Raw genomic sequence first — 125,567 nt, 5'->3', positions numbered from 1 at the left:
AGCTGTTTGCCTACTCCGGCTCCCTCCAGCTTCCCTCTCAGTAGTGCGGGTTGGATGGTGTTGAAAGCACTGGAGAAGTCAAAAAACATGATCCTCACAGTGCTCCCCGCCTGCTCTAAGTGAGAGAGGGATCGGTGTACCAGGTAGATGACAGCGTCATCCACCCCAATTCCAGAACGGTAGGCGAACTGCAGGGGGTCCAACACTGAGCCCACCAGTGGCTGAAGGTGGTGCAGGATGAGCCTTTCCATGGTCTTCATCAGATGAGAAGTCAAGGCAACAGGCCTGAAGTGGTTGGGCTCCCTGGGGTGTGCGATTTTTGGCACCGGAACCACACAGGAAGTCTTCCACAGTTCAGGAACCCTCTCCAGGCTCAGGCTCAGGTTGAAGATGTACAGGGCCACCTGACAGAGCTGGTCTGCACAGTCCCTGAGCAGTCTGGAGCAGATTCCATCCGGACCTGCTGCCTTCCTTGCCTTCGTCCTCTTGAGCTGATTTCTCACCTGATCAGCTGTGAAGTAGATGTGAGGCTGGGCTGGAGTGGGGGGTGGGGCTGGCTTTGTTGTGGGTAGATGTGTGGATAGGGGTGAAGCAGGGTTGTGGTGAGAGGAGAGCTCAGGTGACAATGGCATTGCACCCGGAGGGGGGGGCGGCAAATGGAGGGGGGTTAATGGAACCTGGGGGGTGGGAGAGGTGATAAGTGGGCCATTGTCAAATCTGTTAAAAAACAGATTCAAGTCGTTAGCCCACCCCCGGCCAGCAGACACTGTGGCTAGTCCATTGTCCTGGAAATGTCCAGAGATTTGTTTCATGTTCCTCCAGACTTCTCTGACGTTTTTCTGTTGGAGTTGGTTTTCCATCTTCCTCCTGAAGCACTCCTTGCCTTCTCGGATCTTGTATTTAAGATCCTTTTGGACTTTCTTAAGTTCCTCCTTGTCTCCCGACCAGAAAGCACTCTTCTTCTTGTTCAGCAGGGCCTTCAGTTCTGGGGTGACCCACGGTTTATTGTTTGAGAAACACTGTATCTTCTTGGTAGGCACAGTGTTCTCAACACAGAAATTAATGTAGTCCATGATGCAGTGAGTGAGGGCGTCGATGTCCTCACCGTGAGGCTTGCAGAGTTCCTGCCAGTTCCTGCCAGTCTGTGCATTCTGTGCAGTCTGTGCATTCAAAACAGTCTCTTAAGGCCTCAGTGCATTCCTCAGACCACACCCTTAGCTACTTATATAATCAAAATAAAATATTTATTGTTCTGTCACAAGTGCAGTCTCTAAATTAAACAACACATTTGTTTTGCATTCCAACACAGGAGCTGGAATGTTGTAATATTTTAAGGATGGCTTGTTTCCAGTCCAGGCATTACTGCCTGAATGATTGTCATGGATCGAGGTGATCCAAATGTAGGTGCAGAAGAAAGTCTTTAACTTCCCTTAAGTACAGTGGCAGTGGATGTTGGTTAGAGGTGCAATGAGCTTGAACCTGCAGGCGGCCATCTTCACTGACCACACCATCTGTGACGGAGGACTCATCTCTCCTGTTGTCCTGCAAGCAAACAATCATATTTTTTGGAACATGAACTTAATTGCTTTCTTAAAACATTTTTTTCTGCATTTGGTATAAAACAGACTCCAATTTGGAAAATCTCAGGCCCCCTCCCCACCGGAGAGGTGACATTCAATGTCCCAATTGTCAGTCTGGATAGCCGTGACCACCACCCAACACACAATAATGTCATGAAAGCATCATTTTAAAAAAGGACTATGCAAACATGGCCAATAACTTTCATTCTAATGATGTGCAAAATGATTTGGGCACAAAACAAATTTTGCTGTTAGAAAACTTGCAGACTTCACTATATACAGTGTAGACCCTCTAAACTAAGTTTGGGGGATGTGATCTTTCAAGAAATGCAGACCAAACTGTTGTTTGTTTACTTACATAGCATGTCTTGTAGAATTAACTGGAGTCAACAGCAACAGCATCGTGCAGCCATATCTCAAGTCTAATAACAGAAGGCAGGAAAAGATCAGTACAGAAACAACTTCCCCAAACCAAAGCACAAATAAAACAATAAGTAAAACAGGCTGATCTAAAGTATGATTAAAGTTCAGCCTGATTAATATAAATGTCACTGACAGTTGCTAATATATTGGAAAACCAAAATACTTACTGATGTCTTTCTGTCCAACAACAGGAGTGCTGGTCCCGAGCCTCAAAGACAGTAAGAAGCAAGCAGAGGGAGAAAAAACAGAACATTTTTCAGAAACTGATTTGATCCTTAATGGCTGTGCAATTATTGTAACATAGAGTTTGCTTATGTTGTTAAATAAAGTCTAGATTTGACATTAATAGATGTCACAGATGTTCAAAAGCTGCAACAAAGCATGAAAAAAATGGATGTCTCCTAAAACGTCTGAGCATTTTTGCAAATATGTGATATCTTGATAAATCGAACAGATATTTGAACTTTACACAGCTACATTCTCGCCTGAAAATATCTTAAAAGTTTATTTTGTGACCCAGAAAAAGTAATACGTTTTTTAGCCGTGCTCCTCCGCCATTGCCGCGGTTACAAGTACGCACAGGCTCCGACAACCGTGGCCGACAAATGCGATCCTCCTTTTCCCCAGACTACCCTTTCTGGGTCACGGAATAACCTTTTAAGATATTTTCAGCCGAGAATGTAGCTATGTAATGCTCAAATATCTACTTAATTTATCAAAATATCACATATTTGCAAAAGTGCTTCCACGTTTTGGGAGAGCTGTTATCCACCAGTGCGATAGCTGACCGGGAGGTCAAGGCTTGGTAAGAGTCTGCGAGCACAGCTAACTCCTGGCGTATTTTTTTCAACCCCCTGCGGTCTTTTGCTACTCAGGTTAAACATGATATATATATAATTAGTTAGTTAGTTATGGCTATGGATTGAAAATACCCCCCACACCACACCCCACCCCTAACGGCTGCACCTCCCGAAGAATTTTGTCTGGGCTCTTATCTCACTTTTTTTTTATTTCAAACAATCAACAGAAAATTTCACAGACATATTTTTATGTAATGTTTTTAAGGCTGTGGTGTTAATTTTTAAGTAACATGAGCCCAGCGGCAGCAGCAACGCTAGGCTAACACTAACTAGCTAGCAAGATTATAAATCTGGTGCTAAACTAAGAGAAGCCACAAAATCAGTTTGAATAAGAGTAAACATTTACTCACCAAGTCAGTGTGTCAGGTAAAGATCCACAGCAATGACAATAATCTCTTGAGCTGACGCTTTTTCAGGTTTGCTCAACATATTCGATAACAAATGCTGGCACCATGAACATGCGGACTGATCCGAGAGGGAGGAGGACGGTAGTGACGTGGCATTTTCAAAACACATCTTTCATCCTTCCGCACTGAGAAGCAAAACGTCCAGCTTACTTAGATTTTCTAAGTTAAGACAACTCAAATAAATTGAGTTTATCAGCGTTTTTGCATAAAATGCACTGGTAACTTATTAAAATCTAGTTCTAATAAGAAATTGATAAAAACTGAGTTCAGCCTATTTAATATTTTTAATTAAACACAATATTACATTTTACAGTGCAGTGAATCCTATATGTGCAATTCCAAGCAGGAAAACACTCTCCCAAAACATCATCCCAGGCCTTTTATGACAAAAAATGTGCGTCTTCTTTTTGTTTTGCATATTTTAATTTATATTTTATTGTGTTGTGGTTTGCAGTGTTTTGTGTTGTTTCACTTTAAATTTGTTTAAAGGAAAAATCTGAAAATTTAAATATTTAAATAGTTAAAAGTTGAAATGTAAATAGTTGGTTTTTGTATTTTATAATTTATTTATTACATTTTATGTGGAATGAATAATTAAAAGTATATTTATGGTAGCCCCTAGAGACAAAGCACGTACAAACTCCGAAGCGCGTAAAACTCAGAAGGACGTTAAACCAACAACAAGGGATGAGTAAACGGGGCAAAGAAATAAATTGATCATTTATTTATTACATGAGTTAGACATACAAATTCCCAGTCATTTCCAGACAGGACTTACAACACATCCTGCTGATATCCCAGCTGCACATGAGACTTACCACACAAACTGTGCGAAACAACACTGCAACCCGTCACACCCCGCTTAGCGACACTGCAATCGTGGCACACACTGCAAACAATTCAGGTCTCAGCGCAGCTGGGAATCAGTGCTATGTATGGCCTGCGATCTGGGAGATAAAGGGAAGTGGCACAAACAATTAAACGAAAAACAAAAAGAGAGGTTAGTCCGCCCTTACACAACTTACTCTCAATCAATAACCGCCTCTACGGCTGGACGGACTAACCAAAACAAAATTACAAATCAATCAAAAGAACGAAAAAAGGACAGCAGAGACAGCACAGCTGAAAAACAAACAACATTATCAATTAAAATATTACCCAATAAAATATCAATTTTATGAAACCATTCAAAATCATGAAGCTAAAACAAACACTCAATATACCTACAATATTGATCAGTTTCCCTGCGCGCAGTCGATCTAGGGCTTGATCAATTCTTCTATTAAAATTCGTGGTCACACTAAAAAAGTCCAATGACACATTAAAAATAGGCACATGCAATAGCAAACGATCCAAACAAAAATGGCAAAAGTCTCTTACCGACAGTATACCCACTCGCACCTGAGTGAATTAATTGCCTCTGGTTTTTTCCACAGAAGAGCGCTGACTTCACCCCACACACCCACTACCTTTTCACAGCTCTTCAGCCAATCACCTGGCAGAGAGCAACAAACTGCCAGGTGACACTTGTTACATATTACAATAGTAGGGCAACCCCTTATCTTTTATAACCATAGGGGGGTTTACAATGGGTGTTTGTGTAAACTGTGTGTCACAGAAATAAAAGGCTGCAGGGGAAGCCGGTTCTTCGAAGTGGTCTGACACCGAGGGCAGAAGGGCTGCTCTGAGATCCTTCCCTTGATAGCATGTGAAAAACCGGTTGGATGTTTCTCTGTGCCCTCTGTTCTGTGTTTAGTCTTCTATGCCCATATGTTCCCCCTGTGTTGTTACCTTCTGTGTCTCCCTCTGTGTGACTGTCTATATAGTGATGTGAGTTATTGTGCTTTGCTCCCACTCCTTGTGTTCCGTGTTTTCCTCTTCCCTTCGTGTATTTCTTCATGTTCTCTCCCTCTCTCTCCAGGCTGTTTCTCTGTACTTCCTGTGTTACGTTTAAGGTCCACATCTTGGTGTCAGGGTTTCCAGTTTCGTGTCCTCCCCGTCCTGTCAAGTGTAATTGTCCTCAGCTTTGTTTCCCTGTGTTTCCTCACGTTTCAGTTTAGTTTAGTTCTCTGTTTTCCCTGTACTCAGGCAATAAAGCAGTGCTTTTGAGTTTATTCCTCGTGTTTCAGTGAGTTTGCGTTTGGGTCCAATCCCTGCCTGCACACAGCCGGATCATAACATTTATGCCAACTTATTCCCATGGGAATCATAAATGAAAACTTTTAGTTCATCTGAGCAGACAAGTATCACATGTGGAGTTCCCCAAGGTTCCATCTTGGGACCCCTTCTGTTTAACATTTACATGCTCCCACTGGCACAGATTATAAAGAACAACAAAATAAAATATCACACTTATGCAGATGACACACAAATATATATCACAATGTCACCAGGAGACCGAGGCCCTGTACAGGCTCTTGGTAAATGCATTGAGGAAATTAATGACTGGTTGTGCCACAATTTTCTCCAGCGAAACAAAAACAAAACTGAAGTAATAAGTCTTTGGTGCCAAAGAAAAACGATTACAGGTCACCAGAGAACTTCAATCTATACACCTAAAAACTAGGGGTGCAACAATACTCGTATCGATATTGAACCGTTCGATACAGTGCTTTCGGTTCGGTATGCATATGTATCGAATAATACAATTTTTTTAATTTATTTTATCAACTTTTCTTCTGACGATGCTGTCTGTGTTGAGCGCTCAGTGGATCAGCGTTCGACTACTCCACCTAGGCTGCACTGTCGAGCGCAGATCCACTGAGCGCAGCGCAAGCTAGCAAGACAGAAGCTAAGCTCGTTGCAACATGGCAACTGCCTCAACGCTACCCGAAAATGAACCTCCCCCACCCTCATTCAGATCTGGCCTTTGGAACTATCTTGGTTTTCATGTGAAGCATGACCCTGATTGTAAGCGTGTCATGGACAAAAGTAAAACAGTATGTCAGATGTGCCACGCAATGCTCAATTGGTGGGAACTAGTGCGTTAGCTCAGTTAGCTTGTTAACGTGTTGACGGCAGAGACATTTGCCGCGTTATTTTAACGAGATTAATGCTGACAGCACTAGTGGGAACATAACGAATATGACTGCACATTTACGCCGACATCATCCTAGTGCAAAGACAAGTGGAAGCAGACAAAAACAACAAGCACGCTTGCTACAAACTTTACCCGAGTCATTTAGACAGCCGTTAGCACATGATTCTCCTTATGGGGACCCGATATGTTTAATATGCTGCTGAGAATATAGCCCAGAAGAAGCGTATAGTATAGCTTTTATTTTGGAAAGAGCCATTTCTCTGTAATAAACTCTCTTTTGAGTGTTTTCTCGATCAGATTTTTTTCCCCATTATTTTGTTCTTTCAGCAACATTAAATTTAAAAACTGTACTTCTGAGTTAAAATATATATTTATAATTGTAATAAATGACAAATTAAAAAGGCATGAACATTTTTTTGTATTGAAAAAAATATCGAACCGTGACACCAAAGTATCGAACCGAACCGTGAATTTTGTGTATCGTTGCACCCCTACTAAAAACCACAAACCAGGCGAGAAATTTGGGTCTAGTGATGGATGCAGACCTAAACTTAGAAAAACACATTAAGACAATAACAAAATCAGCTTACTATCACCTCAAGAATATTTCAAGGATAAAAGATCTGATGTCTCAACAGGACCTGGAAAAACTAATCCATGCATTCATCTTTAGTAGGCTTGATTACTGTAACAGCATCTTTACAGGTCTACCTAAAAAATCAGTCAGACAACTACAGCTCATTCAGAACTCTGCTGCTCGAGTCCTCACTAAGACCAAAAAAGTGGACCACATCAGTCCAGCTCTGAGGTCTTTACACTGGCTGCCTGTCCATCAGAGGATAGACTTTAAAGTTCTGATGCTGTTCTATAAAGCTCTGAATGGTTTAGGACCAAAATACATCAGTTCAGTGTGAACCTTCATACTGAACCCTCATATGAACCCTCAGGTCATCTGGATCCGGTTTTTTATCAGTTCCCAGAGTCAGAACCAGACACGGAGAAGCTGCATTCAGCTTTTATGCTCCATATATCTGGAACAAACTCCCAGAAAGCCTCAGATCAGCTGAGATGTGGAGGAAGTGAAACTGGTTTCAGTTTCACTTCCTCCACATCTCGCTATATGTGATTATTTCCAGCTGTGCGCTCCTCCTGTTTCTCATTCCCTTCTCCCTGGTGTATTTAAGCCCTGTGTTTTCCTCTGTCCATTGTTGCATTGTACCATCTCAGTACTGTGTGTTTCCTCTGTGCTCCTGGTTCCTATATTTATTTCTCATCAGCTCCAAGTTTCTAGCTTCTTTGTTTCTAGTTTTCTGGTTTCCTGAGTTCCTAGTTTCCTAGCTTCTAGTTGTTATGTTTTGTTTCTTGTAACTAGTATTCAAGTTTTCACAGCACAATAAAAGCTGCCTCTTTTAGTTTATCCCTGTTTCTCTAGTCCTGCATTTGGGTCCTACATCCTGCTTATCAGTATGTTTCACATGAGCACTCTGTTTTTATACCTTTCTTAGCACAACTAATGCCACACATTATCCAAAATTCATTAAAAAAAATTACGTCCTTCTTCAGTAATAATTACATTTAGACATGTATGTTATTTTGTGTTAATTGTAATACCTTTTATTCATTTATTCTAGTGTGTTTTCTAAGTTTGCGATTTGTAATGATATGATGTAAATGATGTATAAAGCTAAGAACAACTGTACAAATTAACCTTGAATACTTGTTTTGTCAAATCTTAAAAAAACATTTGAAAAATTAAAAGTGGAAAAAACGGAAGTGAAAAACATTTTTTCTTTCATTATTTCACCCAAATATAGATTCAGTGCTAATATTTCTGATATTCCTGCGGTTCATCACTTACTGAAAATATATTTTTGTGACTTCCAAGAATTAGAAACTGTGAATGTTGTGTGAATTCAGTTGATAGCATTATAATTCAATATTAACAGACCTTTTCTATTGCCATACCCCCTAACCAAGCAAATTGGAATGCTGGAATTATGGAGGATAGGTAAATATTTTTTATTCTGTTTTTCAAAACGCTTCTGGACAGTTTTCTGGTGGGATGGTTTCATTGTTCTGCAATTAGAAATCACTGCCGTGTGCTTACCTATGTAACATTCACGTGTCTGGCACATTTCAGGGTAACATTCAGATGAATGCATGAATCCTAATATCATTTGGAATTTGTACTAGACATATGCACACACAGGATATTAAATTTACATTTGGAACTTTTTAATTACCATTGGTTGTATTGAACAACTCAAAAACAGGACTCAGAATAAGATATTGTTATCATGAAATATGAATTTTATTTTTGTGCCTTGAAAAAAATAAATCTCACACAAATACATTGAAAGATACTAAATCATTCGAAAATTATTATTAAAAAAGCACATATTAAGTGTTTGATTTGAGTTGAAACTGAAAATCAAGAGCTTGTGTTGAAGAAGTATGTTTTGAAATTCTTATCGCCATCTTAAGTATGAAACCTCTAAATCCTATGATACATTTTTATTCATGACATATTTCTTGGTGTTCTTCTCAGGCTTAAACAATATGATGAAACACTTTGGAGCAAATATACACATTATTAGTCCAAAGCTGGAGGCCAGAATGGCAAAAATCTCCACAACTACAGTGAATTTCCCAGGAGAGCTGACATATGCTGGGATAAAGGTGATCCACACTGCACAGAATATCAACATGCTGAAGGTGATAAGCTTGGCTTCATTAAAATTATCAGGTAATTTGTGGGCTAAGACAGCTAAAACAAAACAAAAGGCAGCAAGTAGGCCTATGTAACCGAGCACAGCCCAGAAGCCAACAGCAGAGCCTAAATCGCATTCCAGTATGATTTTCTCCTTGTACGCGGTTAGATTTTTAATTGGGAATGGAGGGCTAAGTACCAACCAAATAGTACATATTAAAACTTGAATGAAGGTGAAAGACACAACAGTCATTCTTTGTTGTGGAGGACCAAACCATTTCATCACATTGCTTCCTGGAAGTGTAGCTTTAAAAGCCATTAAAACCACTATAGTTTTCCCAAGTACACAGGAAATACAGAGTACAAAGGTGATGCCAAATGCAGTGTGACGCAGCATGCAGGACCACTCAGATGGTGCTCCAATGAAAGTTAATGAACATAAGAAACACAGAGTCAGTGAGATGAGCAGCAGGAAACTCAGCTCAGAGTTGTTGGCTCGGACAATTGGAGATGTCCTGTGATGAAAGAATACAGCCGCAGTCATAATGGCCAGACAAGCACCCAGAACTGAAAATGCAGCGAGGATGATTCCAAGGATGTCTTGAAATGAAAGAAATTCTACAGGCTTAGGAATACAAGTGTCTCTCTTTGCATTAGGCCAGAATTCCTTGTGGCAGGGTAAACAATCAGTTGAATCTGAATTAAAAAAACATAAATAAATAAAGAGAGACGGAAAGATGACTTCTACCAATAATTCCTTCAATGTCTCTCTTATGCACAGTAAAAAAATTTGAATATATGTTAAATCATTTTATTTTACCTGTTGTATTACTAGTCTCCCCTTCAGGACACAGTATACAGTCATAGCAGCAGATGGGTTTTCCTTTCTGCAGCACTTTACGAGTTCCTGGAGGACAACTGGCACTGCACACTGACACTGGCACCTGTGAGAGATAAAGCCAAAACAAAAGACGGAAATATAAATGTGCAATCCTCCAAAGTGCAGTGTGGTTCTTGTCTTTTGATTCATTACTTGGGTGCTATCCTCCATCCAGGTTATGTTCCGGTTAATCTGGAAATCATGGCCCTCTGGCAGTGATGCATCATAAAGCCCTACTGTTACCAACTCTGTTTTTCCAGTTTCACTCTTCTGCCAGTTAACCAACTCGTAAATCGCCACAGGATCCCCATTAGCATTAAATGACACACCATAACCATTTCGGGAAAAATTTACTTTCTTCAGCTCCGCTAAAATCTTTAAGATAGAAAGCAAGAGAAGAGAAAGAAAAAAATGGAAATATTTTAGAACTACTAGTATTTGATTTCATGAAGAATACCTTAGTGGTAAAAAAACATACAATAAAAAAACAAAAAGAAACTGGCATTATTATTTAATTTGAGCTGACCTGTTTGGACTCTAACTTGGTTAGTTTTTCACACTTAGCTATGCCATTGGTTCTCTGACACACTGTATTATGGATGGCATGTGCTATTGCATACACAGCCTTGTACACCATGTTAGTAATTCTGAGCTGAGATGTGTCAGTATACGGGATTTGAAGATTCTGTATGTCTTCAGTTCCATCACATATCTTCTTGTCTACAACAGGACCTAAACAATAGAGGACACAGGGAATGTTTCATCACTGCAAGATTTTAAATTTCATTAACACATTTTCATTTGTCATGTATTTACCAAATCATATTAGTATGAAATTCTTTGATAGACAATGAGTCACATTTTTAAAATGGGACAAAATCACTACATTAACTGAGTGCCTAAACCTCACCCCAGAGATCAGAACATAAAGTTTCAATAATATTTAATCATATACTTGAGCAAAACAACAGTTGCTAAAGATCAGAAGGATTTTCTCACTTTTTTTCATTTTGCAGTTGAACGATTCCTCCCAGAACTCAGTAAGCATAGGGGATGTAGCTACTTGAGAGGGAGACAAATTAAGCAGGAAATCTCTGAAACCGGGGATTACAGACTTCTGAATCCCAAATCCAATGGCCCCAGCACAGAAACTGTACCTCATTAATTCTGTGTTTGTTACCCATGCCTCGCTGCCTATCCACTGGCGAGGTAGAAAAGGCTCATGTGAAAGCTCCTCCAACAGGACCCTCATGTCCCCAGGAGCTGCAAATGCCACAATAACCACTGCTGTAGACCTTAAGAAAGAATGCAATACATTTAGAAATGTCTTCTTTTTTACAAGAATTAATCTAATTGTTTCAGTTTGCTATATGACAGTAGTAAATAAATACATAAAACAATAAACAGAATTAATGGATGATGGATTTCTTTAAGCAAATCTCAATCTAAGCAAAATCTGTCATATAGAGACCTGCGGATAACACTTGCTACTTCTTGGATCCTGTTATGTTGGTGAGTCCGATAGAAAGAAACAGAATATTCCACACAGATCCCCTCTTTTTGTGCTGCTTCTAGAAAGGATGCCATGCCACTATTTCCATAATCTGAATCCGAACGAACAGCACCTATCCAAGTCCAGCCAAAGTGCTTTACCAGCTTGGCTAGCGCTTCAGCTTGGAAACGATCACTGGGGATTGTTCTGAAAAAATTTGGGTACTGCTGCTTGTCAGACAAACATGCGCAAGTGGCATAATGGCTCACCTAAAGTAAAGACGAAACAAAACTATTTTTAGGACAGCACGATCAAAACTTATTTGCATGCTTATTAGAAATACAAAGATTGCCATTTACTTGAGGAATATTAAAAGACCCAAGGATGCGTGACATGCTGATGGATGGTGTAGACCCAGACTCACCAACAATAGTCATCACCATACCAGATTGTGAGCAGTTACCACCTGTGTAAAACACAGTGTCCAAGCTATTTAACAACTGAAATGCCACATGCACTGCCACGGGCACTGATGAACATGAGTCAAAGATCTGATACCCGAGCCTTATCCCGGGCAGAAGCTCTGTGCTGTTGTTAATCTCTTCAATGGCAAAAACCATTGCTCGTGAGAAGCGCAGCTCACGGGTATCAATGCTGTAAAAATAACATCAACTCCCTGTTAGAATCTACACAACATAGATTTAGGATAGTTTAGCTTTAACATAAAAAAGACAGTAGGGAACTATTAACTGCAATTCATTTGAGGATAAAATATAAGGGTTAAATTCATCACACGAGAGCAGTAACTGAATTCAAAGCAAGGCAACAAGGCATTCATAAAAGAGTTAACACAGTATAATTTTTGTTTTGAAGAAAATAAAGTGTCGGTATCCGTATTTTTAAAACTGTGTATTTAGCATACATTGCAAAATGAATAATTTTTTTTTTTTTTTTACCTAGCACTACACAAAAGGACCACAACACTATTGAACATCATACAGGTTTGTCATCCAGTTCTTCCACTTACTGACCTCCCACTGCATCTTACTGGCTCAGGCATGGTAGTGTAGTCATGGTTTACTGTTTGCATGAAGTAGTGAATAGAGAAAACACCACCAATAACATAGTCCCCATCCATTGAGAATGCAGCGATACGAGTGCTACCCTGCAGCTTACATTTCACAGAAGAAGCCACAGATCTATCCTGAGCCTCTGTAGGCATTTGATCCCGACCATCTACATATAGATCTAAGGCAAGAGCTGATTTCAGCTCAACTAAATACAGATATAATTTCAGACAAATAAATACAGCTGACAGCTCCATCCCGCCTGATGTCAGGCATCTGTTATGGGTGTGTTTTCACTCATTTATATAATTATTCAAAGGCTGTGCTACGTGTTCATCATGACATGGTGTTATAGTGGTCTTTGAGAAAGTCATAATATTCTATGATCTATATTTTACAACATCTAAGGTGTTGAAAATATCATGTAAACTTAAGGTATTGTAGAAACAAATAAGAAATTACTATGTGAGAACAAGTAATGTCAATGTAATTACCAAAAGTAATAATAATAGACAACCAATGGATTTGATTATTGTGCTTACATTACTAGCTATTACTATTACTGTTAGATTATAATTATGTGATAGTATTTTTATATTAAGTATTTAGTTTTTTCATCTTAAAGTATAACCTTAACTATTTTAAATAAACCTCAAATATATTAAATGAATCTCAAATATAGAAAAGAAACTCTGAATATATTGAATGAAACTTGACTATATAGAATGAAAGTCTGAATACATTATTTATTAACCTTTATTTAACCAGGAAAATCCCATTGAGATTAAAAACCTCTTTTTCAAGGGAGACCTGGCCAAGATAGGCAGCAGCAGGTGTCTCACAGTTACAGAAATTAATACATTAATAAAAATATGAATATATTGAACAAACTTGAATATATCAGTTTCAGTTCAGTTTCAGTTTTATTTGCAAGTCATATGTTAGTTAGACGAGCAGAAGACTCAGATGTCACTCAGCAGTATAATACAGTAAGAAATATTACATATGTATATACATATGGCAGTTAGTACACTGTTGCACAGAGTAAGGGTTTTTATTTTTATTTAAATACTAATAAAAATGGAGTGACCAATGCAGAGTGCAGTATGAACTTGTGAAATTGTAGCACAGCTTCTGTGTGCATCCTGTGAAGTGTGATGTGTGTGTGTGTTTAAGTGTTGTAGTTGAGGTTTCGAATGGCTTGATGGTAAAAGCTGTTGTTGGGTCTTGTAGTCCGAGCAGACAGACTCCTGTAACGTCTGCCAGATGGTAACAAGGAGAACAGCTGATGTGCTGGGTGGCTGTGGTCCTTGATGATGCTGTGTGCTTTACCGAGGCACTGTTGAAGATAAATGTCCTGAATGGCAGGAAAGCCTCATGCCAGTGATGTGCTCTGCAGCTTTCACCACCCTCTGTAGTGATTTATGGCTGCTGGCAGAGCAGCTTCCATACCAAACTGTAATGCAGCTCGTCAGCAAGCTCTCGATCGCACACCTGTAGAAATTTGAGGTGATGCTGGCATTCAGGCCAAACTGCCTCCTCAGAAAGTAGAATCGCTGGCAAGCTTTCCTGATTGCAGTGTCTGTGTGAAGGGTCCAGGAGAGATCCTCGGTGATGTTGACTCTAAGAAATTTGAAGTTGCTTATCCTTTCGACCTTGACACCATTGATGTGGATGGGCTCGTGTTCCCCGACTGATCGTTTCTGGTAGTCCACTATCATTTCTCTTGTTTTGCTGACTTCGAGAGACAGGTCATTGTCTGTGATGAGTCCTATGATGGTTGTGTCATCCGCACACTTAATAATGGTGTTGGACTTATGTTTAGCGACACAGTCATGCGTGAACAAGGAATATAGGAGGGGGCTAAGCACACATCCATATGGCATTCCTGTGTTTAGGATGAGTGATGAGGTGGTGTGCTTACCAACTCTCACAACCTGGGGCCTGTTTGTGAGGAAGTTCAGAATCCATCTGCAGATTGGTGTTCCCAGCCCAAGGTCGATGAGCTTCGAGGCAAGTTTTGATGGGATGATGGCGTTAAATGCTGAGCTGTAGTCGATGAAGAGCATTCTTGCATATGTATTCCCTTTTTCCAGGTGAGTGAGGGCAGTGTGCATTGTCAGGGAGATGGCATCCTCAGTGGCTCTGTTTGTTCGATAGGCAGATCCCTGAAGAGGGTCCAGATATCAGGGAGGGAGGAGCAGATGTGACCTATGACTAGCCACTCAAGGCACTTCATGATGACGGATGTCAGTGCAATAGGACCGTGGTCATTCAGACAGGAGACCACTGACTGCCTCAGGGAGAGGTTGAAGATATTGGTGAACAGCTTGTTGGTGCACACTCTGAGAACCTGGTCTGGGATGTCGTCTGCTCCCAGAGCTTTGTGGGGATTGACCTTTTTGAAAGACCATCTCACATCTTCTGTTTTGAGTGTTAGAGTTACAGCCTCACTGTCTTCCTCAGGGTAGAGGATGTGCTCTTTGTTGCCTCATCAGCAAGAGACGGGGTGGGCAGCGCAGTCCATTCCATAGTCACCTGGTGTCAAAGCTGTGGTAACTGGACTCCACTTTGTCCCTGTAGTCCTTTATGGACTTTTTTTTATGGACTTTTGAAGGTCATACCTGGCTGCTTTATATGCATCAGCATCCCCTGAGTTAAAGACAGAGGTCCGCACATTGAGCTTAACACGGATGTCTTTATTTACCCAGGGTTTCTAATTTCGATATTTGCAGACTTTGGTTTTGGTGATGATATCGTCCATGCATTTTTCAATATATCCAGTGACAGAGTCTGTGAGTTCACTGATGTTGCCATCAGCTGCCATCAACTTTCTTTATGTTGGCCCTGTTGAAGTCTCCCAGCACAATAAAGACAGCTTCAGAATTTTTGTTCTCAAGTCCAATAATGATGTCATACAGTTCATCCATAGCTGTAGCTTTATCAGCATTTGGAGGGATGTAAACAACTGAAAGGAGAACTGAACTGAACTCCCTCGGAAGGTAAAAAGCTCTAACTTTGATGGCCAGCAGCTTGAGGGTCTGGTTCGGCTTCTCTGTCTGGTTCGGCTCAAAACTGTGGTGCGTTTCCCCCCCTTTGTTTTATAGAATGTACCTTGAATGTATTGAATGAAACTGAAATATATGAAATAAACCACAAATATACTGAATGAAAGTCTTTATATATAGAATGAAAATGTTACAGAGGCTCTTGCACCCGCTTGTGTTTCAGATGTGTAATATTATAGAATGTGACGTTGCTATAAGAAGTAGCACTATGAATAAATGAGCAGGGGTGCAGCATTCCTAAATTAGCAAATTAGCAAATCTAAATATAGTTTTAGTTGAACATGAGAAAATATTTTTTGTGATGTTATGTTCTAAGTTGAAGGCATTGTATACGTTTTTGTTGTTCAAATTTAGATGATGAGGCTGTAAACCTGAGGGGGTAGGGCTAAATAAGTATATACTTCTGCCTACTCCTTTTCAAACAACTGCATGGAAAGATTTTATGAAATGTTGGTGAATGTATATGTTTGAAATAAAAATTAACTGAACTGAACTGAATAGTTGTAGGCTTGTACTGTATAAACTAATACTTGTAACCAGGTTCAGTATTGTACTAAAGATACTTTTACATCACCTAAGTCTGTATGTACTGAACGTGTAACTGACCTTTAGCAGTGCTAAAAGAGAAATATGTGTAATGAAATTCAAATTTCCTTTTTCTTCAGCAACACAGGGTTATCACAAGGGATTGACAATAAACTAGACTGGGTTAAAAAATACCACTACATGCTACAGGAGGGCCAGAGTCGTCTCTATTTTCTGAGGTGGCTAAGGTCTTTTAAAATGTGTTGGCAATGCTCAGGATGTTTTATGAGTTTGTTGTGGCCAGTGCCATGCTGTTGCATGCTGGGGCAGCAGGTTGAGGAATCGCAGATGCCAACAGACTCAATAAACTGATCCAAAAGGCCAATACTGTTGTGGGGATAGAGCTGGACTCCCTTAACTTGATGTCAGAGAGTCAGATGTTACTGAAGATAAGGACTGTGACGTCAGTTTCTTGATCATTAATATGCAAATGGTAATGACCACTCCCCACTAATGAGTTGGGGAATGGTTGCAATCACAGCATTGTAAGATGGTGAAAAATGTAACCTTGGGCCTCCTCCTCAATTCAGAGATGTTCTTTCCCTTTTTGCATAAATGGCCTCCTTGATTCCTCGCTCCAACAGCGTTCCTCCCTATCCAGGATGTGAAAATTCTCATCATTAAAAGTAGCTCTTCAGTGTTGTGCCATCCGCTTAACCAGAGGATGTCTGATTTCCCCGATGTATAAATCATGGCAAATCTCCTGGCACTTAGGGGTTTTCACTTTGGTAGCAGTTGTCCTTCTTCTCTCCTTTATTGCCTGGAGCATTCTTTAGGTGCCTTTCCAGATTTGACAAATGTACAGATGGGATAATCACATTTACTCAGGGCCTGCTTGATATGATGTTCACTTGATCCAGCTGTCTTAGCTAATTATGGGCTAACCTCCCTTTTATCGAAAAAATTCTTAAAAGAGTAGTTGCAAAACAGCTAACTGATCATCTGCAGAGGGATGGTTCAAACAATATCAAACAACTCAAAAAAGGACTCAGAACAAGATACTGTTATCATGAAATGTGACTTTTATTTTTGTGCCTTGAAAAAAAATTGACCTTAATCAATTGCATTGGTGTTCTTCTCAGGCTTAAAAATTATGATGAAACACTTTGGAGCAAATATACACAGCATTAGTCCAAAGCTGGAGGCCAGAATGGCAAAAATCTCCACAACTACAGTGAATTTCCCAGGAGAACTGACATATGCTGGGATAAAGGTGATCCACACTGCACAGAATATCAACATGCTGAAGGTGATAAGCTTGGCTTCATTAAAATTATCAGGTAATTTGCGGGCTAAGACAGCTAAAACAAAACAAAAGGCAGCAAGTAGGCCTATGTAGCCGAGCACAGCCCAGAAGCCTACAGCAGAGCCTAATGCACATTCCAGGATTATTTTCTCCTTGTATGCGGTTAGATTTTTAATTGGGAATGGAGGGCTAAGTACCAACCATACAGTACATATTAAAACTTGAATGAAGGTGAAAGACACAACAGTCAGTCTTTGTTGTGGAGGACCAAACCATTTCATGACATTACTACCTGGAAGTGTTGCTTTAAAAGCCATTAAAACCACTATAGTTTTTCCAAGTACACAGGAGATACAAAGCACAAAGGTGATCCCAAATGCAGTGTGACGCAGCATGCAGGACCACTCTGATGGTGCTCCGATAAAAGTTAATGAACATAAGAAACACAGAGTAAGTGAGATGAGCAGCAGGAAGCTCAGCTCAGAGTTGTTGGCTCGGACAATTGGAGATGTCCTATGATAAAAGAATACAGCCGCAGTCATAATGGCAAGACAGGCACCCAGAACCGAGAGTGTAGCCAGGATAATTCCTAGGAGGTCTTGAAATGAAAGAAATTCTACAGGCTTAGGGATACAAGTGTCTCTCTTTCTATTAGGCCAGAATTCCTTGTGACATGGTAAACAATCAGCTGAATCTGATTGAAATAAATACATAAATTAAAAACAAGAATTATAAGAATTGTAATATTTTAATCATTCATATTATTGTAGATATCCACGCTATCACATTTTACATTCGTGGGCAAAAATTTTATTTTACCTGTAATATTATTTATCTCTCCCTCAGGACACGGTATACAGTCATAGCAGCAGATGGGTTTTCCTTTCTGCAGCACTTTACGAGTTCCTGGAGGACAACTGGCATTGCACACTGACACCGGCACCTGTCAAGACATAGAGGCTACATAATAACTGCAAATATTTGCTATCATTATGTTAACCAAAGTTTTATTTGCCAAACTCTTGTGCTTTTACTCGTTACTTTTGTGCTACCCTCCATCCAGTTTATGCTTCTGTTAATCTGGAACTCCTGGCCTGCTGGCAGTGATGCATCATACAACCCTACAGTTACTATCTCAGTTATGCCAGTCTCACTTTTCCGCCAGTTAACCAACTCATAGATAGCCACAGGATCCCCATTAGCGTTAAATGACACATCATATCTGTTTTGGGAAAAATTTACTTTCTTCATCTGAGTCAAAACCTGTGAAATTGTAAAAACACAAAAAAGGAGGGGAAAGAAAGAAAGAAAAACAGCAAAAATTAATTCATATTTGATTTCATTCAATGTACATTAGAGATAACAAAAAACATTAACACGGACTTGTTCATTTCAACTAACCTGTTTAGACTCTAACTTGGTTAGTTTTCTACACTGATCTGTGACATTTTCCCCATGGCACACTGCATTATGGATGGCATGTGCTATTGCATACACAGCCTTGTGCACCATGTTAGTAATTCTGAGCTGAGATGTGTCAGTGTATTGGCTTTGGAGATTCTGTATATCTTCAGTTCCATTACACATATTCATGTCTCCAACAGCACCTAAAACATGAACAGATGTTTATACTATTAAAAGTCAAAACAAATTTCAGACCTCTCTTATTTGATGCATTTAACCAATCAAGTTAGCATTATCACTGACAGTAAATCAGAACAGTTCCAATGGTGAAATTCTATGAGTAACCAAATTTGTTGAATTAAAGTTACTTTTTTTCATTTTGCAGTTGAATGCATCCTCCCAGAACTCAGTAAGCACTGCAGAGGCAGCAATTTGAGAGGGTGAGAGATTGAGTAGAAACTCTCTGAGACCTGGGATTACAGATTTCTGAATCCCAAATCCAATGGCCCCAGCACAGAAACTGAACTTTGTTAATTCTGGACTGGTTACCCATGACTCACTGCCTATCCACTGGCGAGGTGGAAAAGGCTCACGTGATAGTTCCTTCAACAGGATCCTCATGTCTCCTAAAGCTGCAAATGCCACAATAACCATAGCTGTGGACCTTGAGAGACAACATAATATATTAGAAAGATTTTCAACTATATTTATTTAAGTAAGTTATTGATAAATGGTAAATTGATGGGTTCATATATAGCACTTTTCTACTATACCTGACTAGTCAAAAAACTTTATACAACATATTATTGTGGTATTTGACAGCATAAAATATTTATCTTTAGGAGAATAAATTAATTGCCACACAAGTCATTTCTGTCATGTAGAAACCTGCGGATAACACCTGCTACTCTCTGGATCCTGCTCTGTGGGTGGGACCGATAGAAGGATACAGATTATTCCACACAGATCCCCTCTTTCTGTGCTGCTTCTAGAAAAGATGCCATGCCATTATTTCCATAATCTGAATCTGACCGGACAGCACCTATCCAAGTCCAGCCAAACTGTTTTACCAGCTTTGCTAGTGCACCAGCTTGAAACTGGTCACTGGGGATTGTTCTGAAAAAATTCGGGTACTGCTGCTTGTCAGACAAGCATGCACATGTGGCAAAGTAGCTCACCTAAAGTGATAAAACAAAACAAAAATCAAATAAATTGATTAATTAATATAGCAGGGTAACAATGTACTGCAGTGTTAAAGTCATGCACAGGCATATTTTAAAGTCAAACTTTATCCAGAAATTCAAATATTTACTTGAGGAACGTTAAAAGAACTGATTAATTTATTTGGCAATTAATTTATTCTCCTAAAGATAAATATTTTATGCTGTCAAATACCACAATAATAAAAATAAACTATTTAAAGCAGTGCAATTTGAGTTCTAAGCATCCTAGAAACTATTCAGAAAAGCATAAAGTCAAACATGACTTTTAAAAACACCAGTAAAGGCTTATACGGCCTACAAGTAAAAAACTACATTTTCCGCGAAAATGACGTCACTTCCGGTTTCAGGGAGGTAATGGCGGACATGCGATAGTTCGCACTGACGTCTATGGCTGTATCCCAATTCAGGGTCTGCAGCCTTAAAGGCCGCATTTTAAGGCAGATTACGTCACAGCGACGCGACGAAGGCTGTCCCAATTCGAAGGCTGCTCGAAATGCGGCCCTCAAATGCGTCCTTCATGTCCCTGAATTTTAAGGATGTGGCGGTGTAGACTTCGTGGCCCAACATATCCCAGAATGCATAGCGCGGCGGTGGGTGTGGATAATTTTGCAGAAAAAAACGGCGGATGAGGGGCGCCCGAAGAGTAAACTTTAAGTAAGTGCTGAATATTATGTCACTTATTTATGTGCAAATGTTTAATAACGAAGAACATTAAAACATTACTGTTGGCCACATGTCGGCAAAGTTATGTGACATTAGTGACGTTTGTACTAACTTGGTTTTAAAGCCTTTACTTTAAAATATACGCCGTTCAATAGCTGAGCTTAATCTTACAGAGAATGATCAAAGCTCATGTAGAAACAAACAAACAAATGAACACAAGATTTTCTCCTTCATTTCTGTCAAACAATGCTGAAAAGTTTCCAGCTGTTAGTATCATGGTTGCTAGGCAACCTGGGCAGCGCGACGGAGGCTAGACCGTCCCATTTCACAAGCCTCGCACTTCCGGCCTTAGCGGTCTTTGAGTACGCGGCCCTTGTGGATCGATAAGGCTGCGTACTTTAAGGCTGCAGACCCTGAATTGGGATACAGCCTATTTCAATATAGGAAGTGTTCCGAACAGCTGATCAGATCGGCAAAGCCCATTTCTGGAATATTATGTTTTTGTTCCTGCAAGCGCTTGTTATGCAATTTTTGCAAAGCTTTATGTGGAAGGAAACCGTGACCTAGGACAAGCTGATGGCATAAGATGTAAGTACAACTCATCTGGTTTCATATGCAAAAAAAATTATTGCACTAGCTTATGTGGTTCCGGTTCTACCGGGATTTAAAAATAGTTCCGCAAAACGGAGCGTGCCTGCTCCAACCGGCTTTAAAGGGTTAATGCATGAAGGAGCAGGTCCTTCCACCCTGCAGCTGTCAGACTGTACAATCAAAACTGCTCCCAACAAACATAGATGTTTACATCAGTGCTGTACTTTGCACTAATCAATCGAACAACTACAACTGTTATAACTTGCAAATTACTTTTCTCAGTTTATATATACTAACTTATTGGAAGTTACATGTCTACTTTTTAACGCACAGGTACAATACACAATCTGTACTTTTCTAATTATTCTAAATATTCTTAACTATTTAAACATCTTTCAGTATCCTACTCTGTTTGCACACTACAACCTGGGTTTACCACTTATCTGTACTTTAATTTTAATAACTGTACAGTACTGTTTTGGTAACTATTGTCCATGATGTAAATATGTATATTTTGTGTGTTTTTGTTCTATGTTCTGTGTCCTGTTCTGTTTCTATATGTGGTTTTTTGCGATGGTACAACCAAACTTCCCCCTGTTGGACAAGGACTATTCTATTCTATTCTATTCTATTCTATTCTATTCTATTCTATAACAAACTGGCCATGGCTAACCAACCGGACGTAGTAGTGGTGGACAAGCAGAGCTCTGGGTGGCTTTTATTTTGCAAAGAAAAAATGGAAGTGTCTTAGTTTTACAATACTAAATTATTAGTATAATAATTTATACTAATAAATAATTTCTTAATTATAAAATAATTAAGAAATCTAAAACAAGTATTATTTGACATAAAACAATTCCCCTGTTTTTGTTAAAAATGTCCCTTTTTTTGTTCACATTTCAATTAAATTCCTGTCATATTTAATTGAATGCAAACAAAGAAACAAACCAAAAACAATGAAACAAACAAACAAAAGCAAACAAACAGTGATGGGTCAGTATTTGCTATATAATGGTACTACATAATGTTTCTGTTGTTTGACACACAGCACAGATAAACAGTAACAAAGATTTCATGTTTATATGCAATACTTTGAAATAAACCAACCCTTTTCTGTATCTATACAGCAGTGGACTGAACTGTACTTCGACCTTACCACAGTGACAAATTCAAACGCAGTCTAACTTTCGATCACTTTTGCTCATTTATGTTTAAATGACATATGTACACCTACCACCGTGGTTAAGTAGCCTTAGAAACAAATAACTTCAACATATACATGCATTTTGGGCTTGTGCATGACCAATGTACTCCAGCACTTAAACAAACAGAGCTATACCTCTGCCTCTGGAACTCACTATACTTTAAACCCTGGTTAATACCCTAACTATATGCTGTGCTTGAGTGAACACTGATTTAGAGATTGGTTTAATGCCACGGCAGTCTTTTGTTTTGTAAATGTTGCTATGCAATTTTCTGGTAGGTGAATTTGTGGTAGGTACTGCTTTGCTTTGGGAAGCTACAGCCGTGTGCTTGCTTGTGCAACATTTAGATGTGTGGTAAATTTCAAAGTAGCATCCACATGCAAACACAGGGTTTCCCAGTGGAAACCAATGAATTCATTATAATTAAATTCCAGGCATAAACATATACCAAACTTTACTCATTTCACATTACATTTATGCTGGTAATTTTCCCCTTAGCTTTTGATACAAATGGAAATATTAGAAGCAATGGTATCTAACCACTGAGAAAAAACTCTGGACAAAATCATGTTTACATGGGAACATGAATTTATTTAGATTCTTAACTTTGGAACAATTATTCTTACATTAAGAAATACAGGTATAAATAATGTATAATTGAATAACATTGTATGTATATTAAGAAATTATTCACAGAAAGAATTATAATTATTTAATTTAAATAAAAACTAAAACTAAAGAATTTTATTATGTACTATTATGTAAACTGTAAAATGTCTGCTTGCAATAGTAACCATTTTTGAACCAAGGATATACTATGATTGGTTTTTGTTCATCAAATTTTTCTTGGTGTTCTTCTCGGGCTTAAACAAAATGATAAAACACTTTGGAGCAAATATACACATTATTAGTCCAAAGCTGGAGGCCAGAATGGCAAAAATCTCCACAACTACAGTGAATTTCCCAGGAGAGCTGACATATGCTGGGATAAAGGTGATCCACACTGCACAGAATATTAGCATGCTGAAAGTGATGAATTTGGCTTCATTAAAATTATCAGGTAATTTGCGGGCTAACACAGCTAAAACAAAACAAAAGGAGGCAAGTAGGCCTATGTAGCCGAGAACAGCCCAGAAGCCTACAGGGGAGCCTAAATCGCATTCCAGTATGATTTTCTCCTTGTATGTGGTTAGATTTTTAATTGGGAATGGAGGGCTAAGTACCAACCAAATAGTACATATTAAAACTTGAATGAAGGTGAAAGACACAACAGTCATTCTTTGCTGTGGAGGACCAAACCATTTCATGACATTGCTACCTGGAAGTGTTGCTTTAAAAGCCATTAAAACCACTATAGTTTTCCCAAGTACACAGGAAATACAGAGTACAAAGGTGATCCCAAACGCAGTGTGACGCAGCATGCAGGACCAATCAGATGGTGCTCCAATGAAAGTTAATGAACATAAGAAACACAGAGTCAGTGAGATGAGCAGCAGGAAGCTCAGCTCAGAGTTGTTGGCCCTGACAATTGGAGATGTCCTGTGATAAAAGAATACTGCCCCAGTTATGATGGCCAGACAAGCACCAAGAACTGAAAATGTAGCCAGGATGATCCCTAGGATGTCTTGAAATGAAAGAAATTCTACAGGCTTAGGGATACAAGTGTCTCTCTTTGCATTAGGCCAGAACTCTTTGTGACATGGTAAACAATCAGCAGAATCTAAATGGAAAGAATAAAGAAAATCAGAGAGGGCTTCTTGTAAAATATTCAGTGTTACAGACATTTGCCATAAAGGCATTTTAGGAAATATGGAAATAATTCTTTTCTACCTGTAGTATTACTAATCTCGCCCTCAGGACATGGTATACAATCATAGCAACAGATGGGCTTTCCTTTCTGCAGCATTTTACGAGTTCCTGGAGGACAACTGGCACTGCACACTGACACCGGCACCTGTAAAAGACATAAAAACAGCAGAATAGATGTAATTATTACACAGCTGTAATAATTCCATTCTTTAAAGTTTCATTCAGATTGTCATTACTTTTGCGGTACCCTCCATCCAGGTTATGTTTCTATTGATCCAGAACTCTTGGCCCACTGGCAGCGATGCATCGTACAGCCCTACAGATACCATTTTAACATCTCCACTTTTACTTTTTTGCCAGTTAACCAGCTCATAAATTGCTACAGGATCCCCATTATCATTAAATGACATGTCATACCCGTTTTGAGAAAAATTCACTGTTTTCAGCTGATTTAAAACCTGAAAGGATCAGTTAAGACAGGATGAGAGGGGAGAGGGAAGAAAGAAAACAATACTCTGTAATAATTTTTACTTTTACTATTAATAATTAATTTACATTAGCATTTTATTATGGGTAATGAAGTCACCGGAACTGATTTTTGACTGACCTGTTTGGACTCTAACCTGGTCAGTTTGTCACACTGAGATGTGACGTTTTTTCTCTGACACACTGCATTATGAATGGCATGTGCTATTGCATACACGGCCTTGTACACCATGTTAGTAATTCTAAGCTGAGATGTGTCAGTATATGGGCTTTGGAGATTCAGTATGTCTTCTTTTCCATCACACACGTTATTCTTTGTAGCAGCAGCACCTACAGATACAGAAAGACAGGGCAGATGATTTCACCATTGAATGAAAAATATTAGATGCCTTCTCTCTGATACATTTAACCAATTGTCTTAACATTCAAACTCAGATTTGACAATGGGTTAAAAAAAAACATTAGAACTAAAATACCTGAACTTGACCTAAAAGTCTTTATACCAAGTGAGATTATTTTCACTGATGCATCCTTTTTCAAATTCATATTTCATTATTTTGTGGAAATGGATTTGCTCATGAAGCAGCAGCAGACTTTATAACACCATGAGTTTGTCAGAGTAATTTTAAAACTAAGAACAATTTATTACTTTTTTTCAGTGTGCAGTTGAATGCATCCTCCCAGAACTCCGTAAGCAATGCAGATGCTGCTACTTGAGAGGGAGACAGATTTAGCAGGAAATCTCTGAGACCTGGGATTAAAGACTTCTGAATCCCAAATCCAATGGCCCCAGCACAGAAACTGTACCTCATTAATTCTGGGCTGGTTACCCATGCCTCACTGCCTATCCACTGGCGAGGTGGGGAAGGCTTACGTGAAAGCTCCTCCAACAGGATTGCCATATCCCCTATAGCTGCAAATGCCACAATAACCATAGCTGTAGACCTTGAGAGACAACATAACACATTAGAAGCTTTTTTGTTTTTAACTGTGTAAAATGCAAAGTATCAATCTCAATAACTTACTGTGGAATATGTCACCACAAAACATTTATTTATAAGAATGTAAACTAATCTCCACACAGTTAATATTTGTAATGTGGAAACCTGCGAATAACATCTGCTACTCTCTGGATCCTGCTATGTGGGTGAGTCCGATAGAAAGATACAGAGTATTCCACACAGATCCCCTCTTTTTGTGCTGCTTCTAGAAAAGATGCCATGCCATTATTTCCATAATCCGAATCTGATCGAACAGCACCTATCCAAGTCCAGCCAAAGTGTTTTACCATCTTGGCTAGTGCACCAGCTTGGAACTTATCACTGGGAATTGTTCTGAAAAAATTTGGGTACTGCTGCTTGTCAGACAAGCATGCACATGTGGCAAAGTGGCTCACCTAAAGCAAAAGAGGAAACAAAACTCTTTCAATGACTGCACAATCAAAAATAATTCACATCCATATTTCCAATCTAAAGTTTCCAAATATTTACCTGAGGAACGTTAAAGGAACTGATGACTCGTGACAAGCTGATGGATGGTGTAGACCCAGACTCACCAACAACAGCCATCACCATACCAGATTGGGAGCAGTTATTACCAATGTAAAACACAGGGTCCAAGCTATTCAAAAACTGAAATGCCACATGCACCGCCACAAGCACAGATGCACACGAGTCATAGATCTGATACCCGAGTTTGATTCCAGGTAGCAGGTCTGTGCTGTTGTTAATCTGTTCAATGGCAAAGATCATTGCACGTGAGAATCGCAGCTCTCGAGATTCCATGCTGGAGACACACAATTATGTTACTGTTAGAATTTAGCCTACAAAGACTTAGGTCAGGTTAAATTTCAAGAAATCACCCTAACAAACAGGCATTTTTGGACTATGGTCAGATGATCACTGTAATATATCTTTTGATTAAAGGCACGACAGTGTAACCCTGAGCTATTTATTATGAGAAACTAATGTAAAATACAAACAGGAAGTCAAATTATTTTTATATGAAAATATTAAGTAACACATTTATAAAGCAATTGCTTAACACACTATATAATTTCAGTTTTTAAAACAATAAGCAGAATGTCTATGGATTACTCAGTATTTTTACATATACTAAAATAAAAACAAAGAATTTTCAGCCCAGTACAAAAGCAATGCAGCATCCTTTTAGCACCAATTTCTCTCTCTTACTGACCTCCCACTGCATCTTACTGGCTCAGGCATGGTGGTGTAGTTATTGTTAACTGTGTGCACATAGTTGTGAATAGAAAAAATACCACCAATAGTGAAGTCTCCATCCATTGAGAATACAGGTAGACGAGTGCTACCCTGCGGCTTACAATTCACAGATGACGCCACAGTACCAGCTAGAGCCCCTGTAAGTGGAGTCCTCTGATACAAATCATTTAGAGAAACACCCAAGGCAGCAGCTGAGTTCAGGTGAAACAAACATACAGCCAATACCAGACCAATGAAAGCCACCGCTTTCTCCATCCCTGCTTGATGTCAGGTGTTTCTATATAGCAAGCTTGTGTTCTCACTCATTTTTATAGCTTATCAGACCCACTAGTTTTGGTATAACTTTTCAAAAGATCACGCCCTTACCTAGTAGCCTTTAATTAAGTCTATATGTTCTATTAAATATGGATATAGCAATATGATCATATCTCTGTTTTCCTCTTGTGAACCATTACCCAATTTGAATATCTTTTTTAATTTAAATTTAGATACACATCTAATTGATTGATTTTAACAATAAGATATTCTATGATTTATTGTTCCACTACAAATATTTAAAAAAAATATTCAGGAAATATATCATTCTAAAACTTGGCTCTAAGTTCAATTTAAAGTTCACTGCTATGTAATTTATATTCAAAATTGTCATTGGCTGGGTCTCTGACATGCAGTGCCAGCATTTTGAATTTATTTCTGTATTATTGAGTTTCTTATGTTAGGTTTGTGATTATTAGTTCATGTTTTATTCTTATTTAGGGTTAAGCTGAGCTTTAGGTTAGCCATCATTTATCATCTGTCTCCTTGGTTTTTGTGTTTGGTTTCTTGTCTAGTCTAGTCTGTCAAACTTGTGTTGTCATGTCTATGTCTCCATGTTTCCTGGTTTATTTTGAAGGAGTCTTGTCTTCTTTGTCATTGTGTTTAGTTTCACTTAACCTGTGACTGTCACGGCGAGTGAGATGAGCCGTGTGGAAGTAATTTCCTCTTGTACTTTCCCACTGTAGTGTATATTTCAGTGTTTTTTCTGTAACGCTACCGATCTCCGACTTGTATCCCCATATAATGTCTGTGTTGCGTGTGTAAGGTCGGGGGGGGGGGGGGTCCCATTTCACTGCAGGGCAACCTGCATGTGGCGAATAAAGCTTTGATTGATTGATTGATTGATAGATAAAGGAGGATCCAAATGCAGGCACTTGTAAAGGTGTGAAGGTGGTTTATTAAACACAAAATAAAAATGGACAAATGGCAAACGGAGGAAGGACTAAACTATACTGGGAACAAACTAACTACTGGACACGAACCTGAACAAGAATGAGAGCAAGCTGAGGCAGACGATGGTTGACAGCAGGGAAAACACACGAGTGAGACATGGTGGATACACAGACGGACAAGCGACTACAATGACAGAAGACACGACTTAAATACACTCAGAGAAACACAGGTAGATTACACACAGCTGGGAGTAATGAACGAGACGAGACAAAAAAAAAATCGAATAAGTAAATTTTAAGAGCGGACATTTATTGATATATAGTTGCATTTTCGAAACATGGGTTAAAAAATGGACACAGAGCATGTCTATGAGAATGGAGAGATCATGTATAGCACTATAGATGGGTTTGATTTGATTATACTGATGATAGTAAAGTCAAATCTAAAGCCAAAAAACCCTATATCTGATGCAGCTCCAGAGACGTGTCAAAATTTTCTAAATATTCTTCTATTGTGTTCTAGAGATTTTTAAAAAATTATTTTGTTTTCCTTGATTTGGTATTAAGTGTATATTTTGAGATTTTCATGCCATGATCTAATTGGCTACACATTTCCAAACACAGGGTCAGAAAAAAAGAAAAGAAAAGAAAAAAGTCTTCACTCCTAAAACTGGTAATAAACACATTAAAAAGATTATTTAATTTTTTTTACTGTTTTTTTATGTATAAAACTATATGATGATGACATAGACCAAGAATTTATGAACATGGGATGGGATATGAGAATTCCAATTGACAGCTGCTATAAATAGATTAGTGTATGATATGACTGACTGGACCATAATGCTGGAAATTTAAAGGCTAATGCTGGCCATGGCCCTGGATCTTTGACCCAGAGTTTTGGGTTTTGCACTAGTTTGTTTATTGGTTACTTTTTTTCCTTGCTGATTTTTCCCCATTATTGTAAATCCTCTGTGTTTAGGGTTTTGTTTTTGCTACCATTGTAATCTGGTTTTCTGTTAGTTTCTTGTCTATATTTTGAATTCCTTGGGTTTAAGTCTAGCCTTCCTATCCTCTTGTCTCTTGTCAAGTCTTTGTTAATGCATCTCTATTATTATTATTCTTTTTTTTTGGGGGGGGGGGGGGTATGTGGTCTTTTATTTTTACCCTGTTGTGTCTAGCCTTCCTGTCATGTTCGGGTCAAATCTGACCAGTTTACAACTTAAAACACTCATAAATATTGTGATGCTTGATGAAGACTTGTACTGGTTGATGCCTTGAATGCCCTGCCATAAACTGAGAGTTTTTTGTATTGCTAAAGCGACTCTGGATCATTTTTGCATATATGTGTTTTGAAGTTGGATGGCACGGAAGAGTTTGGCCCTGGTTGTTTTAAGATTAGCTTTATTCCTTGACCGAAACACACCATTCTTCTCTCTTCCCTATACATCTCTCTCACTAATGTCTTGATGAAAAAACAGGGCTTTTTTTTACTTCTTGTGGTAATGTGCTTGAAGATGGTGACATCCTCTGTGTGCTTTCCGATGAAGGAGGACACAGATTCAGTGTACTCATCCAAATTCACACAGCTATCATGAGTAGCTGCATCTTTAAACATGTGTAAGTCTGTGTACTCAAAACAATCCTGCAGTGCTGAGACAACTCCACTCAGCTAGAGTCTGATGGTTCTTCTGGCAGGTCTGGTGCATTTCAGCAGTGATGTGTATGAAGGCCGCATCAACACTGTAGTCTTGTCTAAAGAAATGATGTGAGGGTGCACAGCTGCTTTGTAGACATCACACATTTTGGTGTACACTTTATCCAAGCAGTTCTCTCCTCTTGTAGCAAAGTCCACATGTTGGTACTATTTGGGTGGTACTGTCTCAACATTTGCAAGATTAAAGTCACCAGTCACAATGAAAAATCCATCTGTATGTACAGTCTGGAGTTTGATGATAGGTTTTTACAGTTCTGTTAGTGCTTTTCACCATCCTGGGTCGTTTGACCCAGTGTTTTGAGTTTTCTTATATTTTGATGTTTATTGTTCATGTTCAAGTCTCATTTCGTTATCTTAAGCTTTCTCTGTCTCCTGTCTTCTCATCTTGTTTACATGTTTCCCTTCTTGTGTTTCATTCAGTCTCCTCTGTTTGTCATGTGTAGTCTCCTTGTCCATTTAGGTTCCCCTTGTGTCTCTGCCCTGTGTCCCCCTCTGTGTTTATATGTATATGTCCCTTTTCCGTTCCCATGTTCACCTCATGTTCATTCCATTTCTCCTGCCTATCATGTTTATCAATGTTCCCATGTTCCCCCGCTCCCTGTCTCTCCTGTCCAGCTTGCATGTCCCAGGTTATTTCTCTCCATGTTTCCTGTTTTATTTTGAAGGTCTTGTGCGCAATGTTCAGTGTGTTTAGTTTTGCTTCCAGTGGCGTCATGTTCATTTGTGTCAGTCGTTTCCCCATGTGTTTCCACCATCCCTCATCACCTCCTGTGTGTATTTAGTCTGTGCATTTTCATTCATTCCTTGTTTGTTTGTCTTCTTTGTTACTACGTCATGCCATGTGTCCAGGTTTATTATTTCATGACAGAATGAAAAAAACAGAGCAAGAATTCTGACTGTCTCTTAGTCTGCATTTGGGTGTCCAGTGTGCCCTGTGTCCTGAGTATCCTGTGCTGCCCCAGCCTCTGTCTAGTGCGCCCTATGCAGGTCCAACCCGAAAACTCTGTATGCCCTATGCAATCCCAACCCATAGAGTATTCTTTAAGTTCTGCAGAGGCCTGGTAATGAACTAATAATTTGATTTAGGTGTGCTGACCCAGGGTTATATCTAAAACCTGTAGGACACCAGCTCTTGAGGCCTTGAGTTCCCCACCACTGGACTAGGGGAATAGAGGGAACATGAAACACAGAGGCAACAGTAACTAAACGTGGTACACAAGGAAGACAGTGACAGAAAACTAAAGACTAGAAACTAAGCATATAACACATCAAGACCAATAAGGAGAACATGAATAAAACTGAATCAAAGAATAGAAGAACCTAAACACAAAAACTGGGTCATGACAGATACCCTTCCAGACACCCCTACAAATAACAAACAAAACAATGTCCAACCCAACCCGGGCAGGTGGCGGGCAGTCCAGGACAGAGGACTCCAAAAAAACAGTCCAAAGCAAAACAGTTCAGGAGGCCGACCGCGGAACCAGCGACAGAGCAGTTCTGGAGGCCAACTGCGGAGCCAGCGGCGGCACCTGAGACAAAGCACCTCATGTTGACAAGGCCAACCGCATGAGATGTGGTGGCTACACAGGTGGAGCAGGTCCGGAGGCCGACTGCATGGAAAGCGGCAGCGACAACACAGTTTAGATGGTAAATGGTAAATGGACTGATTCTTATATAGCGCTTTTCTACTCTTCCGGAGTACTCAAATCGCTGTATACAACATGCCATGTTCATCCAATCACACCCATTCTCACAAGCACTTTCTCTATACATAGTGCTTTCTAACTACATTCACACACATTCATAGTCCGATGGATGTATCGGAGAGCAACTTGGGGTTAGTATCTTGCCCAAGGATACTTGACATGCAGACTGGAGGAGATCAAACCACCAACCTTCGATCAGTAGGTGACCTGCCCTAACTCCTGAGCTACAGACACCCAGGAGGCCACCTTTTCGGGAAAGATCCTTGGCCAACAGATCTGAGAGATCTGAGAGCAGAGAAAGGAGATGACCGAAACGAAGAGCTTTAGGTGACTTGGATGGCGCCCGTCATTGGTGTGGCTTGGGGGATGGTTGGCATCGGTGTAGCTTGGTTGATGGACGTGGACGTGTAGGCCGAACACCACATGGACATGTTGGCGTGCTGGCAGAGACGGAGCTGGACCAGACGACCTGTTGACCTCTGGTAGAGACGGAACTTGGCAGCCGCAGGCAGTCAAGCAGCAGGCGGTGCAGCAGCCGTAAGTGGTCAAGCTATGGGCAACGTGTCAGCCACAGGTGGTTGAGCTGCGGGTGGCGTGGCAGCCATAGGTGGTTGATCTGATGGCTGGCTGGACTTTGCAGAGCCCCCAGTGGAGACTGGCAAAGGCTGGGCAGACTCTCCAGAGCCCCCAGCAGAGACGGGCGACGGCTGGGCGGACTCTCCAGAGCCCCCAGTGGAGATGAGAAAGTGCTGAAGTAGTTCTCCTGAGCCTCCAGCAGACACAGACAGCGGCATGGAAGCTGCGGGGGGGCTGGAGCGGCTCTCCTGAGCCTCCACCTAAAATGAGGGAGTTCTAGACCGGCTCTTCTGAACCTCCAGTGGAAACGAGGCAGCGCTGGACCGGCTCTTCTGATCCTCCATAGGACACGAAGAGTGCTGGACCAGTTCACTGCACCATGGCTCCCCTGCAGCTGGGCCCGGGACCACACCTCCGCCACACACAAATACTGGGTCACAAACCCAGTACTGTGACAGCCAAAGTATTTTACCAGCTTGGCTAATGCATTATCTTGGAACTGGGCACTCAGAAATTGAACTCTTGTCTAGATTCATAAGGTTTATTCACAGGCAATATTCAATGACATAAGATTTAGGTAAACGCACACTACCAGTCAAACGTTTTAGAACACCCCAATTTTTCCAATTCTTTTTGAAAATTTTGCAGTTAATGTCGTATTGCACTCTGAAATGAAAGCATAGCACTAAATGGCACCGGACCAAACGGACTCAAGAGCACACCAGCTCCTAGAATAAAAGTTAACAGTTTATGAAACTCCTGCAACATAGTCTTGTCCAAGATGGACCGAGAAACCCAGGAACGTTCTTCCGGACTGGAGCCCTCATCCGCGCCCCAGACACCGAGAGTCCATTATGCGAGCGATAGAGTAGGCAGTCAGCCTATCCACAACCCAGGCGGGTGAAGGGGGCCTGGCAGGAGGGCACAAGGGACTGGAGAGTATACGTTTTATTTGTGACACATGGAAAACACTGTGTATTCTCATGTTATGGGGAAGTTTAAGCTTGACTGAAACAAGATTTGGTGGTTCTCCATACCCGACGGCACCTGTGCAGATGGACCTGGACAGATGGGACAGTGTCCTCATCTTCGATAGCCGGGAACAACGGGGGCTGAAAATCTAATGAGGCCTCAAACGTGGCAGACCGGTAGCTGAGGACGTGAGGCTGTTGTCGGCGTATTTGATCCATGGCAGCAGCTCACTTCAGATCGTTTGGTTTAAGGAGGCGATGCAGCGCAGCAGCCTCCAACTCCTGGTTGGTGTGCTCGGTCTGCCTGTTACTCTGGGGATGAAATCCAGATGAGAGACTGACCTTAGCGCCCAGCGAGGAACTTCTCTTCAGATCCTGTCTGAAGGCTAGACACACTGTGGTCCATGGTCTAATACCATGTCCTCCCGAATGCCACGTGAGCTGTGAGCAATTGCCTGGTTTCCAGGACCAGTTTAGGGAGGTGTGAAGTTTAGGGAGGCCACGAAGTAAGCTGTCTTGGAGGAGAACCAATTGACAATGGTGAGCATTTAGTTGTTACCTCCAGAGGTGGATAATCCGGTGACAAAGTCCCGGGCTATGTGTGACCAGGGTTGGGATGGCGTGGACAGAGGCTGCAACAACCCAGCGGTCAGCTGGAGGACTTGTTCTGGACACAAACAGAGCAGGCCAGGACATATTCACGTACGTTTCGAGACAGCGTTAGCCACCAGAAGTACTGTTGCAGGAAGGCAATGGTGCGGTGCATCCCAGGATGACAGGTAAATCAGGCCGTGTGTCCCCAATGCAGTACGTGAGCGCAAATGGAAGCAGGCACAAAGAGCCAACCTGGGTGTCCATTCCCAGGATCTGGGTTGGTCCGCTGGGCCTGGTGGACTCAATCTCCCAAGTGACCCAATAGCGAAAGAAGCTGGAAGAACTGGTGCTGGGTCAGCATTGCCTTCGGTGACTGCAAACTGGCGTAACAAGGCGTCCTGTTTGACATTACGGGACCCAGGTGATGGAAAAATGGAAACGAGTGAAAACAGAGCACACCTGGCTTGACAAGCATTTAAATGATTTGCTGACTGCAGGTATGCCAGGTTCTTGTGATAAGTCCAAACAATGAATGGTTGAGCTGTGCCCTCCAACCAGTGCCTCCACTCCTCCAATGCCAGCTTGATTCCTGCTCACCGACATTGTAGTTTCTCTCTGGTGGGGTTAGACGGTGAGAGAAAAAAAGCACATAGATGAAGCTTACCATCCCTTTGTTGCAAGAGTACAGCCCCCACCGCAGAGTCAGAGGCATCCACCTCCACCACGAGTTGCAGGCTGAGGTCCGGTTGGGACTGGTGCAGCGACAAACTGCTCCTTAATGTAAGAGAAGGTTGATTGGGCCTCGGGAGAGGTTTTACTCGGTTCAATTCAGTTCAATTCAATTTTATTTATATAGGTCCAAACCACAACAACAGTCGCTTCAAGGTAGTATACAAAGTAAGGAAACTGTATTGACATGAAACTGGAACTTTTCACCTTTCACAAAGAGTCTGTTTTCCAGGAGATGCTCCAAGACCTGTCTGACATGGTTCTCATGCTCTGAAACTGACTTAGAGAAGATTAAGATACCATCAAGGTAGGAGAATTTGAATGTAATCCCTTAGCACGTCGTTCACCAGGGCCTGGAACATGGCCGGTGCACTGGTTAGGCCGAACGGTATCACCAGGTACTCAAAGTGTCCAAGGTACGTATTGAACGCCGTCTTCCTACTCATCATCTCCACGGATCCTTACCAAGTGATAGGCGTTCAACAGGTCAAGCTTGCTGAAAATAGTGGCTCCCTGGAGGAGCTTAAAAGCAGAGGAGAGCAGAGGTAATGGATACTTGTTTTATTACTGTTATGATGTTTAATCCGCGATAGTCTATGCATGCTCTCAAGGATTTGTCCTTCTTCTCGAAAAAGAAGAAACCTGTGCCTACTGGAGATGACGAGCTCTGAATGATGCCTGCTGCAAGCGAATCTGTAATATATGTTTCTATTGCTTGATTCTGGATGCGATTCAGTCAGTGGGCAACTGAGCTCCAGGAAACGGGTCGATGGCGCAGTCGTAAGGCCAATCCGGGGGTAAAGATAATGCTGTATATTTCTGAAACACTTCTGCTAAATCGTGATAAATAGGTGGCACAGAAGACAAATCAGGTGTTTCGGAAGGCAAAGATGGTTTATTGGCAGATTTAGGTGGCGTGGTAGATTTCAAACAGGTCATATGTGACACTCCTCCCCCGACCCAGACATGCATGCCTTCTTCCATTTGATCTAGGGGTTGTGCTGCAGTAACCAGGGGTGACCGAGAACGAGTAGTGTCTGGGGTGCAGCAAAAGTAAAGAAGCTGATTCTTTCTGAATGGTTAGCGGAAGGAATGAGTGTGACGAGTTCGGTAGCATGCGTGATGTCAGGGAGACGGTGGCAGGATAAACCTCAGATACAGAGAGCATGAGGCAAGGCTTCTGTGGATATGTTGAGCTGATGAGCTAACTTGGTGTCCATAAAGCTTTGTTCAGCACCCAAATCGATTAGAACCGCCAGAGAATGGGTTTCGGTCCAAATAATCAATTTAGCGATCAGCATTGCAAGGCTGGGCGCTCACTGCCTCCCAGTTTTACACACTGAGATAAACTAGAATCGACACTTCTCGTTCCCCTTATCTTTAAACCATGCATTGGCTCTGTCATTGCAGCTTCTTTTTTTTCCACAACACCTCCCTCCACACTTAGTGACTTAGTCTGTTACCTATAGTGTTAATATCAAAGAACATAATACAAACAGTATTAAAGAAGACATGTAAAAACACCCAAAGAAAATTACCCATAAAAGTTGATTGCATCATTCACGGTAAACTCATAAAAAACTGTGTGATGAAACCAGTGGTCCTTTAGCATGGTCTGTGAAACAGCAATTAAGTGCTTTAATATCTCTGATGCTTGTGTCATTTAATAATTTTCTATGAGTCATCATAAGATCACCCAATCACAGCAAAATGCAACAGGAGAGAAGATAACATTGCTTCTACAAATTTTTGTTTTCTAAAATTGAACCACTGCTTTAAATTGAAGTTTGTTAAGCTACTTTCCTAGAGATAACAAAATAAAAGAGAAATAGTCACACACTTTTCATTAGAAAACATAGAAACTAATAATATTTATCATTTGGTCTGATATATTATTATTCTCCTGTGCCTGGTAGTGAAAACCAAAACAACAATGTTGTTGTTCCATAAGCATTAATCCTGAAAGTGTCCTGCAGTGCTCTGCTGTGTATTTAATCTTTTAAAAATTCCCTTTAATATGTATTTGTCCTACAGTATACCTCCATAACTTCATTGCCTTAGTTGTTCACGGATTTTTCCTCTCACTCTAACAACTGTTTGCGAAAACCCCTGCAATTTCGTGGAAACTGCAAACATTCTTCATAATTTTTTTTAGAGGAAAACTAGCTTGGTATGGTGAAATTCTCCGGTACTCAGAAGCAGGAGGTTTGAAAGCAGCCAATCCAAGAGCATTATTCATCTCTCCTTATTGCATCTCCGGCAGATGCAGTCCAGCATTCCCACATTATAACTGTTCATCATATGTAGCTATCTCCAGTGTTTGGTCACTCTGCTTCCAGTGCACTTATGTTTCTTGTCAGTCAGAAGCTACAATCACCTTACCTTTCCTGTGAATGTAGAGGGGACACTCTGGGGTAATTAAGTAAAACCAGATAACTACAGAATGCCCTGGGTCTGTTGAATTTTCTTTGCAGTACAGACCTCTGCTCACAAAATTTGAAATCCTTAATTATTTTATATTTTTCAGAAAATTCATGCGATGTTGTAGTGAAATATGAATTATTTATGCCTCAATACTAGCCATGCATGTTTTTTTTTCTGCATTTACACAGTGTTGGAGAGTAACGGAATACATACCAGCGTTACGTATTTAAAATACAAAATATGAGTAATTGTATTCCGTTACAGTTACCGTTTAAAAAGGTGATATTCAGAATACAATTACTTTGTTGAAATAAATGGATTACACTGCAGTCTTTTTCTGTTTCATATGTTGGGCTATGCCCTCTCTATTTTTAGTAATTCCACACCGGTAGAAACCCAAATAAAACACGCATTAAGAGGCTCTAATGCCTGTGTGTCAATCGCAGTCTCAGCCCATGTCACCCCTACTTGCGACCCGCATAATAAAGCGAATAATTTTTTTTTTTTTAATTATTGTTTGAAAAGTTTTTTAAAATGAAGGCTATAGGCAGAGTATAGACATAGCCCTAAAGAATGTAGCCTCATGGGCAGTGTATTACGTGCTGCAGGGAGAATGGACTGCCATACCCGTTATGTGCCTGTGAGCGTGAGGGAGGGAGAAAAAGGAGAGTCAAAAAGTACGAGTTGTCACCAACCATAAATGGGAGATGGAAGCATGTAAATATAATAATTTCCACTGCAGCCAAAGAGTGCCTGACGAGCCCAGTTGTAAGTAAGCTATTAAGACTCGACTGTACATTGTGTTCATTTTTTCCTCCGAAAAAAAAAAAACGTTTTGTTGAAGCAGCCTTTCAACTCCTCTCTCTGTCTCTCGCTAGCAAAGTTGACCCAGACAACAAAGTAGAGCTAGTTTTCGGCTACGAACCCGTTTTATACGCACGGAATAGTTTTCTATACGAGATCGCTGCAAAAAGTGCAGCTTTACCTAATGTCCACCCTACTGTTACTCATTTTATACTAAGATTTAAAAATCTAGTTGGTATTGGTGTGGCGAGTAGCCTTCAGTAATAGTAATAAACAGCGTTGGGTAAGTTGCTTTAAATTAGTAACTTATTTACATTACTAGTTACTTCTATCAAAAGTAACTCAGTTACTTCAAGGTACTCGTTACTTTCAAAGTAGCTAGTTACTAGGGAAAGTAACGTTGGTTTTACTCAGAATTCTCTTATTAATGTGTTGCTTCCCTAACCGGATACCCAGCAAGGATGCCAGTCTTCTAGCTTGCTTACATGTTAGCACTATCCTGTCACAAGTGCACTGTGCCACCTAGCAACAGAAAGGAAAAAATTATGTGCATATTTCCACGAGAGAAATCACACGCCTGGACCATCGTCGACTGTCGCCATGATTTTAGCCTACGTCACAGCGTCATGTGCGCTTTTTAGGTCCAATACGGAAACAGCAGTTGTGGTGCTTTCAATTGTACTCAGAACTCGGAAATTCTGCCTTCTGAGTAGGAAGATGTAGGTAACTCCAGACTGCAGATGAGATGCATACAGGGCTGGACTGGGACAAAAAAATCGGCCTGGGCATTTTGACTAGAGACCAGCCCACCATTATAGGAAAAACCATAAATCCTTTGAATGAAAACAAACACTGTTGTGACAGTGATGTACACTATCTTGTTGATATATATGTATCAATCTAATAAACAGTACTTAGCCAAAACCCAAAGACTGCTTGGTTTTGTTAACCTCCTGAACTATCTACAACACATGGTGGAAACCTGAAATTAAGACAGAGAAGACTAGAGGTGAGACATGATCATTACTGAATATTAAAATAATAAATGACAGATTTAGTGATATTTTCATAAACTATTTATTTACCACATCAATAAACAGCATGGCAGGGCAAAATATTTTTTCTAACATAGCAACCTTTAAAAAGTGAAAGGAGACAGAAAGACAGGTGAGAAAGTGTTACAGCCAAGAGGGCCAGGCGGTGAGTGCAGACACAGAGAGAGGCAAAGCTGGCGTGAATACAGTGCTTTATTTACAGTGCTTAGTTTAATTGCAAAGCAGGAAATAGTGTAAGCTATGAACTGTGATGGCTATGAACTGTGACGGCTATGAACTGTGAAAGCTATGAACTGTGAAGGCTAAGAGGCCAGACTATGGAACATAAAGCTTAGACTATGCGCTATGCAGGGGCAATTCTAGGATCAGAGCTTTGGGGGTGCTGAGCACCCAGAGAGCTGCCCAGCCAAGCAAGATAAACCTGTCTCTGTCAGTCCCTGCATCCTTAAATGTTGTCCCGAGTTCTCTCTGACTGTCACTTTGGTGCATATAAACCCCTGTTCCTCCCTGGCCTCATCGTCTGTTGTCTTCGTCTCCGTTATCAGTCATCATAATTTTACCATCTCTGTGCAAGTCTGCAAATTTCTTTATTAAATCATAAGATTCTTAAATTCATCAAGTCTCTCTGTGCCTGGGTTCTTGTCACAAAACATGACATCACTGTTTTGTACATTTTAACACAATTTAATCCCCGCATTTGTGAAAGAAAAGCAAAACACTTTTTTGAAAAGTCTGTAACAAAACCATCAAATCTGATCAAGGTTATTTAAATGCTGCAAAAGAAGAATGGATTAGAAAAAATACATATCCTAACCTTAATTACCGGGGGAGAATAATGAATGATGCTCATAGTGAGTAAAAAGTAAACTGAGTGCACTTTTTGGACAGAGATTCACTTTTAATGTGTATGTATAATATAATACAGATGCATAAAAAAAACACTCCCAAAACAGAATAAATTATTACAAATAAATTATTACAAAATATTAATAAAAACTATAAAAATGGAGGCAACTTTGCCTGTGGTAGAATGTATACAATGTACGAAAAAATCTTTATTGCAGATACTAATTTCACTAATTTAATAATAATAATTTTATGTTGTAAGATTTATGAGTTTCATGCTTTCATAGTGGTACTTAGGAGAGCTTGACATTTTTCTCAGGTGGTACACACTGTAAAAAGTTTGAGAAACACTGATAAGTGTATGTGTGCTTTTGGAAAACATTTAAAGCTGCTGTACTGAATCTTTGAAACAAGCTTAAAACATTTTTAGAATATAAACAGAGCATTCTGCTTCTCTTTACAGCTCCTCACTCCACCAGGGCACCGTTTGGCACTTTCTGATAGTGTGCAAATGTGATCTACGTACTGCGGCAGTCATACAGACAACTGGACAGTCCAAAAGTTGGCCTACCTATTACTGGCTGAGGTTTTAGTAGAGTTGTGGCTGAACCACATAAAAATATATCATTCATTTTAATCTGTCCAATCAATTACAATGTTATGTTGGAATGTTGTTAAAGAGGATCAAAAATGTTTCAACCCAGTTTGTTTTGCAGATTCTGTATAGCAGCTTTAATATAGGGAGGACACAACTTCCAGATTGTGTGAGTAAAATCAGTTTTTTTTTCTCTTTGTCAGTTTAACAGTTTCTGTTTTGCCTGTCACTATTCCCTGTCTGTTTTCTTACCTGGTTCTTCCTGACCTTGTACTTTCTCCTCACGTTCCCCTCTTTCCTCTCTCCCTCTTTGGACTGACAATCATACACAAATAGATTCAATTAGATGAAAAATTACATTAATATGAAAAAAATTCTATTAAGATCACTAACAAAAAGTCCTCTCTCAGTCTACTTTCAACCAAAAGGCAAATAACCAAACCACATGAACATCTAATAAAAGATATAAATATTGAAACACTGATCCAACATTATTCTTGATTGACGGATCATTTGATTTTACACTTTTACCTGAATGTGGCTCCTTTTTTTGAAAAAACTTCCTTATATCCATTATGAACCTGGCTGTCTCTCTGTACACAAACACACACACACGCGCGCACACACACAACAGGAGTTATAAGGTTAATGGGCATTCAGTCAGTTAGCTAGTTAGTATTCATTACAAACAGGACAGTGGTAACCAACAGTAGGCTGCGGACAATTTAAAGTTTTAGATTTTAAATAGGCTGTATAAATTTGAATGGGAGCAACAGGACGGTCAAATGTCGCTGAATTTACTACAGAGCTGGACGGATTGTAGGGTAGCAAACATTGTCAGAAAACAAGTTTTCAACACAGCAGGTTACCTGGTGTAATGTTTTTCAGCTAAAAAGAAAAATGGTCTGACTCCTACCTAACTATATAAAGAGTAACTGAAGGTTAAATGCAGCTAATATGTCCTGTTTTAAGCCAGGCACTTACACCTCCGGTCCGCTGCGTCTCAGCCACCATCGCTCTGGCAGCAACGGCGCTAGAGCCAGAGCAGAGGAGAGCCAAGTTGGAACAAACCATTTTGGGAGGGGGGTTATCTATACTTTTGTTGTTAAAATGTTATGTCTCAAACAAGTACTGTATGCTTTTTATATTTTTAGTAGTGTGTCACACAAACAGCAAATATTGTCAAAAAAAAGTAAGAAATCTTTGGGGGTGCTCTGATTCATTTTGGGGGTGATGAAGCACAGAAGGGGGACAGAAGACTGTGTTCCATATTCGGAAGGTTCATGACTCATTGAGATCACCTGATGCAAGATCTGAATGGGGTTTGAGGCGCCTGGAAAGAGATCTCAAAACTGCACTGTAGGTACCAACAATGAAGTTCACATCTTCGGTCATATGCTCTCAGTGGGTCACATAATAGGGCGAGGCACGGTCTCACAATAACTTCACCTGAAACATCTGCTCATAATGACCCATGCCTTTTTCACACATTGCTGCATGTGGTGAGGTACATGATCAATAGTGGATCAACAACCTTGTTAAGGGACAACTCCCACTAGGAATTAAATATCTGGGACCATCTGGTTTAGGACTGAAGAAGCTTCTTGGATGAGAGATGAAACACCTTCAAAAAACTCAAAGAAGTCTAGTTACTTTCTTTCCAAGCGCCTTATATTACCGCATATAGACAATCATTATACCTCATGGCATTGATCAATCTGTTATTACTACAAAATAAAAAAGAAATGTGTAGTTTTCTTTATTATGCCTTCCTGATTTATGGTTTTTACATAGAAACTAAACATTGTTTCTGGGAAATAAGCCACAGCATCACTGAAAAAGATATTTAATAATCACATCATCACGTTCAAACAAAGGACCAGGATTATTATCAGCATAATAGTATAGAAAAAAGTATACTAAAATCTGAACTTATATTTAACATTAAGATCTTTATATGGTACTAAACTCATGATAATAAGGTAATATGTTTTGTTTGAAATGCCCCATAGAAAAGTACATTTTACTACTCACAATACTATACGTTATTGCCTCTTGGGAATTGTTAAATTTGGTTTCCACAGTATTATTCCTAGTCCTTCTTCTTTTGTCTACGCTGTTTAGGGGTCTCCACAGTAGATCATCAGCTTCCAACTCACCCTATCCCTGACATTCTCATGTGTCACACGACTCACTTGTCAGAACAGGAATTGATGAACATTAGCAAGCTCTATACTATGACTGATTTTTGTTGATTAAATATTTCTTAGTGTTCTTCTCAGGCTTAAACAATATGATAAAACACTTGGGAGCAAATATACACATTATTAGACCAAAGCTGGAAGCCAGAATTGCAAAAATCTCCACAACTACAGTGAATTTCCCAGGAGAGCTGACATATGCTGGGATAAATGTGATCCAGACAGTACAAAATATCAACATGCTGACGGTGATAAGCTTGGCTTCATTGAAATTATCAGGTAATTTGCGGGCTAAGACTGCTAACACAAAGCAAAAGGCAGCCAGTATGCCTAAGTATCCAAGCACAGCCCAGAAGCCAACAGCAGAGCCTAATGCACATTCCAATATGATTTTCTCCTTGTATGCGGTTAGATTTTTTATTGGAAAGGGAGGGCTCACTACTAACCAAACAGTACATATCAAAACTTGAATAAAGGTGAAAGACACAACAGTCATTCTTTGCTGTGGAGGACCAAACCATTTCATGACATTGCTACCTGGAATTGTAGCTTTAAAAGCCATTAAAACCACTATAGTTTTCCCAAGTACACAGGAGATACAGAGTACAAAGGTAATCCCAAACGCAGTGTGACACAGCATGCAGGACCACTCTGATGGTGCTCCAATGAAAGTTAATGAACATAAGAAACACAGAGTCAGTGAGATGAGCAGCAGGAAGCTCAGCTCAGAGTTGTTGGCCCTGACAATTGGAGTTTTCCTGTGACAAAAGAATACAGCCGCAGTTACGATGGTCAGACAGGCACCAATGACTGAGAATGTAGCCAGGATAATTCCTAGGAGGTCCTGAAAGGAAAGATACTCCACAGGCTTAGGGATGCAAGTGTCTCTCTTTTTGTTAGGCCAGAATTCCTTTTGACAAGGTAAACAATCAGTCGAATCTGGATAAAAAACAAATAAATACAATTTTTTCTTGATTTTCATATATACACAATGAAACATTTTAAATGCATCATAATCATTTCTCTTTACCTGTGCTATTACTAATCTCTCCCTCAGGACATGCTGTACAGTCATAGCAGCAGATGGGTTTTCCTTTCTGCAACACTTTACGAGTTCCTGGAGGACAACTGTCCGTGCACACTGACACTGGCACCTGTCAAAGACATAAAGGTTGCAGAATAAACGTAAATATTTACTATGCAGCTGTGTGTTGTTGTTTACTAATCGATCGGGCGATCGTGGCTCAAGAGTTGGCAGTTCGTCTTGTAATCAGAAGGTTGCCGGTTTGAGCCCCAGCTTGGACAGTCTCGGTCGTTGTGTCCTTGGGCAAGAAACTTCACCTACCGCCTACTGGTGATGGCCAGAGGGGCCGATGGCGCGATATGGCAGCGTCGCTTCTGTCAGTCTGCCCCAGGGCAGCTGTGGCTACAACTGTAGCTTGCCTCCACCAGTGTGTAAATGTGTGAGTGAATGAATAGTAGAATTGTAAAAGTGCTTTGAGGGTCTCGAAAACCGCTATAGAAATGCAATCCATTATTATTATTACTAAAGTTTGTCAAATTCTGACTGCTTACTTTCATGCTACCCTCCATCCAGGTAATGTCTTTGTCGAACTGGAATTCCTGGCCCACGTGCCGTGATGCATCATACAGCCCTACAGCCACTATCTCAGTCACGCCGTTTTCACTTTTCTGCCAGTTAACCAGTTCATAAATAGCCACAGGATCCCCATTAGCGTCAAATGACACATCATAGCCATTTTGGGAAAAATTTACTTTCTTCAGCTCAATTAAAATCTGATAAAATTAGGGATAATGGGAGGGGAAAGCAAAAAAAAAAAAAAGATGCAATATTTCAATAACAAATATTAATATTGCATATCAATTCATATTGCAGTTCATGAAAGACACTGACATCAACATATTTATTTCTTCTGACCTGTTTGGACTCTAACTTGGTTAACTTGTCACACTCTACAGTGCCATTAATTTCCTGGCACACTGCATTATGGATGGCATGTGCTACTGCATACACGGCCATGTACGCCATGTTAGTAACTCTGAGCTGTGATGTGTCAGTGTACTGGTTTTGCAGATTCTGTATGTCTTCATTTCCATCACATACTTTCTTCTTTGCAGCAGCATCTAAAATCACAAAAAGACAGAGCAGATGTCAAAATTAAACTAGATCTCAGATGTGTTCTCTTTATAAATGTTGCAAATCATGCTGGTACCATGAAACTAATTTATTTTATAAAAAAACATAAAATAAAAAAAAAAAAGAAAAATAATCCTACCACGAATAATTAGTATAGGACATAACACTAACAGTAATCTAGCTAATTGCATTTTCTATCGTACAATCACATTACCGTTACTAACAAGGAAATGCGGTGTGAATGCGTTACTATTTTTCAGCACACAGACGACTGAAGCTGTCTTCATCTTACCGGGAGCTGGGGGGGAACAGTCACACAAGTGCTGCTGATTGGCTGAGGAAGAATAAAGTAGTTTACCATGACTACTTTATTCAAAAACCTCTATATCATCATGGAGGTCTCTGATGTTGACTCAAACTACACATGACCAATTTAAGATGACACAGCAACAAGATGTTATGTCAACCCTGGACAACCCTTAGTCTCCATTTCTTGTTTTAACAGTGTGAACTTCAAAGTATGTACCAGTTTTTAAACTGTGTTGATTGCGTCTGAAAAAACAGAGTTTTGTTATGTTTACTGCAGTGTTTTCTAAGGAAAGGGCTCGAAAGCAGTCTCTTCTCTTCTTGCGATCAAAAACGAAAGAAAAGAAAAAAACACATTTTTTCCTATTGGTGGAAAAATGTGTCATGTTGACCAATCAAAAGATGATATGGCAACATGGCATTGGTTGCTTAGAAAGAGGGAGAAATTTTAGGAGTGACGGCGGCGAGAGAGCAAAAGAGAAAGAGAGAGAGTTTTGAGATGCAAGAGATTAGCGTGTTTGGAGTGTGTCGTTAATGTGTCGTACAGTCGATCGTTTTGTTTTGTGTGTCAGAACAATGAGGCAACTGCTAAATGTTGCAGTTGCTGCCAAAATGCCACCAAGGGCAGATTGCAATGTAAACGCTGCCTCCAGGTTGAAACACGAGGAGTGATAGACCTCCTGCTTTCAGGCCTGCAGCTATCAGGCTTGTGATGTTCTCCTTTATGTTAGAGTGGACAAAAATATTTTTTTGGAGTAGCAAAAATAATTTGTGTTATCTTATTTAATGCAGAACACCAGATTGTTCTGTAAGTACTTTGAATTGGTTATATAAAAACTAGGAGTGGGAATTTAACGCGTTAATTGCGATTAATTAATTTGGAAAAAAACAACGTAATAAAAAAATTACGCATTTAATTGCACTTTGCATTCCAGTCAAAAGCTAACTTTTGTCAATGCACAATTTTCTGGTAAATCGATTACAGTGATGCACACATCAGAGCTACAAAGAATAAGAAGAAAGTGCGTTGCTAGGAATGATCGGTGGCAAATTTAATTTCAAAACACTACCCAACCGATGGAAGGCATGATAATTGTGGTTTTGTGCAAACTGTGAAAAAAGGAGTTTGCATACCACCGAAACACTTCAACCTTATGGTACCATCTAAATGCAAATCATGTTGCAGTGAGCACAGAAACTGTGGGAGCTGTGAACTCTAGCAGTCAAAAGGTGTCGGCAGCCCAAACTTGATAAAATGACTGGCTTCAGGACCAAAATTAGCAATTCAACATTGGACAAAGTAACAAATTCTCTCAGAAAATGGATTGCTCTGACTGTAAACCACTATCATTGGTAGAAGACAGGTGGTTAGAAAATGTACTACAGTTATCATCAGGGGACCCAATTTTCCAACTGCCGTGCCGAAAGTCTATTTCAAGTAAAATTCAACAGCTTTATGACACTGAAAAGCAAGCAAATTTAGATGCCTTACAGACAGCCCTGCTAATATGGAGGAACTACACTAGGAGCAAACACCACTGGGGCAACAGAAAGAGCCACTCATACAGGATGTTTCATCTACTAAAGAATCAAGAGGCAGTTTTGCTGCTTTGGACAATCAAAAGCACAAGCTAGTAACTTTAACTCTATTAGAGCTGGTAAAACTCCAAAAGGTGGCGACTGTCCTTGAACCATGCAAGTAAATCAAACTATTTTTTTTAACTTTTTGTTACTGTTTCTTCAAAATAGGGTTAAAATAAAATAATTACTTTTACTACTCCAGGTTTGTGACTGAGATTCTTGGAGGTGAGACATATGTCTCATGTTCAGGGGGTTATCTGTTTTCTGCCACCTGCATCACACCATGGAGGTCTCCGATGATGACTCAAACTACATGGTGATATTTAAGATTACCTTCACAACGTATAGCTACCCTCAAGTAACTGTTGCTCAAGATAGCTACTGTGCTTGGCCACATTTTAAGGATTTAAATTTTCTTGCAAAGAGAAGAGCGAGAAGAGGTTTGGACCACCCTTGAGGCCCTGCTGCAGGAATATATTATATTAGTATATTAATATCATATATTGCTTTCCTTGCCTTTTAAGATGAATTACTGAAATAAATGAACTTTTGCATAATATTAAAATTTTTGGAGTTTCACCTGTATTCTCACCTCACACTTGGTCACCATTCATAGCTTTTCAATGAAAATAGGTCAGCCCATGAAGCAGCATTAGACTTTGTAAAATCAGCAGTTGACAAGATAATTTAAACCAAGAAAAATGTCTTACTTTTGGTCAGTGTGCAGTTAAATGCATCCTCCCAGAACTCAGTAAGTATTTGAGAAGACGCCACTTGTGAGGGTGACAGATTCAGCAGGAAGTCTCTGAGGCCTGGGATTATAGACTTTGGAATCCCAAATCCAATGGCCCCAGCACAGAAACTGAACCTCATTAATTCTGGGTTAGTTACCCAGAAACTGCCAATCCACTGGCGAGACGGGGAAGGCTCATATGATAGCTCCTCCAACAGTGCCCTCATGTCCCCTAAAGATAGAAGTGCCACAACAACCATGGCTGTAGACCTTGACAGACAATATTGTGCATTAGAAGCATTTTAAAGTGTAACTGCATGAAAAAATGTAATTTTGAAGACAGTAAATCTAATATTTGCGGAAATAATATCTCCGATGAGGACACCTGCGGATAACATCTGCTACTCTCTGAATTCTGCTATGTGGGTATGTTCGATGGAAAGAAAGAGAGTACTCCACACAGATCCCCTCTTTCTGTGCTGCTTTTAGAAATGAAGCCATGCCGTTATTTCCAAAATCCGAATCTGACCGAACAGCACCTATCCAAGTCCAGCCAAAGTGTTTTACCAGCTTGGCCATTGCTTCAGCTTGGAACTGGTCACTGGGAAATGTTCTGAAAAAATTTGGGTACTGCTGCTTGTCAGACAAGCATGAGCATGTTGAAAAGTGGCTAACCTAAACCAAATGAAATAAAACACCACACACCGCAAAATCAAATATCATGCACATATATATATGTTAAATACAAAAATTGACAGAAATTGAAAACATTTACTTGGGGAATGTTAAAGGACCTGATGACTTGGGACAAACTGATGGATGTTGTAGACCCAGAGCCACCAACAACAGCCATCACCATACCAGAATGTGAGCAATTGTTATCCATGGAAAACACAGGGTCGAAGCTATTTAGAAACTGAAATGCCATGTGCACTGCTACAGGCACTGATGCACATGAGTCATAGATCTGATACCCGAGCCTGATTCCGGGCAGCAGCTCTGTGCTGTTGTTAATCTCTTCTATGGCAAAAACCATTGCACGTGATGATTGCAGTTCACTTGTGTAAAGGCTGAAAATAGTTGTGTCAATGTTAGAATATAGACTGTAGATTTAGTTTAAGTTAAATAGAACCAACAACAGGATCATTTGCTGGTTGTATCTGTTGATCAAATGTTCATCAGAATGTTGCCTGACCAGTTAAATTGAGCACAAAAGATTAGCATAAGAAATTAGTGGAAAATTATGGATTACTAATTAAAGTCTTTTCATTTCCTTTAAAATATACTAAGTTAAATGCATTTCCTTTATCATTTCCTTTAAATCATTTCCTTTATAAAACTGTTATTTAACATATTGTATAATTTCTGTTTTTTAAAACACAACAAATTATTTTATAAAGAATAAATGACTTTTTTTTTTTTTAAATTTAACACTACACAGAATCAATGTAGTTCCATAGAACATAACACACATGAAAACATTTCTCTCCTCATACAGTCCAACGTGTTTTTACACCTTCTTCTTCCCATTACTGACTTTCTTACTTACTAACCTTCCTTTGCATTTTGCAGGCTCAGGCATGCTGGTGTAGTCACTGTAAACTGTGTTCATGTAGACGTGAAGGGAAAAATCACCACCAATAACAAAGTCCCCATCCTTTGAAAATGCAGGTAGACGAGTGCTTCCCTGCAGCTTGCAGTTCAGAGAGGATGCCATCGTACCATCTTGAGCTCCTATATGCCTAGTCATTTGTCTCATACCATCTAGACACACTGCAAAGGCAACAGCTGAGTTGAGGTGAAACAAACACACAGCCAATACCAGACCAATTACAAGAGCTGCAATCTCCATTTCCATCTAAAATTGTCTGTATATGGGCACACATTGTTTCCATTGGTTTATATAGGTCTTCAAACAAAGGGGTTTCGTCATCCTCTCATCTTCTTGAGAATATGTGGTCATGGATTAACCCTTACATAGTGTTGACATTCTAAGTCTTCACAGTATGGTTTTGATTGGGCCCAAGATTTCCCTCATAATAATTGGCTACGACAAATGATACAATACAGCTTTATTTAATTTAGATTGGAACATCAACATATTTTTAATCCTTAACTCATATTTCATACAGCAGAAAGAGTGTATATTTTTGGTTTTGCACCAATTGTTTTTGCAAAAAAACATATATTATCACACAAGATCTTATGTTGGTATACCTTTGACAGAAAAATATCATAGAGTATTAATAATTTAAATATATTTTTTGGAAAGTGTAAATGGCAAGAAAATTCTGGAATTGTCGGGATTTATTATGACTGTACTGCATAACCATTACTACTTCTAACATTGATTTTTCTCTGTAACTACTATCTGTAGTAATACAAAGGAATTAAAATTTAGAGCACAAAAGTCATAATAGTATAAAAATAGTATCCTAAAATGTGAACTTATATTACCTTATTATCATGAGTTTAGTAGCACATAAAGATCGTAATGTTAAATACAGTGGTATGCAAATGTTTGGGCACCCTTGATAAATTTCATGATTTTCCTTCATAAATCATTGGTTGTTTGGATCAGCAATTTCATTTAAATATATCATATGTCAGATGGACACAATGATATTTGAGAAGTGAAATAGACTTTACAGGATTTACAGAAAGTGTGCAAAAGTTACTTAAACTAAATTAGACAGGTGCATGAATTTGGGAACCCGAACAGAAAAATTACATCAATATTTAGTAGATCCTCCTTTTGCACAAATAATGCCTCCAAACACTTCTTATAGCTTCCAATGAGAGTCTGGATTCTGGTTGAAGGTATTTTGGACCTTTCATCTTTACAAAACATCTCCAGTTCAGTAAGGTTTGATATGTTTCCGAGCATGGACAGCCCGTTTAATTCACACCATAGATTTTCTATAATATTCAGGTCTGGGGAGTGAGATGGCCATTCCAGAATGTTGTACTTGATCCTCTGCCTGAACGCCTTAGTAGATTTTGAACAGTGTTTAGGGTCGTTGTCTTGTTGAAATATCCAGCCCTGGTGCAACTTCAACTTTGTTACTGATTCTTGAACATTGTTTTCAGGAATTTGCTAATATGCACTGGCCACACAGCCCCACAGCACTACCACCACATTTTACTGTGGGTGGCAAGTGTTTGTTTTGAAATGCTGTGTTCTGTTTCTGCCATGCATACCGCCTCTTGTTATGCCCAAATAACTCAATTTTAGTTTCATCAGTCCACAGCACCTTATTCCAAAATGAAGCTGGCTTGTCCAAATGTGCTTAAGCATACCTCAAGCGAATCTGTTTGTGGCATGCGCGCAGAAAAGGTTTCTTCTGCATTACTCTCCCATACAGCATCTCCTTGTGCAAAGTACGCTGAATAGTTGAACGATGCACAAGATGCAAGATGATGTTGCAGGTCTTTGGAACTGGTCTGTGGGTTGACTATGACTGTTCTTACCATCCTTTGCCTCTGCTTCTCTAAGATTTTTCTTGACCTGTCACTTCCGGCCTTTACTAGAACTGTCCCTGTGGTCTTCCATTTCCTTACTATGTTCTTCACAGTTGAAACTGACAGCTCTCTGAGATAGCTTTTTGTATACTTCCCCTAAATCATGATGTTGAACAATCTTTGTTTTCAGGTCATTTGAGAGTTGTTTTGAGGCTCCTATGTAGCCACTCTCGAGAGAAGATGCAAAGAGGAGAAAAACTTTCAATTGGCCTGGCCACCCTAAATACCCTTTCTCATGATTGGATTCACCTGTGTATGTAGGTGAAGGGTCAATGAGCTTACCAAACAAATTTTATGTTCCAATAATTAGTGCTAAAGGTATTCAAATCAATAAAACGACAAGGGTGCCCAAATTTATGCACCTGCCTAATTTAGTTTAAGTCACTTTTGCACACTTTCTGTAAATCGTATAAACTTCATTTCACTTCTCAAATATCATTATGTTTGTCTGCAATATGATATATTTAAATGAAATTGCTGATCCAAACAACCAATGATTTATGAAGGAAAAACATGAAAATTATCAGGGGTGCCCAAACTTTTGCATACCACTGTATGTTTTGTTCGAAATGCCCCATAGATTTTACATTTTATTACTCATAATACTATATGTTATTGCCTCTTGGGAATTGTTAAATTGTTAAATTCCTAGTTCTTCTTTTGTCTATGGCCTTCAGAGGTCTCCGCAGTAGATAATCAGCTTCCAACTCACCCTGTCCCTAATATCCTCCTGTGTCATACGACTATCACTTGTCAGAACAGGAAGTGGTGAACATTGTTGTAATACAGCTGAAAGCAGATTTAAATTCTAATGATCCCCAGTAGATCATCAGCTTCCAACTCACCCTGTCCCTAACATTTTCCTGTGTCACATGCCGATCACTTGTCAGAACAGGAAGTGATGAACATTGTTGTAATACAGTTGGAAGCAGCTTTAAATTCCCCTCCGTGAACCGCTACCTTATCGTGGAGGGGGTTTGTGTGTCCCAGGGATCTCAGGGGCTATGTTGTTCAGGGGCTTTTGCCCGTGGTAGGGTCTCCCATGGGAAATTGTGAGGGACCAGTCAAAGAGCAATTCAGAAGACCCTTAAGAGAATATCACAGAGGAAACAGTTTATCCTTCCCGGGATAGGGTTACCAGGGCGCCGCTCTGGAGCCAGGCCCAGGGAGGGTGCCCGAGGGCGAACATTTGGTGGCCGAGCCTTAGTCCATGGGGCCCGGCTGGACACAGCCCAAGAAGGGGACATGGGCCCATCCTCCTATAGGCCCACCACCGATAGGAGGCGCCGTAGGAGTTGTTTGCACTGTGTGCTGGGCGGTGGCCAGGCGCAGAGGCCCTTGCAAACTGATCCCCAGCTACCAAGTCTGTCAATTGGGACATGGGATGTCAACTCTCTGGTGGTGAAGGAGCCTGAGGTCGTGCATGAGGTTGAGAGGTACCAGCTTAACGCATGGCTTGGGCTCTGGAAACAGTCTCTGCTAGGCTGGGAATGCCTAGCACAAGCCCTAGTCTGTGAGATCTTCAACGCACACTGGCAGACCTTCAACGGCATTCCAAGGGAAACTGGGGACATTTAGGCCAAATGGACCATGTTCAGCATCTCCATTGCCGAAGCTGCTGCAATGAGCTGCGGCCGCAAGGTGGTTGGTGCCTGTGGTAACCCCCAAACAAAATGGTGGACACCAGAGGAGAAGGAAGCCACCAGGCTGAACAAGGAGTCTTATCGACCTTGGTTAGCCTGTGGAACTTCGGAGGCAGCTGATAGGTGCCAACCGGCCAAGCAGAATGCAGCTCGGGCAGTAGCTGAAGCAAAAACTCGGGTGTGGGAGAAGTTCGGAGAGCCCATGAAAAAAGACTTTTTTCTGTTGACTTCTTCGGGTGATGGACTCCAGCTCGCACTGAAACAGTTCTCAGCCGAATGTGAAGCAGCGGGAATGAGGATCAGCACCTCCAAATCTGAGGCCATGGTTTTCAGCCGGAAAAGGGTGGAGTGCCCACTCTGGGTCGGAGACAAGTTCCTGCCCCAAGTGGAGGATTTTAAGTATCTTGGGGTCTTGTTCACGAGTGATGGGAGAAGGGAGCCAGAGATCGACAGACAGATTGGTGCTGTGGCTGTAGTGATGCAGACGCTGCACCAGTCCATCATGGTGAAGAGAGAGCTGAGCGTAAAAGCGGTTTACCGGTCGATCTACGTCCCTACCCTCACCTATGGCCACAAGCTGTGGGTAGTGACCGAAAGAACGAGATTGTGGATACAAGCGGTGGAAATGAGCTTCCTCCGAAGGGCGGCTGGCCTCTCCCTTAGAGATAGGGTGAGAAGTTCAGCCATTGAGGAGGGGCTCAGAGAAGAGCCGTTGCTCCTTCACATCGAAAGGAGCCAGTTGAGGTGGTTCAGGCGCCTGACAAGGATGCCTACTAGGTGAGGTGTTCCGGGCATGTCCCACCGGGAGGAGGCCCCGGGGCAGACACAGGACACACTGGAGAGATTATATCTTTCGGCTGGCCTGGGAACGCCTTGGTGTTCCTCCGGACAAGCTCAAGGAGGTGGCTAGGGAGAGGGAGATCATATCTCCATGTTTCCTGGTTTATTTTGAAGGAGTCTTGTCTTCTTTGTCATTGTGTTTAGTTTCACTTAACCTGTGACACCATTATGTTCATTCTAGTCAGCTGTTTTCCCATGCGTTTCCACTCCCCCGATCACCTATTGTGTGGATTTAAGTCCTCTGTCTTCCTTGTTCATTGTCAGGTCATCTGTGTTACCTTCACGCCTTGTGGATTCATAGCCTTCATAGTGTCACAGTTTTCATAGCTGTTTCTAGTATCACAGTTAGCCCGCCCTGAAAAAAATCGAATAAGTAAATTTTAAGAGTGGACATTTATTGATATATAGTTGCATTTTCAAAACATGGGTTAAAAAATGGACACAGAGCATGTCCATGAGAATGGTGAGATCATGTATAGCAGTATAGATGGGTTTGATTTGATTATACTGATGATAGTAAAGTAAACTCTAAAGCCAAAAAACCCTATGTCTGATACAGCTCCAGAGACGTGTCAAAATTTTCTAAATATTCTTCTATTCTGTTCTAGAGATTTTAAAAAATATATTTTGTTTTCCTTGATTTGGTATTAAGTGTATATTTTCAGATTTTAATGTCATGATCTAATTGGCTACACATTTCCAAACACAGGGTCAGAAAAAAAGAGACAAAAGAAAAGAAAAAAGTATTCGCTCCTAAAACTGGCAATAAACACATTAAAAAGATTATTTAATGTTTTTTACTGTTTTTTTATGTATAAAACTATATGATGATGACATAGACCAAGAATTTATGAACATGGGATGGGATATGAAAATTCCAATTGACAGCTGCTATAAATAGATTAGTGTATAATATGACTGACTGGACCATAATGCTGGAAATTTAAAGGCTAATGCTGGCCATGGCCCTGGATCTTTGACCCAGAGTTTTGGGTTTTGCACTAGTTTGTTTATTGGTTACTTTTTTTTCCTTGCTGATTTTTCCCCATTATTGTAAATCCTCTGTGTTTAGGGTTTTGTTTTTGCTACCATTGTAATCTGGTTTTCTGTTAGTTTCTTGTCTATATTTTGAATTCCTTGGGTTTAAGTCTAGCCTTCCTATCCTCTTGTCTCTTGTCAAGTCTTTGTTAATGCATCTCTATTATTATTATTCTTTTTTTTGTGTGTGTGTGTGTGGGGGGGTTATGTGGTCTTTTATTTTTACCCTGGTGTGTCTAGCCTTCCTGTCATGTTCGGGTCAAATCTGACCAGTTTACAACTTAAAACACTCATAAATATTGTGTTTTACATCTGATTGCCTCAAGGCCTTATTATATTCTCCACACATGCACTTGAACATATAAAAGTGATGATCACCTCTTCCACTGAATTGAGTGTTTTAATACTACTACTACTCTACCTAATTACCTCCTGTATTTATTTAAAGCTTCACTTTGGAATAGTTCCTTGTGAAGTCTGAGCCTGTCAAGTGAAAGTCTGCTTTGTTTGCACCTAGTCTGTTTCCCTGCAGTATTCTGGATGGATGAAGAAAAAATGACTATGAAGTAGCATGTCAATCATAAAACAGTGCTGAGTAAAGTGTAGGTGTGCAGCAGACTCAGTTCACTGTCCAAATAAATGTAGGTTGAGTGGGGAGGGGCCGACAGTGTGTTAAAAAGTGATGACTTGCTTGATGCTTGATGAAGACTTGTACTGGGTGATGCCTTGAATGCCCTGCCATAAACTGAGAGTTTTTTTGTATTGCTAAAGCGACTCTGGATCATTTTTGCATATATATGTTTTGAAGTTGGATGGCACGGAAGAGTTTGGCCCTGGTTGTTTTAAGATTAGCTTTATTCCTTGACCGAAACACACCATTCTTCTCTCTTCCCTATACATCTCTCTCACTAATGTCTTGATGAAAAAACAGGGCTTTTTTTACTTCTTGTGGTAATGTGCTTGAAGATGGTGACATCCTCTGTGTGCTTTCCGATGAAGGAGGACACAGATTCAGTGTACTCATCCAAATTCACACAGCCATCATGAGTAGCTGCATCTTTAAACATGTGTAAGTCTGTGTACTCAAAACAATCCTGCAGTGCTGAGACAACTCCACTCAGCTAGAGTCTGATGGTTCTTCTGGCAGGTCTGGTGCATTTCAGCAGTGATGTGTATGAAGGCCGCATCAACACTGTAATCTTGTCTAAAGAAATGATGTGAGGGTGCACAGCTGCTTTGTAGACATCACACATTTTGGTGTACACTTTATCCAAGCAGTTCAATTCAATTCAATTCAATTCAATTTTATTTATATAGCGCCAAATCACAACAAAAGTCGCCTCAAGGCGCTTCATAGATACAGAGAAAAACCCAACAATCATATGACCCCCTATGAGCAAGCACTTTGGCGACAGTGGGAAGGAAAAACTCCCTTTTAACAGGAAGAAACCTCCGGCAGAACCAGGCTCAGGGAGGGGCGGCCATCTGCTGCGACCGGTTGGGGTGAGAGAAGGAAGACAGGATAAAAGACATGCTGTGGAAGAGAGACAGAGGTTAATAACAGATATGATTCAATGCAGAGAGGTCTATTAATACATAGTGAGTGAGAAAGGTGACTGGAAAGGAAAAACTCAATGCATCTTGGGAATCCCCCGGCAGCCTACGTCTATTGCAGCATAACTAAGGGAGGATTCAGGGTCACCTGGTCCAGCCCTAACTATATGCTTTAGCAAAAAGGAAAGTTTTAAGCCTAATCTTAAAATTAGAGATAGTTTTTGTCTCCCGAATCCAAACTGGAAGCTGGTTCCACAGAAGAGGGGCCTGAAAACTGAAGGCTCTGCCTCCCATTCTACTTTTAAATACTCTAGGAACAACAAGTAGGCCTGCAGAGCGAGAGCGAAGTGCTCTAATAGGGTGATATGGTACTACAAGGTCATTAAGATAAGATGGGGCCTGATTATTTAAGTCCTTGTATGTGAGGAGCAGGATTTTGAATTCAATTCTGGACTTAACAGGAAGCCAATGAAGGGAAGCCAAAACAGGAGAAATATGCTCTCTCCTTCTAGTCCCTGTCAGTACTCTTGCTGCAGCATTTTGGATTAGCTGAAGGCTTTTCAGTGAGTTTTTTGGACATCCTAATAATAATGAATTACAGTAGTCCAGCCTGGAAGTAATAAATGCATGAACTAGTTTTTCAGCGTCACTCTGAGACAGGATATTTCTAATTTTAGAGATGTTGCGCAAATGGAAGAAAGCAGTCTTACATATTTGTTTAATATGTGCGTTGAAGGACATGTCCTGGTCAAAAATGACTCCAAGGTTCCTCACAGCGTTACTGGAGGCCAAGGTAATGCCATCCAGAGTATGAATCTGGTTAGATACCATATTTCTAAGATTTTCAGGGCCGAGTACAATAACCTCAGTTTTATCTGAATTAAGAAGCAGAAAGTTAGCGGCCATCCAGGTCTTTATGTCTTTAAGACATTCCTGCAGTTTAACTAATTGGTGTGTGTTATCTGGCTTCATGGACAGATAGAGCTGGGTGTCATCTGCATAGCAGTGAAAATGTATGCTATGTCTTCTAATGATGCTGCCTAAGGGAAGCATGTATAATGTAAACAGAATTGGTCCTAGCACTGAACCCTGTGGAACTCCATAATTAACCTCAGTGTGTGAAGAGGACTCTCCATTTACATGCACAAATTGGAGTCTATTAGATAGATATGATACAAACCACTGCAGTGCAGTACCTGTAATACCTACAGCATGTTCTAATCGCTCTAATAGGATATTATGGTCGACAATATCGAACGCTGCACTGAGGTCTAGCAGGACAAGCACAGAGATGAGTCCACTGTCAGAGGCCATAAGAAGATCATTTGTAACCTTCACTAAAGCTGTTTCTGTGCTGTGATGAGGTCTGAAACCTGACTGAAACTCTTCAAATAAACCATTCCTCTGCAGATGATCTGTTAGCTGTTTGACAACTACTCTTTCAAGGATTTTTGATATGAAAGGAAGGTTGGAGATTGGCCTATAATTAGCTAAGACTGCTGGGTCTAGAGATGGCTTTTTGAGTAAAGGTTTAACCACAGCCAGCTTGAAGGCCTGTGGTACATAGCCGACCATTAGAGATAGGTTGATCATATTTAAGATCGAAGAATTAATCAATGGCAGGACTTCTTTGAGCAGTTTTGTAGGAATGGGGTCTAAAAGACACGTTGATGGTTTGGAGGAAGTAATTATTGAAGTTAACTCAGAAAGATCAATTGGAGAAAAAGAGTCTAACTTAACATCAATGGTACTAAGAGTAGCTGTAGATAATATTACATCTGTGGGATGATTACTGGTAATTTTTTCTCTAATGATAAAAATTTTATTTGTGAAGAAGTTCATGAAGTCATTACTAGTTAACGTTAAAGGGATGGTTGGCTCAACAGAGCTCTGACTCTTTGTCAGCCTGGCTACAGTGCTGAAGAGAAACCTGGGGTTGTTCTTATTTTCTTCAATCAGTGATGAATAGTAAGATGTTCTGGCTTTGCGGAGGGCTTTCTTATAAAGCAGCAAACTATTTCTCCAGGCTAAATGATGATCCTCTAAATTTGTGACACGCCATTTCCTCTCCAGATTACGAGTCATCTGCTTTAGGGTACGTGTTTGAGAATTATACCACGGAGTCAGGTACTTCTGACTAGAGACCTTAGTTTTCACTGGAGCTACAGTATCCAGAGTCGTACGTAGTGAGGAGGTGAAATTATTAACAAGATAATCAACCTCTGTTGGGGTAGCGTTCAGATAGCTGCTCTGCTCTGTGTTGGTACAGGGCATTGAAGATGATAACAGTGGGTGGATTATATTCTTAAACTTAGTTACAGCGCTTTCAGAAAGACATCTACTTTGATAAAATCTACTCTCCACCGCTGTGTAATCAATTATTGTAAATGTAAATGTTATCAGGAAATGATCAGACAGGAGAGGGTTTTCAGGAAACACTGTTAAATGTTCAGTTTCTATGCCATATGTTAAAACAAGATCTAGAGTGTGATTAAAGTGGTGGGTGGGTTCTTTTACATTTTGAGAGAAGCCAATTGAGTCTAATAACAGACTAAATGCCATGTTGAGGCTGTCATTTTTAGCATCTACATGGATGTTAAAATCACCCACAATAATTATTTTATTTGAGCTCAGAACTAAATTAGATATAAAGTCTGAGAAATCAGACAGAAACTCTGTGTAAGGCCCAGGTGGACGATAGATGATAACAAGTAAGACTGGTTTCTGAGTTTCACAGCTGGGGTGGACAATGTTAAGCATCAGGCTTTCAAATGAATTAAAAGTCTGTCTTGGTCTTTCATTAATTAATAGGCTGGTGTGAAAAATTGCTGCCACACCGCCCCCTCGGCCTGTGCTTCGAGGTTTCTGGTAGTTAGAATGACTCGGGGGTGTTGATTCATTTAAACTAACATAATCATCCTGCTGCAACCAGGTTTCTGTAAGGCAGAGTAAATCAATTTGTTGATCAATTATTAAGTCATGTACTAACATAGACTTGGAGGAGAGAGACCTAATATTTAATAATCCACATTTCACTGTTTTACTCTTTGGTTCAGATGTGGATACTGTATTGTTCTTTCTTTTTGATTGTTTATGTTTAAGTTGTTTGTTGTTCTCTCCTCTTGTAGCAAAGTCCACATGTTGGTACTATTTGGGTGGTACTGTCTCAACATTTGCAAGATTAAAGTCACCAGTCACAATGAAAAATCCATCTGTATGTACAGTCTGGAGTTTGATGATAGGTTTTTACAGTTCTGTTAGTGCTTTTCACCGTCCTGGGTCGTTTGACCCAGTGTTTTGAGTTTTCTTATATTTTGATGTTTATTGTTCATGTTCAATTCTCATTTCGTTATCTTAAGCTCACATCCGTTTTATGTGTTTCAGTAATGTCTCTGTCTCCTGTCTTCTCATCTTGTTTACATGTTTCCCTCCTTGTGTTTCATTCAGTCTCCTCTGTTTGTCATGTGTAGTCTCCTTGTCCATTTAGGTTCCCCTTGTGTCTCTGCCCTGTGTCCCCCTCTGTGTTTATATGTATATGTCCCTTTTCCGTTCCCATGTTCACCTCATGTTCATTCCATTTCTCCTGCCTATCATGTTTATCAATGTTCCCATGTTCCCCCGCTCCCTGTCTCTCCTGTCCAGCTTGCATGTCCCAGGTTATTTCTCTCCATGTTTCCTGTTTTATTTTGAAGGTCTTGTGCTCATAGTTCAGTGTGTTTAGTTTTTCTTCCAGTGGCGTCATGTTCATTTCTTTCAGTCGTTTCCCCATGTGTTTCCACCACCCCTCATCACCTCCTGTGTGTATTTAGTCTGTGCATTTTCATTCATTCCTTGTTTGTTTGTCTTCTTTGTTACTACGTCATGCCATGTGTCCAGGTTTATGATTTCATGACAGAATGAAAAAAACAGAGCAAGAATTCTGACTGTCTCTTAGTCTGCATTTGGGTGTCCAGTGTGCCCTGTGTCCTGAATATCCTGTGCTGCCCCAGCCTCTGTCTAGTGTGCCCTATGCAGGTCCAACCCGAAAACTCTGTATGCCCTATGTAATCCTAATCCATAGAGTATTCTTTAAGTTCTGCAGAGGCCTGGTAATGAACTAATAATTTGATTTAGGTGTGCTGACCCAGGGTTATATCTAAAACCTGTAGGACACCAGCTCTTGAGGCCTTGAGTTCCCCACCACTGGACTAGGGGAATAGAGGGAACATGAAACACAGAGGCAACAGTAACTAAACGTGGTACACAAGGAGGACAGTGACAGAAAACTAAAGACTAGAAACTAAGCATATAACACATCAAGACCAATAAGGAGAACATGAATAAAACTGAATCAAAGAATAGAAGAACCTAAACACAAAAACTGGGTCATGACAGATACCCTTCCAGACACCCCTACGAATAACAAACAAAACAATGTCCAACCCAACCCGGGCAGGTGGCGGGCGGTCCAGGACAGAGGACTCCAAAAAAACAGTCCAAAGCAAAACAGTTCAGGAGGCCGACCGCGGAACCAGCGACAGCGACAGAGCAGTTCTGGAGGCCAACTGCGGAGCCAGCGGCGGCACCTGAGACAAAGAACCTCATGTTGACGAGGCCAGCCGTGCGAGATGTGGTGGCTACACAGGCGGAGCAGGTCCGGAGGCCGACTGCATGGAAAGCGGCAGCGACAACACAGTTTAGATGGTAAATGATAAATGGACTGATTCTTATATAGCGCTTTTCTACTCTTCCGGAGTACTCAAATCGCTGTATACAACATGCCACGTTCATCCAATCACACCCATTCTCACAAGCACTTTCTCTATACAAAGTGCTTTCTAACTACATTCACACACATTCATAGTCCGATGGATGTATCGGAGAGCAACTTGGGGTTAGTATCTTGCCCAAGGATACTTGACATGCAGACTGGAGGAGATCAAACCACCAACCTTCGATCAGTAGGTCACCTGCTCTACCTCCTGAGCTACAGCCACCCAGGAGGCCACCTTTTCGGGAAAGATCCTTGGCCAACAGATCTGAAGGGCGACGATGGTGAAGGAGGGACTTTTCAGAAGCAGAGAAAGGAGATGACTGAAACGAAGAGCTTTAGGTGACTTGGATGGCGCCCGTCGTTGGTGTGGCTTGGGGGATGGTTGGCATCGGTGTGGCTTGGTTGATGGACGTGGACGTGTAGGCCGAACACCACATGGACATGTTGGCGTGCTGATCTTTGGCAGAGACGGAGCTGGACCAGACGACCTGCTGACCTCTGGCAGAGACGGAACTTGGCAGCCGCAGGCAGTCAAGCAGCGGGCGGTGCAGCAGCCGTAAGTGGTCAAGCTATGGGCAACGTGTCAGCCACAGGTGGTTGAGCTGCGGGTGGCGTGGCAGCCATAGGTGGTTGATCTGATGGCTGGCTGGACTTTGCAGAGCCCCCAGTGGAGACTGGCAAAGGCTGGGCAGACTCTCCAGAGCCCCCAGCAGAGACGGGCGACGGCTGGGTGGACTCTCCAGAGCCCCCAGTGGAGATGAGAAAGTGCTGAAGTAGTTCTCCTGAGCCTCCAGCAGACACAGACAGTGGCATGGAAGCTGCGGGGGGCTGGACCGGCTCTCCTGAGCCTCCACCTAAAATGAGGGAGTTCTAGACCGTCTCTTCTGAACCTCCAGTGGAAACGAGGCAGCGCTGGACCGGCTCTTCTGAGCCTCCATAGGACACGAAGAGTGCTGGACCAGTTCACTGCACCACGGCTCCCCTGCAGCTGAGCCCGGGACCACACCTCTGCCACACACAAATACTGGGTCACAGACCCAGTACTGTGACAGCCAAAGTATTTTACCAGCTAATGCATTATGTTGGAATTGGGCACTCAGAAATTGAACTCTTGTCTAGATTCATAAGGTTTATTCACAGGCAATATTCAGGTAAACACACACTACCAGTCAAACGTTTTAGAACACCCCAATTTTTCCAATTCTTTTTGAAAATTTTGCAGTTAATGTCGTATTGCACTCTGAAATGAAAGCATAGCACTAAATGGCACAGGACCAAACGGACTCAAGAGCACACCAGCTCCTAGAATAAAAGTTAACAGTTTATGAAACTCCTGCAACATAGTCTTGTCCAAGATGGACCGAGAAACCCAGGAACGTTCTTCCGGACTGGAGCCCTCATCCGCGCCCCGGACACCGAGAGTCCATTATGCGAGCGATAGAGTAGGCAGTCAGCCTATCCACAACCCAGGCGGGTGAAGGGGGCCTGGCAGGAGGGCACAAGGGACTGGAGAGTATACGTTTTATTTGTGACACATGGAAAACACTGTGTATTCTCATGTTATGGGGAAGTTTAAGCTTGACTGAAACAAGATTTGGTGGTTCTCCATACCCGACGGCACCTGTGCAGATGGACCTGGACAGATGGGACAGTGTCCTCATCTTCGATAGCCGGGAACAACAGGGGCTGAAAATCTAATGAGGCCTCAAACGTGGCAGACCGGTAGCTGAGGACGTGAGGCTGTTGTCGCCGTATTTGATCCATGGCAGCAGCTCACTTCAGATCGTTTGGTTTGAGGAGGCGATGCAGCGCAGCAGCCTCCAACTCCTGGTTGGTGTGCTCGGTCTGCCTGTTACTCTGGGGATGAAATCCAGATGAGAGACTGACCTTAGCGCCCAGCGAGGAACTTCTCTTCAGATCCTGTCTGAAGGCTAGACACACTGTGGTCCATGGTCTGATACCATGTCCTCCCGAAGGCCACGTGAGCTGTGAGCAATTGCCTGGTTTCCAGGGCCAGTTTAGGGAAGTGTGAAGTTTAGGGAGGCCACGAAGTGAGCTGTCTTGGAGAACCAATTGACAATGGTGAGCATGTAGTTGTTACCTCCAGAGGTGGATAATCCGGTGACAAAGTCCCGGGCTATGTGTGACCAGGGTTGGGACGGCGTGGACAGAGGCTGCAACAACCCAGCGGTCAGCTGGAGGACTTGTTCTGGACACAAACAGAGCAGGCCAGGACATATTTACGTACGTTTCGAGACAGCGTTGGCCACCAGAAGTACTGCTGCAGGAAGGAAATGGTGCGGTGCACCCCAGGATGACAGGTCGTGTGTCCCCAATGCAGTACGTGAGCGCAAATGGAAGCAGGCACAAAGAGCCAACCTGGGTGTCCATTCCCAGGATCTGGGTTGGTCCGCTGGGCCTGGTGGACTCAATCTCCCAAGTGACCCAATAGCGAAAGAAGCTGGAAGAACTGGTGCTGGGTCAGCATTGCCTTCGGTGACTGCAAACTGGCGTGACAAGGCGTCCTGTTTGACATTACGGGACCCAGGTGATGGAAAAATGGAAACGAGTGAAAACAGAGCACACCTGGCTTGACAAGCATTTAAATGATTTGCTGACTGCAGGTATGCCGGTGTAACCCAGAGTAGTTTCCTGCACTTATGTCCTGCCATTGAACGCATCACAAATACATGACTCCAACCACATGACTTTGCTCAGCCAATCGGATGGCATGTAGGTCATAGTAAGCCTGTCCTGGCTTCCTCCCGTCAGATGTGTGGAGGCAAGCCAGGTGACAGAGCTGTTGCAGGTGTGTATTGGCAAACATTTGCTTTTCCCGTTTTAATGCATTTTTTTAACACCAACTAACTTATGCAACTTAGATGCTGATTACTGTGAGCCAGAGCCATAGTGTTGTTGTGCACTGAACAGAATGGAATTGGTGAGTTTGAACTTTTAATTGACTGTTTGTATTGCTACCAGCTGACGCTAATTGGCTGCTGCCGGTCCAAACAATTTGATTTCGATTTGACCGATATTTGTTGAATAAAAAATGTTGTGAAGCTACATAGTATGTATGCATATAGCAGTTGAAATGTTTCAGTTACATCCTTATTGGTTAAATGTATTATATTTAACCAATATATTGTTTGTTTATTTATTTGTAAATTGTGTACACAGGAACAAGAATAACTTGATGTATTTAGCCTAATTGGCTGACATTTTTGTATTATTCTTGTGATTTCTCCTTGGCCTTGTTTATTTAATGCAGGCCAGGTGAACCTTTTTTGGGATATGAAAAAGGATGGCGAGCCAATGAACGGCTAGGAGCAGGACTCATTCTGCAATTGAGGCTTCCACTGGTTGGGTAGGAGCTATCAAAGACGACGCTCTGTCCCCATTTTCCAAATACACTGATTTCCGCAATCATACACACCATTCCCCTCATTTATGGACAATAGCGCTTGGACACCTCTCATGGACATTCAGATAAAACTCATGGACTTCAGTGTGGATCAGTGGATTTGTTGTTAACATGTGTTATTTATGGGGAACTGTTTTCTGAGAATCTGTATTGCTTGGTATAAGCCAGAAGGATTGGCTTAGTTGTCTTTGTGCACCCCCACTGGGTTTTGATTAATTGAATAGCTGCAGCAGGAGTGATTATTTAAGTCTTCCTTTTCTTTTCCTTGTTATTTTTCTTTGGGGTTTGGTTAAAATACATGGTACCTGCAAAAGCATTTTGTGTTGTGTGTATTTATTAATTACTGCCCATCAGCTCCAGTAGCATTCCTAAATCTTCTGATTAATAATAACCATAAAATTTTACTCAATACCTAGCCTGTATTAATTCATTAGCGCTTCATCAGTGTTACACCAGGTTCTTGTGATAAGTCCAAACAATGAATGGTTGAGCTGTGCCCTCCAACCAGTGCCTCCACTCCTCCAATGCCAGCTTGATTCCTGGTCCCCAACATTGTAGTTTCTCTTGTTAAAATCTCCCAATTCTTTCAATCTTTGGGCTGAAGGAAGGACAATACTCGGTGTATAAATGCTCAATCAACAATTCTTTATTCCCATACAATTCAACACTTATGAGCACAAGCCATCCGGATGGGGAGACATGCATGAAGAGGGTCCCAGCAAATCTCAAAATGGTGACGGGTTACTCAGCTTCTTATAGCCTCTAGTGGCCCCCACCTAGTCGTAAAAGCCTAAACATTCACATTCTTTCTCTGTTACGGCGCCTAAGTTATGACCTCGCCTCCCTGTCTTTCTGCTCTCTGTAAAGGTGTGGGTATGGAATGTGGTCTGTCTCTTCTATTATCGGCACAAGGTTCGGCACAACATTCTCTTCATGATTCAGCAGTATGAAATGTCAAGAAACAGTGTAACACATTCACAGCAGATCAAGGGTACAGGGTAATGCACACCTGTCTAACAAATTCAAAAATGGTCACATTCTTTTAACCCAAAAACATAATGGAAACTAAGCTACATACACAGCACACAATCTAGAATAAAGGATATTATATGACCTACAGCAGTTAACATAATTCAACTTCTTTAACTACAGATATAAGATAACATATGATAACAGAATAATCTCACACTCTCTGGTGGGGTTAGACAGTGAGAGAAAAAAGCACATAGATGAAGCTTACCATCCCTTTGTTGCAAGAGTACAGCCCCCACCGCAGAGTCAGAGGCATCCACCTCCACCACGAGTTGCAGGCTGAGGTCCGGTTGGGACTGGTGCAGCGACAAACTGCTCCTTAATGTAAGAGAAGGTTGATTGGGCCTCGGGAGAGGTTTTACTCGGTTCAATTCAGTTCAATTCAATTTTATTTATATAGGTCCAAACCACAACAACAGTCGCTTCAAGGTAGTATACAAAGTAAGGAAACTGTATTGACATGAAACTGGAACTTTTCACCTTTCACAAAGAGTCTGTTTTCCAGGAGATGCTCCAAGACCTGTCTGACATGGTTCTCATGCTCTGAAACTGACTTAGAGAAGATTAAGATACCATCAAGGTAGGAGAATTTGAATGTAATCCCTTAGCACGTCGTTCACCAGGGCCTGGAACATGGCCGGTGCACTGGTTAGGCCGAACGGTATCACCAGGTACTCAAAGTGTCCAAGGTACGTATTGAACGCCGTCTTCCTACTCATCATCTCCACGGATCCTTACCAAGTGATAGGCGTTCAACAGGTCAAGCTTGCTGAAAATAGTGGCTCCCTGGAGGAGCTTAAAAGCAGAGGAGAGCAGAGGTAATGGATACTTGTTTTATTACTGTTATGATGTTTAATCCGCGATAGTCTATGCATGCTCTCAAGGATTTGTCCTTCTTCTCGAAAAAGAAGAAACCTGTGCCTACTGGAGATGACGAGCTCTGAATGATGCCTGCTGCAAGCAAATCTGTAATATATGTTTCTATTGCTTGATTCCGGATGCGATTCAGTCAGTGGGCAACTGAGCTCCAGGAAACGGGTCGATGGCGCAGTCGTAAGGCCAATCCGGGGGTAAAGATAATGCTGTATATTTCTGAAACACTTCTGCTAAATCGTGATAAATAGGTGGCACAGAAGACAAATCAGGTGTTTCGGAAGGCAAAGATGGTTTATTGGCAGATTTAGGTGGCGTGGTAGATTTCAAACAGGTCATGTGACACTCCTCCCCAGACCCAGACATGCATGCCTTCTTCCATTTGATCTAGGGGTTATGCTGCTGTAACCAGGGGTGACCGAGAACGAGTAGTGTCTGGGGTGCAGCAAAAGTAAAGAAGCTGATTCTTTCTGAATGGTTAGCGGAAGGAATGAGTGTGACGAGTTCGGTAGCATGCGTGATGTCAGGAAGACGCTGGCAGGATAAACCTCAGACACAGAGAGCATGAGGCAAGGCTTCTGTGGATATGTTGAGCTGATGAGCTAACTTGGTGTCCATAAAGCTTTGTTCAGCACCCAAATCGATTAGAACCGCCAGAGAATTGGTTTCGGTCCAAATAATCAATTTAGCGGTCAGCCCTTTTAGTTGCAAAGTACAAGTAGTGACAATATGCCCTTTGCGGCCACAATAGAGGCAGTCACCGGACTTCAGGCAGTAATGTCGCTCTGCAGGTGTGAGGTGTAAGCATCCTGTCTGCATAGGTTTCTCGCCTTCATCACTTCCTTCGCACTACCAGAAATGTCTTGGCTTGGCAGTGCTCCCACTGCAGCTCGGCCCATAATGAACTGAGGGCTCGTAGCCTGTCATCCACCTGAATACAGAAAGACATCAAGGCACCTAGGGAAGAGGGCAACTCACGCATGGTTAACCCTTTAAAGCCGGTCGGAGCGGGCATGCTCCGTTTTGCATAATTATTTTTAAATCCCTGTAGAACCGGAACCGCGTAAGCTAGCGCAATAAATTTTTTTGCATATGAAACCTGAGGAGTTGTACTTACATCTTATGCCATCAGCTTGTCCTAGGTCCTGGTTTCCTTCCACATATAGCTTTGTAAAAATTGCATAAAAAGCACTTGCAGGAACAAAAACACAATATTCCAGAAACACGCTTTGCCGATCCGATCAGCTGTTCGTGACACTTCCCACATTGAAACAGACGTCAGCGCGAACGATCGCATGTCCGCCATTTCCTGCCCGAAACCAGAAGTGACGTCATTTTCGCAGAAAATGTAGTTTTTACTTGTAGGCCTTAAAAGCCTATACTGGTGTTTTTATAAGTCATGTTTGACTTTATGCTTTTATGAATAGTTTCTGGGATGCTTAGAACTCGAATTGCACTGCTTTAAATAGTTTATTTTGATGCACATGCTGTTTTCTTTGCAAATTTGCATCATAGGATTGTTTTTCGTTTTTCCTGCAGTATATAAAAATTGCTGTATCTCAAAAATAAAACTATGAAGACACTCAAAATAAATTTCCTGTTGTTGTAAACTATTTTTGCAACTTTTTTGTATTTAAAGTTTTGAGGGATAAGCCTCTTAAATTTCTCCAAGTAGAAATATATGTAAAAAAAACAAAAACGATTTTCAATTTTTTTGTAGTTTATTGCACTTTTTTGCAATTAATGTAGTTACTATGGACTTAATGAATGCATATTATTAAAATATGGGTATAACAGTTGTATTGATGTATAGCAACTTGAAATGCACCCACAAATGGCACTACAGCATGTAAAAATATAAAGTAAGCTCTGTCGGACTTGGTTCTATGGTAGGTCTTAAAGGGTTAATTCATCCTTTAACTCGTCGTTTACATTTTTCAATAAGGCTGAGGGCTTCTTGACAAAGTTTTTATCTCACCGTAGTTCCTATTGTGCCCACCCAGAACCAGCCTAAAAATGTGACAAGCTTTACGAGACCTCTAACTTGAAAGAGATCACTTGGCACAGTTCTTAAGAATGGTGGGTACAGATGCTTATCAGTAAGACAGGTACAGGTGGCAAAATAACTCACCTAGAGAGACAGTGATTTATTTCTATATTATTGAGATAAAACACAAGCCAAATACATAACATTATTCAACGAAGTTGTACAGTTTATTACCAGTGGTATGTTGAAAGGGCCAAGTGTGTGAGCGACAGCTCACACACTTGGCCCTTTCAACAGTGTAAACAGTGTCATAACAACATGGCAATATGATCAAAGCTTATGCATTTTTGATGTTTCAATATTCTGGGGAAGAAATAAACAGCACTATCCAACACACACCTGCTGCATGATGTCATTTGAGGTTTGCTGTTGTAGCTGTGCTGTGGCTCAGTGACAACATAATGCAGAGGGAAAAACCCTCCAATCACAACATCCCCATCAGATTGCAAGGCTGGGCGCTCACTGCCTCCCAGTTTTACACACTGAGATAAACTAGAATCGACACTTCTCGTTCCCCTTATCTTTAAACCATGCATTGGCTCTGTCATTGCAGCTTCTTTTTTTTCCACAACACCTCCCTCCACACTTAGTGACTTAGTCTGTTACCTATAGTGTTAATATCAAAGAACACAATACAAACAGTATTAAAGAAGACATGTCAAAACACCCTAAGAAAATTACCCATAAAAGTTGATTGCATCATTCACGGTAAACTCATAAAAAACTGTGTGATGAAACCAGTGGTCCTTTAGCATGGTCTATGAAACAGCAATTAAGTGCTTTAATATCTCTGATGCTTGTGTCATTTAATAATTTTCTATGAGTCATCATAAGATCACCCAATCACAGCAAAATGCAACAGGAGAGAAGATAACACTGCTTCCACAAATTTTTGTTTTCTAAAATTGAACCACTGCTTTAAATTGAAGTTTGTTAAGCTACTTTCCTAGAGATAACAAAATAAAAGAGAAATAGTCACACACTTTTCATTAGAAAACATAGAAACTAATAATATTTATCATTTGGTCTGATGTATTATTATTCTCCTGTGCCTGGTAGTGAAAACCAAAACAACAATGTTGTTGTTCCATAAGCATTAATCCTGAAAGTGTCCTGCAGTGCTCTGCTGTGTGTTTAATCTTTTAAAAATTCCCTTTAATATGTATTTGTCCTACAGTATACCTCCATAACTTCATTGCCTTAGTTGTTCACGGATTTTTCCTCTCACTCTAACAACTGCTTGCGAAAACCCCTGCAATTTCGTGGAAACTGCAAACATTCTTCATAATTTTTTTTAGAGGAAAACTAGCTTGGTATGGTGAAATTCTCCGGTACTCAGAAGCAGGAGGTTTGAAAGCAGCCAATCCAAGAGCATTATTCATCTCTCCTTATTGCATCTCCGGCAGATGCAGTCCAGCATTCCCACATTATAACTGTTCATCATATGTAGCTATCTCCAGTGTTTGGTCACTCTGCTTCCAGTGCACTTATGTTTCTTGTCAGTCAGAAGCTACAATCACCTTACCTTTCCTGTGAATGTAGAGGGGACACTCTGGGGTAATTAAGTAAAACCAGATAACTACAGAATGCCCTGGGTCTGTTGAATTTTCTTTGCAGTACAGACCTCTGCTCACAAAATTTGAAATCCTTACTTATTTTATATTTTTCAGAAAATTCATGCGCTGTTGTAGTGAAATATGAATTATTTATGCCTCAATACTAGCCATGCATGTTTTTTTTCTGCATTTACACAGTGTTGGAGAGTAACGTGCTGCAGGGAGAATGGACTGCCATACCCGTTATGTGCCTGTGAGCGTGAGGGAGGGAGAAAAAGGAGAGTCAAAAAGTACGAATTGTCACCAACCATAAATGGGAGATGGAAGCATGTAAATATAATAATTTCCACTGCAGCCAAAGAGTGCCTGATGATCCCAGTTGTAAGTAAGCTATTAAGACTCGACTTTACATTGTGTTCATTTTTTCCTCCGAAAAAAAATACGTTTTGTTGAAGCAGCCTTTCAACTGCTCTCTCTGTCTCTTGCTAGCAAAGTTGACCCAGACAACAAAGTAGAGCTAGTTTTCGGCTACGAGCCCGTTTTATACGCACGGAATAGTTTTCTATACGAGATCGCTGCAAAAAGTGCAGCTTTACCTAATGTCCACCCTACTGTTACTCATTTTATACTAAGATTTAAAAATCTAGTTGGTATTGGTGTGGCGAGTAGCCTTCAGTAATAGTAATAAACAGCGTTGGGTAAGTTGCTTTAAATTAGTAACTTATTTACATTACTAGTTACTTCTATCAAAAGTAACTCAGTTACTTCAAGGTACTCGTTACTTTCAAAGTAGCTAGTTACTAGGGAAAGTAACGTTGGTTTTACTCAGAATTCTCTTATTAATGTGTTGCTTCCCTAACCGGATACCCAGCAAGGATGCCAGTCTTCTAGCTTACTTACATGTTAGCACTATCCTGTCACAAGTGCACTGTGCCACCTAGCAACAGAAAGGAAAAAATTATGTGCATATTTCCACGAGAGAAATCACATGCCTGGACCATCGTCGACTGTCGCCATGATTTTAGCCTACGTCACAGCGTCATGTGCGCTTTTTAGGTCCAATACGGAAACAGCAGTTGTGGTGCTTTCAATTGTACTCGGAACTCGGAAATTCTGCCTTCTGAGTAGGAAGATGTAGGTAACTCCAGACTGCAGATGAGATGCATACAGGGCTGGACTGGGACAAAAAAATCGGCCTGGGCATTTTGACTAGAGACCAGCCCACCATTATAGGAAAAACCATAAATCCTTTGAATGAAAACAAACACTGTTGTGACAGTGATGTACACTATCTTGTTGATATATATGTATCAATCTAATAAACTTAAACCTACACAATCCTCCCTATTCTGGTATTCTAAACAGTACTTAGCCAAAACCCAAAGACTGCTTGGTTTTGTTAACCTCCTGAACTATCTACAACACATGGTGGAAACCTGAAATTAAGACAGAGAAGACTAGAGGTGAGACATGATCATTACTGAATATTAAAATAATAAATGACAGATTTAGTGATATTTTCATAAACTATTTATTTACCACATCAATAAACAGCATGGCAGGGCAAAATATTTTTTCTAACATAGCAACCTTTAAAAAGTGAAAGGAGACAGAAAGACAGGTGAGAAAGTGTTACAGCCAAGAGGGCCAGGCGGTGAGTGCAGACACAGAGAGAGGCAAAGCTGGCGTGAATACAGTGCTTTATTTACAGTGCTTAGTTTAATTGCAAAGCAGGAAATAGTGTAAGCTATGAACTGTGACGGCTATGAACTGTGAAAGCTATGAACTGTGAAGGCTAAGAGGCCAGACTATGAAACATAAAGCTTAGACTATGCGCTATGCAGGGGCAATTCTAGGATCAGAGCTTTGGGGGTGCTGAGCACCCAGAGAGCTGCCCAGCCAAGCAAGATAAACCTGTCTCTGTCAGTCCCTGCATCCTTAAATGTTGTCCCGAGTTCTCTCTGACTGTCACTTTGGTGCATATAAACCCCTGTTCCTCCCTGTCCTCATCGTCTGTTGTCTTCGTCTCCGTTATCAGTCATCATAATTTTACCATCTCTGTGCAAGTCTGCAAATTTCTTTATTAAATCATAAGATTCTTAAATTCATCAAGTCTCTCTGTGCCTGGGTTCTTGTCACAAAACATGACATCACTGTTTTGTACATTTTAACACAATTTAATCCCCGCATTTGTGAAAGAAAAGCAAAACACTTTTTTGAAAAGTCTGTAACAAAACCATCAAATCTGATCAAGGTTATTTAAATGCTGCAAAAGAAGAATGGATTAGAAAAAATACATATCCTAACCTTAATTACCGGGGGAGAATAATGACTGATGCTCATAGTGAGTAAAAAGTAAACTGAGTGCACTTTTTGGACAGAGATTCACTTTTAATGTGTATGTATAATATAATACAGATGCATAAAAAAAACACTCCCAAAACAGAATAAATTATTACAAATAAATCATTACAAAATATTAATAAAAACTATAAAAATGGAGGCAACTTTGCCTGTGGTAGAATGTATACAATGTATGAAAAAATCTTTATTGCAGATACTAATTTAACTAATTTAATAATAATAATTTTGTGTTGTAAGATTTATCAGTTTCATGCTTTCATAGTGGTACTTAGGAGAGCTTGACATTTTTCTCAGGTGGTACACACTGTAAAAAGTTTGAGAAACACTGATAAGTGTATGTGTGCTTTTGGAAAACATTTAAAGCTGCTGTACAGAATCTTTGAAACAAGCTTAAAACATTTTTAGAATATAAACAGAGCATTCTGCTTCTCTTTACAGCTCCACACTCTACCAGGGCTCTGTTTGGCACTTTCTGATAGTGTGCAAATGTGATCTACGTACTGCGGCAGTCATACAGACAACTGGATGGTCCAAAAGTTGGCCTACCTATTACTGGCTGAGGTTTTAGTAGAGTTGTGGCTGAACCACATAAAAATATATCATTCATTTTAATCTCTCCAATCAATTACAATGTTATGTTGGAATGTTGTTAAAGAGGGTCAAAAATGTTTCAACCCAGTTTGTTTTGCAGATTCTGTATAGCAGCTTTAATATAGGGAGGACACAACTTCCAGATTGTGTGAGTAAAATCAGGTTTTTTTTCTCTTTGTCAGTTTAACAGTTTCTGTTTTGCCTGTCACTATTCCCTGTCTGTTTTCTTACCTGGTTCTTCCTGATCTTGCCCTTTCTCCTCACGTTCCCCTCTTTCCTCTCTCCCTCTTTGGACTGACAATCATACACAAATAGATTCAATTAGATGAAAAATTACATTAATATGAAAAAAATTCTATTAAGATCACTAACAAAAAGTCCTCTCTCAGTCTACTTTCAACCAAAAGGCAAATAACCAAACCACATGAACATCTAATAAAAGATATAAACATTGAAACACTGATCCAACATTATTCTTGATTGACGGATCATTTGATTTTACACTTTTACCTGAATGTGGCTCCTTTTTTGAAAAAACTTCCTTATATCCATTATGAACCTGGCTGTCTCTCTGTACACAATCACACACACACACACACACACACACACACACACGCACACACACAACAGGAGTTATAAGGTTAATGGGCATTCAGTCAGTGAGCTAGTTAGTATTCATTACAAACAGGACAGTGGTAACCAACAGTAGGCTGCGGACAATTTAAAGTTTTAGATTTTAAATAGGCTGTATAAATTTGAATGGGAGCAACAGGACGGTCAAATGTCGCTGAATTTACTACAGAGCTGGACGGATTGTAGGGTAGCAAACATTGTCAGAAAACAAGTTTTCAACACAGCAGGTTACCTGGTGTAATGTTTTTCAGCTAAAAAGAAAAATGGTCTGACTCCTACCTAACTATATAAAGAGTAACTGAAGGTTAAATGCAGCTAATATGTCCTGTTTTAAGCCAGGCACTTACACCTCCGGTCCGCTGCGTCTCAGCCACCATCGCTCTGGCAGCAACGGCGCTAGAGCCAGAGCAGAGGAGAGCCAAGTTGGAACAAACCATTTTGGGAGGGGGGTTATCTATACTTTTGTTGTTAAAATGTTATGTCTCAAACAAGTACTGTATGCTTTTTATATTTTTAGTAGTGTGTCACACAAACAGCAAATATTGTCAAAAAAAAGTAAGAAATCTTTGGGGGTGCTCTGATTCATTTTGGGGGTGATGAAGCACAGAAGGGGGACAGAAGACTGTGTTCCATATTCGGAAGGTTCATGACTCATTGAGATCACCTGATGCAAGATCTGAATGGGGTTTGAGGCGCCTGGAAAGAGATCTCAAAACTGCACTGTAGGTACCAACAATGAAGTTCACATCTTCGGTCATATGCTCTCAGTGGGTCACATAATAGGGCGAGGCACGGTCTCACAATGACTTCACCTGAAACATCTGCTCATAATGACCCATGCCTTTTTCACACATTGCTGCATGTGGTGAGGTACATGATCAATAGTGGATCAACAACCTTGTTAAGGGACAACTCCCACTAGGAATTAAATACCTGGGATTCCACCATTTGGTTTAGAACTGGAGAAGCTTCTTGAGATATGAAACTTTTCTAGTCGTGATCACTAGTTGATTAAGTTATATTTTAACCATATGTCCATCCAGCACTTGGAGGACTTTGAGGAAACCCACTCAAGGTATTCTAGAGCAGTGGTCCTCAACCTTTTTTGTGCCACGGACTGGTTTATGTCCGACAATATTTTGAAGGTGTCGCGGATAAATACAGCAAAATAAAACCAGTACTGGTACCAAAATAAAGAAGATTTGTTCATAAGTCACATGATTAATAGTGGATCAACAACCTTGTTAAGGGACAACTCCCGCTAGGAATTAAATATCTGGGACCATCTGGTTTAGGACTGAAGAAGCTTCTTGGATGAGAGATGAAACACCTTCAAAAAACTCAAAGAAGTCTAGTTACTTTCTTTCCAAGCGCCTTATATTACCGCATATAGACAATCATTATACCTCATGGCATTGATCAATCTGTTATTACTACAAAATAAAAAAGAAATGTGTAGTTTTCTTTATTATGCCTTCCTGATTTATGGTTTTTACATAGAAACTAAACATTGTTTCTGGGAAATAAGCCACAGCATCACTGAAAAAGATATTTAATAATCACATCATCACGTTCAAACAAAGGACCAGGATTATTATCAGCATAATAGTATAGAAAAAAGTATACTAAAATCTGAACTTATATTTAACATTAAGATCTTTATATGGTACTAAACTCATGATAATAAGGTAATATGTTTTGTTCGAAATGCCCCGTAGAAACATACATTTTATTACTCACAATACTATACGTTATTGCCTCTTGGGAATTGTTAAATTTGGTTTCCACAGTATTATTCCTAGTTCTTCTTCTTTTGTCTACGCTGTTTAGGGGTCTCCACAGTAGATCATCAGCTTCCAACTCACCCTATCCCTGACATTCTCATGTGTCACACGACTCACTTGTCAGAACAGGAATTGATGAACATTAGCAAGCTCTATACTATAACTGATTTTTGTTGATTAAATATTTCTTAGTGTTCTTCTCAGGCTTAAACAATATGATAAAACACTTGGGAGCAAATATACACATTATTAGACCAAAGCTGGAAGCCAGAATTGCAAAGATCTCCACAACTACAGTGAATTTCCCAGGAGAGCTGACATATGCTGGGATAAATGTGATCCAGACAGTACAAAATATTAGCATGCTGAAGGTGATAAGCTTAGCTTCATTGAAATTGTCAGGTAATTTGCGGGCTAAGACTGCTAAAACAAAGCAAAAGGCAGCCAGTATGCCTAAGTATCCAAGCACAGCCCAGAAGCCAGCAGCAGAGCCTAATGCACATTCCAATATGATTTTCTCCTTGTACGTGGTTAGATTTTTTATTGGAAAGGGAGGGCTCACTACCAACCAAACAGTACATATTAAAACTTGAATAAAGGTGAAAGACACAACAGTCATTCTTTGCTGTGGAGGACCAAACCATTTCATGACATTACTACCTGGAATTGTAGCTTTAAAAGCCATTAAAACCACTATAGTTTTCCCAAGTACACAGGAGATACAGAGTACAAAGGTGATCCCAAATGCAGTGTGACGCAGCATGCAGGACCACTCTGATGGTGCTCCAATGAAAGTTAATGAACATAAGAAACACAGAGTCAGTGAGATGAGCAGCAGGAAGCTCAGCTCAGAGTTGTTGGCCCTGACAATTGGAGTTTTCCTGTGACAAAAGAATACAGCCGCAGTTACAATGGTCAGACAGGCACCAATGACTGCGAATGTAGCCAGGATAATTCCTAGGAGGTCCTGAAAGGAAAGATACTCCACAGGCTTAGGGATGCAAGTGTCTCTCTTTTTGTTAGGCCAGAATTCCTTTTGACAAGGTAAACAATCAGTCGAATCTGGATAAAAAACAAATAAATACAATTTCTTCTTGATTTCCATATATACACAATGAAACATTTTAAATGCATGGCAATCATTTCTCTTTACCTGTGCTATTACTGATCTCCCCCTCAGGACATGCTATACAGTCATAGCAGCAGATGGGTTTTCCTTTCTGCAACACTTTACGAGTTCCTGGAGGACAACTGTCCGTGCACACTGACACTGGCACCTGTCAAAGACATAAAGGTTGCAGAATAAACGTAAATATTTACTATGCAGCTGTAATCATTGTTTACTAATCGATCGGGCGATCGTGGCTCAAGAGTTGGCAGTTCGTCTTGTAATCAGAAGGTTGTCGGTTTGAGCCCCAGCTCGGACAGTCCTGGTCATTGTGTTCTTGCGCAAGACACTTCACCCGTTGCCTACCGGTGATGGCCAGAGGGGCCGATGGCGCGATATGGCAGCGTCGCTTCTGTCAGTCTGCCCCAGGGCAGCTGTGGCTACAACTGTAGCTTGCCTCCACCAGTGTGTAAATGTGTGAGTGAATGAATAGTGGAAATGTAAAAGCGCTTTGAGGGTCTCGAAAACCGCTATATAAATGCAATCCATTATTATTATTACTAAAGTTTGTCAAATTCTGACTGCTTACTTTCATGCTACCCTCCATCCAGGTAATGTTTTTGTCGATCTTGAATTCCTGGCCCACGTGCCGTGATGCATCATACAGCCCTACAGTCACTATCTCCGTCATGCCATTTTCACTTTTCTGCCAGTTAACCAGTTCATAAATAGCCACAGGATCCCCATTAGCATCAAATGACACATCATAGCCATTTTGGGAGAAATTTGCTTTCTTCAGCTCAATTAAAATCTGATAAAATTAGGGATAATGGGAGGGGAAAGCAAAAATAAAAAAAAGATGCAATATTTCAATAACAAATATTAATATTGCATATCAATTCATATTGCAGTTCATGAAAGACACTGACATCAACATATTTATTTCTTCTGACCTGTTTGGACTCTAACTTGGTTAACTTGTCACACTCTACAGTGCCATTAATTTCCTGGCACACTGCATTATGGATGGCATGTGCTACTGCATACACGGCCTTGTACACCATGTTAGTAACTCTGAGCTGTGATGTGTCAGTGTACTGGTTTTGCAGATTCTGTATGTCTTCATTTCCATCACATACTTTCTTCTTTGCAGTGGCATCTAAAATCACAAAAAGACAGAGCAGATGTCAACATTAAACTAGATCTCAGATGTGTTCTCTTCATAAATGCAAATTATGCTGGTACCATGAAACTAATTTATTTTATAAAAAATAAAATAAAATAAAAAATGGAAAATAATCCTACCACGAATAATTAGTATAGGACATAACACTAACAGTAATCTAGCTAATTGCATTTTCTATCGTACAATCACATTACCGTTACTAACAAGGAAATGCGGTGTGAATGCGTTACTATTTTTCAGCACGCAGACGATTGAAGCTGTCTTCATCTTACCGGGAGCTGGGGGGGAACAGTCACACAAGTGCTGCTGATTGGCTGAGGAAGAATAAAGTAGTTTACCATGACTACTTTATTCAAAAACCTCTATATCATCATGGAGGTCTCTGATGTTAACTCAAACTACACATGACCAGTTTAAGATGACACAGCAACAAGATGTTATGTCAACCTTGGACAACCCTTAGTCTCCATTTCTTGTTTTAACAGTGTGAACTTCAAAGTATGTACCAGTTTTTAAATTGTGTTGATAGGCCACGAAAAAAACAGAGTTTTGTTATGTTTACTGCAGTGTTTTCTAAGGAAAGGGCTCAAAAGCATTCTCTTCTCTTGTTGCGATTAAAAACGAAAGAAAAGAAAAAAACACCTTTTTTCCTATTGGTGGAAAAATGTGTCATGTTGACCAATCAAAAGATGATATGGCAACATGGCATTGGTTGCTTAGAAAGAGGGAGAAATTTTAGGAGTGACGGCGGCGAGAGAGCAAAAGAGAAAGAGAGGGAGTTTTGAGATGCAAGAGATTAGTGTGTTTGGAGTGTGTCGTTAGTGTGTTGTACAGTCGATAGTTTTGTTTTGTGTGTCAGAACAATGAGGCAACTGCTAAATGTTGCAGTTGCTGCCAAAATTAGTGATGTGCGGATCGATCCTGAAATATCGATTCCTCCGATACCAATCACTTATGTTCTAGAATCAATTCTCTCATTAAAATATCGATATTTTAGTTATTTAGAGTAAATTTGTAGTTTATCATCAACAGGAACACAGTGGAAAGAAACTATAACATTCGGATTGTCTACATTCAAAGGATCTACTTCCTCTTCCGCATTTCATAGTCATGTGCGAAATACGGCTGTATAAATGTCTCGCAGCCCCTTGGCGTGCGCACTCGCAACAATGGCTGAGCGTAATTGGAGTCATGTGCGGACGTATTTTACCTCCACAAACAGCTGAGACGTGGTTTGCGATACATGTGGCAAAAAAGTGCTCCAAGAGTGAGGTGTTGTGGCCGTACTAGGGAGACATTCAAAAGGGCTGTTGGGGGGGGGGGGGGGGATAAATAAATTTTACAGGGTTTATTTATTGGATAAAATACGTCAATTCAGAGGCTGCTTCCACCTGAGGACCCGGCCTTCGTGGTCTAAAGAAAGACGGGTAGTACGTCACGAGCTCTCTCGGTGGAGGGAAACTCTGCCGTCTGCTCCTTGCTATCTAAAATATAACCGGGCACTGACGTAAACTCTCAACCGTCTCACACTTTGTTTAATCAGTTTTCTGTTTGACGTTTATTTAGCTGTGTGAAAACCCCGGAGGAACCCTCCCGAGGGATTAATAAAGTTAAATTTAATTTAATCTGATCTAACAACTTTAATCTCAGCCAAACCGATTTACTCACGAACAAATAAAACACTGAAAAAGCCAAACAATAACATTTTTAAGTTATCAATGTGATGTATATATCATGTTTAACACGAGTAGCGAAAGACCGCAGGGGTTTGAAGACGATGTGTCGGTCGGCTCAGATATTTGAAGACCCAGAAAGAGAAATAAGACTAATATTAAAACTAAGTAGCTGCATTGTTGGAAATTGGAATTGGCCATTCTACGATATGGTTTTTCAATTTTGTTGTCCGGGTGGAAAATCGGGAGAAATTCGGGAGGATGTTGGCTCCGGGAGATTTTCGGGAGGGGCACTGAAATTCGGTATTCTCCCGGAAAAATCGGGAGGGTTGGCATGTATGGTTGTGGCAACACCACTAACCTTGTCAAACACCTCAGAGTAAATCATATCACAGAATATGAGGAGCGTATGTTGAGGCGAACTGAAGAGGAGGACAGGGACAGGTGCTGCTAGGGCGAGACAGACGTCTCTCACAGAGTCCTTTAGTGCTGCAGGCAGGCAAGGTGTTCAAATAGCGCACAACTTCAGTTTTTTTTATTTCTATATGATGAACTCTGCATTATTAAGTGATAAGAACAAGGGATCTGATGTCCTGTAATCATTATGATGCTATAATTTGAGATACAATGAATAAAATAAGTTTTTGTACAAAGTATCGGTATCGGATCAGTATCATCGATACCACCCTGAATATTACTTGGTATTGGATCGGAAAGAAAATCAGTGGTATCGCACATCACTAGCCAAAATGCCACCAAGGGCAGATTGCAATGTAAACGCTGCCTCCAGGTCGAAGACACGAGGGGTGATACACCTCCTGCTTTCAGGCCTGCAGCTATCAGGCTTGTGATGTTCTCCTTTATGTTAGAGTGGACAAAAAAACTTTTTTGGAGTAGCAAAAATAATTTGCGTTATCTTATTTAATGCGGAACACCTGATTGTTCTGTAAGTACTTTGAATTGGTTATATAAAAACTAGGAGTGGGAATTTAACGCGTTAATTGAGATTAATTAATTAGAAAAAAACAACGTACTAAAAAATTACGCATTTAATTGCACTTTGCATTCCAGGCAAAAGCTAACTTTTGTCAATGCACAATTTCCTGGTATATCGATTACAGTGATGCACACATCAGAGCTACAAAGAATAAGAAGAAAGTGCGTTGCTAGGAATGATTGGAGGCAAATTTAATTTCAAAAGACTACCCAACCGATGGAAGGCTTGATAATTGTGGTTTTGTGCAAACTGTGAAAAAAGGAGTTTGCATACCACCGAAACACTTCAACCTTATGGTACCATCTAAATGGAAATTATGTTGCAGCGAGCACCGAAAATGTGGGAGCTGTTGACTCTAGCAGTCAAAAGGTGTGGGCAGCCCAAACTTGATGAAATGACTGGCTTCAGGACCAAAATTAGCAATTCAACATTGGACAAAGTAACAAATTCTCTCTGAAAATTGATTGCTCTGACTGTAAACCACTATCATTGGTAGAAGACAGGTGGTTAGAAAATGTACTACAGTTATCGTCAGGGGACCCAATTTTCCAACTGCCGTGCCGAAAGACTATTTCAAGTAAAATTCAACAGCTTTATGACACTGAAAAGCAAGAAAATTTAGATGCCTTACAGACAGCCCTGCTAATATGGAGGAACTACAGTAGGAGCAAACACCACTGGGGCAACAGAAAGAGCCACTCATACAGGATGTTTCATCTACTAAAGAATCAAGAGGCCGTTTTGCCTCAGCCCATGAAGCAGCATTAGACTTTGTAACATCAGCAGTTGACAAGATAATTTAAACCAAGAAAAATGTCTTACTTTTGGTCAGTGTGCAGTTAAATGCATCCTCCCAGAACTCAGTAAGTATTTGAGAAGACGCCACTTGTGAGGGGGACAGATTCAGCAGGAAGTCTCTGAGGCCTGGGATTATAGACTTTGGAATCCCAAATCCAATGGCCCCAGCACAGAAACTGAACCTCATTAATTCTGGGTTAGTTACCCATGATTCACTGCCAATCCACTGGCGAGACGGGGAAGGCTCATATGATAGCTCCTCCAACAGTGCCCTCATGTCCCCTAAAGATAGAAGTGCCACAACAACCATGGCTGTAGACCTTGACAGACAATATTGTGCATTAGAAGCATTTTAAAGTGTAACTGCATGAAAAAATGTAATTTTGAAGACAGTAAATCTAATATTTGCAGAAAAAATATCTGTGATGAGGACACCTGCGGATAACATCTGCTACTCTCTGAATTCTGCTATGTGGGTATGTTCGATGGAAAGAAAGAGAGTACTCCACACAGATCCCCTCTTTCTGTGCTGCTTTTAGAAATGAAGCCATGCCATTATTTCCATAATCCGAATCTGACCGAACAGCACCTATCCAAGTCCAGCCAAAGTGTTTTACCAGCTTGGCCATTGCTTCAGCTTGGAACTGGTCACTGGGAATTGTTCTGAAAAAATTGGGGTACTGCTGCTTGTCAGACAAGCATGCGCATGTTGAAAAGTGGCTAACCTAAACCAAATGAAATAAAACACCACACACCGCAAAATCAAATATCATGCACATACATATATGTTAAATTCAAAAATTGACAGAAATTGAAAACATTTACTTGGGGAATGTTAAAGGACCTGATGACTTGGGACAAACTGATGGATGTCGTAGACCCAGAGCCACCAACAACAGCCATCACCATACCAGAATGTGAGCAATTGTTATCCATGGAAAACACAGGGTCGAAGCTATTTAGAAACTGAAATGCCATGTGCACTGCTACAGGCACTGATGCACATGAGTCATAGATCTGATACCCGAGCCTGATTCTGGGCAGCAGCTCTGTGCTGTTGTTAATCTCTTCTATGGCAAAAACCATTGCACGCGATGATTGCAGTTCACTGGTGATAATGCTGCAAATAGTTGTGTCACTGTTAGAATATAGACTGTAGATTTAGTTTAAGTTAAATAGAACCAACAACAGGATAATTTGCTGGTTGTATCTATTGATCAAATGTTCATCAGAATGTTGCCTGACCAGTTAAATTGAGCACAAAAGATTAGCATAAGAAATTAGTGGAAAATTATGGATTACCAATTAAAGTCTTTTCATTTCCTTTTAAATATAATACATTTAAATGCATTTCCTTTATCATTTCCTTTAAATCATTTCCTTTATAAAACTGTTATTTAACATTTTGTATAATTTCTGTTTTTTAAAACACAACAAATTATTTTATAAAGAATAAATGACTTTTTTTTTTTTTACATTTTTTAACACTACACAGAATCAATGTAGTTCCATAGAACATAACACACATGAAAACATTTCTCTCCTCATACAGTCCAACATGTTTTTGCACCTTCTTCCCATTACTGACTTTCTTACTCACTAACCTTCCTTTGCATTTTGCAGGCTCAGGCATGCTGGTGTAGTCACTGTAAACTGTGTTCATGTAGACGTGAAGGGAAAAATCACCACCAATAACAAAGTCCCCATCCTTTGAAAATGCAGGTAGACGAGTGCTTCCCTGCAGCTTGCAGTTCAGAGAGGATGTCGACGTACCAGCTTGTGCTCCTATATGCCTAGTCATTTGTCTCATACCATCTAGACACACTGCAAAGGCAACAGCTGAGTTGAGGTGAAACAAACACACAGCCAATACCAGACCAATTACAAGAGCTGCAATCTCCATTTCCATCTAAAATTGTCTGTATATGGGCACACATTGTTTCCATTGGTTTATATAGGTCTTCAAACAAAGGGGTTTTGTCATCTTCTCATCTTCTTGAGAATATGAGGTCATTGATTAACCCTTCCATAGTGTTGACATTCTAAGTCTTCACAGTATGGTTTTGATTGGGCCCAAGATTTCCCTCATAATAATTGGCTACGACGAATGATACAATACAGCTTTATTTAATTTAGATTGGAACATCAACATATTTTTAATCCTTAACTAATATTTCATACAGCAGAAAGAGTGTATATTTTTGTTTTTGCACCAACTGTTTTTGCAAAAAACATATATTATCACACAAGATCTTATGTTGGTATACCTTAGACAGAAAAATATCATAGAGTGTTAATAATTTAAATATATTTTTTGGAAAGTGTAAATTGCAAGAAAATTCTGGAATTGTCGGGATTTATTATGACTGTACTGCATAACCATTACTACTTCTAACATTGACTTTTCTCTGTAACTACTATCTGTAGTAATACAAAGGAATTAAAATTTAGAGCACAAAAGTCATAATAGTATAAAAATAGTATCCTAAAATGTGAACTTATATTACCTTATTATCATGAGTTCAGTAGCACATAAAGATCTTAATGTTAAATACAGTGGTATGCAAATGTTTGGGCACCGTTGATAATTTTCATGATTTTCCTTCATAAATCATTGGTTGTTTGGATCAGCAATTTCATTTAAATATATCATATGTCAGATGAACACAATGATATTTGAGAAGTGAAATAAAGTTTATAGGATTTACAGAAAGTGAGCAAATGTTACTTGGAACTGGGAACCCCAACAGACAAATTACATCAATATTTAGTAGATCCTCCTTTTGCAGAAATAATGCCTCCAAACACTTCTTATAGCTTCCAATTAGAGTCTGGATTCTGGTTGAAGGTATTTTGGACCTTTCATCTTTACAAAACATCTCCAGTTCAGTAAGGTTTGATGGTTTCCGAGCATGGACAGCCCGTTTAATTCACACCATAGATTTTCTATAATATTCAGGTCTGGGGAGTGAGATGGCCATTCCAGAACGTTGTACTTGATCCTCTGCCTGAACGCCTTAGTAGATTTTGAACAGTGTTTAGGGTCATTGTCTTGTTGAAATATCCAGCCCTGGTGCAACTTCAACTTTGTTACTGATTCTTGAACATTATTTTCAAGAATTTGCTAATATGCACTGGCCACACAGCCTCACAGCATGATGAAACTACCACCACATTTTACTGTGGGTGGCAAGTGTTTGTTTTGAAATGCTGTGTTCTGTTTCTGCCATGCATACCGCCTCTTGTTATGCCCAAATAACTCAATTTTAGTTTTATCAGTCCACAGCACCTTATTCCAAAATGGCTGGCTTGTCCAAATGTGCTTAAGCATACCTCAAATGAATCTGTATGTGGCATGCACGCAGAAAAGGTTTCTTCTGCATTACTCTCCCATACAGCATCTCCTTGTGCAAAGTACGCTGAATAGTTGAACGATGCACAAGATGCAAGATGATGTTGCAGGTATTTGGAACTGGTCTGTGGGTTGACTATGACTGTTCTTACCATCCTTTGCCTCTGCTTCTCTAAGATTTTTCTTGACCTGTAACTTCCGGCCTTTACTAGAACTGTCCCTGTGGTCTTCCATTTCCTCACTATGTTCTTCACAGTGGAAACGGACAGCTGAAATCTCTGAGATAGCTTTTTGTATACTTCCCCTAAATCATGATGTTGAACAATCTTTGTTTTCAGGTCATTTGAGAGTTGTTTTGAGGCTCCTATGTAGCCACTCTCGAGAGAAGATGCAAAGAGGAGAAAAACTTTCAATTGGCCTGGCCACCCTAAATACCCTTTCTCATGATTGGATTCACCTGTGTATGTAGGTGAAGGGTCAATGAGCTTACCAAACAAATTTTATGTTCCAATAATTAGTGCTAAAGATATTCAAATCAATAAAACGACAAGGGTGCCCAAATTTATGCACCTGCCTAATTTAGTTTAAGTCACTTTTGCACACTTTCTGTAAATCCTATAAACTTCATTTCACTTCTCAATTATCATTGTGTTTGTCTGCTATATGATATATTTAAATGAAATTGCTGATCCAAACAACCAATGATTTATGAAGGAAAAACATGAAAATTATCAGGGGTGCCCAAACTTTTGCATACCACTGTATGTTTTGTTCGAAATGCCCCATAGATTTTACATTTTATTACTCATAATACTATATGTTATTGCCTCTTGGGAATTGTTAAATTGTTAAATTCCTAGTTCTTCTTTTGAGACTGGTGAGAGGTGCAACTACATCTGCAAAATTCTTACAGAAGCCACGATAATAGCCGGCCATTCCAAGGAACCGGCGAAGTTCACGTCTAGTGCGAGGCACAGGGAAATCTAGGATAGCCTGGATTTTAGCCAAAAGGGGGCGCACCTGTCCCTGACCCACCTGCTTCCCTAAAAGCATTCTCGGACAGTCATGGGAACCTCACTTTTCCGTTGGCTAGATAATTCCCCAGAATCATAGTAACCCCCTGCACGGGCAAGCGAGCGCGCACCCCAACTGTTACCGGGCCCGAAACGAGAGGTGACTGTAGGAAGACTCTGTGCAGCGGAGCTCGTAACACACTCATTTTCACTCCCCACACGAGAGCATCAGCACCACAAAACGAGTTACTTGAAAAAGACAACACGCTTTCCAAAATGAGAGACTGGGCAGCCCCAGTGTCGCGCAAAATTACAATCGGCACGCGATCCTCCTCTATTCCAGTCAGTGAGGCGAACCCTTGTGAAATGAAAGGTCGGTAACTGCTGTCAAGACTGTCATTTCCTGGTTCATCACTGACGGGATTAGGAGTAGAAACCGACTGAACAAAACCAACACATTTTGGCTTTTTTTTTGTGTGAGTTTGCTCTTTGCGACGGAGCGACGGACAATTGGCAATGAGATGGCCAGTATCATGGCAATAAAAGCATTCTCGGAAAGTCATGGGAACCTGATCAGGGCGCGTTTGACGCTTAGGAGAAACCCTCAAACTCCTCGCATTCACGGTGCACAGCTGAAAACGTAGCGCGATGGGTCAACACAAACTCATCTGCGAGAACAGCAGCTTTAGACAACGAATCCACCTTTTGCTCATTGAGATATACAACAACATTCTCTGGAAGACACGTTTTGAATTCTTCCAGCAGGACCAATTCTCTTAGCTGAGCAAAGTCCTTCGCTTTACTTGCAGCTAACCACTTATCAAACAAGAGAGTCTTCTCTCTGGCAAACTCTACATGTGCAGGTGGGTCAGGAACAGGTGCTCCCCCTTCTGGCTAAAATCCAGGCTATCCTAGATTTCCCTGTGCCTCGCACTAGACGTGAACTTCGCCGGTTCCTTGGAATGGCCGGCTATTATCGTGGCTTCTGTAAGAATTTTGCAGATGTAGTTGCACCTCTCACCAGTCTCACAAGTGTGTCAAAACCATTCGTATGGTCGCCCACATGCCAGAATGCTTTTGAGTCTGCCAAAGCTCTCCTCTGCAGCACACCAGTACTTGCCGCGCCTGTTTTCACACATCCGTTTAAACTTGAGGTGGATGCCAGCGCCGACGGTGCAGGTGCGGTGCTGTTGCAGGAGGATAGGCAGGGTGTTGATCACCCAATTGGTTACTTTTCAAAAAAATTCAACTCCTACCAACAGAAATACAGTACCATTGAAAAAGAAGCTCTTTCTCTGTTGCTTGCTCTACAGCATTTCGAGGTCTATGTCGGTTCTAGTTCAGCGCCTGTCATTGTTTACACCGATCACAACCCCCTCGTGTTTTTGACTAGGATGCAAAATTCTAACCAAAGGCTCATGAGATGGTCCCTCTTAGTGCAGGATTTCAATCTGGAGATCCATCACAAAAAAGGGACCGAGAATGTAATGGCAGATCCGTTGTCGCGTGGTTTTCTGAACTCCTGAGTGCCAAACATCTATAGGGGGGATGTTTGGTCTTGGGAAGGGGGGTGTGCCCACTCCAGGTCGGGGACAAGTTCCTTTTTTTGTTTTTTGCCTGTCCCATTTGGTTCTTTTGCCATCAGAATTATTGTCTAAAGGCAAAGAAAGATGCCAAACGGATCTACTTTACCAAATGGACCATCCCAGCCATGCCGTATTGGTCTATTTGATTCACCTTTGCTTTTATTGTTTATTTTATTTTATTTTCACTTGCTACACACGGGGCAGACATGACTGGGGGAAAGAAAAGGGAGAAAGAAAGAGGAAAAGAAAAACAGCGGGGAAGAGGAACGGTGATAAAGGGCAAAAAACAAAAACCAACAAAACAAACAGACAGAAAATACATATATCAATCACCTGGATCACCTGTTGAGAAAGAAAAAACAGAAAACAAGCAAATAAAAAGAGCAATATAATAAACAACATCATTGCAATGATCTATGTGAATATAACAGTAAATACTAAATATTGAATATTATTGTGCAGCATGTAGGATTGACAGCGCACAGTGTGCTTTGAGGTAGGAGCCAAAAAGGGTGTAGTTTGTGTGTGTGAGCACCTGTGTGTACACCTGTGAGCATGAGCACGCTTGTATTTAAAAGGTTCCTTCATGTAATGATCTGCTAGAGGGTGTGGGGAGCCATAGCCCTGTCCTCCAGGGCATGGACCAGGTATGGAGGAGATCCAGGCTCCAGACATCCAGAGGCCCTCAGAGTTCAAGAGACCAAGGAAGACCAATGGAGGGGCAACCGTGCCACTCTCCCGGAAAGAGCTGAGGAGAGCCCCAGATGAGGGGTCACTCAGCAGCCGCGGAGCAGAAGCCCAGGGGGGTTGCAGTGATGTGCCCGTGAGCTCCGCCAGCAGCCAGCTGACCGAGCCCCAGGCCGAGAGGCCGAGGGCAGCCCACCCCCGAAGGGGCCCGAGCGAGCCCCAGGCTCCAGGCCACGACAAGCAGCCACCAGGAGTGAGCCGGTGCATACCTGGATGCCCATCCCCAGACACAAAGAATCAGAATCAGAATCAGAAACAGCTTTATTTGTCACAAGCAGGTTGCCCTGCAGTGAAATAGGACCCCCCCCCGACCTTACACACATAACACAGACATCACATGGGGTTACAAGTCGGAGATCGGTAGCGTTACAGAAAAGAACACTGAAATGTACACAACAACGGGAGGGTACAAGAGGAAAAAAAGAGACCTCCACTCATGCTGTGCTTCCATGGTAGGACAGCACGAGAACAGGAAACACAAAAAAGTCCTCTGCACAAAAAAGCACATGAATGGCCACAGCACAACATTATGAAAGACATGACAAGCCACAGGGTAGGGTAGGGGATATCATAACACAATAAACACAGTGCGCACATCTGATCTGGGACTCCTGCAATCTTTTGACTGCGCCGCCAGCTGACCCGATGTCCACATCATGGGGGAGGTAAGCATCGAAGGCGTTGGAAGGGGAGGGGGGATGAGTGAGTGCTTATCAGTGTAAGTGTATGTGTGTGCGTGTCCATAGTTCAGCAGAGACAGTGTCCTTCGCCCTATCAGGCTAAGTAAACAGTCCACCAGCCAATCCAGGTGACCTTGCATGGGATGGGAAGAATAGTCACCACCAATGCACCGATGTCTGAGGGCGTCTGCGACTGGCAGGGGGAGTGGTGGGGGGAGATAGGCCTCCATACCTTGGAGGGCCTGAGATGTCCCTAGAGAGGTGGCGTCTGATACCCGACCTGACATATAGACACTGACAAACAGGCACACACAGATACAAACATCCATTCCCACCCTCATGCTCTCATATGCAATTACTCAGCACTCACCCAATGTGGAGGCAGACATAAATAGACACTGTACACACAATCACACTCCCCAAGCGTACTCTATATTCCAGGTTTAGGTACTCTTGCCCCTGGAGGGGGAAACTGCACCCAGACCCAGGTGGTGTTACCCTTTTCCCTGGGGTGGAGAGAAGCAGACCGCCCCGACTCCGCAGCAGCAGGGAGGCCCCACATTCCAGACCCCAATCGGATGGCCAACTCCTCCTCCCAGCCCCCCCGTCCCAACTAGGGCAACAGAGAATGGGGGTGTGTGAAGACTCCAAACCTCCCTCTGCCCGCTCATATGTAGTGTTGATGAATGTGTTTTCTAAGGTGCATTTAAAACCCAGGAGGGCATGGAGCTACCTGCCAGTGAGCAGCAGATAAACGCATAGCCCCTTCTGATAGCCCTCAATGTATACGTGTATGTAAAATTGAGAGGTGGGCAACGGCGCCAGGGGTGAGGCTATACACCCTGATGGTCTTCTGGATGCCGTGTAGCGTGCCCACCAAGGTCCTATATGTATGTGTTATGAGAGTGTGAGTAATGTGAATGTCTAAGTTGTGGGATAAAATTGAGGCACAGGCAGCCGGAGGGGGGTGCCTCCCCTGCACCCTTGTGACACACCTTTACCCCAAGGCCCTGCATGTGTGGGTGATTGTTGTGGAGCAGGAAGAAGGAAGCAGCTGGAGATGGGGAGGGAAGGAAGGGAGGGGCAAGTGCCCCCTCAGCAGCGCCGCCTGGCCCCACAGAGCCCGGGAAAGCCCGCCCAACCCCACCACAGAGAAAACTGCACCCACCCCGTCATCCACTCATCTTCCAGACTACACAAGACAATAGACACTCAGGCTGAGTTCTTCCTCCACCTCTCCTATATCTCCCCCACCTGCAGAGTGAGTTCCTGGAGAGAGGAGACCTCCTGCAAGATGTGACAGCCTCCCCCACCAGTTGAAGAGCCCCTCAGGTGGCTCGATGCACTGGCGGTACCCTGCGCCAGGGCTGAGCCCCCATACACCCACCCGCCCAAAACCCTGGCGACACACCAACCAGAACCCAAGGCCCAGCCAGGGCCCCAGCCTGGAGACGTAGCACCCCCAGAAAGTAGTAGTATTTTGCATTGAATTAATTGAAGACTGGGATTTCTAATTAAATGAAAGGTTTGTATGCATATCTGAGACCAGAAGTTTTGGTCTGAGTTAACGAATAAATCCGCTTCCCATTTTGCAATAGGAAGTGATATTGATTCATCTGTTTTAGAAAGCATTCTTTACAGTTTGGAAAGTAATTTTGGGGTTTTAAGAGTAAGAAATTATGCCACACTTGATGGTGTTTGTAGTTCAACCTGACCGGGTTTAAATTTCTTTTTTACTATGGACTTAATTTGTTGATATTCTAAAAATCTTTTCTTGTTGATCCCATATTGTGTAACTAGTCTGTCAAATGTATGTCTTCTAATATATGTTCTAAGTATGTGATTCCTTTACAACTCCAATCTGGAAAGTTTATCATATTATTGTTTTGTAACACATCAGGGTTGTTCCAGATAGGTGTACGTTTGCATGGGATTAATGAAGACTCCGTCAATTTTAGAAACTCCCACTAGGCTGTCAGAGAAGAGCTAATGTTGACGCTTTTAACCCTTTAAGACATACCATAGAACCAAGTCCGCCAGAGCTTATATTATATTTTTACATGCTGTAGTGCCATTTTTGGGAGCATTTCAAGTTGATATACATCAATACAACCATTATAGCCCAAATTTTAATAATATGCCCCTCAGGAGACAAAAGCTGGAGGATGTTTGGTCATTTGTTTTGACACAAGCTGTTGGGGAATTGTATAATATTTTTAACGAGTTAATGAAAGAGTATCCAAAACCAAATTTGTGTAAAGTTGCAAATAGAAATTTCCAGTTAACTCTGTCAAACGCTTTTTCTGCATCTAAAGAAAATATTGTAGTTTCGATGTTTTTACTGTATGAGTAGTCTATCAAATTATCAAAGTAATCTACGTGTATTTGTTGTTGAGTGCCTACCTTTTATGAAACCAGTTTGGTCAGGATGAATTAAGAGGGGGGTTATTTTCTCTAATCTCTTTGAGAGAGTTTTGCAGATTATTTTAAGGTCTACATTTATAAGGGATATTGGACGATAGCTTGAGGGATATACAGGGTCTTTGCCTGGTTTTAGCAGGAGATTAACGTTTGCAGAATTCTACCCTTTTCTTTGATTTCCAACAACGTTCTGTAAAAAATTGGTGCTAGAATCGTCCAGAATTCTTTGTAGAATTCTGCAGGAAAGCCGTCTGGATCTGGAGCCTTACTATTGGGCATACTTATCAGGGCTTCCTGGAGTTCACCTGGCATCAGTGGCAAATCCAGTGCCATTGCTTGAGTGTCTATTAATTTTGGAAGAGTTACGTTGTCCAAAAACTGATCAATTTCATTTTTAGATGGGTTTATTTGTGGTGAATACAGTTTTATAGAAATCCATGAAAATGTTTATTTTTTCCGGGTCATATATTGTGTTCCCAGATGAATCTTGAACAGCACATATAGTTGTTTTTTCTTTATTTATTTTTAGCTGGTTCGCTAGAAATTGACGGGATTTATTACCATGTTCATAACTTTGTAAGCGTAGTCTTTGTACTAAGAATTTCGTTTTTTTTATTAATTACCTCATTTAATTCTACTTTTGGTTTGCGTATTTTGCTCACTGTTTCCTGATCTTTGTGTGACACGTAGGCTTCTTCTAGGGATTTGATGTTTTTTTTCTAATTCCTTAATATTTTTATTTGCTTCTTTCTTTTTATGTGATGAGAAAGAAATTATTTAACCTCTCATCACAGCTTTCCCTGCTTCCCATAGAACAGAAGCTGATGTTCCGGGAGTGTCATTGAAGTCTAAATATAGAGTCCATTCTTTCCCGGGTGAGGTGTTCCGGGCATGTCCCACCGGGGGAGGCCCCGGGGCAGACCCAGGACGCACTGGGGAGATTATATCTCTGGGCTGGCCTGGGAACGCCTTGGTGTTCCCCTGGAAAAGCTCAAGGAGGTGGCTAGGGAGAGGGAGATCTGGGCTTTTCTACTTAGGCTGCTGCCCCCATAACCTGGCCCCAGATAAAGTGGAAGAAGATGGATTGATGGTGGATGGATGGCAGCTTTAAATTGCCCTTTATTAATACATGTTTTTTATTACTAAGTATAATGGAATGCAGAAATTTTGATGGCCGGTTCTTTTTGTTGAGTTCCAGTTTTCTGGTGGGGGCTTGGGGGAATTGAAAACTATTGAAAAATAACTCGGAATCATGCAGTGTTATTGTGAAAGGTGGTTTTCTGTTTATTTACTTTACTCCAAATTAAATATTTTTGGATTGAATAAACCAAAAAACAAATAAAAAAATAATAATTTTAAAAAGCTTATTTTCAAAAGTAAAATTTGAAGCTATTTAACAGAAAAAAGTTGTAAATAAAGAGATTTTTGAAATGAAAAAAAATTTGAAAACTTTTCTTTTTGCATTGAATTTGTACAATTCCAGCTTAATGTTGCAATAATTGCAAGTACTAGAAGCTCTGATATACTATGATTGATTTTTGTTCATTAAATATTTCTTGCTGTTCTTCTCAGGCTTGAACAATATGATAAAACACTTGGGAGCAAATATACACATTATTAGACCAAAGCTGGAGGCCAGAATTGCAAAAATCTCCACAACTACAGTGAATTTCCCAGGAGAGCTGACATATGCTGGGATAAATGTGATCCAGACAGTACAGAATATCAACATGCTGAAGGTGATAAACTTGGCTTCATTGAAATTATCAGGTAATTTGCGGGCTAAGACTGCTAAAACAAAGCAAAAGGCAGCAAGTATGCCTAAGTATCCAAGCACAGCCCAGAAGCCAGCAGCAGAGCCTAATGCACATTCCAATATGATTTTCTCCTTGTACATGGTTAGATTTTTTATTGGAAAGGGAGGGCTCACTACTATCCAAACAGTACATATTAAAACTTGAATAAAGGTGAAAGACACAACAGTCATTCTTTGCTGTGGAGGACCAAACCATTTCATCACTTTACTACCTGGAAGTGTCACTTTAAAAGCCATTAAAACCACTATAGTTTTCCCAAGTACACAGGAGATACAGAGTACAAAGGTGATGCCAAATGCAGTGTGACGCAGCATGCAGGACCACTCAGATGGTGCTCCAATGAAAGTTAATGAACATAAGAAACACAGAGTCAGTGAGATGAGCAGCAGGAAGCTCAGCTCAGAATTGTTGGCCCTGACAATTGGAGTTTTCCTGTGACAAAAGAATACAGCCGCAGTTACGATGGTCAGACAGGCACCAAGAACTGAGAATGTAGCCAGGATAATTCCTAGGAGGTCTTGAAAGGAAAGATACTCCACAGGCTTAGGGATGCAAGTGTCTCTCTTTGCGTTAGGCCAGAATTCTTTTTGACAAGGTAAACAATCAGTCGAATCTGGATAAAAAACAAATAAATACAAAATTTTCTTGATTTTCATATATACACAATGAAACATTTTAAATGCATGGCAATCATTTCTCTTTACCTGTGCTATTACTGATCTCCCCCTCAGGACATGCTGTACAGTCATAGCAGCAGATGGGTTTTCCTTTCTGTAACACTTTACGAGTTCCTGGAGGACAACTGTCCGTGCACACTGACACTGGCACCTGTCAAAGACAGAAAGGTTATATAATAAACGTAAATATTTACTATGCAGCTGTAATCATTGTTTACTAAAGTTTGACTGCTTACTTTCATGCTACCTTCTATCCAGGTAATGTTTTTGTCGATCTGGAATTCCTGGCCCACGGGCCGTGATGCATCGTACAGCCCTACAGCCACTATCTCAGTCATGCCGTTTTCACTTTTCTGCCAGTTAACCAGTTCATAAATAGCCACAGGATCCCCATTAGCATCAAATGAGACATCATAGCCATTTCGGGAAAAATTTACTTTCTTCAGCTCAATTAAAATCTGAAAAGACGAAATTAGGTATAATGGGAGGGGAAAGGAAAAAAATTGTGCAATATTTCAATAACAAATATTAATATTACATATCAACTCATATTGCAGTTGATGAAAGACACTGGCATCAACATATTTATTTCTTCTGACCTGTTTGGACTCTAACTTGGTTAACTTGTCACACTTTGCAGTGCCATTTATTTCCTGGCACACTGCATTATGGATGGCATGTGCTACTGCATAGACAGCCTTGTACACCATGTTAGTAACTCTGAGCTGTGATGTGTCAGTGTACTGGTTTTGCAGATTCTGTATGTCTTCATTTCCATCACATACTTTCTTCTTTGCAGTGGCATCTAAAAATTACAAAAAGGGAAAACAATCACACGAGTGCTTCTGATTGGCTGAGGAAGAATAAAGTAGTTTACCATGGCCCTTTCCCAATTCTAAAGTACACGAGTCCATACTCATGTTCTCTGCGAGTCCGGACTTGCCGAGAACGCACGGGAGTATGGACTTGCCGAGAGCACGAGAATGCAAGCACGGACTCGCGATTTGTACAGTTGGAACACCAGCGTACTTGATGATATCACAGGTCCGGAGTTTTTACTGCCGTCCCCTCTTAATTTAACTGTGATTAACCCTCTGGGGTCGATGGACGCGCCGGCGCGTCAAAATCACATGACCAATTTAAGATGACACAGCAACAAGATGCAGCGACCCAGAGTCTCCATTTCAACGTGGGTCTAAAGTACGGACTTCAAACTATATACCAGTTTTTAAATGGCCACGTAAAACCAGAGTTATGATAACAAATGCACACAATTTTTTTTTCTGAACAAAACAGTGGTGTTTACAGCGGGAAGAAACGGTAAAAACTGTGTTTTCTACAGACAGCGCTAGCAATCACTCTCCGCTTGCAAGTGAAAAAAGAAAAAACACCCATTCCCTATTGGTGTTAAATTGTGCCATATCAACCAATCAAAAGATGATATGGCAACATGTGGTATTTTGTTGTGTATGAAGAGGGGGAAGTTTTAGGAGTGACACTGGTGAGAGAAAGCGGGCGAGCGCAGAGAGAGCGAGTTTTCATATGTGAGACATTAGTGACGTTGAGTGTGTTTGGAGGCTATATTTAGTGTGTAGTGTAGTCACTGTTTTGTGTGTTAGTTATACTAGTCAATGTCACATTTGCTCCAGAAAAAGCCACCAAAGGCAGATTCCAGTGTAAACGCTATCCCCACATGGAAAACAGGACTGGTAGAACTCCTGTTGTCAGAACTGCAGGGTTTAGGCCTGTGGTGTTCTCCTATAATAATAATAATAATAATGGATTGGATTTATATAGCGCTTTTCAAGGCACCCAATGCGCTTTACAATGCCACTATTCATTCACTCACTCTATTCATTCATAGCTGTTTTAATCTTAGTTAGCTCATAATAAACGGATTCCACTTTACTTAATGTTGCATTATTTTCTTACATTGTGGATGGTAGTCCTTGCACAAGTACTAGCAGACAGACGCGTAAGGTAATTGCATTTCCATAGCACATTTGTAGTCGTGATTACTAGTTGACCAAGTTATATTTTAAACATATGTTCATCCAGCACTTGGAGGACTTTGAGGAAACCCACTCAAGGTATTCTAGAGCAGTGGTCCCTAACCTTTTTTGTGCCACGCACCGGTTTATGTCCGACAATATTTTTAAGGTGTCGCCGATAAATAAAACCAGCACTGGTGCCAAAATAAAGAAGATTTATTCATAACACATGTGAAAAGACCCAGGGAGACAGAGTTAACAATACAAACAATACAAAAATAAAAACCCTGAAAGCCATAAATGTCACAACCGAGCCTCAAATCTTGCGCCCCGGTAACCAAATGACTCACAGACTGGCCTGGTGGCTGAGCACCGCTGTTCTAGAGTAATGTTTTAAAACACAACTAAACAACGGGGAAGACTGAGATAAATTGAGCCATATTTAAATATGTGGTCCTCACGATAATTGAAAATGAGGCAGCATTACAATCAAAATGTGCAAACTAGGTTACTTACTTTTTTAGGCTATTTAGTTTAAATAATGCTTTCAGATCAATTGTATGCTCCATCAAATGCCATCTTATCATGGTGGATGGGGTTGAACACCTGAGAGTGAGCATCTGAAGACTGACCTTGCGTGAATGTGTGACGTAGGTTTTGATGCATTGTGGACTGGATGTTTATGGGGCATGGAATACCCAGGGGATAAGACTGACATTAGGTATGTAGCCCTGGCTATATAAATTGTTCATTTATTGAAGTAGTTCATTTATTTTGATGGTTAAATACAAATGTTCACTGTGTTCAAGAATGTATATAAAGGCCTGTAAGGTATGTGATGTGTGTTAGTGGTGGGTAGATCGATCCAAAAATCGATTGTATCAATACCAAGTCGGCATCGGTATCGGATCGATACTAGCTTGATGAGATCGATTCTTTGCTTTAAGTTCTGCTCTTGTTTGCAATGCTGTGGTTTCGGCAAAGACGAAACAGCCAGGTCACCAGACTCGCCGCTCCTGTGTAAGGAGAGCAGGCACACTTTGCTACCCCTCCCACCTCTAGTGTTTAGATGTTGCACTGTCACATGACGTGACCTAGACGCTTTGGGGTTTGTTAAGTTGTTTACGTATTATTTATATTTTCACCAGTCGTTGTTTTTGTTGTTGAGAATTTAAATTGTAATTTTTGCATTATAGTTTCTCAACAGTACTTGTTTGTTTTAAATTGTCTACTGGTTTGCGTGCACTTTTTATTTTATTTTTATTTTATTTTCGATTTTTCTAAAAAAATGATAACTGTAAACCACCACGACAGATCCAATGGCATTTTCATGCTTCTCAGCATCATTTATTCTTAAAACAATCACACGGTTGCTGTAACAGTACATTCAACAGCTGCAGCTCTCCCGCTACCAGCTCTACACATCACCACCACCAACAACAACACAATCAGAGCACAGGTTTTAAGCCGGTGAGGCATGATTGCCCCGCCACAATAATAAAGCATTTTCTATTTAATTATAAACTTTGTCCTAATTATGTCCTGGGCTTTAACTATTTAATAATAAAAAAGGAAACATCACAAAAAACACTTAAGGTCATGAAAATTAATTGAGATTTAGCAATTCAAAGACGCATCCATCTTATTAATTGAAAAGTATTGGCCAATACTGGCTCAATACCAAAACATGCAGTATCACACACCACTAATGTGTCTCAGTTAAATGCACAGGCTTTGTATTTGTATTTTGAGGTGTATGTCATTATTTTTTATAATGTCATTGGTATGTACTACAGCTCCAGCGAACCCTGAAGGTGTCTCGGGTAGAGGGGGTTGGAGTAACTGGGGAGCCAACTGCACTCTGCAGGAAGAGAGAGAGAAGAGATGAGCAACAGTGTTGTGTGGATGCAGAGTTCATAGAAAGGCGACAAACTTATTTTCAGGTTGGCGGCCAATTAACTGGAGTGGAAAACTGTTGTACCCTACCATGAGGTAAATGTGAATTTTGTTTAACACTTGTGCCCCAGGGGATGCCATACCCTATATTTACGGACTTCCTAAGATCCACAAAGAAGGGGTCCCACTCAGACCCATTGTTATCAGCATAAACTCGGCCACTTAAAACATTTTGAAACACATTGCTGCCATCCTAGCACCCCTGGTGGGGAACACCCCACATTACATCAAAAACTCCACCAACTTCACCGACAAGGTCCAGAAACTTTCACTTGAGTGAGATGAAACTAAGGTGTCCTTTGATGTAGTCTCTCTCTTCACTTGCATACCTACATCAGAGGCAGTGGACACAGTCAGAAAATGACTACAAGAAGACAGCGCCTTGGAAGACAGAACCAACTTCACCCCCGATCAGATTTGCACACTGTTAGACCTCTGCCTTACCACCACATATTTCATATACAACGAGGGTTTTTACAGACAAAAACATGGATGTGCCATGGGCTCCCCGGTGTCACCTATTGTAGCCAACCTTTATGGAGGAAGTGGAAAGGAAGGCTCTTGGCTCTTTTAAAGGGGAGTACCTAGTTACTGGTACAGATATATGGACGACACCTGGGTCAAAATCAAAACCCAAGAAGTGAAATCCTTCACTGCTCACATTAAAGCTGTGAATAAAAACATCAAGTTCACCAGGGAAGACAAAAAGGATAACTGTTTGCCATTCCTGGACTGTGCCATGCGCATTGAAGGGAATGGAAACCTCAACATTGAAGTTTGCCGAAAGCCCACACACACGGACCAGTATCTTGTCTTTAACACCCACCACCCTCTGGGACACAAACTTGGAGTAATCAGGACCCTACAACACCGGGCAGAAAATGTTCCCTCTAAAACTGAAGGGAAAAAGAGGGAACACACACATGTAAAGGAAGCTCTTAAAACATGTGGTTATCCTAATTGGGCTCTCATCAAGTCAGTGAAGATGCACAGAAAAGAAGATCTGACACCAACTAGGGAGGATCAGAAAGACAAATGCAACGGCATTGTCATCCCCTGTGAAACCGGTGTATCGGAAAAAACTCAGGAGAGTCTTCTCCAAGCACAACATCTCAGTTTGCGTCAAACACAGCAACACTCTCAGAAAAATACTGGTTCATCCCAAAGACAAAACTCCTACACACAAACGTAACAGTGTAGTGTATGCTTTCCAAGCTCCTTAGGCTGTACAGTGTAGCGAGGAATGCTACATTGGAGAGACCAAACTTCTTAAACGCATGGCACAACATAGAAGAGCCACCTCCACGGGACAAGACTCAGCAGTCCATCTGCATCTAAAGGACAAAGGTCACTCTTTCGAGGATGCCAATGTTCACATTTTGGACAGAGAAGACAGATGGTTTGAAAGAGGAGTGAAAGAAGCCATCAATGTCCACTGTGAATGACCATCTTTGAACAGAGGTGGTGGCTTACGACACCAGCTGTCTGCCATCTATAATCCAGTGTTGAGATCCCTTCCCAGACACCTTAACGGCCACTCACATCCTGGGCAATTTGATCTCAGGAAACCACATGATAGGGTGGGGCTAAGTTTAACAATGAGCTCACCCAAAACCTTGGCTGATTGTCACCTACACCCAATTTCACACCTGGGCTCGTGTGATTAGGTAGAGGATCATTAGGGGGACACTCCCACAGGGCTTAAATCTTGGACTCTGCACCATTTGACCCTAGAACTGAAGAAGCTTCTCGCATGAGAGGTGACATGTCTTCAAGTAACTTAAATAAGTCCAGATGCTTTTCTTTCCAAGCTCCTTAGGCTACGTCCACACTAATGCATTTTCGTTTGGAAACGCATTGTTTTCTCTCCGTTTCGGCCTCCCGTCCACACTGAGACTGCGCTGTCCTCAAGGAAAAACACAGCGTTTTGAAAACCCTCTCGAAAACGCATACATTTCAAAACGGAGCTGTCCCGTTGCAGTGTGGACACACGAAAACGCAGACTTTCTAAAACGATGACGTATTTTAGTCATGTGATACAGTCATGTGACCAAATAAACAAAGATAGCGGAGTGCATTATACAGCGGTTGTTTTGATTGCTCTTATTTTGACAGCCCTAAAAAAGATGAATATCAGTTTGTACATGCTCCAGATAGCTTTTCTTCAAGTTCTTTAATTCTCACTTGCTTTTGCGCATGCGCAGGACTGAGACGTAAGCGTTTTCATCCATTTAAATGTGGACGCACACCTCTGTGAAATCGACTGAAGCCGCTAGCTTAACCAAGGATGTTTGGTAAAAATGGTAAATGGCCTGTATTTGTATAGCGCTTTACTTAGTCCCTAAGGACCCCAAAGCACTTTACACTACATTCAGTCATCCACCCATTCACACACACACACTGGTGATGGCAAGCTACATTGTAGCCACAGCTGCCCTGGGGCGCACTGACAGAGGCGAGGCTTCCAGACACTGGCGCCACCAGGCCCTCTGACCACCACCAGTAGGAAACGGGTGAAGTGTCTTGCCCATGGACCGAGACTGTTGGAGCTCGAACCGGCAACCTTCCAATTACAAGACAAACTGCCAGCTCTTGAGCCACGATCGCCCCATGCTTAGCTCATGTCCTGCTCTGTTCTTATGTATTAGGCTAAGAGAATATCACAGAAGGAACAGTTTACCCTGCCTGGGATAGGGTTATTGGGGTCCTGCCCTGGAGCCAGGCCCAGGGAGGGTGCCCGAGGGCGAACGTCTGGTGGCTGGGCCTTAGTCCATGGGGCCCAGCCAGGCACAGCCCAAAAAGGGGATATGGGCCCATCCTCCTGCAGGCCCACCACCGATAGGAGACGCCATAGGAGTTGTTTGCACTGTGTGCCGAGCGGTCGCCAGGCGCGGAGGCCCTGGCGGACCGATCCCCGCCTACCAAGACTGGCAATTGGGACATGGAATGTCACCTCTCTGGTGGGAAAGGAGCCTGAGGTCGTGCTTGAGGTTGAGAGGTACCAGCTTAACGCATGGCTTGGGCTCTGGAAACAGTCTCTGCTAGGCTGGGAATGCCTAGCAAAGGCCCCAGTCCACGAGATCTTCAACGCACACCGGCAGACCTTCAACAGCATTCCGAGGGAAACTGGGGACATTGAGGCCGAATGGACCATGTTCAGCATCTCCATTGCTGAAGCTGCTGCAATGAGCTGCGGCCACAAAGTGGTTGGTGCCTGTCGTGGTGGTAACCCCCGAACCAAATGGTGGACACCAGAGGAGAAGGGAGCCCCCAGTCTTATCAATCTTGGTTAGCCTGTGGAACTTCGGAGGCAGCTGATAGGTACCGACCAGCCAAGCGGAATGCGGCTCGGGCAGTGGCTGAAGCAAAAACTCGGGTGTGGGAGGAGTTCGGAGAGCCCATGAAAAAAGATTTTTTTCTGTTGACTTCATCGGGTGATGGACTCCAGCTCGCACTGAAACAGTTCTCAGCCGAATGTGAAGCAGCGGGAATGAGGATCAGCACCTCCAAATCTGAGGCCATGGTTTTCAGCCGGAAAAGGGTGGAGTGCCCACTCTGGGTCGGAGACAAGTTCCTGCTCCAAGTGGAGGATTTTAAGTATCTTGGGGTCTTGTTCACGAGTGATGGGAGAAGGAAGCCAGAGATCGACAGACGGATTGGTGCGGTGGCTGTAGTGATGCAGACGCTACACCAGTCCATCATGGTGAAGAGAGAGCTGAGCGTAAAAGCGGTTTACCGGTCGATCTACGTCCCTACCCTCACCTATGGCCATGAGCTGTGGGTAGTGACCGAAAGAACGAGATTGTGGATACAAGCGGCGGAAATGAGCTTCCTCCGAAGGGTGGCTGGCCTCTCCCTTAGAGATAGGGTGAGAAGTTCAGCCATTGAGGAGGGGCTCAGAGAAGAGCCGTTGCTCCTTCACATCGAAAGGAGCCAGTTGAGGTGGTTCAGGCGCCTGACAAGGATGACTCCTGGGTGAGGTGTTCCGGGCATGTCCCACCGGGAGGAGGCCCCGGGGCAGACCCAGGACACGCTGGATATATCTCTCGGCTGGCCTGGGAACGCCTTGGTGTTACCCTGGACAAGCTCAAGGAGGTGGCTAGGGAGAGGGAAATCTGGTCTTCTCTACTTAGGCTGCTGCCCCCACGGCCCCAGATACAGTGGAAGAAGATTGATGGATGGATGGATGGATGGCAGCTTTAAATTGCCCTTTATTAATACATGTTTTTTTTATTACTGAGTATAATGGAATGCTGAAATTTTGAAGGCTGGTTCTTTTTGTTGAGTTCCAGTTTTCTGGTGGGGGCTTGGGGGAATTGAAAACTATTGAAAAATAACTCAGAAACATGTAGTGTTATTGTGAAAGGTAGTTTTCTGTTTATTTACTTTACTCCAAATTAAATATTATTGGATTAAAATAAACCAAAAAATAAATTAAAAAAAAAAAATTTTAAAAAGCTTATCTTTAAAAGTAAAATTTGAAGCTATTTAACAGAAAAAAGTTATAAATAAAGAGATTTTTGAAATAAAAAAAAATTGAAAACTTTTGTTTTTGCATTGAATTTGTACAATTCCAGCTTAATGTTGCAATAATTGCAAGTACTAGAAGCTCTGATATACTATGATTGATTTTTGTTCATTAAATATTTCTTGCTGTTCCTCTCAGGCTTGAACAATATGATAAAACACTTGGGAGCAAATATACACATTATTAGACCAAAGCTGGAGACCAGAATGGCAAAAATCTCCACAACTACAGTGAATTTTCCAGGGGAGCTGACATATGCTGGGATAAATGTGATCCAGACAGTACAAAATATCAACATGCTGAAGGTGATAAGCTTGGCTTCATTGAAATTATCAGGCAATTTGTGGGCTAAGACTGCTAAAACAAAGCAAAAGGCAGCAAGTATGCCTAAGTATCCAAGCACAGCCCAGAAGCCAGCAGCAGAGCCTAATGGACATTCCAATATGATTTTCTCCTTGTACGTGGTTAGATTTTTTATTGGAAAAGGAGGGCTCACTACCAACCATACAGTACATATTAAAACTTGAATAAAGGTGAAAGACACAACAGTCATTCTTTGCTGTGGAGGACCAAACCATTTCATGACATTGCTACCTGGAAGTGCCGCTTTAAAAGCCATTAAAACCACTATAGTTTTCCCAAGTACGCAGGAGATACAGAGTACAAAGGTGATGCCAAATGCAGTGTGACGCAGCATGCAGGACCACTCAGATGGTGCTCCAATGAAAGTTAATAAACATAAGAAACACAGAGTGAGAGAGATGAGCAGCAGAAAGCTCAGCTCAGAGTTGTTGGCCCTAAGTATTGGAGATGTCCTGTGATGAAAGAATACAGCCGCCGTGATAATAGCCAGAAAAGCACCCACAACTGAGAATGTAGCCAGGATAATTCCTAGGATGCCTTGAAACGAAAGAAATTCTATAGGTTTAGGGATACAAGTGTCTCTCTTTGCATTAGGCCAGAATTCCGTGTGACAGCGTAGACAATCAGCAGAATCTGAATAGAAAGAAGAAAAAAAAAAAGAGAGACTTCTGGGAAGTGTAAAACCATTTTAAATGCTTGGACAAAAATTCGATTTTACCTGTTGTATTACTGATCTCTCCCTCAGGACACGCTATACAGTCATAGCAGCAGATGGGTTTTCCTTTCTGCAGTACTTTACGAGTTCCTGGAGGACAACTGTCAGTGCACACTGACACTGGCACCTGTCAACACACAAAGGTGGCATAATAAATATAAATGATCTTGTTCAGTAGAGTCAGATTCTCATCCTTTGAGTCATTACTTTTCTGCTATCCTCCATCCAGGTAATGTTTCTGTTAATCCAAAATTCGTGGCCCACTGGTAGTGATGCATCATACAGCCCTACAGTTATCATATCAATGATTCCACTTTCACTTTTCTGCCAGTTGACGAGCTCATAAATAGCCACAGGATCCCCATTAGCATTAAATGACACATCATATCCATTTTGGGAAAAATTAACTTTTTTCAGTTCAATTAAAATCTGTAAAAATGAATAAAGAGAGAGCGTGGGAGAGAAAGGAAATAGATACAATATTGCAATTATTAATAGTAATACTTTATTTGATCCAAGTTATATTAGAGGTGATGAGGGAAACTGCCATTAAGATATTTATTTCTTCTGACCTGTTTGGACTGCAACTTGGTTAATGTGTCACACTTGGCTGTGACATTTGGTCCTCGACACATTGCATTATGAATGGCATGTGCTATTGCATACACAGCTTTGTACACCATGTTAGTAATTCTGAGCTGAGATGTGTCAGTGTACTGATTATGGAGACTGTTTATGTCTTCTTTTCCATCACATACCTTCTTGTCTGCAGCAGTGTCTAAAAATAAACAAAGACAGAACTGACATTTTAAACTCTGAAATTCAAACTAGTCTCAGATCTCATTTATGTACTTACAAATTACGTTACCACAGTGATTCATAATCTCAAAATATTAAAAATATATAGATATGTAAAGTCTGTAATGCAAAAACTAAGTCACGTAAACTTCAACTGAATTAGAAGTCATCATAAATCTGTGACGGTTCTCAGTCATCCAGGTCATCGTTGTCTAAGGAGCTTGGAAAGAAATGCATCTGGAAGTGCAGATGCTTTTCTTTCCAAGTTCCTTAGACAAGGTATCATAAGTATCAATATTTGTAGAGAGCCACCTGTCTCATATTTCATTGCTACCATTAATACTTTAAGCTCATGGATCAACAGTGCACCTTGTAACACCAGAAGTTTGACAGGATCATTTAAACCTAGAAACATTCCTTACTGTTTTTCAGTGTGCAGTTGAATGAACCTTCCCAAAACTCAGTAAGTATTTGAGAAGCAGCCACTTCAGAGGGAGACAGATTCAACAAGAAGTCTCTGAGACCTGGAATTACTGACTTCTGAATCCCAAATCCAATGGTCCCAGCACATAAATGGAATCTCGTTAATTCTGAGTATGTTATCCAAGACTCACTGCCTATCCACTGGCGGGGTGGGGAAGGCTCACGTGAAAGCTCCTCCAGCAGTATCTTCATGTCTCCTAAAGCTGCAAATGCGACAACAACCATAGCTGTAGACCTTGACAAACAACATAGTGCATTAGAAAGATGTTTTTATGTGTCTTCACATCATCAAATGTTTATTTTAGAGATAATTAAACAAGTTAATGCACAATAAATATCTGTGATGAAGAAACCTGCGGATAACATCTGCTACTCTCTGAATTCTGCTCTGTGGGTCTGTCCGATAGAAAGACACAGAGTATTCCACACAGATCCCATCTTTCTGTGCTGCTTGGAGAAAAGAAGCCATGCCCTTATTTCCATAATCCGAATCTGACCGAACAGCACCTATCCAAGTCCAGCCAAAGTGTTTCACTAGCTTGGCTAGTGCTTCAGCTTGGAACTGGTCACTGGGGATTGTTCTGAAGAAACTTGGGTACTGCTGCTTGTCAGACAAGCATGCACATGTCGAAAAGTGGCTAACCTAAACCAAAAGAAATAAAACAGTGTAAATGTAAAAGAACCGCAAAATCAAATATCATGCACTTGCTTAATGTAAATACAAAAATTGACAGAATTTGGAAACATTTACTTGGGGAATGTTAAAGGCCCTGATGACTTGTGACAAACTGATGGATGTCGTAGACCCAGAGTCCCCAACAACGGCCATCACCATACCAGATTGTGAGCAATTGTTACCAATGAAAAACACAGGGTCGAAGCTATTTAGAAACTGAAATGCCACATGCACTGCCACAGCCACTGATGCACATGAGTCATAGAGCTGATACCCGAGCCTAATTCCGGGCAGCAGCTCTGTGCTGTTGTTAATCTCTTCTATGGCAAAGACCATTGCACGTATTGATTGCAGTTCACCGGTGATAATGCTGCAGAAAGTCAACTCACTGTTAGAAATTAAACTACAGACTTAGGTTAAATGTCACAAGAAAACATTGTAGGAGTTGTGGGTTTTTACCATGGCCAGATAATGACTTCATTGTATAAGGGTACTTCAACACATTGTCTGACCAGTTAAATTCAGCAAAAATGATTATCATGATCACAAGATCACAAAAATGTATAAATAAATATGCAAAGGCTTGTCATTTCCTGTTCATTTTTTTTAAATTGTTGTTTAACAATATGATTTCTGTTTTCAAAATACAACTATTACTTCCAAGAATATAAATGACTGACTATTGGAATACTTTTCTTGTTGATTTTTTTTCAGCACCACACAAGAGCAATGTAATACTACAGAACATAAAACATGTGGAAATAGTTTTATTTTTAGACAGTCCAACATGTTTTGAGCACTCTCTTCGTCCCAGTACTGACCTTCCTTTGCATTTCACAGGCTCGGGTATGATGGTGTAGTCATTGTAAACTGTGTGTGTGTAGGCATGAAGGGAAAAAGCACCACCAATAACAAAGTCCCCGTCCTTTGAAAATGCAGGTAAACGAGTGCTTCCTTGCAGCTTGCATTTCACAGATGATACTACCCTACCAGCCCAAGCCCCTGTAGACATGGTTGTTTGAGTCAGATAAGCAGCCAATACCAGACCAATTAAAACAGCTGATCTTTCCATCTCTGTCTGACATCCAGCTTGTGCATATGGGCGTACGTTTGTTTTCCTTGTTTATATAAGTCTTTGGAGAAATCTTTTTTCTTGTTATTTTTTTATCTTCTCAAGTACATCCTCTTACCAAGTATTTTTTTTTCAAAACCCCCAGATATTAATCATATTCTATGCCGTCCCAGTGTTGTTTGGTGACTTTGAGTTTCCTAGGCCAAAAATCATTTCATAATTAGTTTAACTTAAAAAATGATATATTTAGAATGTATAAATAGCTTGTCTCACATTAATAAATCGATCATTTATTAATTATCCATTGATCCAGAACATCCTAAATGTACAAAAAATTAGAGCACTTGTATAGCAGTATAAAATAAGAAAAAAAAAAGTATTTAATTTTTGTGTATTTATGTCACTTCTGTGAAACATCATCAAATTTCAGGCAAAAACAAATCAAATTAGGATGTCTTTGCTGTCAAAACTGTTCAAATTTTACCTGAAAATTTTGGCTATCAATAAAAGAGTAAGATGAATCATGTAATGACTTGGATGTAGTGATAGAGATTGTCCCCATGGGGGAGAGATTTGTCAATGGAGCAAATGTTGATGATTGATTTGTAGTTGCAAGGAATAGAGAAGCTAAAGATGTGTTTGACAGATGCAGGAAAATAGATGGTGGTGGATTCTGCAGAAAGGATGCAAATGACTATGGAAATAATTATCAAGAGACACATTGTGTACCTAAATAGACACTGAGGGTGTAGTATTAACATCTGTATGGCCTAAGGCCTCTTTCTACATCATTTTCAATTACGATCTCCTGCATAACTTTGACAGTATACCAAGGGATTTGGGGAGTTTGAATGTAGTAGGCTGGAAAACTCGACGTGTTTAGTTTCATGGTGTTTCGGAATTACTAGAACCTATACCTACAGGCTCCCCACATGCGCAGCTTAAAAATAAATGCACAATTGTTAGCAAGACGCTAACATCAGTGTTTGTCTTGATGCATGCTCAATTATCCAGGTAAAGAAATACCCAAAAAGTTGATTTTTAAATACCCAAAACTAAACATTTATTCAGCGTAACATCTCAAAGTTTCTGGCATTGGTCCTCAACCCCGTTGGAAGGCACTTCTGAACACCACATCCAAAACACCTTGGATTTTGTTGAGAAGGTGATTATGGAGGCAGATGACACAATGGTCTCATATGATGTTACGTCACTCTTCACTCTTGTTCCAGTCACTGAATCAGTGAAGGTAGTTAGTAAGAGACCTTAGCAACAGGACCACTGTCAGCACCGACCAAGTGCGTTTGCTCTTGGAACCGTGAGGATATGAGAAGAGGCAGGTTAGCCTTCTTAACCCTTTAAGACCTACCATAGAACCAAGCCCGCCAGAGCTTATATTATATTTTTACATGCTTTTACATGCATTTTTGGGAGCATTTCAAGTTGCTATACATCAATACAACCATTACAGCCTAAATTATAATAATATGTATGCATTAAGTGCATAGTAATTATATAAATTGCAAAAAAGTGCAATAAACTAAAAAAAATTTGAAAATCGTTTTTGTTTTTTTAACATATATTTCTAGTTAGAGAAATTTAAGAGGCTTATCCCTCAAAACTGTAAATAAAAAAAAGTTGCACAAAATAGTTTCCCACCACAGGAAATTTATTTTGAGTGTCTTCATAGTTTTATTTTTGAAATACACCAATTTTTATACACTGCAGGAAAAACGAATATAAATATTATAGTGCAAATTTGCAAAAAAACAGCACATGCATCAAAATAAACTATTTCCAGCAGTGCAATATGAGTCCTAAGCATCCCAGAAATGACACAGAAAGTCATAAAGTCAAACATAACTTTTAAAAACATCAGTATAGGCTCATGAGGCCCTGATGGTAAGAAACTACGAAAATGACTTCACTTCCGGTTTCGGGCAGGTCATGGCGGACATGCGATAGTTCGAGCTGATGTCTATTCCAACGTAGGAAGTGTTATGAACAGCTGATCGGATCGGCAAAGCGTGTTTCTGGAATATTATTTTTTTTGTTGCTGCAAGTGCTTTTTATGCAGTTTTTGCAAAGCTATATGTGGAAGGAAACTGTGACCTAGGACAAGCTGATGGCATAAGATGTAAGTACAACTTCTCCGGTTTCATATGCAAAAAAAAATTATTGCGCTAGCTCACGTGGTTGCAGTGCTACCGGGATATAAAAGTAGTTGCGCAAAACGGAGTGTGCCCGTTCTGACCGGTTTTAAAGGGTTAAACTGTGAGATTTCCATCAGCAATGGAGGACATTTAACTGTTGATGTGTATCCTGAATATATACATACAGGTCATAATTTAAGGTTTGACTCTCATCGTCCACTGGAGCACAAACTGGATGTCATCAGGATGCTACAACACAGAGCGAACATTATCCCCAAAGACACAGCACCCAGGGAAGCAGAAGAACATCATATCAAGAAGGTCCCCAGTGACCAGATTCAAGCTGAAGCATTAGCCAAGCTAGTGAAACACTTTGGCTGGCCTCTGTCAGTGCGCCCCAGGATGGCTGTGGCTACAATGTAGCTTGCCATCATCAGTGTGTGTATGTGTGCGTGAATGGGTGGATGACTGGATGTGTAAAGCGCTTTGGGGTCCTTAGGGACTAGTAAAGCGCTATACAAATACAGGCCATTTAAATGTGGTTGTCTGAACTGGAAAGACCCAAGCAATCCTGAGAGAAGGACAACTGCTGCCTATGTGTCAGGGGAATTGGAACAGTTGAGCTGATTTTTTTTCTAAACGCCACATCTCTGTGGCTTTTAAACACCAAAACATGCTGTGCCAAAAATTCGTCCACCCCAAGGATCTGGTTCCCCGACACAAACAGAGTAATATAGTAAATGCTGTTAAGTGCCAGGAGGGTTGTCATGATTTATACATCGGGGAAACCAAACAACCTTTGGCTAAGCAGATGGCACAACACAGAAGAGCTAACTGCTAAGAGCTAACGACTCTGGAGTCTATTTACACCTGCAGGCCAGTGGCCACTCTTTCAATGATGAGGATGTATACAGGGAGTGCAGAATTATTAGGCAAGTTGTATTTTTGAGGAATAATTTTATTATTGAACAACAACCATGTTCTCAATGAACCCAAAAAACTCATTAATAGCAAAGCTGAATGTTTTTGGAAGTAGTTTTTAGTTTGTTTTTAGTTTTAGCTATTTTAGGGGGATATCTGTGTGTGCAGGTGACTATTACTGTGCATAATTATTAGGCAACTTAACCAAAAACAAATATATACCCATTTCAATTATTTATTTTTACCAGTGAAACCAATATAACATCTCCACATTCACAAATATACATTTCTGACATTCAAAAACAAAACAAAAACAAATCAGCGACCAATATAGCCACCTTTCTTTGCAAGGACACTCAAAAGCCTGCCATCCATGGATTCTGTCAGTGTTTTGATCTGTTCACCATCAACATTGCGTGCAGCAGCAACCACAGCCTCCCAGACACTGTTCAGAGAGGTGTACCTGTTTTCCCTCCTTGTAAATCTCACATTTGATGATGGACCACAGGTTCTCAATGGGGTTCAGATCAGGTGAACAAGGAGGCCATGTCATTAGTTTTTCTTCTTTTATACCCTTTCTTGCCAGCCACGCTGTGGAGTACTTGGACGCGTGTGATGGAGCATTGTCCTGCATGAAAATCATGTTTTTCTTGAAGGATGCAGACTTCTTCCTGTACCACTGCTTGAAGAAGGTGTCTTCCAGAAACTGGCAGTAGGACTGGGAGTTGAGCTTGACTCCATCCTCAACCCGAAAAGGCCCCACAAGCTCATCTTTGATGATACCAGCCCAAACCAGTACTCCACCTCCACCTTGCTGGCGTCTGAGTCGGACTGGAGCTCTCTGCCCTTTACCAATCCAGCCATGGGCCCATCCATCTGGCCCATCAAGACTCACTCTCATTTCATCAGTCCATAAAACCTTAGAAAAACCAGTCTTGAGATATTTCTTGGCCCAGTCTTGACGTTTCAGCTTGTGTGTCTTGTTCAGTGGTGGTCGTCTTTCAGCCTTTCTTACCTTGGCCATGTCTCTGAGTATTGCACACCTTGTGCTTTTGGGCACTCCAGTGATGTTGCAGCTCTGAAATATGGCCAAACTGGTGGCAAGTGGCATCTTGGCAGCTGCACGCTTGACTTTTCTCAGTTCATGGGCAGTTATTTTGCGCCTTGGTTTTTCCACACGCTTCTTGCGACCCTGTTGACTATTTTGAATGAAACGCTTGATTGTTCGATGATCACGCTTCAGAAGCTTTGCAATTTTGAGACTGCTGCATCCCTCTGCAAGATATCTCACTATTTTTGACTTTTCTGAGCCTGTCAAGTCCTTCTTTTGACCCATTTTGCCAAAGGAAAGGACGTTGCCTAATAATTATGCACACCTGATATAGGGTGTTGATGTCATTAGACCACACCCCTTCTCATTACAGAGTTGCACATCACCTAATATGCTTAATTGGTAGTAGGCTTTCGAGCCTATGCAGCTTGGAGTAAGACAACATGCATGAAGAGGATGATGTGGACAAAATACTCATTTGCCTAATAATTATGCACTCCCTGTACATCCTGGACAGGGAGGAATGCTGGTTTGATCAGAGAGTCAAGGAGGGCATTTACGTGAAAAGGGAAAGACCATCTCTGAACCGAGGAGGGGGCCTAAGGGTACATCTTTCACCATGTTACAATGCTATGATTGCAGCAATTCCCCAACTCTCTATGAATGGTACTCATTTGTCATTTGGTACTCAATTGTCATGACCACTGATCATTGATAATTTGCATATCAATGACCTAGGAAGTGACCTAACAGTCCATTGTTCATTCAGTGGGCTAGTTTCAGTCATTATTATTGTTTAGAGAGAAGAGGTTAAAGATATTTAACCAGCTTAAAATACTACAGGCAGATGTTGATTTGTGTTACGTGCGTGTGTTGGTGGGTTATTTGTTTCTTAATGTGTGTATGCAAATTCACCTGTTCAGGGGCTCGGCTGTGATTGGTGGGCCTAAGGAACGGCCTGATGTAACTGGTTCCTGCTGTGGACGTGAACTATAAAAGGGCGACTGAAGAGCTGCGGTGCGGTGTGGCAGACTTCCCGTGCACTTGCCTCAGGTCCAGACGGAGCAGCCGTAGCCATAGCTACATGGTTACAAGGTTGGGCATGTGTGTGAAGTGCGGAGCAAGTAGGGGTGAGCTGCCGATTATTTTGGGAAGCCTTCTTTTCTCCTGTGTTTTTAGACCAGGGAGGTCAGACTGTGTTATTTCTTTGTTTTCTTTTCCTTGAACAGGTCAGAGGGGAACCGAAGCCTAGGTTGAGTTTTGTTTGTTGCGTTGGCCTTAGCTCACCCCGAAATTATACATTCCCACTACCGTGAGTGCCATTGTTGTGAATAAACTATTGTTAAAAGTCAGATGCTGTGGCTGTGTCTGTTTGGGCGTGGGAAGTCACGGGACACCCCGCTCTTGTTACGGTCATTTCGAGCCAGGTCGTAACAATTTGTTACAGGAGGCTCATAGGCCTGTCACAGCTACAGATTAACTTAAAACACCTGAGTTTCCAAATGCGTTGTCAGCCTGCTATAACTCTAGGCAAAGGGGAGTAGCAATTTTAATACACAAAAAGTCCACAAATATAGTTGAACAGTATGTCAGCGATTTCGGACTTTGCGACACATGGCATTCACCTCAACCATAAGAAATATACTTTATAGTAGTCAGCAGCTCACTGTTGAGTGACATTGAGTGACAGCTGTCAGCGATCATGCTCCTGCATCTCTAACACTAATACATAAGAAGAACATTCCGCCAAGTAAAAACTGCAGATTTAATACATCACTGCTCAAAGATAAAGAATTTACTAAATATTTTAAAAAAGAATAGACTTTAGACAATAATGACACTCCTGGGACATCAGCATCTCTTCTCTGGGAAGCAGGGAAAGCTGTGATGAAAAGTAAAATAATTTCTTTTTCATCACATAAAAAGTACCACATGGAGCAAAACTGGTAGCCTTTGTTTGCTCTAATTTGTTATCAACTGCCTGAAAGTTCATCTCATTCTGCTTCCATAATTAAGGTAACACTTAAAGTACAACTTATGTTGATTTTTATTCACGTTGAGACGTCATGTCATTGTCATTAAACACTAAAATAAACATGCCCTGTTATGTTATTTAGAGCCCCGCATGTTCCGACCGGGAGACACCATACCATTGTCTTTGGCCATGATGCACTGAGATCGGTGAGCACATATTGTATGTCTCAGTTAGTTTTAATCTGTTTTGACCTTTATAGTTGAATAACTGAATTCATCTGAATTGTTTGATTAATTGTTGCATATCCAATAACTTTACTTAGTTCGATTGGTAAGTTTTAATGTTTTCATATTGTATTTGGAAAAGTACTTATTTTGCAATTTACAAAAAAGTGTTCTGACAATACATTGCAGTAGCACATAGTTTGTATAAGAGAGATGTTTCATTTTTTTTTGCAAATTTGAGTATTTTAATTACAAATTGATGCCAAATGTGATGTCAACAAAAGCCTAAGTTGTGGATTATAGCTAGAACAGCATAATTAATATTTGAATTACTCTTCTGACCCTGCCTGTTGACAGGTCAGGTGTTTTTTAGTATACTGGATTGCTCCTCAGGTGGATTCCTCCAGTGAATTACATGGCGAGCCTTCCCACCTGGACTTAAAGAGACTGAGAATCCCTTCTTTTCCACTTGATGATCTGCTGCACCTTGCGGTGTGGTAGGACTGTATCACTCACACAGTTGGTTATGCAAAAGACCACTGACTGACATTTTCCCATCCCTATTTTCTTTCACACCCTGGGAATTTTTGGACTGTACCCCTTGGACGTGTTTTATTTGGGACTGTGCATAATAAGCGGCTGTGTAGAACATTCTCCACATGTGAAAGGTGTGTGAGATTTTCTTTTGAATGGACACTGAATTTGAGTCATCGGTTTTCCATAACAGTTAAGGAGTCAGGGTACCAGGGTGCACCCAGCATTAAGGATTAACACTTTGCCAAGTCACTGTTTTAGTAGTTTATGTGTTTTACTTTTCTTTCATTTTTTGTAATTTTCTTTTCCACAATTGTAAAGTGCCTTAAACCTGTGGTTGTCAACCATATGGTTTATAGACCCATTAATACAATCTTTTCAGCAATTCCCCTAACTGTGTTACGCTAAGATGAATGATGGCTAGAGTTATTTATTTAACAGAGGCTAACATTGCTAGGATTATGCACTTGAATTGAGAGGAGAAAGAAACTAGAATTTTGTAAATTGCAGATTACATCTGCAATTTAGTCAGGGATAATTTGTGACACAAGCATAGCAGCAAGAGTGAAAGGTAAAGATTACAAGATGATAGTGAGACCTGCTATGATGTATGGTTTGGAGATGATGGTAGTGACAAAAGGGCCCACCAACCATATATGATTGTGTTACTGATGTTACTGATGCCAGACCTAGAGCAAATCTAGACCTCTATCAATAGAAAGAACACTGCAGTTAGCATCTTTCTAATAGCACATGCTTGGTGTCTATTTTGGTATACCAGGTTGTATTTTTTCCCTACCACCTGAGCCAGCTCACTACTAGCTGTTGATCAACTGCTATCTATTCTACCACCAATCAACACAATGTATCAAACCCCTAAAGTTCCTACTGGTGGTAGCCGACCCACAGGAGATTGGACACATGTGGCTCTTTCAGGCTAGGCCCAACCAGCCACGAGACATTCCCCTCAAGCCTATACACCAAAGTTCCAGTAACCTTGTTGTGGAAAAGGTAACTGTGCCTCTTGATAATTATTTCCACCTTTTCCACAAAATCCACCACCATCTGTTTTCCTGCATTTCTCTCCTTATAATCTTACCTGTCCAACACCTCTTCAGCTTCTCTATTATTTTGATCTACACGTCCATCAACATCTGCTCCTTGACAAGTCTCTCCCCTATGGGGACACTCTCTATCACTACATTCAACTCATTACACGATTCTTCTTTGTCTTCATCGTGATATTGTCCTAATTTGTTTTTGCCTGAAATTTGATGAATTTTTACAGAAGTGACATAAATACACAAAAAATAAAGATTTTTTAAATTTCATACTGCTATGAAAGTGCTTTAATTTTTTGTGTATTTAGGATGTTTTGGGTCAATGGATAATTAGTAAACAATCCATTTATTTATGTGAGACAAGCTATTTATAAATTCTAGATATACCTGTTGTTTAAAGTTAATCAAACTTATTATGAAAGGATTTTTGGCCTGGGTAACCCAAAGACACCAAACCATACTGGGAAGGCGTAGACTATGATTAATATCTGAGGGTTTTGAAAACACTACTTGGTAAGAGGATGTACTTGTGAAGATGAAAAGAAGAAAAAAAATTCTCAGAAGACTTATATAAACCAAGGAAAACAAACGTACGCCCATATACACAAGCTGGATGTCAGACAGAGATGGAAAGATCAGCTGTTTTAATTGGTCTGGTATTGGCTGCTTATCTGACTCAAGCAACCAGGTCTACAGGGGCTTGGGCTGGTACGGTAGTATCATCTGTGAAATGCAAGCTTCAAGGAAGCACTCGTTTGCCTGCATTCTCAATGGACGGGGACTTTGTTATTGGTGGTGTTTTCTCTCTTCATACTTACACACACACAGTTTACAATGACTACACCATCATACCCGAGCCTGTGAAATGCAAAGGAAGGTCAGTATTGGAAATAAGAGAGTGATCAAAACATATTGCACTATGTAAGAATGAAAATGTTTTCACGTTTTATTTTCTGTGGTATTACATTGCTTCTGTATGGTTCTGAAAAAATCACCAAGAAAAGTATTCCAATAGTCAGTCATTTATATTTGTGGAAGTAATATTTGTGTTTTTGAAAACAGAAATCATATTGTTAAACAACAATCTTACAAAAATCAAACAGGAAATGACAAGCCTTTACATATTTATTTATACATTTTTGTGATTTATCATGATAATCATTTCTGCTGAATTTAACTGATGAGGCAATGTGTTGAAGTGCCCTTAAAAATTTAAGTCATTATTTGGCCATGGTCAAAACCCACAACTCCTACAATGTTTTCTTGTGACATTTAACCTAAGTCTGTAGTTTAATTTCTAACAGTGAGTTAACTTTCTGCAGGATTAATGATCTGCAATCATTACGTGCAATGATCTTTGCCATAGAAGAGATTAACAACAGCACAGAGCTGCTGCCCGGAATTAGGCTCGGGTATCAGATCTATGACTCATGTGCATCAGTGGCTGTGGCAGTGCATGTGGCATTTCAGTTTCTAAATAGCTTCGACCCTGTGTTTTTCATTGGTAACAATTGCTCACAATCTGGTATGGTGATGGCCGTTGTTGGTGACTCTGGGTCTATGACATCCATTAGTTTGTCACGAGTCATCAGTTCTTTTAACATTCCCCAGGTAAATGCCAATTTCCAATTTCTGTCAATTTTTGTATTAAAAATATACCATGTGATATTTGTGTTTGCGGTATTTTCTGAGCTACACTGTTTTATTTCTTTTGGTTTAGGTGAGCCACTTTGCCACATGTGCATGCTTGTCTGACAAGCAGCAGTACCCAAGTTTTTTCAGAACAGTCCCCAGTGACCAGATTCAAGCTGAAGCACTAGCCAAGCTAGTGAAACACTTTGGCTGGACTTGGATAGGTGCTGTTCGGTCAGATTCGGATTATGGAAATAAGGGCATGGCTTCTTTTCTCCAAGCAGCACAGAAAGAGGGGATCTGTGTGGAATACTCTGTGTCTTTCTATCGGACAAACCCACAGCGCAGAATTCAGAGAGTAGCAGATGTTATCCGCAGGTTTCTTCATCAGAGATAATTATTGTGCATTGACTTGTTTAATTATCTTTAAAATAAACATTTGATAATGTAAAAAGACACATAAAAACATTTTTCAAATGCACTATGTCGTCTCAACAGGTCTACAGCTACAGTTGTGGTGGCATTTGCAGCTTTAGGAGACATGAAGATATTGTTGGAGGAGCTTTCACGTGAGCCTTCCCCACTACGCCAGTGGATAGGCAGTGAGTCATGGATAACATACTCAGAATTAAAGAGATTCCATTTATGTGCTGGGGCCATTGGATTTGGTATTCCGAAGTCAGTAATTCCAGGTCTCAGAGACTTCTTGTTGAATCTGTCTCCCTCTGAAGTGGCTGCTTCTCAAGTGCTTACTGAGTTTTGGGAAGATTCATTCAACTGCACACTGAAAAACAGTAAGGAATGTTTCTAGGTTTAAATGATCCTGTCAAACGTCTGGTGTTACAAAGTGCAATGTTTATCCATAAGCTTAGCAGTTTTCAATTAAATATTATATACACACACACACACACACACACACAAACACACACATATGGTTTTCAGAATATTGGTCACAGTGGAAAGTACATAAAAGAGATCTGAGACTAGTTTGAATTTCAGAGTTTAAAATGTCAGTTCTGTCTTTGTTTATTTTTAGACACTGCTGCAGACAAGAAGGTATGTGATGGAAAAGAAGACATAAACAGTCTCCATAATCAGTACACTGACACATCTCAGCTCAGAATTACTAACATGGTGTACAAAGCTGTGTATGCAATAGCACATGCCATTCATAATGCAATGTGTCGAGGAGCAAATGTCACAGCTCAGTGTGACACATTAACCAAGTTGCAGTCCAAACAGGTCAGAAGAAATAAATATCTTAATGGCAGTTTCCCTCATCACCTGCTTGAATTCAATTTTGTATTAATATTGATTATTGCACTATTGTATCTATTTCCTTTGTCTCCCACCCTCTCTCTTTATTCATGTTTACAGATTTTAACTGAACTGAAAAAGGTAAATTTTTCCCAAAATGGATATGATGTGTCATTTAATGCTAATGGGGATCCTGTGGCTATTTATGAGCTCGTTAACTGGCAGAAAAGTGAAAGTGGCATCATTGATATTATAACTGTAGGGCTGTATGATGCCTCACTACCAGTGGGCCACGAACTTTGGATTAACAGAAATATAACCTGGATGGAGGATAGCAGAAAAGTAATGACTCTAAGGATGAGAATCTAACTCTACTGAAAAAGATAATTTATATTTATTATGCCACCTTTGTGTGTTGACAGGTGCCAGTGTCAGTGTGCACTGACAGTTGTCCTCCAGGAACTCGTAAAGTACTGCAGAAAGGAAAACCCATCTGCTGCTATGACTGTATAGCGTGTCCTGAGGGAGAGATCAGTAATACAACAGGTAAAATGAAAAAAATTCTATGCATGTAAAATGTTTTTATTGTGAACATATGAAAATTACAGAAATTACAAGGAGCCTATATTTTTTTTTTTCTTTCTATTCAGATTCGACTGATTGTTTACCCTGCCACAAAGAATTCTGGCCTAATGCAAAGAGAGACACTTGTATCCCTAAACCTATAGAGTTTCTTTCCTTTCAAGACATCTTAGGAATCACCTTGGCTACATTCTCAGTCATTGGTGCTTGTCTGGCCATTATCACTGGAGTTGTATTCCTTTATCACAGGACATCTCCAATTGTCCGAGCCAACAACTCTGAGCTGAGCTTCCTGCTGCTCATCTCTCTCACTCTGTGTTTCTTATGTTCATTAACTTTCATTGGAGCACCATCTGAGTGGTCCTGCATGCTGCGTCACACTGCATTTGGTATCAACTTTGTTCTCTGTATCTCCTGTGTACTTGGGAAAACTATAGTGGTTTTAATGGCTTTTAAAGCGACACTTCCAGGTAGCAATGTCATGAAATGGTTTGGTCCTCCACAGCAGAGAATGACTGTTGTGTCTTTCACATTTATTCAAGTTTTAATATGTTCTTTTTGGTTAGTATTCAGTCCCCCTTTTCCAATAAAAAATCTAACCACATACAAGGAGAAAATCATATTGGAATGTGCATTAGGCTCTCCTGTTGGCTTCTGGGCTGTGCTCGGGTACATAGGGCTACTTGCTTTGTTTTGCTTTGTTTTAGCCGCCTTAGCCCGCAAATTACCTGATAATTTCAATGAAGCCAAGTTTATCACCTTCAGCATGCTGATATTCTGTGCAGTGTGGATCACCTTTATCCCAGCATATGTTAGTTCACCTGGGAAATTTGCTGTAGTTGTAGAAATTTTTGCCATTCTGGCCTCCAGCTTTGGACTAATAATGTGTATATTTGCTCCAAAATGTTTTATCATATTGTTTAAGCCTGAGAAAAACACCAAGAAATGTTTAATGAACAAAAATTAATCAGAGTATATTGGACTTTTCACAACAAGCTAGTATTCCATTTGTAAGCTGAAATTCTACATATTCAATATGCATAGGAAAGTTTTGGTTACTTTGTCAAATTAAGATTATTTCTGTTGTGGTGATTAATAGCAAACACAGAAATGTATTTACAAATTAAGGGAGTGATTTGAAAAGATGGATGGGATACTTTTTAAGGTCTTTTTTTTCTGGAAAACCTGATTAATTTGCACAATAACTTTTATGCAATAAATTGTACAATATTGCCAGATGTAGCAAAAGATGATACAAATTAAATCTCATTTATGACTGATAATTAATTTATTTTATTTAAACTGTTCAGAAGTTTCAATATTTCCTCCAGTTAGGGTTAGGGTAATTGATTTACTGACCATCATCCAATTATTTAGGGAAAAACAGCTATCCAAAATTTCCTGGCCCTGGAAAAGTAATCGCCCTCCCCTTAGTGAGAGCCATTATCCACAAATGGATGAACCTTAAAACCAATTACCTACCTAATTTGTCTCAGTTAGGGTGAATGTTTGTGATTCAACAACAAGAAAGAAACTGGACAAAAATGGTATTCTATTTTATGCTCAAAAAAAGGAAAATGATGATTTTGAAGTCAAATTCTGGACTTAATCAGATCGAGATAATTTGGCATGGCCTTATAAATGTCATTTATGCTAAAACAAACAAACAAACAAACAAACAAACAAAAAATTGTGATTTAAGTAAAACAATTCTTTAAGTGATGTGAAAGGCTCATTGTCAGTTGTCCCAAAGACTTGATTGCACTTCTTGTTGCCTGGGGTGGCAGAGGTGGAGCTGACAGCCAGAGTTTTCAACTCTTACTGCCACTCAACAGTGCATTAACACAATGTATTTACATCATTTCTTCTGGGATTAATAAAGTATTCTCAATGTGATTCATACTGATTCCACAAACTTCTAGAGTGTGCAAGGAGCAAGGCTGAAAATTAGTATCTGACGCCTGAGAGTCTATCCCAGCTACCACAGGTCAAAATTAATGTTGAATCAGTGTCTAATTTTGCAAGACAATGTCAGACAGCCTCAACATAGCATTTATTCTATTATTAGACTCAGTTAGCTTCTCTCAAACCTTTAGAGCCAACCCACACTTTAATCACTCTATGGATTTTATTCTGACATATGGAATAGAAAATGATCATTACCATGACAATGCTATTTTGGTTTATCATGTCTTAGTAACATTTACATTTGTAATAATAGAGTACGAAGCAGTGGGGAATACATTTCAGTACAGTGGGTGTTTTTCCCCTTGTCTTCCTCTATTTGTTGCATCCACTGCATTTTCTAGGTTCCATGTTTCACGTTCCAGGTTTCTCATCACAGGTTCTTAGTGTCTTTATTCTTGTTTCTAGTTTTCCCCAGTTTAGGTTTTTGTTAGTTTTTCCCAGTCCTCCATTGCCTTTTGTTTTGGGTGTTTTTTGCAGCCCAAAATAAAGGCTCGGATTTTGTTATACATCCACCTGCATCTCCATTGTCTGTATTTGGGTCCACACTACTTTCTACCCCTCACGGATTTATTTGTAAAATCTCTAATGTGATGAGTCAGTGAAGCTCACTTCTGTCTAATGACAGCAATACTGAGTACTGTGTTGTACTCAGAGACTTTGCAAATAAACTCTAATAGAATAGGAGAATGGTATCAAAGTGTTTATCATAGCATCTAATAAGGGAACTCTAATGTTTGATTCTTTCAAAGTCATTATACAAATGATAAACTTTCAATTTGGCCAACAATCTCAACTGGAAATAAAAATTATACTTTTTTTTTTTTTTTTTTTAACCACAGAAATAATCTGTTTGTCAAAGTTGGCACTAAATAGTTGTTTCCTAATTTATGCACCCATCTGCTACCAGAAGAAGCATTGTTGGTGAGAAATGCTATCAATCTGTTAACCCTTTAAGACCTACCATAGAACCAAGTCTGCCAGAGTTATCTTTATAATTTTACATGCTGTAGTGCCATTTTTGGGAGCATTCCAAGTTGCTATACATCAGTATAACCATTATAGCCCAAATTTTAATAATATTTCTGCATTAAGTCTATAATAACTACACAAATTGCAACAAAGTGCAATTTACAAAAAATTGAAAATCGTTTTTGTTTTTTGTTTTTTTTTTACATATATTTCTAGTTAGAGAAATTTAAGAGGTTTGTCCCTCAAAACTGTAAATAAAAAAAAATTGCACAAAATAGTTTCTTTCAACAGGAAATTTATTTTGAGTGTCTTCATAGTTTTATTTTTGAGATACACCAATTTTTATATACTGTTGGAAAAATAAAAAAAAATATTATAATGCAAATTTGCAAAAAAACAGCATGTGCATCAAAATAAACTATTTCCAGCAGTGTAATTTGAGTTCTAAGCATCCCAGAACTATTCAGAAAAGCATAAAGTCAAACATGACTTTTAAAAACACCAGTACAGGCTTATAAGGCCCCAAAGGTAAAAATCTACATTTTCTGCGAAAAATGACATCACTTCCAGTTTTGGCCAGGTAATGGTGGACACGCGATAGTTCACGCTGATGTCTATTCCAACGTAGGAAGTGTTATGAACAGCTGACCGGATCGACAAAGCCTGTTTCTTGAATGTTGTTTTTGTTGCTGCAAGTGCTTTTTATGCTGTTTTTGCAAGGCCATTTGTGGAAGGAAACCGTGACTTAAGACAAGCTGATGGTATAAGATGTAAGTACAACTCCTCTGGTTTCATGTGCAAAAAACAATTATTGTGCTAGCTTACGTGGTTCCGGTTCTACAGGGATTTAAAAATAGTTACTCAAAACGGAGCGTTCCCGCTCCGACTGGTTTTAAAGGGTTAACCTCGGCCTGATTTTTTTTAACACTGTTTTGCTAGTTCTTTTAAAGGGAGAAAAATTAGATTGGTGATACACACGGCAGGACGGCAGGAATTGCGAGAGATTGTATCTATCGCCTGCCCTGGGAAAGCCTCATTGTTTTATGTTTGTGGAGGTGACTGGTGAGATGGAGGTTGACCCCCGGACCCAAGTTCAGATAAGCTGAAGAAAATGGATAGAGGATTTATCATTTTGTTATTTTAGATTGCAAATTTTATTCTAGTGATTGTTATCGTCATCATCATTGTTTATTTGTATAGGACAGGGGTCAGCAACCTTTAACACCCAAAGAGCCACTTGGACCCGGTTTCCACGCAAAAGAAAACACTGGGAGCCGCAAATACTTTTTGACATCTAAAATGAAGATAACACTGTATATATTGTTTGTTTGTTTTTACCTTTATGCTTTGTGTGAACAACTAAAGTAAGTAAGTAAAGTTTATTTATTAAGCGCTTTTCACAGACAGGCAGTCACAAAGTGCTGTACACAGAGATTAAAATAAACAATACAGTCAACAGACATTATACACAATGTAAAAGATCAAATGTAAATAATGTAAAGAATATAAAATACGTAGATCAACAAAAGGCTTGTTTGAACAGAAAAGTTTTTAACTGCTTTTTAAAAGAATCCACAGAGCAACTAAGGTGTGTTGCTTATGAAATCCATGAAGTGCTACAGAGAAAATTACATTTTATTTATGTAATTAACACATTTTGAACTCTTAAAGAAATATAACAAAAGGAAAGACACCCAGCTGAACTAAAAGGATCCATGTAGCAAAAAAAAACTGTTGTGAGCCGCCACCCTCATATCGCCTTTGAACTTTTGGAGCCTTGACCTGACTTTTAAAAGATAATTGGAAAAAAAGCACTATGCTGCTAAAAAAAAGTAGATATTTGCAAAATTCTGCCTAAATATGTATTTTACTGGTTAATGTGTGTGGCGGGGCGTGGTCTGCAGTGCCGCTGCATGGGAGTCGGACGCACCTGAGCGGCACCCGCAATCACGCGTCGCCGCCTTAAAGTCTGTGCTCTCTCTGCTGTTGTGTTGTCGGGCTCTGAGCTGAAAAGCTACAGCTGGCTGTATGCGTACAGCAACCGTGTGTGAAAAGTGGTCAATAAAGAAATGTTGAAAAGCAGCGGGTCTGCCGTGGTATGTGTACAATGGAACAAATGCTCTTGAACCTCTGCGCATATCCCAAATGCGCACAGCGTCTACAAATCAGGGCTGTACGAAGTCACTTTCATCTTTACGCATGATTGTAAGCTGTCATCTGTGAGGCGTGAGCGGTGTTTGTTTTTAACATAGTTCACGGTGGAGAATAGCTGCTGACATAATGTGGATCCGAAGATCCATAATTGGCCTACCTGGGGTTGAATGAAATTTGCCTCAGATCGGTCCTGGTAACGCGCTTTCTTCTGATTCTCCCATTTTTGTAGCTCTGATGTGTGCATCAGTTTAATCGGCTTGGAATGCAAAGCGCGATTGAACGCGTTATTTTTTTATGTGTTATTTTGTCAAATTAATGAATCACAATTAACGCGTACTATGATCTAGGACAGCAGTCCCCAACGCCTGGGCCACAGACCAGTACTGGCCTTTGAGTCATTTGGTACCGGGCCTCTAGAGTTAAGGCTTAATATAGTTACAAAATACCACAGCTTTTGTCTTGGATAATTTTATTTTGTTGTATTTATCCGCGACACCTTAAAGGCCGGTCTGTGACAGTATTGTCTGACATTAAACCGATCCATGGCGCAAAAAAGGTTGGGGACCACTGATCTAGGACATCCTGGTGACTGTAGTATGCCTCTGCATGGCATTACAAAAGACTTACTAGTACAAAATGTTGTTAACTTTTTTGTCTTTATTAAAATCCTTTTATGTCAACTCCACATCTTACATCTGCTCCATTACATATATATATATATCTTTGTCCTACATTCACCTCCTTGGTTCCTACTACACATTTGCTCCTGCTACATCCGCCTTCTTTTAGCTGACACTCCAACTTTCTCAAAAGACTTTGTTTTCATCTATTCATGTCCAACTAAATTGTGAACCAGAACCCATAAGCATAATACATGACTGTATAACAATCGGTATTACTTCCAACACTCTTTTGTTCCTAAACTAGGGGTCAGGGTTGACTACCTGAGTCCCAAAGCTGTGCAGGGATTATTCTGCCCTTTTAAACACACCACAGCTTTCTGTCTACAAATTGAGTCTGTTAGGGGCTCGAATTACATGGTGTCATCTGGCCTTGCTGGGAGCCTCTGGTATCACCCTGATGTGAGATCAGTTTCTCCAGAGGCTTCCAGGTCCGAATTGTAAAATCTTGGTGTCTGGACTGGACCATTGATGATACCTTCTCTTTGATGTCCTGATCTTTCCTCCAGAATGCCTGAAGATCAGTTCAACCCTGTTTAAGTTTCTCTCAGCTGACTGGTAGCGTTGTCCTGATGTTGTGTCCGTATAAGGGGCTAATGGGTGCTGATCGCTACAGCAAGGGAGTGGCTCTGTAGGTCATGAGAACCTTGTATGCATCATCCCCCCTTTTCAGGAGAGATTTAACAGTTTTAACTGCCCTGTCAGCCTCACCATTTCTCACCAGAGCCCCATCCAAGTCATGACCACAGCCCCCAGGTTGAGACCCCCAGGAAACCTGCCCCTAGGGAATCCCAAGACACTCCAAGGCTGTACCCACCCCCACATCAACTACAATAACAAAGGCTGGACAAAACCATGACGCGCAAACCCCACCTCTCATCCAAGCTTCTCGGATGTCCAGAAGCTTTTCTTTCCAAGCTCCTTAGACTACGATGACCTGGATGACCGAGAACCTTCACGGACACTCTGAAAGCAATCTTATCTTGGTCTCTTGTGTTCTGGGGGCCTCTGGATGTCTGGAGTTTTGATCTCCTCCATACCTGCTTCATGCCCTGGAGGACGGGGCAGTGGCTCCCCACACCCTCTAGCAGATCATTACATGAAGGAACCTTTTAAAAAAACAAGCGCGTCCATGCTCACAGGTGTACACACGGGTGCTCACACACACAAACTACACCCTTTTTGGCTCCTACCTCAAAGCACACTGTGTTCTGTTGATCTTATGTGCTGCACAATAATGTTTAATATTTAGTATTTACTGTCATATTCCCATATATCATTGTGATGTTGTTTATTCTATTACTCTTGTTCTCTTCTGTTTGTTTTCTTTTTTCTTTCTCAACAGGTGATCCAGGTGATCGATAGATGCATTTTTTTTTTTCTGCCCATTCTGTTGGTTTTTGTTTTTTGCTCTTGTCCCTCTTCTCAGCTGTTTCTCTTTCTCTCTTTCTTTCTCCCCTTCTTTCCCCCAGTCAAGTCTGTCCCGTATTCAGCAAGTGAAAATAAAATAAACAATAAAAGGTGAATCAAATGGACCATTACGGCAAGGCTGGGATGGTCAATTTGGTAAAGTAAATCCGTTGGGCATCTTTCTTTGCCTTTAGACAATAATTCTGATGGCAAAAGAGCCTAACGGGACAGGCAAAAAAAAAAAAAAAAGCAATCTTATCAGAGACAAATAGAAGAAAATGGTATTGAGGTAAAAAGGAACGTAATTTGTCAAGTACTTCAGGTAGAATGAAAAAAAGACACAAAGCTGGAGTTATTCTGTGTCTTTACACTGCTCAGCTGCCTCTTCTTCTTTCATTCTCTCCCCTTCCCTCTCCTGTTGCTACTTCAATCATGAAACTGATCAATGATCAGCTGATCGGTTTTTCTGTCGCAAGTCCCTGCTCTCTTGTTTGTTTATTGCCCACTTTGCGCCAGAAAGAGGAAACCAGCGGACGTCTTGATAAACAACAGCAGCCCGTTTAAGCTTGATAAGCTGTTGTTAGAGTTTATTTAATATTACTTTCGAGTATCACCTGATGTTTACTGGTTCCACAGCTATAAGAGCTGTTGGTCATAATATCGGTTTGGATATCTGGTGAGAGGGAACGCCTTGTCTTCCCCCGAACAAGCTGGCGAAGTTGGCCAGGGAGAGCGAGGTCTGGGCTTAGGCTACTGCTGCCACAACCCGGCCCCAGATAAGCGGAAGAAGATGGATGGCTGGATGGAGGGAGAAAGAATTTTGATCATTTGTCAGAAGAGGAATTTATGAACATCGTGCAAAAAAATTATTGAAGCTTTGCCAAATAGCTCAATATACACTGCTGAATAAAACACTTCTGGAAAATTGGTCTGGTCATATAGTAGGAGAGGGGATTGTTAATCAGTTTTAACTCGTTTGGTGTCATTAGAAATAACAACAGGTCCACTAGACTGTCAACAGTAAGACAACTCACAGAACAGGAGTGGTTTTACAGGTGGTTGCCACTCGGTTGTCTTTCTGGCTGCTTTTCTTTTTCACTTGTTTTGCATTTGGCTACGGTCAGTGTCATTACTGGTAGAATAAGGTAATACCAGAACCCTACAGAGGTTGCACAGGTAGTCCTACTCCAAGAGTCTCCAACTTCAGTACTCGAGAGCTACTTACCTGCAGCCTTTAGATGCATCCCTACTCCGACACAGCTGAATCAAATGGTTGAGCTACCTCTTCAGCATGCCTTCAAATTTGGCAAAGGCCTCGTAACAAGTCAATAATTTGATTAGGTTTGTTGGAACAAGGATGTATCTAAAAGGTGCAGGGCTGTAGCTCTCAAGGACTAGAGTGGAGATCCCTGTCCTACTCTTTCGGGATGGTACATCAATACCTGCCATTGCCAGAAGGGTTGTTGCATCTCCCAAGACAGTCTAAAGAACAGGAGATTCCAGGACACAGACAGTTACT

At 40.7% G+C, this 125,567-nt stretch overlaps 5 protein-coding genes and 1 pseudogene across 5 annotated transcripts; 1 reads left to right on the top strand and 5 right to left on the bottom strand.

Moving 5' to 3' along the window:
* Positions 1 to 8,811: 8,811 nt before the first annotated feature.
* On the bottom strand, positions 8,812 to 12,452 carry LOC146373611 (extracellular calcium-sensing receptor-like). The gene is made up of 8 exons (XM_084950114.1): positions 12,424 to 12,452; positions 11,752 to 12,046; positions 11,372 to 11,661; positions 10,900 to 11,195; positions 10,427 to 10,632; positions 10,054 to 10,275; positions 9,841 to 9,964; positions 8,812 to 9,716 (listed from the first exon to the last, which is right to left on the bottom strand). Exons 1-8 carry the CDS (start codon positions 12,450 to 12,452, stop codon positions 8,812 to 8,814), a joined length of 2,367 nt encoding a protein of 788 aa, XP_084806240.1.
* Positions 12,453 to 17,165: 4,713 nt separating this feature from the next.
* LOC146373610 (vomeronasal type-2 receptor 1-like) lies at positions 17,166 to 26,964 on the bottom strand (annotated as a pseudogene).
* Positions 26,965 to 42,442: 15,478 nt separating this feature from the next.
* LOC146373609 (extracellular calcium-sensing receptor-like) lies at positions 42,443 to 48,879 on the bottom strand. The gene is made up of 8 exons (XM_084950113.1): positions 48,740 to 48,879; positions 47,962 to 48,244; positions 47,572 to 47,861; positions 47,164 to 47,456; positions 44,348 to 44,553; positions 43,984 to 44,205; positions 43,439 to 43,562; positions 42,443 to 43,347 (listed from the first exon to the last, which is right to left on the bottom strand). The coding sequence occupies exons 1-8, from the start codon at positions 48,796 to 48,798 to the stop codon at positions 42,443 to 42,445; spliced, it is 2,382 nt and encodes a 793-aa protein (XP_084806239.1). The 5' UTR covers positions 48,799 to 48,879.
* A 26,118-nt stretch (positions 48,880 to 74,997) lies between these two features.
* On the bottom strand, positions 74,998 to 81,706 carry LOC146373608 (extracellular calcium-sensing receptor-like). The gene is made up of 7 exons (XM_084950112.1): positions 81,428 to 81,706; positions 81,038 to 81,327; positions 80,627 to 80,922; positions 76,902 to 77,107; positions 76,538 to 76,759; positions 75,994 to 76,117; positions 74,998 to 75,902 (listed from the first exon to the last, which is right to left on the bottom strand). The coding sequence occupies exons 1-7, from the start codon at positions 81,686 to 81,688 to the stop codon at positions 74,998 to 75,000; spliced, it is 2,304 nt and encodes a 767-aa protein (XP_084806238.1). The 5' UTR covers positions 81,689 to 81,706.
* A 10,220-nt stretch (positions 81,707 to 91,926) lies between these two features.
* Positions 91,927 to 104,741, bottom strand: LOC146373607 (vomeronasal type-2 receptor 1-like). Its single transcript, XM_084950110.1, has 13 exons — positions 104,481 to 104,741; positions 104,083 to 104,372; positions 103,669 to 103,964; positions 103,021 to 103,226; positions 102,656 to 102,877; positions 102,452 to 102,575; positions 101,463 to 102,366; positions 99,523 to 99,769; positions 96,681 to 96,747; positions 93,495 to 93,700; positions 93,132 to 93,353; positions 92,923 to 93,046; positions 91,927 to 92,831 (listed from the first exon to the last, which is right to left on the bottom strand). The coding sequence occupies exons 1-13, from the start codon at positions 104,739 to 104,741 to the stop codon at positions 91,927 to 91,929; spliced, it is 4,074 nt and encodes a 1,357-aa protein (XP_084806236.1).
* A 10,005-nt stretch (positions 104,742 to 114,746) lies between these two features.
* LOC146373606 (extracellular calcium-sensing receptor-like) lies at positions 114,747 to 117,834 on the top strand. The gene is made up of 7 exons (XM_084949746.1): positions 114,747 to 115,007; positions 115,117 to 115,406; positions 115,527 to 115,822; positions 116,065 to 116,270; positions 116,406 to 116,627; positions 116,708 to 116,831; positions 116,936 to 117,834. The coding sequence occupies exons 1-7, from the start codon at positions 114,747 to 114,749 to the stop codon at positions 117,832 to 117,834; spliced, it is 2,298 nt and encodes a 765-aa protein (XP_084805872.1).
* The last annotated feature ends 7,733 nt before the right edge of the window (positions 117,835 to 125,567 follow it).

The sequence above is a fragment of the Perissodus microlepis genome, chromosome 14 (genome assembly GCF_051167445.1).
Source record: "Perissodus microlepis isolate ML-2025 ecotype Zambia chromosome 14, ASM5116744v1, whole genome shotgun sequence".
Lineage (NCBI taxonomy): Eukaryota > Metazoa > Chordata > Actinopteri > Cichliformes > Cichlidae > Perissodus > Perissodus microlepis.
Note: the sequence above shows the minus strand (reverse complement) of the source record. Positions and strands in the feature narration are given on the sequence as shown.

What these genes read in the sequence shown, in the direction of transcription:
- LOC146373606 (XM_084949746.1), top strand. Translation starts at nt 114,747, where the DNA reads ATGATCTTTGCCATAGAAGAGATTAACAACAGCACAGAGCTGCTGCCC. An exon ending in GTTCTTTTAACATTCCCCAG is followed by an intron (nt 115,008 to 115,116) that starts GTAAATGCCAAT and finishes CTTTTGGTTTAG; the next exon opens with GTGAGCCACTTTGCCACATG. An exon ending in AGAGATCAGTAATACAACAG is followed by an intron (nt 116,832 to 116,935) that starts GTAAAATGAAAA and finishes CTTTCTATTCAG; the next exon opens with ATTCGACTGATTGTTTACCC.
- LOC146373608 (XM_084950112.1), bottom strand. Translation starts at nt 81,688, where the DNA reads ATGGTTTTTGCCATAGAAGAGATTAACAACAGCACAGAGCTGCTGCCC. An exon ending in GGTCCTTTAACATTCCCCAA is followed by an intron (nt 81,328 to 81,427) that starts GTAAATGTTTTC and finishes CATTTGGTTTAG; the next exon opens with GTTAGCCACTTTTCAACATG. An exon ending in TAACTGCACACTGACCAAAA is followed by an intron (nt 77,108 to 80,626) that starts GTAAGACATTTT and finishes TTGTGATTTTAG; the next exon opens with ATGCCACTGCAAAGAAGAAA.
- LOC146373607 (XM_084950110.1), bottom strand. Translation starts at nt 104,741, where the DNA reads ATGGTCTTTGCCATAGAAGAGATTAACAACAGCACAGAGCTGCTGCCC. An exon ending in GTAGCAGATGTTATCCGCAG is followed by an intron (nt 103,965 to 104,082) that starts GTTTCTTCATCA and finishes TTGTTTGTCAAG; the next exon opens with GTCTACAGCTATGGTTGTTG. An exon ending in CAACTGCACACTGAAAAACA is followed by an intron (nt 103,227 to 103,668) that starts GTAAGGAATGTT and finishes GTTTATTTTTAG; the next exon opens with ACACTGCTGCAGACAAGAAG.
- LOC146373609 (XM_084950113.1), bottom strand. Translation starts at nt 48,798, where the DNA reads ATGAACACAGTTTACAGTGACTACACCAGCATGCCTGAGCCTGCAAAA. An exon ending in CCTGCAAAATGCAAAGGAAG is followed by an intron (nt 48,245 to 48,739) that starts GTTAGTAAGTAA and finishes CCTTTACACAAG; the next exon opens with TGAACTGCAATCATCACGTG. An exon ending in GGTCCTTTAACATTCCCCAA is followed by an intron (nt 47,862 to 47,961) that starts GTAAATGTTTTC and finishes CATTTGGTTTAG; the next exon opens with GTTAGCCACTTTTCAACATG.
- LOC146373611 (XM_084950114.1), bottom strand. Translation starts at nt 12,452, where the DNA reads ATGCCTGAGCCAGTAAGATGCAGTGGGAG. An exon ending in GTAGCAAGTGTTATCCGCAG is followed by an intron (nt 11,196 to 11,371) that starts GTCTCTATATGA and finishes TTCTTTCTTAAG; the next exon opens with GTCTACAGCAGTGGTTATTG. An exon ending in CCAAGTTAGAGTCCAAACAG is followed by an intron (nt 10,276 to 10,426) that starts GTCAGCTCAAAT and finishes TCTATCTTAAAG; the next exon opens with ATTTTAGCGGAGCTGAAGAA.